The 144,179-nt window shown below is 44.2% G+C and overlaps 1 protein-coding gene across 2 annotated transcripts; it reads right to left on the reverse strand.

Moving 5' to 3' along the window:
* Positions 1–111,264: 111,264 nt before the first annotated feature.
* On the reverse strand, positions 111,265–115,256 carry LOC136508830 (HIPL1 protein-like). 2 transcript variants are annotated; one of them, XM_066503611.1, is made up of 7 exons: positions 115,091–115,256; positions 114,822–114,982; positions 113,032–113,577; positions 112,635–112,854; positions 112,440–112,570; positions 112,173–112,345; positions 111,265–112,071 (listed from the first exon to the last, which is right to left on the reverse strand). In XM_066503611.1, exons 1-7 carry the CDS (start codon positions 115,185–115,187, stop codon positions 111,555–111,557), a joined length of 1,845 nt encoding a protein of 614 aa, XP_066359708.1. In that variant the 5' UTR covers positions 115,188–115,256; the 3' UTR covers positions 111,265–111,554. The 2 variants fall into 2 exon arrangements, with proteins under 2 accessions (XP_066359708.1, XP_066359709.1); XM_066503612.1 differs by having other exon boundaries at positions 112,644–112,854; positions 115,091–115,255.
* Positions 115,257–144,179: the final 28,923 nt, after the last annotated feature.

Below are 144,179 nucleotides of genomic sequence, written 5' to 3' on the forward strand. Positions count from 1 at the left end.
CATAGCATTTCCATTTTTCTCAATCTTTATTGATATATTCGTTGCAGACTGTTGAGAGCTATCACAAAGAGAATAACTACAATCGAGGCAGGTACACGCACAATTCTATCACTATTATAATATTACATTTTATCTAAGACACTGCTTCTGAATTACTTAAAAGGTCATTTTTAACGCGAATGACTTCATATAAATTGCTGAGTTAATAATGATTTAAATTATTTTTAACACAAATACATTTTCATAATTGTTTCTCTACGTATGTGTAGTTGAAGAACCTTCACATGTACACCAGCATGATTGTTGTCTTCTGATATACTTAAGCAACTACTCCATCTCGCCAACACATCCTGCATACTTGGCAAGGTAAAAGAAAAGAACAAATCTTCCGTCAATATTCAAGAATGACATATCTCAAAAGTAAATAATATTTAATGTATCTATAATGTAATTTTACTTGTATCCCCTTTTCACAGCAAGCCATAAACAACAGCTCAAGGACTACTGTTGTCTCTGAAGCCCAAGCTCAACATCAGTAGAGAGAGCAATGCAAATCTAAAACTCGTTGCCCACCCAGTTATAGCTGAGAAGAGAGACGACCTTATCTTCTCATTTCTTCCACCAACAAAATAGTGTCAGCTTCAAATATGATTCCTAATCGATTATCCCAAACAATCTAGATGCATGCAGCTTCTTTTATTAGCAGCTCAAGTAGAGGGCGAGTACATGGAGGCAAATCAGTATAGCATAGACATTATCCATGTGTTAAAACAGATATATTAACTGAAGCTATTCTAGGTTCTAGAAACAGTCTGTTTATCAGGTTGTGTCAATCTATTATAGGATAAGGGACATGCGAAATGGTCCTAAAATTCTTTTTGCATAGTTTAAGTAGCAGCCTGGGACTAACACCAATACTAAGTTTACACCCTATTGCCACACATACAATTCTACTTTCATCATAGTTCCTTTGCTCTAATTTATAACTACTTCTGTAACAGGATAATCTTAAAATAGTAGTATTTCTGGCATCGTCACTAATGAAAACTATCAATTCACAACATTTGCATACCTCATTTTTGATATCTTATATCTTATGCGCTAATGATAGCAGGGTTTATCCTTATTCCTGACAACTGAAAATATCTGGTATATCCAATTATTAAAGAAACAGGAGGTTGCTAACTTGGTACAGATTGCAGCTCAATTTGGATCAGCAATGGATGAATATGTTGACAAAGTTGTCCGTTCCTAGACCTGTAAACAATTATACTTCCCAAAGCTGTCATATAATCATGTAATGCATTTTTGGTGCACCTTATTTGGATTAAATAAGCATGAAAAATATATTTATCTTTGAATCAAATGTAATCACATATGGGTCCCATTCATATTCTTACTAATTAAATTGATTGATGCTTATCAAAACAATAGAGTTTCTATTAAGTAAAAAGCTGGTGAGCTATGAGAAAAATTATGCAATCCTACAATGCATTTTTTCTCCCTTTTATTCTTTTGATTGATCCAAAAAAAATTAATTGTTCTCACTAACTTCTATTCTATACCATTGTATAAAATAATTGGATCAGTGATTAATTCTTCGCATTCTCATTCAGTTATTCAACATAGTCCAATTATCAGGGTGCAAATGTTGTGGAGCAAAACCAAAAATACACTTGGCACATCTAGGAAGGGCGCGGCTTTGCCGCGCCGTATTTTCTAGTACTTGATGAGTTCAAAGCGTACAGATTAGGCTAAAAATGATACAAAGAAACTTGTAATGTGCAGTCAAGTCTATCATACATTATATCTCAAGGTCTCCAATAAGCCTGTGTAGAAGACGTTTAGACCAAAGAAGTGGACATGTGTAAAATGGAGACCACTGAAAAAATATATTTTTTCATATACAACTAAACTCGCCACAGGTTTACTTATAGATGCATGAGGATATGGCCATGATTTGCATCTTCATTCATTCCTATCTGAGGGCATACACATTTGATACATCCTCAGTTTCTCTTTATAAGACATGCACAGATTTTAAGATTCAAACATCATAATCTGCAATGAACAATTAGTCTCACATGACATATAATTATTCTATGAAAATGGTTTCATTGGATTTCACATTTGAAAGTAGGATAAATTAAGAGTCAACATCTCATTTTTGAGAATGTGAAAAGTCAAACTACACCTTACATTTGAAATAGAGGTAGTATATGGAATTATAGATTGCATGCCAGTGATACATAAAATCTGGCTTCGTTAAAAGTTAAAACCTGAAGTTGGTAGCGAAACATGTTGATTGGCACTGACCTGCTGAACAATACTGCAATAATCATCAAACCATTGCCTATTTGATAAGCTTTCCAACAACAAATAAAAATACAAAATGCAGGCATGCCTCTAATAAACAGTCAATCAGCATATGAGCATCATGACAACCATTGAATTTAGTTGAATATAATGCACCAAACAAAAGTGCACTACGAGAATAAGTAGGATGCAAGAGCACATAAAAACACTGTAATTCCAAATTTTAAGAAAATAAAGAAGTTCTGTATCGTACCATATCATATACTTGGCAGTGAGAATGGTGATAAGAAAACTTGCATAGAGGAGAGCACCTCTAGTGTGCGAAACGCACAGCTCTTCAACTAGGAATGTCTTGTGATTGAGTGTGAAATAGAAATACTGTGTTGCAAACTGCGAAGTATCCCGTGGTGTCGCTTTTAGGAGTAAGTACCCTGCACTTGCACCAAAGTTTGTTCCAGTAACTGTATGGTTTGGGCAAGGGAATTATCCTTTCGTGCTGCCACTCAGGTTCCCATGAAACGCACAGCTCTTCAACTAGGAATGTCTTGAGATTGAGTGTGAAATACTGTGACTCCCGCATTGCAAACAGCGAAGGATCCAGTTGTGATGCTTTTAGGAGTAAGTACCCAGCAGCTGCGTGATCGATGCTCCAGTAACTGTTTGGTTTGGGCAAGGGGATTATCCTTTCGTGATGCCACTCAGTGCCTCGCAAAGACTTATAGTAGAGTTGGTAGCATGCCATCATCACTAAAGCCTACTTTGGCAGCAGGGAATCCCTCCGGGATCCCGGCGTTTTTCCGGGGCGAGAAGCCCGCGCGGAAACTGGCCACGGGCCAGATTACGGCGCCGTTTGGAAGCCTACGCGGAGGGCGAGGGCAGCCCGACCCACGCGTTTTCCCCGGGGCGCCGCCCCACGTCTCGAGACACCGGGCACGGTTCCCCGTCCGCTAGCGGGTCGCTTTGTCTATCTTTCGACGCGAGGAGGCGAGGACCAAGGAGGCGCTGCGCCGCCGCCGCCCGTCATCCCTTCGACGCGAGGAGGCACTGCACCGCCACTGTCCGCCACAGGTCTCCGCCGCGCCATCCCTTCGACAACCTCTCGCGTCCGGCGACTCCTCGTGGCTGGGATTCCACGGGCCACCACCGCCTCGCTTCACCTCCGCCACCCTTCCCTGCTGATCCTCTGCGTTTCCGTCGCCGTCGCCTCGGATAGCGGCACCAGCAGCTCTGCTTCCGCCTCCGCAGGTGAGTTCTCCTCAAGCGCATCTCCTTCCCCGTTTCTTGATCCGCTAGGGTTTCGCCCGCAACTTTGCATATCTGTGCTCCTTTTTTATGAAGCAACGGTACTGCTTCTGTTGTAAATGGAGGAAGCAGAGATTGGAAAGCCCATACTAGCTAGTTGTTCAGGACTCATAGTAGGGAAAAGCAGAGATCGAGTAAGCCCCGTAGCTAGAAAATGCCTGCGGTGCCTGAAAATTTAGGTCAATGGTCTGTTGTGTCTGCTTGCCAGCACATACTGAAGATTTAGCTACTTAAGGTTCAATCTTTGTTCAATGTTTGGTGTTTGCTATCTGTTGCAATGCATTCAGCTCATTTCTTTAGTAGTAGACTCTTATATAAATATTACAGGCACTTATGGTGTTGAATGCGGCAATAATTGGATATGTTGTACTAACAATTGAAAATTGGAAACGTCAGCGCTTGGCATAATCTCTGATTAATTTTCCCAAAGTAGCTAGGCACTAATTAGGGAAAGGGTAGTAATGGTGATTGTTGTTCCATCTTACTAGTGCTAGTAGGTAGAGATGCACTATTGTCAAAAGGAGGCAAATTGGCCTTTGTGTGATTCTATTGGTACTTCTGCAGTTCTGCATCATCAACATCGCCTCTGGTTTGTAGGGAAAATTGTCAATTTCTTGAGCAATAGTTACCTCATCCTCAGGGTTAGGTTAGCTTCAATCCTTTGCTTGGATGTTTGCTTCCTCTATTGGTGCTTTAGGAAACCTGCTTGTTGGCTTTGCTCAGCTATTTTTCTCCCAAAATCGTGTTTTCCCCCCAATCCTTCTCGTGCTCCAGTTCTTCACAAGTGTGGCTATAGCTAAGAGCTCCCTCAAACTCCAAATGGCAGCTACCAATATCAGCAACCACTAGCATTCGTAAGCAAGTCAAATAGATGCAATGCATCCTTTCTATACCTGAATATTTTGATCAATAAAATAGGAAGCAGATATGTACATGCATGCGTGCTACACTGCTACCATTCGTTCATGTATGTACTTATCTGATTGATTGATAGCTTCTGGTCGACTCACTCAGAAACACTTTTTGGGTTCAGCTTATTGATTGTGTGAACTCAGAGGTTGAAGTGATCCTAAATAACGTGATATTAGTCGCAATGGATTGAGTATAGGGGAATGACCTTTTTAAGGCAGCCAAGTTTGCTGAAGTATAAATTATGTGAACATGTCTGCTGGGGTTATTGATGCAACTGGATGTAGGGAGAAGGAAAATACAACGACAATGTCTATGTGGGAAGCTTGTGAAAGTAAGTTTAAAGTCAGGTTATTGTAGTGCCAAAATTATTGGTTCCAATTTATTTTTTGTTATCGGTCCATTATGTCTGTAATGACTGTATTTGATATGACGATAAATGGATTAGCTTGGTTGGGTGTTAGGTTTGATATGATGATGAATGGAGCTATTTTCATAGAAAACTTTGTAGTTTTCACAAACTTAAATGCAGCTATTTTCTCATCGTAGTTTTCTAAAGAATGAGCCTTTAGCACTTACCAAGGCTAATACGCAGTTTTACATTACTTGTATGAACAGATGTGAAGTGGGCTTAATCTGCTAAATTCTTACAAATCTGTGTGCTGTTCATATAGGTTGTTTATGGCTGCACCTGACACTTTTGGATAGTCCTACGCTTTCCTTTTGAAAGTTGAAAACTGATAATGCTAGCTCAACTTTATCTGATCGTTGAAGTTCAGATTGGGGGGTAGGAAGGTTAACTTGGAGGTCACACATTTCTTTAAGTATCTGCCCTCTGCGCTGTCACTTCCATCCTCTGATCCTTCGACGAGTAGCAGACCAGCTGGTACATATGCATCGTTTGACGTATGAAGTTTGCACCTTTATCCTTCTAACTTCGTATGCATGTGTTCAAGAGTTGCTATCTGAATATCTGATGACTCATTTTGTAGTCAGCATAGGATGGCTTGCTGCTTCAATTTAGTGTATTATATTTATCTAAAAATATAGCAAGAAGATGGAGGTCTGTCCAAACTGTTGTATTCTGCCATTTACTAGTTCGTATTTACCCCTGCATGAATCTGGATTGCACTGGACTAAGTATTGGCTACTTGCTGAACTTTCAGATCTCAAGACTGGATACGGTTTTGTGGCACTTGTATGGATACAATGGAAGGAATGCATCTATCCAAGATTATGTGCTCCAGTGAAGTAGTAGTTTGTTCAGTTCCAAACTTGCCAATAAGTCTCATGCCCCAATTTTATTTTTTATTATCTCACTGGGTATATATGTGGATGGACATGATCATGTGAAATCCATAGTTTAGCTTTGTTGGAAGATGGTACTCGAATAGTTTCTGTATGAATATATTACTTGTATTAATTAGACTTAATTTTAGTTTTGAAATATTTATGTATTTGTACAGAAAGATTTATTCCTGGTATTTTTCATGATTTTGTGGATTTTTCTGATTTTTTGAGACATACGGTACTTGATTGCTTCAATTGTGTGGCCAGTTTTACCAAACGAATCTTTGGAGTATTATATATTAAAATAAAACAACAGCATGGAAATTTCTCCAGCAGTCTGCCAAACAGCTACAGTGAAATTCTCCCGGGTGAAGGTGGGAACGGAAGATAAAAAAAAATCCACGTCTAGGCCTATATTCCCTGGGCTAAATTGCCCCTGGTGCCAAAGTAGTCCTAAATGCACGCGAGAGGGATACCATACCAGGGAATTCCAGCAGCAAGCAAGCGCCTGCCATTTCTGAGGCGTACGTGGAGACGAGGAGCTCGACCTCCGACATGGCCGCCACTGCCAGTGCCAGCAAGACGACGAGGAAGGCGATCCTTGTGCTCTTCATCATGCTCTTCTTCGTGGCCGCGCAAGGAAACCACTACTAGAAAACTGAATATCTTTCCTTGAGGGATGAAATTGAACCTCAAAAGACGATATATTATTATTATATTACTTTGAGGGTCGTTTCAAACAGGGGCGGATCTAGCGGTGGGGCGGGGGGGGGGGGGGTCAAGCCCCCCCTACCCAAACCGAATCAGTGCAAATTACTGTAGAGCCCCTATGAATTTTTAGGCAAAGTTCTATAGTATAGGGGGGGCTGAGACTTAAGATCGAGCAGCAGTGTTGTTCAGTCCCTCCTAAAATATTTCCTGGATCCGCCGCTGGTTTCAAACCTCCAATGAAATACATGCTCTTTAGTGTTAACCCAAACCGCCAAGTCAATTCTACACGACTCTCGAGGTAATAGCTATTTCCCTGACTCTTTATCCTTGACGGTCCTTCCTTAGTGTTGGCCACCACGAGCTATTATTTCGGTGGTTTTGCTGTTTTTCTTGAGGGTTTTGACTTTCAAGGCTATTCTGTTTTGTGGCAGTGAATGATAATTAATTAATTAATTAATCTTTTAATTACAAACACAGCACCGACTTGCTCGTTTTGCTAGCCAGGTAAATAATTACTACATTGAAAAACAGTAAGGACAGTCCCAACGGGGCATTAATAGTGGTTTCTATCCATATTAAATGAGATGTCATCTAAGAAAAATGCTGATAGGACAGTCTAATTAACGAGAAAAGAGAAGAAAATTTGTAGAAATCGTTTCCTCGCAACGCACGAAGAAACGATGAAAACGCCTTTGGGAAGAAACCACCGGTTTCTAGCGGCGCCGCGCTCGCCCGCCCGCCGGCCGCGCCTGCCTGCGCCCGTCTCGCTCGGCTGCGCCGGCAGTGCCCGCTCGCGCCGGCCGCCCTCGCGTGCCGCCGCGGGGCTCGTCGTGCGCCGCCTTGCTGCAGCTCTGCTCGCGCGCTAGCCCGCGCGGCCGGGGGAGCTCGCCAGTGCCGCTGCCCTCGAGCCGTCGCGCTCTGCGCTCGTGTGCCATCCACGCTCGCCCGCGCACGGGGCCCTCCATGGCGAGGTGGAGGCCGGCCGAGGCACCTCCGCGCTCGCCGTCCGAGCAGGTCGTCGCGTGCTGCAGTGCGCTCGCTCGTGCTAGCCTGCCTGCCGCCGAGCGTGCTCGCCGGAGGCGCCGCCGCTGCGCGTGGTCGCGCTGCTGGTCCCGCGCTCGCCGGCCGCCGCCGCTGTGCGCGCTATCTCCACTGGCCGCGCGCTCGCGTGCTGCAGTGCGCTCGCTCGCGCGCCGCGTGCGCTAGCCGCCTGCCGCCGCGCGTGCTCGCCGGAGGCGCCGCTGCTGCGCGCGCTCGCCCGCGCTCGCGTGCTGCAGTGTGCTCGCTCGCACGTCGCTAGCCCACCTGCGTGCGTTCTGCATCTGTGAGGTTGGGAGTGTAGAGAACGAGAGGACAGGGAAAGGGATAAGGGAGAGAGAGATAAAAAGTTTGATATTTTTTACCCAAAGACTCTAGCACTGTATAGATGATTTTTGCTGACGTTGTTTTCTTAGTCACGGTGCATAGTTTAGCCCTGGCCGTCCGCGCCTGCGTCGGCCGCCCGCGGCCCCAGCCCGCTCGCGTCGCCTCGCCGCGCGGAGCGCCGGCCGCCCCGCGCAGCCCTTCTCGTCCCGCGCCGCCGCGTCCGCCGCGCGCATAGACGCTCCCTCTGGCGACCCCGGCCGCGACACGGCCCCTGCTCCCAGCGCGCCGCGACCTTGCTGTCGATCCCGTCCTCCGCGTCCCCATCCTGCTCCAGTCCCGGCGCCCGCGTCCACGTCGCATCGTTGCATTGACTTGGACAGGTAAATTTTTTGAATATGCAATGTAGGTACTTAGTTAGCTTGAATTGTAGTGCTACTTTAATTCTTTGGTAGTTTCTAGTAAATTTGATGATGCAGGTAGTTGATTTAGTTAGTGAGATAGATATAGTTAGATAGCTAGTGACATAGGTATATAGATATAGTTATTAGATAGCTAGTTGATTTAGTTAGTGAGATAAATATAGTTAGATAGCTAGTGACATAGCTATTTAGGGTGTAGTTGGTTAGTATCTATTAGAGAGGTACTATATAGCAGCTACTTTGGACTAAACGAACTGTATTTCAATTTTTGTTTGAACTACTAGATGGACAACCTAGTGAGCATATATCATGGAGGCACCGTGGAAAGAGATCGCTATGGATATGTTGAGTTTGTTGAGATGCAAAGCGTGCCTGTGTTATTCAATGAGAAACCTTCATTTAGTTAATTGGTTATAAGGGCTCGGGATGAGCTACATTGCCATGGAGCTGATGATGGCATCGTAGTTGAGGGTGTACTTCACCTAGATTTCCCTCCCAACATCCTTAGGAAGATGATCCCAATTAGGTGTGCAGATCAGTGGGAGAACTATGTGAGATCGGCTATGAAGTGCCAGTTCCAAAGTTTGGACGTGATTGTGCGTCGGGTGTTAGTTGATCCCATCCCTCATGGGTTTTTCCCACCAATGGGTCAGCAGGCATTCTTCGACCTTCTCGTCCCAGAACCTGATATGGATGTGGAGGTTACACCTATGGTTCTCGATGCTCAATCTGCCCCCAATGAGCTAGTTGGAGATGCTTGTCAAACTCATGATGTTGTGGCAGATCCTCCTCATGAGATCCCTTTGACACAGAATCATTCGAGTAAGTGTCTTATCCGCATAGTTATTGGGAGCTTACCCCCTTCCTTACATCCATGTTTTTCATTCTTTCCTCATTTTCTACTTATGTTGCAGAAGACATTTCTGACAATATGGATGTGCCCACTGTTGCTGCGCAAATGCACTATAGAGATGGATTCCGTGGCTCCAATAGTGTTGAAATTATGAATGATTTAGAGCCATATGAGATGGCAATGGCTCTTGATTCTGATGATGATCGCCCTGTTGGAGAGTTGACAGAGAGTGATGTTGAGATGCTGAGGCATATCTTTCTCGGCCGCCGTGATCCAAGAGTTCATGAGTTCAGCGATCTTGCTCATTTTGATCAGGCATGTGTAGAAGGATATGATGATGAGCTCCTAGAAGCTCTTGAAGTTGGCCCTAACATTGTAATTGAGAAGGGTAGGGTATTCAAGGACCTCCCTGCACTAAAGAGGTGGTTGCAGGCATCTGCAGTGATACGAAAGAGACCTTACAAGGTCTTGTATTCATATGCGGAGCACCGTTACATAGTTGTGTGTGACAAGGAACGCTGCCCATGGAGGGTTTGTGCAAGGAAGCAAAATGTCACCGGAAAGTAGAAGATCACAAAAGTTGTCGGGCCACACAATTATGCTGACCATGTGCTGACACTGAAGCATTGACAATTGATATCTACCCTCATTGCCAAGTAGTTGATGGGAATATTGCAGGGAGAACCCAACATAAAGGTTAGGATAATTATCAGGACCGTTGAGGCGTTGTATAGAGGTTATGTGATAACTTATGGTAAAGCTTGGAGGGCTAAGCAGCGAGCGTGGAAGATGATATATGGAGACTGGGAGGATGGATATGAGTAGCTGCCAGTACTTTTCAATGCAATCAAAGTGGTGCATCTAGGCATGCATTATGAGTACATCCCAAAACCAAATGCATGGAAGGATGGGAGGCAGATATTCTTTCGTGCTTTCTGGTGCTACCCTCAGTGTGTCGAGGCCTTTAGGCACTGTCGTCCCGTCTTCTCCATTGATGGTATGTTCTTGATTGGCAAATACCAGGGCACACTTTGTGGCCGAACCACCCGAAATAACACGCTTACGAAGGTGCTCGTCTTCCACTAGACTCTAAGCACCCCGAAGGCAAGCTACAGTGGACGGTATCCGTCGGACACACCCTAAGAGAAAACCCGAAAGATCCACATTTTTCCCAAGGATCCAATAATGAGAATGAGTTACAATACTTGTCTATTTCATACATCAGAGTTTCTTAAAAGTACATTATTACAATACCAAATGTCAGAGTGCGGAATGATAAACAGTGGAATTTAAAATGAACATCTAGCGATAAGAACGAGGATCCATCTGAGCCCACCAGAAGAATCCTCCACACAACGGTGCTTCTCAAGCATCACCTGCAATAGGGGTAAATAAACCCTGAGTACATAATGTACTCGCAAGACTTATCCGACTAGTGGGAATAATTTTCTGACTCTAAGGAATATGATAAGCTTTATGGTTTGCTAGTTTTCTTTTAGCAGAAAGCAATACTAATAGTGAGTCCTTATTTATGTTATTATTATCAGCTGTATTAAGTTATTATCTATCTAGTCTATATAAGCTCATGTTCTACTTTCAAGCAAGGGTTGAGCACTCAGTTCCATTTTATCATCTTTCATCTTTCAGTTCTTACTACGGTGCTAGACCGTAGACAAGCCGTATCGGATTTCCCAGTGATTCACGAATCAATGTGCCTAGCTGGGTGCCCCGAAGACACACGCCTCGCTTGTACCCTAGGCACAAGCAGGACCAACCCGTCACTCTCCTGTCCTGGGTGTCCAGGTCTCCATCCAAACTTGGACTCCAAGCCCCACTCCTGAGTCCCGGATTCAGTGCGGTGCAAGGACCTCTACCACCCCGCCTCCCATCAGTCGGTCCAGAAAGAGCCGGATCCATGACAAGAGAGCAACAAGTCTTCCCTATGCCTATACACAAGTATGTGCTCGGGACAATAGATCTGTGACTTCCCTAGAGACTTATGCAACGACTGGTCCTTAATCGACATAGACAGGGAAAAAGTATAACTGAGCTATGCATTGTTGGCCGTAGGACACAACCCTTTACACCCACCAATACCCAAACCACTTACCTACCCGATCATCGTTTATCTTTACATATGTTATCATGAGTGATCATATTTATCACCTACTTGTGAGTAACAGCAGGTCACTCACGCTACCGATATCCTGAGCATAGCAGCTACTCGACCTGTACTAGTAGGACTCATAAGTAGATATATTTCTGCATGTAGTTTCCATAAAATTCCTGTAACGTGAATGCACATCATATATATTCAGTGATCATTAAAAATATGGGTTATGTACCGGGGCTTGCCTTGGGCAGGCGACGGGTCAGTAAAGTCAGCACCAAACGGCTTTGGGGCTCCCTCCTGCACGAGGATCTCCTCCTCGTACTCCTCAATCACCTCGTCGTACTCCTCAATCACCTCGTCATATTTCTGCATGAAGTCTACTAGCTCGTGATCTACATGCATAAAATGATGATGCAATGCTTAGTAAAAAGCAACAACTCTTAAAATAAAGGTACATTTGTTTAACCACTAAGCTAGTGCTACTGACCACAGTACTAAGCTATCTATCATTGCCGATAACAAGTTTGACGTATGGCATACGATATTATAACAACTACATGTATTCTTACTCCTAATGCTGATTTACGCTATATACGATAAAGCAAGGGTAATAGCTACTCTATTTAGCATCCTACTCTAGGGCTACAAAATTAATAGCAAGTACATAATAACCCAGTGAGCTTACTATAAAATTTTTATAGCTATATCCATCACCATTTTACCACAAAAATTTCTACAAATATTAATCTACATAATACTAAGATCTTTAGTTTGAATTTATGAACCTACCATTGTTACAGCTAGCTGTGATCTAACTACACTAACAAGTAGATGGTATTTTTGTGCACCTAACAAAATTGGTTTCACTATTTTTGGACATCTACACGATTTACTATCATTTTCAAAGTTCTGTTTGAAACGATATTGAATAAATTCTCAATAATTCGCTGAAATAGGAAAACCGAATCTCATCCTGCGCGGCCCGCTTCTGAATGGCTCGGCCCGCTTCCGAACGGCTCGGCCACCTCCCGGTGCTCAGGACCCCAGCGTAGCCTAGCCCGCAACGTCCGTGCTCACCCGCGCAGCGCACCAGCGCAAGGCAGCCCACGCAAGCCAGCGGCCCACAGAAGGAAAGCCCCCACGCGCTACAATAACCAAAAGAACCCTTGGGTTCCAAACAAATGGAAATGCAGTCCTAGCCACTATTCCCTTCTCTCACTGACTCTAGCATTTAACCCCTTGGTTTAGTTCAAATTCACGTCACAACGTCCCTGGTCGGACTTAACAGAGCCGCGACCTCAACGGCCAAACGCTAGCGAGCACCGACCACTCCGGCACACACCAGCATCCCCACGAGCTTCCTCGTGCCACGCGCAATGGATTGAGGTAACACATGCCCAGAATGGCGCACCACGCAGGTGTGGCCACGCGCCGCGGCGGTGTCTGGCCATGGTAGCCCGATGCCGGCGAGACCACCTATTCGAACACCTCTACTACTACTCGATGACCATCTACAGGCTGCGTTAAACAATGTAGAAGTCCTAATTGGCTTGCTACTTCCTTCAAATGCATCGGCCATGGAAACGACATCTACCCACGTTCGCTAGGGATGGCCATGCGCTCTGGCGAACTTCAGCCCTAATCGCGTCAACCAGCTACTCTAGGAGTAAGAGGGCCTCACCAGACATGTAACAGACAGACTGGGCGAAGGCACGAGGCATGACAAGATGGTCGACCACGAAAATAGGGTGGCTCTGTTTCCCCATGAGCATGGCGACGGCGTCTCCAGTGACCCGCTGCTCCGCCGACGAAACCACTACACGAGCACGATAACCAAGTCAACTATTACTCAAGGCACAACCTAATTGAAACTGTGAAGCACCACACGACGCTCTGGCTGTGCGCCCGCTCTAGGGAACGCCCCGCCTCACCTTACTATAGGTCAAATGAAGGCTTGGATGACTTCACTCACACGCTAACTATTCAGGCTCGTAGTGGGCATGGTTAATTAGAAAACGGTGGAGTGGGTGAGGCCAATTGCAGTGGCGACCCCTAAGGACTTATGGCGGCCGGCGACGGTAGAATTTCAAATTGGCGCCCCTCCCTTGTATCACCACCACAGTGACCGGTTTGGCACGACGTCGCCCTTCCACTCGACCACCACATGTGCATGATACACAGAAAAGGGCCAGCGCATCGATTCGGCTTTGGCGTGGCTCGGTCGGCCAGCGACCTTGCAGGCGACATGGCTGGCACCTTTGGCGTGGCCTCAAGCATAGGCATGAGGATGAGACAAGCAGGACGAGCCCACGCGTGCGCACAGCCGATGTCAATGGAACTAGTAGCGGGACGGCAGCTCCGGATGGCGCACAGTGCAAGCGACACGACATGACGTGACGGCGAGCAACAGCCACAGGCGGATGCGCTGAAGGAGGAGTAGAGCGGCCAGGCATGGCCGAGCCCAGCGCGCGCATGCCGTGTGCCAGCGCGTGACAGCAGGTGACCCAGGCTAGCAGCGCAGGACCAATGTGTGGTGTACGTGCGACGACGGCCGGTGTGGGAGCGCACGCGGCGTGCCAATGCAGCAGCGCAGCGCAACCAGTAGGGTGAGTACAGGGGCCGAGACAGCCAGCGTGGCGGCCCGCACAAGCGCAACAGTGGCGACGCAGCCGGCTAGAAGCAGCAGTGACCGCGAGCAGCGCTGGCTTTGGTTGAACTATGTGACGTGCACGCTTTTTAAAGCTGTTGCAAAATCCTACCCGATGGTCCAAACGCCAAACCAATTCTTCTATACGCAAGAGGGTACGTAGGGCTATCGACCTAAGCCATGACATCTCGCCACTTCCTAAGCCGATCGCTCTGCAAAAATTGCCAAACATGGCTTCGTCGACCCGATTTCAAACTTACGCGAAATGACTTAAACTTCGAACGGTTTCGCGTCGAATTCCTTTTTCCGAGCTTCTTGATATATTAGCTAGCGAACCTCGTCCTCAACCGTACACATTTCATCGTCACCTACAAAGTACGAACTACAAACTTTATCAAAGTTCGCATAAACGTTCTATAGCATTTTTGTTCGATAAAAATTCGCTTAGAATACTAAATGATATTGAGTGACATGAAACGTAACATTTGTTTCTTGTTTCGGATAAACATTTCAAGTACCGTACATTGATTATACTTTATGTTACACACATTTGCGCATAAGTATGATGCTCATGCAGTGTTTTAGCAAAAACTGTACAATGTAACATCGAGGATGTTACAAATCTACCCCCCTAAAACAAAAATCTCAACCCGAGATTTTATGTGCCTAGTGTGAGAAAGAGATAGGAAATACATTTTTGGCGCAGCAACTAACTATCAGAACGAGGAAGAAGACAGGGGTAATGCTTCAATAGGTAACTCTCTTGTTCCTAGGTGGCCTCATCCTCTGAATGGTTTTGCCATTGCACTTTGTAGAACTTTACCACTCTGTTTTTGGTTACTCTTTCTTTTTCATCCAGGATTTTGACAGGGTGCTCAACATAAGTTAAATCTGGCTAGAGGGGAAGCCCTTCAATTTCCACAGCTTCATCAGGCACCCACAGACATTTCTTCAACTAGGAGACATGAAACACACCATGTACCACAGACAAGATATCGGGGAGCTGGAGACGATACGCCACTGGGCCACAATGTGCCAAAATTTTGTAGGGACCCACATATCGGGGAGCTAGCTTGCCATGAATACCAAACCGATGCACCCCTCTCATAGGCGACACCTTGAGATACACATAATCTCCCACTTCAACCTAGTTAAGTGGTGTCCTACACTTTCTTCCATATAGAGCTTCAAATGGTGCCACGCGGATGCTTTCTTGGTAGCTATTATTGTACGAAAATTCTGCTTGCTTCAAGCAGCCATCCCACTTTTCAGGAAAAGAAATGGCACACACTCTCAACATATCCTCGAGCACCTAGTTCACCCTCTCAGTTTGGCCATCAGTCTGGGGGTGATAGGCTGAGCTTCTAAGGAGATGAGTACCCAGACATTGCTGTAGTTGCTCCCAGAAACGAGAGACAAAGACTGACCCTCTATCCGAGATGATAGTAAGGGGAACTCCATGTAGGGTCACAATCCGATCAAAATATACCTCAGCATACTTCTTGGCTGTATATCTGGCATCCACCGGAATAAAGTGAGCAGACTTGGTGAGACAGTCCACAATGACCCAAATAGAGTCATAGCCTTTGGATGTGCGGGGCAAACCCACCACAAAGTCCTTGGAAATATCTTCCCACTTCCATACAGGAATAGGTAAAGGCTACAAATATCCGGGGGTACACATATGATCTGCTTTAACCCTACCACAAGTGTGGAACTCCGCGACATGCCAGGTGATGTCCTGCTTTATGTTGGACCATCAGTACAAGTGGCGCAGACCATGATACATCTTGTTGCTGCTAGGATGAATAGACAACTTTGAATGATGGGCTTCACTCAAAATCTTCCTTCTCAACTCCTCACTGAATGGAACTACCAGCCTATCCTTGTATCTTACTACACCATGCTCATCAACGCTAAAGTGAGGGCCACGCCCTTTGGCAATCAATTTTCTGATGTGGGGAATTTCTTCGGGGTCTTCCTTTTGCTCTCTAACAATCTGTTCTAGCAATTCTGAGGTCAATGCAGTGTGAGCCAACACCTTTGCGTGGTTGGGAGACAAAGGTGTTTCCTCAACCTGGTGTGACTTTCGGCTCAAAGCATCGGCTACTACATTAGCCTTTCCTGGATGATAATGGACTTCCAAGTTGTAATCCTTTATCAATTCTAACCATCTCCTTTGCCTCATATTCAGCTCTGACTGAGTGAAAATATACTTGAGACTCTTGTGATCTGTAAAAATGTGCACCTTGTTGCCCAATAGATAGTGCCTTCAAATCTTCAGAGCGTGGACCACAACAGCCAGCTCTAAGTCATGAGTGGGGTAATTCACCTTGTGCTTTTTTAGTTGGCATGAAGCATAAGCTATCACATGCCCATCTTGCATAAGCACACACCCCAGCCCCGTCTTCAAGGCATCACAGTATACATCAAAGGGCCTATCAATATCTAGTTGGGCCAACACAGGAGCAGTGGTTAGAAAAGTCTTCAGACCTTGGAAAGCTTCTTCACAGGCTGGGCTCTAGTCAAACTTGGCTTCTTTTTGGAGCAGCTTGTTCATTGGCTGTGCTATCTTGGAGAAATCTGGAATGAAACTCCAATAGTACCTAGCTAGACCAAGGAACTGACAAATCTAGTGCATAGACTTGGGAGATTTCTAATCTAACACATCTTGCACCTTGCTGGGATCTATAGAAACGCCTTTAGGTGTCAACACATGCCCCAAAAACTACACTCGATCTAACCAAAATTCACACTTGCTGAATTTAGCATACATCTGGTGCTCCCTTAGTCGAGTCAGTACTATCCGAAGGTGTTGGGCATGCTCTTCATCATTCTTGGAGTATATCAGGATATCATCAATGAAAACTACCACAAACTTGTCTAGCTCCGGCATAAATATTGAATTTATCAGGTACATGAAGAAGGTAGGAGCATTGGTGAGACCAAAAGACATCACTAAGTACTCATACAACCCATACCTAGTAGAGAAAGCTATCTTTGGTATATCATGTGGCCTGATCTTGATCTGATGATAGCCTAATCGGAGATCAATCTTTGAGAACACCTTGGCACCAGCTAATTGGTCGAACAAAGTATCTATGCAGGGCAGAGGATACTTGTTCTTAACTATTACCGCATTAAGAGGGCAGTAATCCACACACATCCGCAGAGTACCATCCTTCTTCTTCACAAAAATGGCTGGGCAACCTCACGGTGAAGAACTAGGACAGATGAAACCCTTTTCCATCAACTCTTCCAGTTGCTTCTTCATCTATGCCAATTCCCTCGGAGCCATGCGGTACGGGCATCTGGAGATAGGAGCAGTACCAGGCTCAAGCTCAATGGAGAACTCTACCTCTTTGTCTGGTGGCAACCCCGGAAGATCTTCAGGAAAAACATCCGGGAACTCACAAACCACAGGAATGGGGGTAAGATCAGGAGAGGCTTCAGCATGGGCAGCAACATGTAAGACTAGATCTGAGGGTACAAGCAGAGACATCCTGTCCTCAGAAGAAGGAAGCTATAACTTGACACTTCTCCGCTTCATATCCAATACTACCCCATACACCCGCAACCAGTTCATTCCAAGAATAGCGTTAATGCCTTGCCCCGACATTACCATGAACTGTAGGCGGTAAGTGTGGGTGGCTAATACCAAGCTTACTGTGTCTGTGCGGGTGTTGATGAACATTTGCGAACCCGTAGTATGGATTCTATAGGCATATGGTATAGCCATAAGTGGTAAGTTGTGCCGGACTACAAATCCCATGCTCATAAATGAATGTGATGCACCAGAATCGAACAACACATAAGCTGGATGAGAATCGATGGTAAATATACCAACCATCATCGGTTCCTGCTGCAATATATGCTCTGCATCTATGAAATGCACCTGTCCTGATCTGTTGGGCACTTTCTTCTTGATTATGGTCCTCTTGACAAGCCTGGAGTTCGCTGATGGTTGAGCGGACTGAGCTGGTTGGTTCTGCGGACAAGCTCGGGCATAGTGGTAATCTTTGCCACACTTGAAGCAAGCACCAGGCTTGTTTCCAAATCCTTGGTGAGGTGGGACCTACTATCCCTAGGGCTACTAGGGCTGCACCTGCTGTGGGGGTGCACGGTACTGTGTGGAGGAAGTCTAAGAAGTCTGCCGGGGGTGCCGAAACGAAGGCCCGCCTAATGATTGATAGGGCCCCCGACGGACAACATGTACCTTCTGAGTGTGAGGGTGGCTGGAAGACCCTGCAGCCACCTGCTTCCTCTTCCATTCTGCCTGGGACTCCCGCTGAAAACCCTCCATGGTGATGGCGGCGTTCATCAGTGCCCCAAACGTCTGATAGTTTGCCGCGTATAGCTTCTCCTAAAGGATGGAAGAGAGACCACGAAAGAAGCAGTCCTTCTTCTTATCATCAGTGTCCACGTGAATGCCAGCATACTAGGATAGGTGATTGAACTTATTCACATAGTCCATCACTGTCATACTCCCCTGTCGCAGCTCCAAGAACTCAGTCAGTTTCTGGTTGATGACACCAACAGAGATATAGAACTCTCTGAATGCCATGGTAAACTCCTGCTAGGTTGCCAGGTGATCTGGCTGCTGCATGGCATGGAAAGTATCCCACCATACACTTGCGGACCCCAATAGCTGCTGCGCTGCAAAGCACACTTTCTGCTCATCGGCCACATCGAGCAACATGAACTTCTGCTCTAGAATGCAAAGCCAGTGCTCCACATCTAGGGGCTCATCTAATAGTGTGAAAGTGGGCGGGTGGGTCTTGAGGAAGTCTTGGTAAGAGGAGGGTCCCTTAGGATGGCGGGCACCACCCCTGTTTCCACCATTGCCCCCGTGGCCTCCGTGGGCGAAGCCTGCGATAGCTTGTGCCATTACATCCATGGCATGTGCTGACTCTCGACGAGTAGCCAACAGCTCCGCCATCATCTCACAGTGAGTCATCGGAGGTGGAGGTGGCGGAGGAGGAGGAGCCAGAAGTGGAGCCCCATGGCTCTCCCCGTTGTGCTCATGGGCCTGGCCACTCTCGCCTTAGCCCTCGCCTAGACCATGAGCCGCCCTAGCACTGGTGCTCCCACGTCTGGACCTTAGATTCATCTGTAGGAGATCAGAACCATCCATTTTGAACAACCTTCCTGATTAGAAACAAGGGATTAGAGAAATGACAACACATTTAATTAAAGCATTCATTTCATTAAGCCGATCACTTTACTAATCCAATTATACGTGTAGGGGGAAATTTTAGTTTAAGCAAATTGCTATTATTATGATGCATGCTTCGGCCTATATGTTCACTCAAGCCAGAATATAGCGGCATTCGTAAAATTTTCGGCACATCCCACACTCACTTTCCGTATACTAAGCGATTTCTTACGCAACGTAAGTCAGTGTACCTGCAGCAAATCGATTAGATAAAACCAGTGCCGCTATCCTAGATATACCATATTGCTAGGGCTGATACTTATTTACATAATTTAATCTCATCCTATTTTTCATAAAACTTTTGTTGGTCAAATTTTTAAGTTTTGAAAAAGAGTGATGAAACTCGTAACCATTGTTGGCTCTAGTACCAACTATGGCAGAACCGCCCAAAATAACATGCTTACAGAGGTGCTCGTCTTCCACTAGACTCTAAGCACCCCGAAGGCAAGCTACAGTGGACGGTATCCATCGAGCACACCCCAAGGGAGAACCCGAAAGATCCACATTTTCCCCAAGGATCCAATAATGAGAACGAGTTACAATACTTGTCCATTTAATACATCAGAGTTTCTTAAAAGTACATTATTACAATACCAAATGTCAGAGTGCGGAATGATAAACAACAGAATTTAAAATGAACATCTAGCGATAAGAACGAGGATCCGTCTGAGCCCACCAGAAGAATCCTCCACACAACGGTGCTTCTCAAGTATCACCTGCAACAGGGGTAAAAAAACCCTGAGTACACAATGTACTCGCAAGCTCACGTGAGCCAGCGGCCCACAGAAGGAAAGCCCGTGCACGCTACATTAACCAAAACAACCCTCGGGTTCTAAATAAATGGAAACACAGTCCCTACCACTATTCCCTTCTCTCACTGACTCTAGCATTTAACCCCTTGGTTTACTTCAAATTCACGTCGCGACGTCCCTGGCCAGACTTAATAGAGCCGCGACCTCACCGGCCAAACACCGGCGAGCACTGACCACTCCAGCACACACCAGCATCCCCACGAGCTTCCTCGTGCCACGCGTAATGGATTGAGGTAACACACGCCCAGAATGGCGCACCACGCAGGCATGGCCACGTGCCGCGGCGGTGTCTGGCCACAGTAGCCCGACGCTGGCGAGACCACCTATTCGAACGCCTCTACTACTACTCGGTGACCATCTATAGTCTGCGTTAAACAATGTAGAAGTCCTAATTAGCCTCCTACTACCTTCAAACACATCGGCCATGGAAACGACATCTACCCATGTCCGCCGGGGATGGCCACGTGCTCTGGTGAACTTTAGCCCTAATCGCATCAACCAGCTACTCTAGGAGTAAGAGGGCCTCACCAGACACGTAATGGACAGACTAGGCGAAGGCATGAGGCTCGGCAAGATGGTCAACCATGAAAATAGGGTGGCTCTATTTCCCCACGAGCACGGCGACGGTGTCTCTGGTGACCCGCTGCTCCATCGACGAAACCACTGCACAAGCGCGATAACCAAGTCAGCTATAACTCAAGGCATAGCCTAATTGAAATGGCGAAGCAGCACACGATGCTCTGGCCATGCGCCCGCTCTGGCGACCATGGCGGACCGCCACGAGGGGAACGCCCCGCCTCACCTTATTGTAGGCCGAACAAAAGCTTGGACGACTTCACTCACACGCTAACTATTTGGGCTCGTAGTGGGCACGGTTAATTGGAAAATGGTGGAGTGGGTGAGGCCAATTGCAGTGGTGACCCCTAAGGACTTATGGCGACCAGTGATGGTAGAATTTCAAATTGGCGCCCCTCCCTTGTACCACCGCCACAGTGACCAGTTTGGCACGACGCCGCCCTTCCACTCGACCACCACACGTGCACGATACACAGAAAAGGGCCAATGCATCGATTCAACTTTGGTGTGGCTCGGCCAGCCGGCGACCTTGCAGGAGACGTGACTAGCACCTTTGGTGTGGCCTCGAGCGCAGGTGTGAGGATGAGACAAGCAGGACGAGCCCACGCGCACGCACAACCAATGTCAACGGAAGCAGTAGCAGGACGACAGCGCCGGACGGCAGCGCAGTGCAAGCGGCACGACGCGACACGACGGCGAGCAGCAGCCACGGGCGGACACGCTGAAGGAGGAGCAGAGCGGCCAGGCATGGCTAAGCCCAGCGTGCGCACGTGCCGTGTGCCAGCGCACGATAGCAGGTGACCTAGGCCAGCAGCGTAGGACCAACGCGCGATGTACGCGTGTAGGCGTGATGGTGGCTAGTGCGGGAGCGCACACATTGTGCCAGTGCAGCAGCGCAGCGTAGCCAGTAGGGCGAGTACAGGGGCCGGGACGGCCATCGTGGTGGCCCGCACAAGCGTAACAGTGGTGACGCGGCCGGCTCGGCAGCGCTCGCTGGCGGCCAGCAGCGGCAGCAGTGGTGCCAGGCAGAGGCGGTGACCATGACTAGCGCTGGCTTTGGTTGAACTATGTGACATGCATGCTTTTTAAAGCTATTGCAAAATCCTACCCGATGGACCAAACGCCAAACCAATTCTTCTATACGCAAGAGGGTATGTAGGGCTATTGACTAAGCCATGACATCTCGCCACTTCCTAAGCCGATCGCTCTGCAAAAATTACCAAACATGGCTTCATCGACCCGATTTCAAACTTACACGAAATGATTTAAACTTCGAATGGTTTCGTGTCGAATTGCTTTTTCTGAGCTTCTTGATATATTAGCTAGTGAACCTCGTCCTCGACCATACACATTTCATCGTCACCTACAAAGTATGTACTACAAACTTTATCAAAGTTCACAAAAACATTCTATAGCATTTTTGTTCGATAAAAATTCACTTAGAATACTAAACGATATTGAGCGACATGAAACGTAACATTTGTTTCTTGTTTTGGATAAACTTTTCAAGTACCGTACATTGATTATACTTTATGTTACACACATTTGCGCATAAGTATGATGCTCATGCAGTGTTTTAGCAAAAAATGTACAATGTAACACCGAGGATGTTACACACTTCTTATAGCCATATCCTGTGATACAAATAACAAGTTGGTTCCTTTGGTATTTGCTTTGGTTGAGAAGGAGAACATTGATAGTTGGGGATGATTCTTGAGGCTAGTGTAGATACATGTGGTTGGGCCTAACAGGGAGGTTGGCGTCATATCTGATAGACACCAGGGCACACTTAATGCCGTGCAAGAACAGATAGAGGGGTATGCACCTTTGCACCATCGTTGGTGTACTTGACACCTTACCGAGAATCTACTATGGAAGGATGGTGTGAAGGATAACTTTGATCTATTTTAGGAGGCTGCTCGACAGCTCGAGGACAAGTACTTTCAGAAAAAGTTGGAGCAGGTCAGAACCACATCAAATGCAGAAGGTAGACAGTGGCTCACAGGTTTGATGAGGGATTTGGAGAAATGGACTAGAGCTCACGACGCCGGTGGATGAAGGTACGAGTTTTGGTGCAGCAACATGGCGAAGTCATTCAATAAGTTGCTATTGGGGATACATGGTACGCCCGTGAATACAATTGTTCAATTCACCTTCTACAAGCTTGTTGCTTGGTTCAACGATAGACACGCCCATGCATTGAAGTTGTGGAGTGATGGAGAGATATGGGCTCCAAAACCAAAGGCACACCTAGAGAAGGCAATTGAAAGGGCTGGCACACATGAGGTTACATGTTTTGAGCACGCCACAGGGACTTTGTCGATGCGGGACCCATAAGGTTCCCCACGGTGAAGAGAGAAGAAGACTTAATCCAAATAGGATTCTCCTCATGTAATCCTACTAGGACTAGTACACGTAATCATACTAGGATCTCTACTTTGTAACCGACTAGGACTCCCGCCTCTCCTGGACTATATAAAGGAGGGCAGGGGTCCCTAGATCGGCAGACCTAGCTAACACACACATGAGCGACACACATAACCAACATACCTCGCAACACAACATATAGCGCAGGGCGCAATATACTATCCACCCCACACTGGACGTAGGGCGCCGTGATTTTCCGGCGTACCGAACCAGTATAAATCGTTGTCTCCCTGCGTTTACCATCGAGTTCCTGCAAACGCCGATACCCCTCCGAACAAATCACCATCCCGGGTACCCCGTGACGGGTTGCCGGTGGTAAAACATCGACAGCTGGCGCGCCAGGTAGGGGATTTCGGCGACTTTGCATCCAAGAATTCGATGGACCTCGACAACATAATCTTCCCAACGGAATCAACTTTCATCTTCGGCTCATGGATCTGCGAGGCAGACAACAACGGCAAGCTTCAAGGCCATCTCCTCAAAGATCCAGATCATCATAAAGAATTTCATATTTCACCAAATACAACGGATCAACTCACCAGAAGATTCGCACGGCTCACAGTATCCGATTCAAATCAGATCTCACGGCCACTCGTATCCGATTCAAATTCAAACATCAAGGCGAAGTTTTATCCGAGTGCTTTCAAGAATCCGAGTTCTTTTTTGACGAGATTCCAGAGCACATCCCAAAACAACTCGGATCACCCTCAGAATTCTTCCAAGAAGTCGAGTTCTTTTCCATTTGGACTCGACAACGTAGCAAAATCCTATCAAGGACAGTTCGAAAGATCTTTCAATCCAAGATGCGGGATACCACTGACAGGAGCTCAGGAGGGCCTCGTGCTAACAATAACATCCCAAGACTGCATCATCCACTGGCCAGGTTCTATTCCTGAGGACAGCAGCACCCAACTAGTCGGCACGACGACGACGGCAATTCTACCCTACCAAGAAGGAGACTCGATCTACGACACCGAGGCATCCACTAAAATTATTAGCAACTCCGACAGCATGAAAACTAACGCCAATAACAAAGCGACTCATGCGCGAGAAGTGCTCATGGTTCGACGACCGCGATCACCATTAAATCCTCCAGAAGCACCCGATGTCAGATCATCAGATGAATCAGAATCCAACATATCACCTTTCGCCCAAGGCTACGACGGAGAAACAGATAGTCAGAAACAAGCTAGAGAAAGAAAAAACAAGTTAAAGCAAGGGCGTCAACACCGTGCTAGGCAGCGCAGGGAAGCTTGGATCAGATACGAGTCAGAATTGGCTGAGTACGACAAAAGAAAATCGCAACGATAAGTAGAGGGGAGACGCACGGCGAATACACCTTACGATAAGATTCGAGAAGCATTAGAAGAACTCGGAAAAACTTCACATCCCAGTGAGAAGTATGAACAGCTCCAGGACTTGCTCCGATCGACGATTCCGAAAACGCATGAAGAAAGAGCTCGATCAAGACTACCCGCAAGATCAACAACCCACAGACAAGAAGATCAAAATCAAAGGAAATCCGCTTTCGAAAGACTCGGGCCGAGTGGAAGCCATGACGAAGGAAGTAGGAAGGAACATAATCAGGGCCACCGATTTGAACAACCAAGGAAGACTAGGAGTAGGGTACCTACCCAGACAATCTCGCAAGGTTATTCCCGTCAGAACGATAGCTGGCCAGAAGAAGGTGCCGAATCCGAATTCAGAGAAACCAAGACACACGACAGATTCCCCTGTTTCGCGAACAGGCTTGCAATGGCACGATTACCTCACAAATTCAAACCGTCTAACCACTCCAAGTATGATGGCAAAACTGAACCAAGGCAATGGCTCAGAATATATTCACAATCAATTGAACTAGCCGGAGGAGATGACGATATCAAAACCCTGTTCTTTCCCATGGCACTGGAAGCCATGCCTCTCCAATGGTTCGACAAACTGAACACAGGATCTATCAGAAATTGGGAGGATTTGCAAAGAGCTTTTTGCGAGAATTTTGCAGGAATCATTACACATCCAATCACCCATGCAGAATTAAAAGGACTCAAGCAAAAAGGAGGTGAAAGTCTCAGAAATTATTATCGACGATTCGGCGAACTACGAGCCCAAGTGCATGACATAACCGAACGAGAAGTAATTGAAGCTTTCTCTCACGGAATCATGGCTAGGTGGCAATTTCAAGACTTCTGCAAAGAAAATCCGAGAAACAATGAGGAATTCAGACGAACAGTAGAAAAAATGATTACTGCAGAAGAAAAAACCCGAGAAAGGTTCCCAGACAGAAACAACCAGGACAACTCGGATAAGCAAAATCATCGAAATAGCAGACATCAAGAAAGAAAACGTAGACCAGACAATACTGTGGCAATGGCCGACAAATCAAAGAAGTTTACCAAACCCAGAAGATATGATGACATTGAAAATATACGTTGCCCATTGCACCCTAATGGGAGACACACCATTGGAAATTGCTATACTTTCAAAGATCAATACACAAGAAAAAATAGCAAGGAAGACACCAAAAAGGACAATCAGAAAAGAGAAGAAGACGACCACGAGGACAAAGGATTCCAAAAACCTAGGGGAACGGTGGCAGTGATTTTCTCAGGGGCTCCGGATTGCAGAAGCAAACATCAAGAAAAACTAGCACTATGGACCATTATGACAGCAGAACCGGCTACACCAAGATACCTCAATTGGTCACAGTATCCTATCCAATTCACCAGGGAAGACCAATGGACTAGCGTGGGAAACGCAGGCCATTATCCATTGGTTCTGGATCCAACTATAGCTGGTATGACTGTCACCAAAGTACTAATCGATGGAGGAGCTGGGCTTAACATCATCTTTTCAGAAACACTGAGAAAAATGGGACTGCAACTCGCCGGGATGATTACACCAACAAGCACACCTTTTTACGGAATAGTACCCGGCAAAGCAGCCATGCCACTCGGACAAATTACTTTACCTGTTACCTTCGGAACTCCTTCAAACTACCGAACAGAGTTTATCAAATTCGAAGTCGCCGACTTCGATTCATCATATCATGCAATCCTAGGACGTCCGGCACTGGCCAAATTCATGGAAATACCACATTATCCGTACTTACTACTTAAGATGCCAGGACCCCACGGTATCCTTTCTCTTCGAAGCGATTTAAAGCGCGCTTTTGACTGCGACGTTCAGGCAATCCAAATTGCAGCCAAAGCACAAGCTGACAATGGAAGAAAAGAAATAGCCACAATCGCGGCAGAAACAAGCCAAGAAGAATTAGAAATACCAGCTAAAAGACCCAGTATCATCGCACCACCAAAAGAAGCCAACGTCAAGCAAATCGACTTAGGCACGGGCGACACCTCCAAGACAGCAACTATCAGTGCTCACCTCTCGGAAAAATAGGAACTCGCGCTCACCAACTTTCTTCGGGACAACAAAGATATCTTCGCTTGGAAGCCAGCCGACATGCCAGGAGTCCCAAGAGAGTTGGCTGAGCACAGAATTGATGTCAACAAAAGCTCAAAACCTGTAAAACAACGGCTACGACGATTCTCACCCGACAAGAAGGCGGCAATTAAAAAGGAAATAACAAAACTGATGGCAGCCGGGTTCATCAAAGAGATCCTACATCCAGACTGGCTAGCAAACCCGGTCCTTGTACAGAAGAAAAACACGGACGAGTGGCGTATGTGCGTCGATTACACAGATCTCAACAAACATTGCCCAAAAGATCCGTTCGGGCTACCACGCATTGACCAAATAGTTGACTCAACGGCAGGATCTGCGTTATTATCTTTTCTCGATTGCTATTCAGGGTATCACCAGATCGCACTAAAAGAAGAAGACCAGAGCAAGACATCTTTCATCACCCCGTTTGGTGCCTACTGCTACAAGACCATGTCGTTTGGACTAAAAAACGCTGGCGCCACGTACCAAAGGGCTATCCAGACTTGCCTGGGGAATCAAATCGGTGAAAATGTGGAGGCATACGTGGACGATGTGGTAGTGAAAACAAAAAACCCAGACACTCTAATTGAAGATTTAAGGCAAACTTTCGAAAACTTGAAGAAATGGAGATGGAAATTGAATCCAAATAAATGTGTATTTGGAGTTCCCTCAGGACAACTACTCGGATTTTTGGTCAGTCAGCGCGGGATCGAAGCCAGCACCAAGCAAATTCGAGCTATAACAGAAATGGGCCCACCTAGAAATGTCAAAGATGTGCAGAAACTAACAGGATGCATGGCAGCCCTCAACCGTTTCATATCAAGACTCGGCGAAAAGGGGTTACCCTTCTTTAAACTACTAAAGAAGACAAACAAGTTCGAGTGGACAATAGAAGCCGACGAAGCTTTCAAAAAACTTAAAGAATACCTCACTTCATCACCTATCCTGACACCTCCAAAGAAAGATGAAGATATGATGCTATATATCGCGGCCACTCCCACCGTAATCAGCACAGCAATAGTCATAGAAAGAGAAGAACAAGGGCGCGCGTATAAAGTGCAACGTCCAGTATACTACATCAGCGAAGTACTGTCAGAATCCAAAATCCGGTACCCACATGTACAAAAACTACTCTACGCTCTACTCATTACCTCTCAGAAGCTTCGCCACTATTTCGAAAGCCACAAGATTACCGTAGCGACAGATTTTCCACTCGGAGACATCCTACACAATAAAGACGCCACAGGACGCATATCCAAATGGGCAGTAGAAATTGGAGCTCTGGACATCAATTTCACCCCACGGAAAGCAATCAAATCTCAAGCCCTCGCCGATTTCGTGGCCGAATGGACAGAGATTCAACAGCCCTTATCAGATACCATCCTCGACCATTGGAAGATGTACTTTGATGGATCACTCAAACTAGGCGGAGCCGGTGCAGGCGTTCTCCTCATTTCTCCAGAAGGAAAACAACTCAAGTACGTCCTTCAGATATTATGGCAAGCTACAAATAACGAAGCGGAATATGAAGCCCTCATCCACGGGCTACGAGTCGCGATTACCCTTGGAATAAAAAGATTACTCGTATACGGCGACTCAGCAGTGGTCATCAACCAAGTCAACAAAGACTGGGACTGCACCAAAGAAAACATGGGTGCTTATTGTGCTGAAATACGGAAACTTGAAAAACACTTCCAAGGATTAGAGATTTTACACGTTTTACGCGATTCCAACATTGTAGCAGATGTCCTTGCCAAGCTCGGATCAGACAGAGCAAAGGTTCCACCCGGCGTGTTCATAGAAGAGCTATCAGTGCCCTCTATCAAACAACCCGGTGAAACAACACATGAAATTCAGGCTAAAGGCGTTCAGATATTGATGATCAACACTGCGTGGACTCAAGTTTTCATCGACTATATCAAAGAAAACAAATTACCAGCAGATAAGGCAGAAGCCACCCAAGTTGTTCGCAGAAGCAAAAACTACGTTCTAGTAGGAGATAAACTTTACAGAAGAGCAGCATCATCAGGAGTACTCCTAAAATGTGTTTCGTTTCAAAAAGGAAAAGAAATCCTAGACGAAATACACTCAGGCTGCTGTGGAAATCATGCCGCTTCAAGGACACTGGTTGGCAAAGCATTTCGCACCAGATTTTACTGGCCAACCGCTTTGAAAGACACAGAAGAGCTTGTCAGAAAATGCAAAGGTTGCCAAATGTTTGCAAGGCAAGCCCATGTACCAGCTCACAATCTTATCTGCATCCCACCCGCTTGGCCTTTTTCCTGCTGGGGGCTAGATCAAGTAGGACCTTTGAAAAAAGCAAAAGGCGGCTTCGAGTACATCTTTGTGGCAATCGACAAGTTTACCAAGTGGATTGAATACAAACCACTTGTGAAATACAGCGCAACCAAAGCAGTCGAGTTCATCCAAGACATTATGCACCGCTTCGGCATGCCAAATCGAATCATCACAGATCTAGGCTCCCCCTTCACAGCTACAGAATTCAAAAGCTGGGCACAAGACTGTGGTTTCAGTATAGACTATGCGTCTGTTGCACATCCAGAAGCCAACGGACAAGTAGAAAGAGCTAATGGACTCATACTAGCCGGATTAAAACCAAGGTTATACGAAGAACTAATGGATTATGGGTCCAAATGGATTGAAGAACTACCGAAAGTGGTGTGGGGGCTACGAACTCAAATAAGCAGAGCAACAGGCCACTCACCTTTCTTCCTAGTTTACGGGTCAGAGGCCGTACTACCCGCCGATTTGATCTGGACATCCCCAAAAATAGAACAATATGATGAAGGAGAAGCAGAACACACAAGGAGATTAGAACTCGACAGTTCAGAAGAAGTCAGAATAAACGCTACCCTCCAATCAGCTAGATACCTACAAGGTTTAAGACGGCACTACAACAAGAGTACCCAACCTCGATCACTACAAGTTGGAGACTTAGTGCTAAGAAGGATACAAAAGACTGATGGACGACATAAGCTACTCAGTCCTTGGGAAGGCCCGTTCATTGTCACAAAAATCACCGGACCCGGCACATACAAGTTAATGACCGAAAATGGAAAAGAAGTCAGCAATACATGGCACATCAGCCAGCTAAGAAGATTCCATGCGTAGGAAAAACCAGACATGCAAGCCACAAGGGACATACGTTCACGATCAACGAAAGACAATACTCTTCAAAAACATATGTATTAGTTTACACTCATGATCAATAAAGATGATATTCATCCACAGCATGTCTTGTCATGACTTCCAACGAGTTGTTTTCACGAAACAAAAAAGCAAAATGGCTGAAAACATGCCTGAGCATCCCGGCCGAGAGCAAAATAGCTGAAAAGACGCTTGAGCCCGCCGATGAGGGTAGCTAAAAGCTAACACCCGAAACAAAAAGCAAAATGGCTGAAAACATGCCTGAGCATCCCGGCCGAGAGCAAAATAGCTGAAAAGACGCTTGAGCCCGCCGATGAGGGTAGCTAAAAGCTAACACCCGAAACAAAAAGCAAAATGGCTGAAAACATGCCTGAGCATCCCGGCCGAGAGCAAAATAGCTGAAAAGACGCTTGAGCCCGCCGAGGGTAGCTAAAAGCTAACACCCGAAACAAAAAGCAAAATGGCTGAAAACATGCCTGAGCATCCCGGCCGAGAGCAAAATAGCTGAAAAGACGCTTGAGCCCGCCGATGAGGGTAGCTAAAAGCTAACACCCGAAACAAAAAGCAAAATGGCTGAAAACATGCCTGAGCATCCCGGCCGAGAGCAAAATAGCTGAAAAGACGCTTGAGCCCGCCGATGAGGGTAGCTAAAAGCTAACACCCGAAACAAAAAGCAAAATGGCTGAAAACATGCCTGAGCATTCCGGCCGAGAGCAAAATAGCTGAAAAGACGCTTGAGCTCGCCGATGAGGGTAGCTAAAAGCTAACACCCGAAACAAAAAGCAAAATGGCTGAAAACATGCCTGAGCATTCTGGCCGAGAGCAAAATAGCTGAAAAGACGCTTGAGCTCGCCGATGAGGGTAGCTAAAAAGCTAACACCCGAAACAAAAACAAATGAACCAAGTTAACCGAAATCTATCTTCAAAAGACCCTCCAGCACTTCGTTCCGAAAAGCAAGAGGCTCGGGGGCTACAACCAGATGGATGTACTTCTTCTTCAAAAGAGCACAAGCACCATTCAAGAAAGCACTCGGACGCCGAAGTTTATCAAAGCTGCATTCTATATCGAGTCGTTTTACATAGTGCGAGCGAAAGGTTGCTAACGCGAAGATCTACATCTAACAAAGTCATCACACGGACAAAGCACTCGACGAATCACAGAGGAACGATAAAAGAAAAGTACCCGACAAATCAAGGGGCCCCGTAAGAATAACACATAGAGCCGTTTCGCGGAGCAGAGACGGGAACAGAACAAGGTACTCAACAAGTCAAATAACTTCAACCGCACCCAAGCAAAGAATACATCAACAAGAATAAAGAATCTTCATTTAAAAAGGAGTGTAATATTACAAGGGGATGCTCAAGCGAGTCAGGCATTGTCATCAGAGAGGGAAAGGTCAATATTTAGACCATCTACAATCCTACTGGCTAGATCTTCAACCTCAGGCTCCATCTTTTCAACGGCGTCAAGATATTCTTGGCTTTCAGCTTCTTCCGCTATCTTGGAGAGAGGCGCCTCCGGAGCAAGGACCCGGACCTGGGCCAGCACATTTTTGGTACATACTTGGGCGCACCTCTTCGCGAACTCTTGGAAACGAGTCGGAATCCGAGGAATGAACTGTGCCCAAGATTGCCCGTCATCCGCCGAAGTCCAGAGGACGTCGGCTACCGAACGAAAAGATTTCCACAAGGCATTCCAATTCTCGGTAGCCGTCGCCAGCTTCCCAGATAGGCCTTCAATGGTTTTTTGGGCCTGCACAAGATCTCTGTCAGCTCCACGCCTAATCAGCCTAGCAAGGGCGAGTTCTTCCTCAGCATGAGTATTTACCTCCTCAGCTCTATTATGACTAGAACGGACAAGGGCCTTCATTTCATCAATAATCTCCTAGAGCTTTTGTTTCTCAACTCGGAGAGCTAGAACAGAACACCAAAGAACAAGTCAGCAGAAAAAGAAGTCAAAGCACAAGAAGAATCAGGCAGAACCCGCGGCACCTTTGCTTTCATTCTTCGCAGACTCCACCGTGGCATCTCTCTGTTTCTCCGTCTCAACAACCCGGGCGCGAAGGGCGTTCTCCTCCTTTTGGTGCAACTGACGCTCCGTCTCCAACTCAGCCCGGAGAAGGCCAAGATCGGCTTTCAGAGCGTCCACCTCCGAAGACAACTTCCTCTCATTTTCAGATGAGAAAAAGAAGCCAGAATGATCACGAGAAAAAGACTGAACAGAAAGAGGCAAAGAAAAACGGGGCATAAGGATAGAAGAAAAACAAGCATGCAAAAGAAAAGTGGCAGTAAAATTTACCTAGAGCTTTTCACCAAAAGAAGTCGCGAGGGTCGACAAGCTCCCCCAGGCTGCGGTCAGCTCCGATAACCGATGAGTGGCATCGAATTGTTGCACCACGTCATCGGACAGGGAAGGGCCGCCGGAGGCAAAAGAAGGGGAAAGAGAAGCCGGCTGAGGCGAAGCGGGAGCGACCAGAGCAACCTCCAGGGAAGCCAGAGCCAAATCCCCAGAAGAACCCGGCGCGACGGCCACAGTTACCTCCGGAGCGACCAAGCCCGCAACTCCGCCAGGTAGCTCTGAAGCCCCCGCCGCAACTTCATCAACAGAATGTTGTGAGTCTCGAGGCTCAGAACTCGTTGGCACGGCGGGAAGCGGAGAAGAAGTCGATGGAGAAATTAGAGAAGACGAAGCACTGAAAAGTGATAAAAGGAAGCACCAATAAGAACCAGAGGAAGGAAGATAAAAGCCAAAAAGACGAAGCAAGAATCTACTCACCCGACTACTTTTTTCCTTGCGAAGCCAAGAGAAGGCCTCGCAGGGGAACCACGACGGCAAAGACGTCCCCGTCACCCAGCGACGGGAGCGGGACAGCCGACAACGGAGCCACGGAAGAAGCCGGAGCTGGAGCCACGGAAGAACTCCGCACCGGAGGAGCAGAACAACTCGGGGCAGAAGAAACCAAAGAACTCGACCCCGGAGCTTCGGAAGGAGTCGGCGCAAGAGCATCGGAAGAACTCACACCCGACCTCCGATTACTTCAAAAAAAGTTCAAGACTAAGATTAAAAATAAAGAGGAGGAATTCAATGCGACAAGAATATGAAAAACAACTCACCGCCGCGTGATAAGGGGAACTTCATCATCCTCTTCTTCCTCAGCCAGCGAAACCAGAGCACCCACTGAAAAAGAGATGAAAAGTACTCGGTTCAAGAGAGAAACATGAAAATAAAAGAACAAAGAGTATTAAATGTGCTCACCTAAGAGCATGCTAGCAACAACTGGAGTACCTGAAGGAGTACTTGGTTTGCGAGGCTTCTTGGAGACAGGCAAGCCAGATGAAGACCCGTCCATTCGCCCCCTCTTCGGGACGCTGCGAGGGCCGCGAGGGACTAGACGAGGAACATACTCTTCATATACATCATCAGATCCGAAAGATACCCCAGGAAGGGCTGTAAAAGTTTGAGACTTACTAATTACAGAAGTACCGGCTAGATGATCCCCAGCCTCCGCCACAGCAGGGAGAACATCAAGGCGGATCGGATCAACAAAGTTCCGACCAAGCACCTACGAAAAAAGACAAAACACCAAGACAAAGAAAAACTAAGCAAGAACGGACGCAGAAAGAGTACATAAAGAACTCAAATAAAAGAAAAAGGAGGATAGGCAACTCACAGCTGGGGGCGGGTTGTTGGCCGAGTACTCAGGGATGGCAGGAGGAATGACGCTCACTCCTTTCAGCATTTTCTGGAGACACTCGAGTACCTCCTCACCGGTCAGCTCAAGAGCTGGGACCATGCGCGAAGAATCCTCAGCCCCAGAATACTCAAAGCCGAGATGTCCCCGCTCTTTCAAGGGCTGAACCCGACGACGAAGAAAACTTGAGACAATACCAAAGCCGGTCAACCCTTGCTGTTTCAGCGTACTAATCCTATCAAGGAGAGGTTGGATCGCTTGAATCTCAGCAGGAGACTCAAGCTTTTTGTCCCACCGGTCGTTCGCCACAGGACCGGATCCGGAGTGGACAACAAGAGAAGGGATCAAATTGGCAGCGTAAAACCACTTGGCGCGCCAATCGTTGACAGAATCGACCAGGTCATAATCAAAGAACTTGATTTTGAGACCCTGGCGAAACTGAATACCGCAACCACCAAGGACACTGGTTTCCTCGCGGCGGGGTTGAGGTTTCAGGCGAAAGAAAAAACGAAAAAGAGATAGAGAAGGAGGAATCCCAAGGAAGGCTTCACAAAGATGGACAAAAACAGAAAGATGGAGAACGGCATTGGGGGTTAGATGGTTCAAACTAACCCCGAAATACCCAAGAAACTAATGAAGGAAGACAGAAGCAGGGAGACAGAGACCAGCGCGGACAAAAGAGACAAAAAGGACAATCTCACCAGGACCCAGGGCCGGAACCCGATGCTCGCCCGGAACTCTCCATTCGGCGATGACTTTGTTCTGGATCAAGCCATCACTAACAAGCTCGCGCAGCTGGTCTTCGCTGGTTGTTGGAGCCGGCCAAACCTTCTGAGCTGCCCTCATGGCCACGAACTCCTGGTTTTCAATCAAGGACAGCGACGACTCCTCGTCCACAAAGGTCGCCTGAGATTTGCTTGCGGTCTTCTTCTTTCCCATGAATTGGCGGAAGCAACAAAGGCGCTAAGGAGGATGGAGCTAGAATGGTGGTGCTCGGGTGATAACGACAATGACGGCGGCGGTTTTCTGAGAACTAGGGTTTAAAGGAAAGAGCTGGGTGACAAGGGAAAGAAGATAAAGGGTCTTTAAATAGATTTCTCAGTGATACAAACGGCCCATAAGGCCCGTTAAAGCACATCGTGGGAAAACAACGGTCCATTTACCGACGCAGCTAAAACGACGGAGGGCACGAATCCACACAACGGTACGAATCAACGGGCAGATTTCAGACTTATCCGCGCAGCAACACAGCAGGGTTATCAGATAACCACAGGAACAACTCGTTGAACCAAGAAGAAAGAAAGGGCTACCTCACGAGTAACAAAAGAACCCGGTTATGTAAGAAAGAACTCGGTAGTCTCATGAACGACAGGGATCACAACAGAAGAGTCAAAGACAACTCAGAAGACAAGATTCGTTACATTACAAGCAACTTCAAAAATAGAAGATTACAAACCATACAAGACCCAACGAACTCGGCACCACGAAAAGCAAAGTAGCAAAGAGGAACACGGACACGACTAGGCTCTGGAACGACTACGTGTCCCAAATTGCTACTCGGAAGGACAGACCGCCATCAGCTACACTGTTTTCTTCAAAGGACGAACGCAGTGCATCCAAGGCGGAAATCGGCAGCACGGCAAGGCAACATGGAGCAGAGAAGGCCGGCGGGCATCTGTCTACCCAAGACCGATGTGATGCTGGATATGGTGTTGATCTGCACCGGACGGTCTCAAGACAGGCGACGAGGATCAACCCAGAACTGCCGGATGAAGGAACGAAGCCCACATCACAAGACTTCCTCCAACTACCACCACGTACATCCTGGCACAATGCTGTCGCGGGATTAGCCTACCTCTAATCCCTATCACAAGACTTCCTCCAGCTACGACAAGACACACAGGAACTACAAAATACGCCCGGGGGCTGCTCTACTTCACAAACTACCATATTCACAACCAAGAAGGTTTCAACAGAACGTCCAATGGATGAAAACAAGCACTCCGGGACGGTATTTATAGGCCAAAGGATCGGCGCACATGGACCAGGAGTACCAACGAAATAAGCCCAACAAAGGACACAGTGAAAAGACAGGACTCAATAATGGATGACTCAGGCAAGAAGAAACAGTACTCGAAGACGGGCATATTCGGAAGAATATACTAGCACAGTACAACCCGTGAACAAAAGGCATTTACGCTCAACCACCACAATACAACTACATCTGGCAACAGCAAACTATCAAAGAATACGCCAAGACCTCGCATCTGAGTTCTTCCTGAAACAAAAAGAACCCGGACATAAGCTCGGAGGCTACATGCCGCGAAACTACTCGGATAACGAAATAATCAAAGTCTCGGGGACTACTTCAGAACACAAATTCTTCAAACAACATAAAAGATCAAGACCCTCCAACTTTTTGTTCCAAATAGCAAGAGGATCGGGGGCTACACTCAGTGAGTGCACTTTTTCCTTGAAAAAGCGCACGTCACCAAAAGATTTCCTCAACGCAGACCACTTCAAGACATTACGACAAAAAGAACCCGGAACGATCCATATTCGAGTTCTTTTTAAAACTTCAACGAACAATCAGAGCAACTTCAAGACAAGATCCTCCAGCTCCTTGTTCCAAATAGCAAGAGGCTCGGGGGCTACAACTAGATGGATGTATTTTTTCTTAAAAAAGCACTCGCGACTCAAAGATCCCAAGAAGCGCTACAAGGTTTTACTCCAGAAAGCACTCGGATGACATTTTGTTCCTACTCAACAAGACTTGAAGGAGAAGAGCGAGACTTTCAGAGCTCAACCATGAAGTGCTTGGGGGCTTGTCGATGCGGGACCCATGGGATACCCCGCAAAGGACAGAGAAGATCTAGTCCAACTAGGATTCTTTCCCTGTAATCTTAGTAGTATAACTATTAAGCAATCCTACTAGGATATCTCATCATAAACCGACTAGGACTCTGGCCTCCTGACTATATAAAGGAGGGCAGGGCTCCTAAGACAGAGAGAACAATTGTACAACACAACACTGGACAATCAATCCAACGCAAAGGCTAAGGCCGACTGGACGTAAGGTTATTACTCGATCTACGATCGAGGGCCTGAACCAGGATAAATCGACTGTGTCTTGCGTTAACCGTCGAGTTCAGCATACGCCGAAGCCCGAACTTACTGCCCCGGGTACCCCCGTGGCAGGCTTTCGGTGGTAAAACATCGACAGACTTATCAGGTCGAGCATAGGGGCGGTACAACGTCCGACGGTGAGGTCCGAGAGTCGAGGATGCATGTGGTAATCCTCCAAGATTTCATATGCACTTATGGTAAACCAAAGCAGTACCACTTTCTATGTTCTCATTTGGTGGCAGCAGCTAGGCATCGCAACTATAATATCGAGAGCAGGATACCTCTCGAGTTTAGTGTTGACACGCTTGTGCACATATGGAACCCCCCGCTTCGTGCCTTTTTGGGACCCTAGAGAGTGGCCTTCATATGATGGTCCAAAGTACATTGTGGATCCAACTTACTGTTGGAACATGCGTGGATCAAGGAAGAGGATGAGGCACAGGATGGTTATGGATTAGATACCCGGAAGAACGAGGCGTGGGAGAGGAACCCCATTTCTTACTGACCCCGAGCAGTGCGAGTGCGGCAAGTGTGGTAGACTGGGCCACAATTCACGTACTTGCCATTGGCAGATTAGTGAGGTGCGACTATTGGTTGTTTTCATTATTTTATATTTGTTATATTCATTCAATTAATTATGCATGTCTCAATTTATGCTTGTAATTTGTTAATTACTTGTACATTTCTAAGTTTATGTTTCATTGTATATTGAATTTCTATTTCATTGACTTTTTTTGTAGGATGGCGCAATTCCACCTGCTCAACCTGACGTACGAGGAGACCCACCGAGGATGTCTCATAGCGGAGGGGTAGGTATTAATCTATACGTTTTGTTCAAATTTTTGTGAGCGTATATGTGTTCATGAAGTAATGGAAGACTATGTTTTATTCCATGCAGGATCTTCCGCTCCTTCATCCTAGAACCCACAATGGGTTCTTGGACATGCAGTACGACAACAGGTACACTCCTTTTCTACAAAGAGCTGGCCTAGATGTCATATTTTTTCAGGTTCGTCGTGGGTTCCCAAGTTTAACTCAGCGTCCATAACTGCATTGGTTGACAGGTATTATCTTCAATCATTGCCTCCATTCATGGCCATTTGTTCATGTGCTTGCCTTTTTGACATGTAATCTTGCTTTGTCTAAAATATAGATGGCGGCCGAAGACTCACAACTTTCACTTGGCTTTCAGAGAGATGACAGTCATGCTCCAGGACTATCAGAAGATGCTAGGTCTGAGGATTCACGACAATGTAGTGACTGGGCAGTGCAGATCAGAAGGTTGGAGAGCATGAGTAGAGGCCTTCCTTAGGCATGAGGTTGGCGAGCAAGGGGCTCGCACTTCTGGAGTTCTAATCTCCTAGCTCCTGCAAGAGTTCGCATAGTGCCTCAAGGAGGCAGATGAGGAGACAGTTGGGTACTACTATAGGGCATGGATCCTACACTTGTTTGCCTACGTTCTCTTTCTTGATGCCACAGGTGACACTACATCGTGGATGTGGGTCCACTGTCTCAGTGACTGGGACCAGGCGGGTCAGTATAGCTGGGGCTCTGTAGTGTTGGGTTTTCTTTACCGGCAGCTTTGCGAGGCGTGTTGTCGAACTTCGTCCTCACCGTCACTTGGTGGATGCGTATACCTGCTCTAGTTGTGGATGTGGGCTCGTCTACTTGTTGGCCGTCCCGAAGTTCTGGCTCATTGTGAGTGGTTCCTAGGTCCGCCTCCATGTCGGCAGCCAACGTGGGCGTACCTTTGGGACCAGGTTAGGGTTCTGCACGTGAGGTTACAGTGGGCGTACATTGAGTTCACAAATGGGCTAGACACGCTCATGGCGTCTAGTGTAAATAAATTTTATTTCCCATGCTGGGTTGAAATGGTTTAGTATAGCATCTAACATCTTGTTTGGATATGTTGTAGGTGTCGTGGGAGCCATACGATGGAGAGGGGGCACTTCCTTTTCAGTTGAGCAACATGTGTGGGTGCGACAACGACTTCTATAGGATGAGGTGCCCTCTAATCTGTTTTTATGCTGTCGAGTTCCACCTGCCAGATAGAGTTGCACTCCAATTTGGAGTGAGATAGCTTTGGCCAACGGCTCCGTTCTCGACTGGCGTTGACTTACACAAGTAAGGGTTTTGCTATTTCAATTGTCTCGTGATGGTCCATTTCCATTAATTCCTATATAAGATGAAGTAATGATGACATACGTGCACTTTTAATATGGTAACATGTGTACATGGATTAAGAAGAATGTGTGTGTATGGGCATTTCTTGTTCTCATCATTATGGCAAGTTATAGGACTATGGGTTCAACCCATGTCATGATCTATTTTCTCTTCTTTCTTTGTAACCTAGATGGTAACATTTTTCATAGTGAAGCCTACATATGATAATACTGTTACGTATGATTTCTTCAATCACTCTGTACCTTTCTTGTGAAGCTTACATCAAATAATCGCATCATATAGCTTAGGCGCCATCATTTTATAGCATCAATTTCATCCCTAAGAAACTAACATCTTACATGATGTGCAGGTTGGATCGTCAGAAGAATAGGAAGATTTTTTATTGGGAGAAGCACCCCCAGTACTACATTAAACAATGGGTGCTATTGCACGACAACGTGGATGAGAACAACAAGCCGCACACGAACTGTGAGTACAGGCGCTACCAAGCTTGGTACCAATGTGCGACACATTATAGGCTGAGGCTACAATGGACAGAAGATGACTACGCCGACATCGAGTCCTCCGATGATGAAAACACAGCGTACGACCAAACTACTTGTGTAGGAAGGTAGGTGGAGGCAGAACCAGTATTGGATAGAGTGGTAAGTCAATTGCCTTATTTTTCTATATTAAGTTGTATACCAATACATTCTGCGTTTGAGGTCTCTATTTTAGTTAGTGGCACCTTCGAGTCATAGCATCCTTATAATTCAATACAACAGATGAAGTTGATGAACTGGTCAGGAATTAACTAGTACTCCGTACTAGATTAGTAGTGTCCTCATTTGTCAATGTCCACCACAATCTTACTGTGAACTTTGTTGCAGGGCAATACCCTCAAATGCTCGGTTGAAGACATTGAGCGCTTTCGTCCGAGAGTCAGGGACGACGACACGCGTAGCTTCCTAGATGTAAGATTCAAAATATTCTTTGAAATATATTATTATTATGTTAAATTTTTTTAGTTAACATTATTTTATACAATAGAGACTATCACGTCGGCTACGCCGTGCGGCTACTCATTGTGGTTGCAGGATAGCCACGACGCAAGATGTGCACATTCCTTCCGTAGGCAGAGGAGGCTTAGGTTCCTCTAGCCAAGCACCTACAGGGTCCATAGGCATTGCGTATGAGGACAAGGACGAGGGCGAGGATGATGACGAGGTGGACCAGAGGCACGAGGAGCTTGGCCTATCTTGGCTCCAGGACGCTCCCTCGACTCAGCCTACACAGCCTTCAGGCACTAGGCGACGTCCTCCACCTGACCCTTACACTCCAGGCACCGACGCTCTTGGTCACAAGGGTAAGGGTAAGACTAGGAGGCAGTGAGGGTTTGTGGTAGATGTTATTATGTAGTATTATGGACTTTGTGGACTTTCATTATGAAGTATTGTGGACTGTATGGACTATTATTATCGAATATGAACTACTATGGACTATAATTATGGACTGTGTGGACTTTTAATATGCTCATGTATATGGTTTCAGATGAACGTGGCATATATTTGTATGTTTGTACATGTTGTATTGAGGTTAAATATTCATCGCATATTTGTGTATGGATGACATAAAAAAATAGGGGAAATTATGGCGAAATTTTCTGCCTAAAGTACGTATTAATCAGCGGCATCAGTTTTTTCGGTTCAAAATAGTGATTGAAGTCTGAAATCGAATAGGCTTTTTAGTCATGGAATCTAGGGGGAATAGCCTTTATAGTGATTTGTCATGTCACCGTCGAATAGACTTTTCAGTGTCCTTTGAAATAGTGATTGAAGTCTGAAATCGAATAAGCTTTTCAGTCATGGAATCTAGGCTCTCCAGTGTCCTACGATGTAGGCTTTTCAGTGATTCTGAGTAGACTTTTTAGAAGCATTTACAGCATAATACAATAGCTAGCAAACCTGCCTCCGCCTATATATATGCGTTCTAGGATGCATTGCTAACCAAAAGAAAAACCAAACTAGTATTCGGTTTTATTGGAGTAGGAATGTCTGGTGGGTCATCTAGAGGAAAGGGTTTCGGGAGTGGGAGAGGAAAGAGGGGGACGAAGGGAACTCCCATTGTGTGGGAGGGGTCTCTTGGGCCTAATTTCTTTGAAGAACCAGAGTATCAGTTTCCCCCCAAGAGCAAGAGTGATTTCACTAAAGAGTGCCCTCTCAGAGGATACGATAATAGGAAGGAAGATTGGGCAAAATGCATGCATGGTGAGGACTGCTTAGTGCAGATGTTCACCGAAGGGATCGACGGAGGTCATCGCTTCTTCAAATGCCCGCGGGCATGGATAATTGTTATTACATTTTGTTTGTTAAATATGTTTCTCGAATACCCTTACAACTTACAGGACACACTTATTGTAGTCTTCCGAGTTCAAAGAAAACTATGGGTTCACTAGGTGGGTCGATCCTCGACCAATTTATCCGCATCAGCAGTACATATACTACCTATAGGACCAAATGTTCGATCTACAAAGGGAAGTTAGCAGCGGGTACAAGGAAGACGAAGACGACGACAACAACAATGGTGCAAGTTCACAGGAGACACTCTATAATGATCCATATTGCACATGCCCTAATCACAAGAATAAGGGGCCTCCGCCGTCACCCCCGCCACAACCACCACCAACAATGGGAGGCTACTATGGAGAAGGTGCAACACAATTTGCTATGTGGCCACACTACTAGGACGACCCTATCTTATTCACATGGCACATCCATGTGTTTGTTGTTTGGTTTAATTACCTAAGGCATGTTAGGTTTAGTCGAAGGAACTATTTACCCTTGTTTGGTACATGTTCTCACATGCCATTTCTTGGTACTTCAATTACCTAAGGCATGTTAGGTTTAGTTCAGGACCTTTGTAGCCTAGTTCGGTACCTATTCTCACATGCCATTTCATGTGTTTTGTGTGTTGAATTATATAATGCCCTACTTCGTTAGGTTTTGTTTGCAGCACATGATCACATTTCACTACGTCCGCAATATTAAACTGAATATTATGACCACAAATAGTGAAAACAACTACATAATAAAAAGTCCAATACTTTGACACATTAAACACAACAATAATACTAGAAGTACGTGCCGTTAAACTAAATAACGCATTACATGAATAAACCATAGAACTAGCAAGTAATAGAGACTACTAAGTGTAACGAGGCCACTTTCCCTTCCTCAGGGCATCGGGATTGTCCTCCATCGCTGCTTTCGCTCGGCGTGCATGCTCAAGCTTCTTCTCCCTCTCCTCCCTGTACGCAGCAACACGCCTCCTTTTCTCCTCTTCCTTGTGCTCCTTTTTTGCAGCCTTCTCTCCGCGTCTCTTCTCCATCATCTCCTTATCCTCTGCCTCCCACTACAATAGTTTCTGCATCCATTCCTTGTCTTCAGGCTTGATCTCAGTGTCGATCCACTGCTCAAAATCATAGAGCGATGGAGGGGTCTGCAAAAAATGCAATTGTTACAAAATAAAAAAAATCATGCAAGATGTCATATGACACAAACAACAATTCCTCACCATCTTGTTAATGCGGCGTTGACGAAGTGTAGGCTCAAACGCAAAATTGGAACACATCCAATACTTCTGCCTATACATGTCCTCTTCATCGGACTTGGCTACCTCGCAAGGATCGCCGCAAAAGCACATGGACACTAGAACACCACTAGGCAGAGGCAATGGGTCGAAGACATTTTTGGTCATCTGACCATAACTATAATTTAGCCATTTACGTTCTAAGAACCAAAAGTAATTAACATTAAACCCTACATCTAAGGTTTCCTATTTGATCCAAAACAATGAACCCATAACATAACACCGTGCGCTGAGGTTACCTTGGTTTGCTAGCTTTTCCACGCCTTGGCATCCTACGGTTGTATAATATAAATATTAAAATTGCATAAAAACCTAAGTAATGACGATTCTTAAGTTAAAAAATCCGACTAATATATATCGAATCGATGTGAAAAAAACTAGAAGGGAGCAAGGATACCTTGCTCTCGAAGATCTACGGATCAAATCATAGTTTTCAAGGTCCAATATGCCGATTCGTGAGGTAGGGCGAAGTGGGGAGAGAAAAAACCCGAGTGGGAGGAGAAAGAAAAAGAAGAAGGCTTGGATAGAAAGGCCGGGGGCCGGGTTAAAACACCACCTCGGCGCCGTTCTCGGCGCCAATAGCAACGGCGTCAGGCTTGGCGCCAATAACCTTGGCGCCAAGCTCGGCGTCAAGATCTACGGCGCCAAGCTTGACACCAAGATCAACGGCGCCAAGCTGCCTACCAAGTCACCGCCACGTCTACGCCGAGCCCCAGACCTAGGCGCCAAAATCTATGGCGCCGAGATATGTAAGCTCGGCACCACCAACGATAACGCCGAGCTAAGGGTTCAAATTTTGAAAGTATACATCCAGAGACATTTATATATATATTTTTTAAAAAGGACTAAAAACAAAAAAAATTCGGCACCGCTGCGGACCAGGTCTAGTGCCTACGCCCGGGCCCTGCTGCCGTCATCTTTTGCTGCATGCAGCTTCTTGTCAGTTGTTACCTACTATAGCACACACGATCGACGTGTTCAACTTCAGCAGCCAGCCGTACCATGAATAATGTACTGTACCGAGGTTTATATATACTTCTGTATGTCTGTCTCCAGAAAATAATGATAAAGCTGCACGCATATATAAAATAAAAAGAAATGAAAACCATATGCCACTACGATTTGTACGTCCTGTGCTGTGATTTCAACATCCATCGTTTCCGCGCATGAATCGATCGATCGGTAGGCTGCTAAACGATCGCGCGCAGCGAACGATCGAAAGGGATATCTGAATAAGGGCATGCCGAAAAATTTGGCAAAATGACACTGTAGCAGTTTTCGTTGTTATTTGATAATTAGTGTCCAATCATAGTCTAATTAGGCTTAAAAGATTCGTCTCGTAGATTTCGTCTAAACTATGTAATTAGTTTTATTTTTTATTTATATTTAATACTTCATGCATGCGTCCAAAGATTCGATGTGACGAAGAATCTTGAAAAATTTAGCATTTTGGGAGGGAACTAAACTGGACCTAAGGCATCATTCGGTTGTTAGGTAGTATGATGCATGCCCTGGAACTATTCCACCAGGAATATTAGGCTAACTTATATAGGCTTTGATGAGGTGGAATGAATCCGGGGCAGAAATACGGTTAAACGAACGAGCCCTAAGTAAGCGGTGGAGATTTGGATTATTGCCTGATTGTCGGCATGAAAATTCGTCTCGATCGTGCCGAGGCACACGAGCAAGTCGGAAGGGTCTGCTTGATGGAGCTGTAGATCCGTCTGGCTTCAACGCAGGGATGATCGATCCTGCGTACTCCTCCCGAGACGTGCCAGTTAATTTGACCCTATAATTGACAAGGAGAGAAAATTAATCAGTAATTTAAGATGGAACATGCCGGTGTTGCCAGATAGTTCCGAATGTGCGGCTCTAAGAGCCGATGTGGAAGGAGATCGACTAAATAGCCGATTCTAGCATACTCATAAGAATAAATCAGTTAAAACTCATGAAATTATGGAAGAGAAATCGGTTATCATTCACGATGAATATCATTATTTAGACGAATATTAGTCAATGGCAATAGGATGTCAACACTAAACAGTTTATGCTAAGCCAATGACTGCAAGTAACCGAATCCTTTTTTATATTCGAAAACAGCTCATCATCATTTAACCATCTAATAGAGATAAATCTAATGAATATATTAGATCTCATCTATCGCTATGGCCATTGGGGCATGAGACAGAATCATACAGGCCGTAGAAACAACAATAGATTCGATGACCCTAACTTATTACTAACATCAGTGGGGTATGAGACAGAATCATGCAGGCCGTGATACAATAATAAGATCATGGGGCTAACATATCTTTCAACCTACCCTTACTTCGACGGTCTAGTGGCGTGAACTGTATATGTGAAAGCACTCGATATCGGCTAAAACAACCGATTCAGATATAGCGCACAGTTAAGGTCATGCCCTGTCAGGAACAGATCTATCAAATAACGGTCCCCGCTCCACGGTGCTAACAGTGGGGTGTGAGGCAGAATCACACATGCCGTGATAACGGGCCATGGAATGGTTTTCGCTAGCCGATAGATCTATTCAAGACCCGGCATGCTTTAATCGCACACTATGCATGATCAAGATTGACATACAACAACCGATAAAACATAACTCATCATTTGAGGTGCAGATTAGATCAGTTTAGATTAATAAATGATGGGTTAAACAGGATATAAGAATGATCTAGATCAATCCCAATCGGACGAAGTGATATTGCTGTAATTAAATAAATAATGAAAGCAATAAGCAATATCGGTAACTTAATGAATCTACCTGAAGGACGCCACCCTTAGATAGAGCTGAGAACTTGACCTTAATCTAGTTCGAGCAGTGGAGGTCGACCGGATCGATGCAGCCGTACTTGAACTAGACAAGAGTCGATAACTAGCTTATACCAGAGTCGCAGTGGAGGTCGACCGGATCGATGCAGCCGTACGAACAGAAGTATAAGCCATGACGGTACTTACAGACAAGCCGGAGGTCGGCCGGACTGATGCAGCCCTGCTCATTAAAGAACTCGCCGAGATCTACTCTACTCCTACTCCTAAGGGATGGCCGGAGCCAAAAAAGTAAGTAACTTATATTTGATTGATTGTTGTTTTTTACAATAGCCGGGGTCCAATATTTATACCCAGAGCCTAAACATAAACCCTACTCAAGCACGACTCGTTACCATCTTTGGTATAAAAGAAAAATATTCCTATTTTAAGATAACTTAGACCCTAATATTTTCCTCTTTGTAGAGTCCGATTTGTAGTTTCCCGACGCCATCGTAGCTCATCATTGTTATCTGCTGACGTCATTCAAAGAGAGCCAATTCTAGTGTCGCATCAGAATCAGCTAATATCAATCTTCATGCAATCGATTCCTTCATCGACATAATCTTGGAAGCCTTCGAGTTCCCGCATTCTTTTCCCAAGTTTTGGTGTAAACACATGCCCCCCAATTTTGGGATAAAATAATTTTATTCCAAAATTCATGTTTATTTGTTTACCATGCCGCAACCGTTCCATCCGAGATATGCGCATGACTCCTGACTTCCCGGCCCGAGCCTTATATAACATCCCAATAGTATCTTTTCCAACTTACTCGACCTGTATGTTCTCCCCTTCTTTTCCGAACAAATCTTAACAGTCGACACCATCTTTGCCAAGGCCTCAAACCCTAGCAAATCCCCTGTTCTATCAAGTCATTATTCAAGCAATCTTCATCAGATTCAAATCTATTTCAACTGCAATGGCGACTAGTGACCATGTCCCTGAGGTATGCTTCCAAGCTTCTATTCCCCAAGTACCCTGTATTTCCTTTCTTCTTAAATTTATTTCATCCGATTTCTAGGAAATGAGGAATGAAATCTTGATTCCATCAGCTGTTGCTTATAATGTCTATTTTCTTGGGCCTATGGGTGACTCTGACCCATCTGATTTCATCCGCCAAGAGACCAACCAAATCCCCTTCAAACAATCTGCGGTAGATTTGTCTTCCTAGAGCACCAAAACTCCCTTTAGAAACTAGCCCAAAATGCCTAAGGGATGGAGAAATTGATTTCGCAGGGTGTCTGAGAAAAAGGGTGGAGATTGGGAGCTTTATGATCTGAATCAATGCTTGACACTCTCGTTGTCTGGGATGGAGAGGAATGATTCACTCCTGATTGCTGCATCTTATTTTTGGTCCAATACCCTAAATGCCTTTGTTTTTGGTCATGGCCTAATGACTATCACTTTGTCTGATGTTTATATGTTGACCGTCCTCAGAATAATAGGATCGATGCAGCCTTATGAGTATTTGAGTGCTGGTTCCAAGAAATTAGCTAAAATATCATACTACACAGGATGGACAAGTTATATTCTAAGCCATATTGGAGACGAATCAACTGTTAGTGAAAGGGAATATGTGGCCTTTCTGAACATGTGGTTGGAGAAATTCGTCTTCTGTGGGTCATCTTGCGGTCTGACTTACAATCATAAATTCATGGTAGAGCATCTAGCAGTAGGCAAGGACATCCCTTTTGGAAAGTATATGCTAGGACCTGTTTATCATTTGATGTATCAGGTAGCTGCCCAATTACTGAAGAACGAACCAGTGCATACTATTAGTGGTCCTTGGTGGTTGATACAACTGTGGCTCAACCTGTACATGCACAAGATTGTAAGGCCTGATCTCAAAAGTCTGAGTTTCCCTTCCTCCAATTTCGATGAGGAATATAGAGGAGAAGAAGGAAGAACCCGTCAGTGCATGAGCTATGGTGAGGCTGCATCGGCCATAACAATCAACATCGATATTGGCCATCTCTTCAAAAAGTTTCTCAGAGGGTTTGATGCAGACACCCTGACTTGGCTGCCATACGATGAGGATGAGAAAGATGAGCTAATCTTCCCATTCAAATTTCAATTTGAATCAGGCTGTTCGGACAAGCCAGCGACTGTAATCTTTAATTCCTTTATCAAGCCCTACGTTCTTCCAGCTGAATTTCATCATGGTCATGGCAAAATGGTATAGGCTCCTTCCTTCCAAGTAACCTCCCAACTTACGAGTTATACAATCCATCCTTTGTAGCCCGTCAGTTCAGTTTTGGTCAACTCCCCCCTTGATTGTTCTTTAGAAATATACTAAGGCCAAGAGAAGATATTAGTGATGTGATGGAAGCCTCCAGAGTCTTTCAATTGGGATCAGATCTCCCTTCCCTCTACGTGCACGACTGGATCAGAGTCAGCCTCTCTTCCACTCTCTTTGACTCCTGGTGGCAAGAATGGCATTCCCATCTTTTCTGTGGATTGGTCCACCCTTTGTGTATAGCTCTGGATGGGGAATTTACTTCTGACAGAGAGCTAACTTGCCATTTCTTTTTTAAGAAAATCGTTCGATGAATTCCTTTGCTAATTATTCTAATCGACCCTTTTAGGACACTGAATTTGACCCTCCGAGCTTGGATAGGAAGGAGCATCCTATATATTATCAGCCACCATGTTCAGTTTCAAGAATAGGATCAGCTGCACCTTCACTAAAGAAATTGATGAAAACTCATGCTGCCCCTACGATTGTGACATACCAATCTTCAAAGCGCAAGGTGATCCAAGGTGTAACCTAGAAAGCCATTACTGGGAAAAGGCTTCACAGAATGAGACCATCAGCTGCTCAGGTAAACAATCCATCTTCTTATTAAACTAACATTCAACTTCTGATCCCATTCTTTACAGTTATCAACCATTGCATCTCAATCTACCCTAGGTGCGGAGCTGTTGTCCCGGGCGTTCGATTCAGCACCAATTGAACCTTCATCGGCTGATCCTCAAAAGGAGCCGATTTTGGTTGCAACAACAGATGCGTCCAAGATAGTAGAAGATGTGAGTTCTTTTATTTTATCTTTGATGCTGCCGAAGTGTTTTATCTGAATTCTTGATTTTTATCCAGTTTTCACCTTTCATCTGATCTTTTGTCATGCCAGATACTTTTGGAGGAAACACCCATGCACGAGCAGGAGCCCGACAGTCCACATTACGATCCTATCGGCGTTGAGAATGATTCTGTTGTGATCAACACTCAGACTATCGATTCCCCAGTTCGACACACAACTGATGGTAAGGAAGCTATACGTCCTTTTTATCCTCCTGCAATAATCATGAACTAAAAACTTTCCTTGATATTGCAGACACCAGCATTGAAATTTCAAAGCCAATTCAACCATACATTATTGGTGCATCATCAGTTGTTCCTTCTCTTCAGGTAGAGGCTATCACAGAAAAGGTACCGTATTTGTTTCATCATCCTTCTTGTCACAAGCTGATCCAATCCTCTTAATCAAGATTCTCTTAAATGCAGGCACTCACTCTTCTAGCTCTGAGTTATTCTTTCAAGCTCGAGGAGTATTTAGACGAAGATGAAATCAACTCGTCAGCCATCTCCTCCAAGGAGGCTTTGCCAGAAGAGACCAGGAATCGGCTAAGGGATATTCTTAAATGTTTGAGAAGAATATAGCCGATTTGGTCCAAGACACTGATTAAATGCAGAGAGCTTTCTTGGCCATTAAGGGTAATCCATCCCCAGCTCTCTCCAAAGTCTTGTCTCCTTTCTCTGTCTTTGAGGATCAGGTCCAGAAGGTGAAAAAGGCTAAGAGGAATCTGTCCGATCATAAAACTTTATTGGCCAAGGGGAACTCCAACAGGCAAGAGGCCAAAGAGCTAACACAGTTGATTGATCATTTGAAGAATTCCTCCCTCGGCATCGATCTAGAGTTGTCTCAACTGGAAGTCAGGCATGCAGAACTTGAGAATGAGCTAGAAAACATGAAGGCTGCCATTGATCGTCATAAATCCACCCTGGCTCAAATACCCGATGCCATTCAACAAAAGAAACAGGAAATGCTGGTCAAAGTCAGAGAAGGCAGAGCCATTCGAAGTAGCCTCGAGAGCATTCCTGGATCAGCCGAAGAAGATAAGCAACAAATCGTAGAAATTGATGCTATCCGGCTAGAAGTGTTGAAAGCAATCCAGGATGTTCTAGACTTGTAATTCATGTATCAACATATGTTTTGTGTAGAATCAATGACAACCATACTTTCCGTTGCCTTGCTGTATTTCTTGTTTTAGCTAAAGAGCCGATTTGAAAATAGCCGATTCAAGACTTCTGATCTCAACCCAATTAAGTCTGAAAACATGGCCTTTATTAAGAGAACCCCTCGATCTTCTATTCTTAGTCACCCGGTGCCATATTCTATTCGGTATTAGTGAGGTGGCACTTTGCTTTCTATTAATTGCGGTTGCCTTTTGCATGTCCCGAGGTGTCCACCTCCTCGCTCCGTCGCTTCAAATACCAACCAGGGGCTCCGGCCTTGAACATATCTATACTTGCAACCGTTCCTGTTCCTTTGCACCTCTCCGCCCTTGCAGACTATGTAGCAGTTTCCCCCCCTCTTCTCGTAGACCCAAACAAACCCTACGGCCGACGAGGACAACCGCGGCAAACGTGCGGCAGAGGAGATTCCTGAGGAAGCCATGCTGGTGAACCAGCACCTGCGACACATGAGGTGAGATTGACATCTTCTGTTGGTGACTATGAACTATTCTGATTTGTCTATAGATTCATTTTGAATGACAGTCTTCGTCCTCTTCCCAGGGCCGACGAGCCCTCTGATGCTGCATCTTCTATGCCGACCTCGTTGTCGGATTCTTCTGACTCCTACAACGGCGATGACGCTCGGTGTTTTCTCTGAGAGTGAAGGGCAGCTCAGAACCGCTATTCCGAGGTGACTCGGGAAAATAGCAAGCTTGAGATCTGCCTCGGGGTCTCTCAGGCTGCCCTTCATGCGGCCGAGGAGGAGGCCTGTGCTGTTCGAGCATGGCTGGCCAAGTCTGACGCCACGGTGGCAGGTAAGACGAACTTCAGGAACGCCTCTATTATGATTTCCACTGTCTTTATCTTGATAGTTCTTCTGTTTTCTGTGATCGTCAGCCCTGACAGTGTAGTTGGATGGCGGTGAACGCGGCCGTGGATGTCGTTAAAGCTAGGGGTCCCCTCATCAACGCTTGCCTCCATGACATTCCGACCCATGTTCAGGAGATCACCCTCCATGGCATTCGTCATGGCGTGTCGGTGGTGCTGACCGCGGTGCAAGTCCAGACCGGGTATGAGCTCTACGCCATGGAGACTGGTTTCCCGATGGGCGATGACCTCGAGGAGCATGAGGATCTGCTCGAAGAGTTTGTTGTCACGGCTGAGGCCATTGTGGACATCACATCTGCTCAGGATGTGGTGAACAAGGTCTTTGATTAGTTTGTACTTAGGGCAAATCAATGAACAAAGTCTCTTGCTCTTCCATGAATGTGTCTCAGTGCAATGCCCTTGTATATGCCATGACTGTCTTTGTTTTTTTGTTTTTCTCTATAGGTGATACATATCGTATCGACTTTCACATCTTCAAGCTTATTTTTGAACTAGAGGCGATACCCTCCTGGTATCAACTATCAGAGCCGACGACTAAACGAATCGGCTACCAGGATAATATCCCTTCAAATATTTTTCATCAATCACTATTGACAGGTTGCACTAGAACTTTTTAGACCAAAGGTTAAACGATCGATTGATCCAGGGCAAGCATCTTATTAAGCGAAATAAAACTCCCTTTAATAGATCTATCGAATCTAACTTGCACTTAGGATTCGACTTAGCGCTCACATATGTCGGCCTAAGCCTATCTCTAGGACCAATGCTTATTTTCCTTAATCCAACGACCGACGCGAAGCCATGATTATTTATTAAAACAAACTATCAGAGCCAATTGCTTGAATCGGCTATTGGCCTTCATTACTGATCTTAATGAAGTCTCCTTCCCACAGTTTGCCAGAAAAACACTCAAAATCTTCTAGCTCCCAATACACTGGATCGGCTGTTGCGATACTCACAGACTCATCAGTGTGAACCAGCTCGACATCATTCCCATGCCATTGAATCAAACACTGATGCATGGTTGATGGCACACAATAGTTTGCTTGAATCCAATCACGACCAAGGAGTAAACTATATGACCCTTTTCCATCGATGACGAAGAATGTGGTGAGCAGAGTCTTACTCCCGATTATTAGTTCAACGTTCATTACCCCCCGGGTCTTAGATGTATTTCCCCCAAAGTCCTTAAGCACCATGTTGGTCTCAATCAGGTCTCCTAGTCCCTTGCCAAGTTTGCGAAATGTGGTGTAAGGCATAAGATTGATAGAAGCACATCCATCCACCAACATCTTGTTCATCGGCTTTCCATCAATAAAACCTTTTACATATAAAGCCTTTAAGTGCTGATGCTTGACTGGTTTATCAAATATAGCCTGATGTATAATTGTCAACTTGGCAACTATCTCCTCATACTCTGATTCATCAAAATCTGAGTAAACTTCTTGATCTGCTGGAGCTCTAAATTCTGATGGCAATAGAAAAGCCATTTGAACATTAGTCGATGGTTGCCTTCTATCGGCTAATTGTTTAGCACGCCATACTTGAGGTTTATCGGATGCCTGAGTCTATTCCAACTCTCTGTTCCTTAGGCGTTGTACCCTTTTTCCTAGCTTCTTGTCAAACCTCCTGGGCACCATTGGCCTTCCTGCCAAACATATCCTTCTTCATTACTCTTTTCTTCATAATTAGCTCAGTTTTGGTCAACAACTCGTTTTCCAAGCCGATCATGAACATTTTTATTTTTTAAGCGCCGATCCATATTGTTATGATGATACACATCTTGAGCATGGATAGGCCGGCGGTTGGTTTGAGATTGCCTAAACTCCCAATATTGTTCGCTGCATTCTAGACAATTATTACTGGTAGGTAATTTCAAACCTTCGTTCCAGCAATGTTTGAAGAAAGGACAATTCCAATGCGATTCAGCTTGCTTTCTTTCATACCTGTCTTTTTCCTATTGACACTGGTATTCTTGCTTCTCTAACCAACGCTGATAATCCTTTTCTTTCTGCCGCTACCACTTGTTCAACAAAATTCGAGATGTGACACGCGGCTTCGTCGTGCCATCTTTTGACGTTTCTCCCTGCTCATATCGACTCTTTTGCTTGTCGCAACGTCTTTTAATTTCTCTATATTCGTTAGCTGATATTTGCATCTCGAGATCGACTATTCTAGCTTCTCTTGACCTGATTGATGTCAGGACCTTAGTCTCTCCATTAAGTAGCCTAGCATTGACCATGTTTTGGTCTTCTAGGAAAGGATTATCATCAACCTTCATCTTCCGAGGCGTATTAAATTTGAGCCTCCCTTGCTGAATAGCCCTCTGTATATGCTGCCGAAAAACTCTACATTCATTAGTAGAATGAGATGTAGCATTGCAAAACTTGTAGAACTTCTTATTTTTCAACTGATCAGGGGGCAACATAACATGATTATCTGGCAATTTGATCTACCCCTTCTCGAGCAAGAAATTGAAGAGCTTATCTGATTTTGTGACATCAAAGTCATAGCTCTCCTCGACTCCTCTTCCCCAAGGATTTGGCACCATTACTGTCTTTTTGCCCTAATTCTATTCAGCTATGGCAACCTCTTCTTCTTCATCGTCTTCATAGCTGTCATCGACTGAATATGGATTATAAGCTTCGGCCATCGTGGTACTTTTCTGGAATCGGGTATCTCCGCGCATACTCTAGAATTGGCTATTGAGTGCTGCCAATCGTTGAGCCAACTGACCCAAGTTATCAAACTCTTGTCCCTGCAGCTTTTCTCTCCATGTTGGCAGCATTCCTTGAATGGCCAAAGCAGCTAACTGATCATCAGCCAAGTTTAATGAGAAGCACAAATTTCTAGTCTCTCGAAACCTCTGAAGAAACTCGATGCTTGATTCATTAGTTCTCTGTCTTATAGTTGTCAAATCAGTAATCTTCTTTTCTCCTGTCCTAGTATAAAAATATGCATGAAACTTCTTCTCTAGGTCAGCCCAATTGGCAATGGAATTAACTAGCAGTGATGAAAACCAAGTGAAGTCTCGCCCTGACAGGGACAAAGAGAAGAAACAAACTTGATGGGCCTCTTCAAAGGATGCTTTGCCTAACTGTGTAAGATACCGACTGATATGTTCTATTGTGCTTATGTTGTCTTGGCCAGTAAACTTAGCAAACTCTGGGAGCATGTAATTTGTAGAAAGAGCGACCAAATAATACCATTCTAGATATGGGTGTTTGTACGAGAAGGTCTGCCCTTTTGGCTTCAGACCGAACTGATTCATCATCATCTCGGTCACTCTCAGCAACAACTCATCAGCGTTTGAATTTGGATTTCTCTGCACCTGCTGACCCATCTGTGGATTGAAATCATGTATGCCTTGATACCCTAGATTTGGAATCATGTGAAGGGTGTTGTAATCTATACCATAATGATATCCTTGTGGAATTTCTATCTGCTGGGTCCTTTTCTGGTTTGCTGCTTAAAGTCTTTGATTATAGACACGAGGATCTATATCTCTATGGATCCTTTGAATTGATGGTGCTATTTTTTGAGCCGATGACGGTTTGTGGCCTGATGTGCTAAAATTAGTTGTCTGGTTCTGACCTTGCCCCGCTAGCTATTGCACATGCTGCACTAACGATCCAGGATTATACTGTATCTGATTCATAGTAGTACCTTGAGCTTGCTCAGATGAACTCTAAACTACCTAGACATCATCATTACTAGCTGGCACTGCTTCTTGATGGTTGGTACCAATTTGATTAGTCCCCTGAGTCGACGGATGTGGAATGTTGTAATAAACCGGCTCAATCAACTGGAAACCCATGAAATACCTCTTTCATGGTGTTGTGGAATGTGTTCAAGAAAGCTTCATTATGGTTTGATATGGCATCACGAACATATTTGTTTATAGTTTCCATGAAGAAACGCCTGTCTTCAGCTTCATCTGCATCTGTTTGCCCGTGTAATAGAACTCTTGGTAGTGGATATTTCTGAACAATTGTTTTGTCACGTGTTTTGGTGTAAGACAACAAACACTTGCTCTAAAATTCTTCTATAGCTTGCCTGATGACATCTTTGTCTCCATCAGATAGGTATTCATAAGGTACCATAAGGATGTCGTTGTTATTGTAAGCCACCATGATGATTGTGGGGTCCCACCAGGCATGCCAGAATGTGTGTCAGCACGAAAATTTGTCTCGATCGTGCCGAGGCACATGAGAAAGCCAGAAGGGTCTGCTCGATGGAGCTGGAGATCCATCTGGCTTCAACGCAGGGATGATCGATCCTGCGTACTCCTCCCGAGATGTGCCAGTCAATTTGACCCTACAATTGACAAGGAGAGAAAATTAATTAGTAATTTAGGGAGGAACATGCCAATGTTGCCAGACAGTTTCGAATGTGCGGCTCTGAGAGCCGATGTGGAAGGAGATCGACTAAATAGCTGATTACAGCATACTCATAAGAATAAATCAGTTAAAACTCATGGAATTATGGAAGAGAAATCGGTTATGATTCAGGATGAATATCATTATTTAGATGAATATTAGTCAATGGCAATAGGATGTCAACACTAAACAGTTATGCTAAGCCAATGACTGCAAGTAGCCGAATCCCTTTTTATATTCGGAAACAACTCATCATCATTTAACCATCTAATAGAGATAAATCTAATGAACATATTAGATCTCATCTATCGCTATGACCAGTGGGGCATGAGGCAGAATCATGCAGGCCGTAGAAACAACAATAGATTCAGATGACCCTAACTTATTATCTAGATCAATCCCAATCGGGCAAAGTGATATTGTTGTAATTAAATAAATAATGAAAGCAATAAGCAATATCGGTAACTTAATGAATCTACCCAAAGGACGCCACCCTTAGATAGAGCCGATAACTTGACCTTATTCTAGTTCGAGCTGTGGAGCTCGATCGGATCGATGCAGCCGTACTTGAACTAGACAAGAGTCGATAACTAGCTTATACCAGAGTCGTAGTGGAGGTCGATCGGATCGATGCAGCCGTATGAACAGAAGTATAAGCCATGACGGTACTTACAGACAAGCCGGAGGTCGGCCGGACCGATGCCCCACTGATGTTAAACTGCTCAGACACATCAAACTGCTCAGACTTTTCAAGACAACGTTGCTCAAAGGATACAAGGCGCTCGGGGACTAGCTGTGGGGGTATGACCCCTGGTATCCATAAGACAAGACATGGGCCGCGCCCCAAAGGTGGCCCAGCCCACAAGATCAAAGCGTGCATCGCAAGACTACATGAAGATGTGATTTATTATATAATACCAAATAGGATTTTTTTTCTTGTAACCCTATCCCTCCAGAGTATATAAGGAGAGGCAGGGGTCCCCTCAATGATATATCGAATCTGATACACAATCAATACAAAATAACAGAACACAAGATGTAGGGTTTTACATTATGCTGATGGCCTGAACCTATATAAATCTTGTGTCTTGTGTCTCTATTACCATCTGGTTCATATCACACGCACCTCCACTGATTCATATATATAGATGTTTTAAAACCTAGAGTTTGAAATCTAAAGTGTGCCAGTGATCACTTCATTTATGTCCAATTAAGGACTTTAGGTGGCTAATTAAGTACTAACTTGGGGGCTTTCATTTTCGTCGTCCATACGGCGTGCTACTGTATGGACGCCATTCACTTAAGTGGTAATGTATGGATCAAATGCCTCTACGCCTAAGGTAAGATGCCAATCATCATTACAGTGGCATGATCGTAAGTTGTGAGCGTGCGGTCTATGGGGAGATCTCCTTGGGAGGCTACCCAAGTAGTAGCCTTCGAGGTACTAAGTCAAATTTGTCAGCAACATGGGGATGAACTTACTGGTAGTGCCGCTGGTACTTTTCCTCGGGTGGATCCGCCCACAATAGTATGGGCACAGCGCAACAACAATGCGTTGATCCGAGATCGGAATGAGCGGGCAAACAGTTCTAGTCCCGCTATGAGTGCCATGTTTGCAGTAATGAAGATGTTCTACATTCGTCAGGACACCAGGGACTTCTGGCAGGAGTCCTATACCACTTGCATAGATAAGCTCATGAGAGCCGAAGCTACATAGCGTAAGCTAAAGAAGCGTGTGCGCAAGCACAAAAAGGCAGCAAGTGAGGCTCGATGGGAAACTGATCAAGCTTATGTAGCACTGGGAAATCTCCACACCCAAATGGAGCAAGTTGATCAGCAGAGAGCTACCACCCAAGAGGCAAGAGTGGATGATCAAGCAATGTTAGCAGGACTATAGGAGCAGTTGGAGGCCACCTGTGCTAAGGCCTTCATAGCTACGCGCCAGCGGATCCTAGCAAACAACTGTGCAGCTATGGCAAAAGCAGAATGAGACAGGACCCACGCCTTGAGTGTACAGCAGGACCATGTTGAGAGGGACTTGTGCCAGCAGCTTGCACATACCCAGAACATAGTAGTTGATCTTCAGCATGAGGTGCATTTTCTAAACAACCAACTGCACCCGATCCTTGATGAGGAAGAAGAAGATCCAGAGATGTTAGTTGAAGATGATGGCTGGGACGAAGAAGTGGAGCTAGAGAATGAGGATGATCCTATCTCCGACCTCGACAGTGAGCATACTAAAGATTAGAATAAACTAGTGACTAGTTAAAGCGCTAGATGTATCCTTGCTATTTATGTAATGGACTTGTAGTTTGAAGTTTGGTATTCATGATTTGACTTCTGTGTAATATTGGCACTCTGCATGTTGTTTCACGATGGGTTCAACTTTAATAAAATTCCAGTTTCATTTTACTGGTGATTATGACTTGTATGTTAACGCGCTGCGAGCCCGATAAGTGATCAAATTGGTGACGTCGTGTTGCGAGAATGAATTATTATGCCTCTGTTTTATTGTATGAATTTAAGATTCTCTCCAGTAATTTTAGTTTAGCATGATTATACAATTAATCTGCAATCTCTTGACATTATCCAATAATCACTTATTGTTGCAACTTTGCAGATGACTCGCACTCGCGCTGGAGCAGGCAGCAGCAAAGAGGGCAACGACGGTGACTTACCACCACCACCACCATCTGTGAATGAATTCTTTGCACAATTTTTGGGTAGTCAGAGAACTATAGAGGAAACCCTATGCCTCATTGCGCAGAACACAGCTCGCGCCCATCAGGAACAACGGGGGCCTAAGCTGAATCAATACAGCTCTTTCAAGGATTTCTTAGACACCAAGCCTCCTATCTTCAAGGTGGCCGAAGAACCGCTCCAGGTGGATGAAAGACTAAACACCATTGAACAAAAGTTCCGTCTATTGAGGGTCACAGAACATCAAAAGGCAGAATATGCATCCCATCAGCTGCAGGGATCGGCCGGGATATGGTGGACCCATTTCCTGTCCTCTTTACCTACCATTGCACATGTCACATGACCATGCGAGGTGACCGTGCCACAGGCTAGGCATATGATGTGCATGAATTTTGAAGCATGTCTAAAAATTGACCTAACACAGTTGAAGCGAAACTACCTCGACCATGCTAAAGAGGGTACATCAGTCTGCCATAAGGAGCAAAAACACAACATTGACCTTTAACTAGATTTTCTAGAATTAATTCACCAACATGGCATTGTCACACTGTTTTCAAACTTAAAATTCTTCCAAGTCTTGAGCTGAATTTGACTTCAAGTTCCATTTCCAAGCCACTAAAAATACTAGCTAGTCACATTATTTTTCTACGGCAAGAGTTGCATTGTCATCTACAAAGTTTGTACTTCAAACCTTATTTAGGTGTCACACACATGTTCTATAATACTTTCGCTCAATAAAAATTGGTTTTCCACCCTACTTGACATAACAAGAGTTATTAGATAAATTTCCATCTAACATTTTTATTGGTCATTTTAGGCTACAAGAAATTTATCAACACCTTCTATCACATGCATTATTACATAAACATGATGCTCCTGACATGATTTAGTAGTTTATTTAGGGCGTAACACCAAGGGTGTTACAGCTCTACCCCCCTTAAACAAAAGCTCATCTTGAGATTCAAAGCATTAGTCAGAAAAGGAAAAATGCGATTACACTTCGTAGATCTAAAATTACATGGGAGATCACACGACTTCGAATACTAAATCGCTCAGGAATCTAGAGATACACGATTAAGAACAAACCTAGTACAACCAAAAGCTTAATCTAGAAGTCAGGATAGATGGGGACAATGGAGGAAAAAACAAGAAAATGATCACCCAGAACATGGCGTATGCCCAACAGATCTAGAAACAGGAGACAGAGAACTCAATCATCTTGAACCCTAAGACAGAACTAACCAAAGGTGGACCATAACTTCTTCGACAAAAACTAGATCCTTTCTTCTCAAATTACACAATCACCTCTGACTGACGACCCTAGTTCCATGAACGACGACTGGATTCGAGGGGGGTGGGGATGAAGGGGGAGAGCAAGGGCATCTTATAGTGGTGAACAGAGGTGGTGGTGCAGCGCACCGGGAAGTGGAGGCAGGGTGGAAGGGAAACACTGGTGAGTCACGAGGTGGGGAGAGCTTCAGCCATGGTGCGCTCCTTGGCGAGTTTGAGTGGAGGGAGGAAAAAGGAGAGGAGAGGGGGTTCGCTCGACGAGGAGGCATGCGAGCGGCTGTGTCCCCCAAAAGAAGAAAAAGGAGGGTGTCTGGTATAGGAGCGAGGGCAGGAGTCAAGAGCCGACAGGGTGTGGAAAAGAGGGAGAAAGCGCACTACGCAAGTGCACAAAGCGAGTGCTGCACAGCCAAACGAGAGCGGAACACAAGTGGGTCCTAGTATCAATAGCGTCCACAGGGCACGTAGCGACAGTAACTCGGCGTGCGTAGCGTGGTCAAACTGGACACAGGGATTGGGACATGATGGCAATTCAAGCGTTTCAATCTACTCGAGGACTAACTTTACCCTATTGCTCTCCTCTATCTTCCTTTCCTTGAATATAGCATGGGTTAGTCTTCGTATGGACTGAGATCAAGACATTGAGTACTCCTTCCATTACTACATTAACTCAGTTACTTGAAAGAGCACTATTCCATCAACCCATTATGGATTTCTCGTTAGAACACAAGGATATTTTCCTAAGGGGAATATTTTGTTGCAAGAGCAGTACGAGGAGGGGGGTAACTTGGCAATGGTGCTTGGTCAACAATCTCGATACTAGCACATGCTGAGCAGCGTCACCATGTGGAAGCTATTCCACAGGGGCCCTCGGTTTTGTCGCGGCACCATAAGCTATTGACCAGATGACTATTACCAACTTACACGCAATGAAGGCAGTGGGGTCATAGACCATAGAATTAGAGGAGTATTGCAAGGGAAGATTCAGACAACAAAGGTTCCTTTCACAACAAGGGACAAGGAAATCAAATCCCACAACGGATTTAATTTAAGTAGATTCAAATGTTCTGTGGGGACATCCACAATTAGTTGATACATCATCCTCTGTTATCCAATCCTGACTGTTCTGCTTGCATCGGAATGGTTGCTTCGCTCGTAACTGCTAGACGTCGTCTCAAGAACCCTAAGCAAGTCTAATGAGACCTAAGGGTAAATTGGCGTATCAAACACAACGGAATAAACAACATGCACCTTCCAAATGCCCTTACACTGATACAACATACAAGCACTTACTCTCCCACTCTCGACACATTGCGTGCTCACTATGACCAGATGATCATAACAACTATGGACAAAATACCATGAAAGGATTGCACACTATAGGATAGGGATGAGAAGCACCACAGATTACGGATACACCACCCTAAGGCAACTAATCTAATTCGCCGGACCACGTAGATTCATCCCCGGGCTCGGTGGGTTCTTCTACTACCCGACTATGGATCTACCGCTTCTCTCAACAGTGGCTAAGTGAGAGGAAGCGAGGGCTCTCCTTCTGATACCTCTGAAGGTGGGGGTGTTGGCGGTACTGCAACATAGGTTCTCTGTCTTTTCGGCGGGTGGACAGGGATTCTCGCCAAGATTAAGGGATCCTGCCTTTCAGCGGCCAGCGTCCAATGCTTAGCCCTAGTGACAAGGTAGGCCTCCTCCAGCTGATGGGCATGTCGATCTTCGGCCCCCTTTAGGGTTTTTGACATGGCAGTCTCATGACTCTCTGTGGATGCCACACTAGCATGCACTTCAGTGAGCTGCACCTAGAGCATCCTAGAGAAGATCTCGACTTCCTCGACTCGGTAGAGGCACTTCCTTAGCTCCGAGGCCTGCCGGTCATACTACTCATCTAGAGCAACAAGTACATGGTTAAGTGCACCATGGTTGGACTGTCTTCTTATGCATCCCACCCTTGCAAAGCCTCTATGCAAGCCCTCCATACCTGTTGATTCTGGTCCATAGGTGGAAAGAACCTCATGGGGGTATGAGCAATAGGTTGTTCATAGATCTAGCAAAGATGCCACAAGGCTTTGCGGGCCACAACTTGGTGGGTGTTGATGAAGCAAAACCCAATTGCGGTCATATTCCAGGCTTTAGTGATGTCGGGGAACTCTTCACTCTTCCCAATGTAGACGGTGACCTCACATAGCTAGTGCCATGTTTTTCGTACTCACGACCCTCATACTCGGGACGATCTTTGACTCTGAGCTTTTGTAGGGTGACATATAGGATTTTGGGGAAGCCTTTAGCGTTCAGGCAGTAACTGCTAACCTAGGCTCCTGCCATCCTGGTGGATGGTTGCAAGGGAGGATTGAGCAAAAAGCTTGCTCAAGAGGAAGGGCTAGGTTGTAACACCCTAGGTGTTAAGCTTGCATTTAGCCTTGGCATTGCATGGGCACAAGCATCATTGATGATTCATGAGCATGAGTATCTCAAATATTATCTCTATGTTTGCTTATATTGCATGAGTTGTCACTAAAATGCCTTACATATGTTAGGGTTTACATGTAACCAATGTATAAAATGGTTGTAGGACCCTAGGAGTACCTTAAACATGTTTAGAATATCACATGGAACAACTTTGATATTCATGACTAAGGCTAATTTGGTCTCTAAGTCATATCTATAGTGTAAATCATCATTTTCAAGTTGTATGATTGACCTAAGTTGAACTATGGCATAGGGTGTTTGCATGGTAGTGCACCCTTAAGCAAAGTTGTAGTACTTGACTAGAGCAACAACTTTTATTTTTGGGTCATGTGCTAATTCCATGCCAAACATGGTCATTTAGAGCTCAATAAAATCAACAATGTGCTGTTTTTGGAACTTAGAAATTTTTTCTAAGTCAAATTGATTTCACTGTTTCAATGTGCCTGACTTTGAGATGATTTAACTTCCTAACCATTGTGAATTAGGTGATAGTTTCTACAGCAATATTGTAGCCCTTACGTAGCTCTACAAATTTTGTTTTAACGTCGTGCACTAATTCACCATGGATTAAGCGCTTAACCATCCTCATTTCGCGTTGTCACTCACACTGTCGGGCGCTGATTGCAGCAGTCGCTACACCGTGGGTGGCCTACCGAGCGTAGAGCCTGGTCGTCACGTGGCCGCCGCTGGCCGACATCAGGCCCCGTCATGGCAGGGTGGCGTGTGGTTAAGGCAACCCCATGCTGCTCATTCCACACTCGCATTTGCACTCTCTCCCTCTCTGCTGCTCTCTCTCTCGTGCACAGTGGGAGCACCGAGCTCGCCGTGCCACCGCACTGCTCCACCATTGCCTAGCTCCCTCACCATCGTACCATTGCCGCCTCTAGCTAGCCATTAGCTTCTCCATCTTCCTCTCTACCTCCTCGACATAGTAGCAGGGCCAGGCAAGCCACGGTGAGGGCGAATTCGTCGTTCTTGTCCTCGCCGGAATCATGGCTTCCATGGCTGCCTTCATGGCGAGCTCGCCGCTGCTCGGCTCCCTTGCTCCTTCCTCCATATTCTTCACATTAGCACTAGATAAGGGTGTGGTCTAGCTTCTAGTGTGACCCTACGGCGAATCGTAGCCTCGCCGGCGTTGAACACGACGGCCAGCGCCGCTGCGCTCTCGCCGCCGCACCACCACGCATGTGGACGAACCCCGTCAATGCTTCCCAACTAACCTAGGAAGCCTCGGTAGGTTCGCGTGGTCACCGTGGAGCCCATGCGCTTCTCGCCAGGCCTTGCTGTGGCCAGTAATGGCCGGCGCACCTCCACGCAGCGTCGTTGTGCCGCCATGGCCGGCGACGAGCACGCTCCGGTGCATCCGCGCTTCCACCACCTATACCGGTCGACGCAGGAGAGTGTGAGGAACATGATTGTGGGGTTGGTTTCACCAGAAAGCTCGCCGCCGGTCAGCTAGCGCCAGTCAAACCCGCTCCCCTATCTCGTTTCGGCTGACAGGTGGGCCCGCTGACCCATGGGTCCCATGCGTCAGCGACTACAGTTTAGGGTTTTGTTTATTTCTTTTCCCGATTTTGTGCTAACTTTGGAAAATCATATCTAGAGCTAGGAGTGTCCAATTTTGGTGAACCAAATTTTGTTGGATTCCTCATGAAGTGTAGTATTTTATAAAAATATGAAATGCACCATTTTCTAGTATTTTTCTAGGTGAATAAAATGTTGCTAGATAAGTACTTTTTGAATGTTTGCAATCTTGTAAAATGTATAACTTGAGCTAGGAAAGTGATAAACTTGTGGTTCCAATTTTGCTGGTCTTGTGTTGACATGGTCTAGCTAGGAAAAATACTAAACTTGCAGTAAACTTGATTGAAGTAAGGTCTTTCTATTTATCTATTAATAAATAGTGTTTTCTATGGAAATTTATAGGGATAAAAATAAGAAACATATTGCCCTGCAAAGTTTTGTACAGTATTATGGCACTAGGATGAAGCTAAGAAAAATATAAAATCTATTGCTTGACACTTTTCTATAGGGTTAACTATTTTCACTAAAATAAACCTTGCTAGCTTATCATTTTTGTAAAGGACGTTATACATGTTCAAATGGTATGAAATTTTTACAGTAGTCTATTGGGAGAACTTGGAAGCTAATGTAATTTTCTGAGAGTTTATTGTGCACCTTTGGTATATGTTTGTTATTTCACCTAATTACCTAATTAAATTAATAAAGGCATTTAAATAAATAAATTGGGCTTGACCATGATGTTTTCTATGGTACTTGTGATACATATGAACTGTTGATGTTAGTAGTAAGGCTTAAAAGCAATTGGTTGTATGCAACTAATTAATTATTGCTTTATAATTCAACTAGATGGCTGCATGTATAGTTTTGGTTGAGTTGATAATTTCATGATGATAATGGTCTTTTCTGTAAAACTTATTAACAACAAAGTTGTAGATAACTTACTGATTTACCTTGTGTTAAATTTTCATAATCATAGGCCTTATGGTTTAAGAATTATGGCTGTTAGAAGTCTGCTGTCCGAAATGTTTGCTCTCTAGATAGATTTGAATAATTGAATTGTTTGACCTAGATAACTGCTGAATCACATTAAGTGTATTAAAAGAAAGTTGTAGACAATTTCATAAGATTTCCATAATGTCCACAAACATATCATTTTGATGTATATAACTCCAGTTATGGTCAAAACAAGTAGCTACTGTCTTGTAGTCCAGAAAATAATTTACAGAAGTGTTTGCTTAAGTAATAGAGAGGAGATATGCACCTACTCAGTAAAATAAGATGCAATTGTTATTACTTTAATACCATGCTGTTGAAAATACTTATGGGGATGCATTCATCATATTATATCATATTGTACGTGTCATCATATATGCATTCGTGATATCTTATTCCATGTTCATGCATATAGGATCGTCCGAAGAGATAACATTGTTGGAGTTCAACGAAGAAGAGGAGGAGGGTCAGCAGGAGACTCCTTAAGCCATAGCTCTAGGAGAAGAGGAGCAAACTCCCAAAGATCTCCCTGAGTTCCCGGATCACCAGCCAACCTCTTTCCTCAAAGGCAAGCCCCGGAGCATTCTAAGTCACCCATGTTTTATAAAATATTACTTGAGTCCTTTATGTTTGATGCATTAGGTTATAAGAGTTGATTGGAAACACTTGATGCATAGAACTACCTTGTCCAGTTACATATACCTTAACCCTATGTAGGTTTAGGATCGAATATATGCTTAGCCATGCTTAGACTAGTAGAAGTCAGGTGATTTCTTGTCACCTACGAGATATAGGTGGATACCGAAGCACGGTTGGCTATATTTGCTATCGTGAAAAAGAACCATGGGGTAATGTAAATGGAGGCCGAGCAGAGTTTATGTGTGGGTTGACTCATGTGATTCCGTCTGTGCCGATTAAGGACCGTACCATTGTTGGCCCTTCTAACAAGATTGAACGCATGCCTATCACTTAGCTGGCTGGATAACTCGTTCCGATCGCAAAGCCGAGTAGCTCAACTCAGGCCAAGCCCCATTCTATAAAATTGCGCACTCTGGATGGTAGTAAGGATGTGTGGGGAGCCAACCATGAGTCCAAGGGCAGGGTAGTCCTGATCATCCTGGAAGCTGGTTGTCCCTGATTGTGCGGTGCTGGTCGAACCCACGAAATGTGTACCTGAGTTGTACCAAAGGTGACCTAAGGTGACCGTTGATCTGGTCTGCCTAGGTTTGTGTTAGGAATAAATTCCCAGCTGGTTGAAATCGATTTGAATCACTGTCTCTCCCAGATAGTGAGAAACTTGGCTAGCTCCAACATCGTAGTAATTGTATTATGGAATGTGATGGTTCGGATAAACATGGAATTACTACACTGGCTATGGTTACTATTGTATGCTATCAAATGACATACCACATGTTTGGCATAGGTTAGTTACTAATCTAGAGATGAATAAGCTATAATTAACTTGATCACCAAAGTATAATTGTATAACTGAGTTAATCGCTTTTATGCAAAATGTTGTCAAGCTACCTCCACTTATAAAGCCTTGCATATTCCTTGGAGTTGCCTTATTTTTGGTTATGACGGGTAAGTCTAGCTGAGTACCTTCTCATACTCAGGGTTTTATTCCCATTGTTGTAGATGGTACAGTTTATCACGGCTATTGCAAGAACTGCTTCTGTCCCGCCGTGGATGAAGAGTGAGCCCTAGGCAGGCATCTGTTATTAATCCTCCTTATGTGCTTTTGTGGGAGTGTGATCATGAGTTGGCACTGTATCTGAACTATGATGGCAAAAGTTAGCTTCAAACTTTAATTTGCTTCCGCTACTATTTACCGAACTTGGTTTGTAATAACCCTATTTCGTACTCTGATGAATGAACTGTATTTATGAACTTTATGTAACATGTGACATGTATGTTGAATCATGTACAATCTTGGTTGTGTGTGGATCGTTAATCGAGACCCGTTGTCATACTCGACGGACTACCGAGTTTATATGGGCTAAAGTATGACAGTGTGACCGCTTGCAGGCTAACATTGTACTTGTGCTCTTATAAATTGGTTGGTTCTGTGACATAGGTGAGCTAGAGTGCATCGAGTGGTGGTACCAATGACTACACTAGGCCCTTTTGTAATGGCAGAGTGGTCAGTGGTCCTGGCGTAGTCCACCTTCGGTTCCTGTGCGGGGTAACTACAAATAAACCAGCTGGAATTTTTGTGCGCTCGAGGCGAGCAGTGTCCGAGACCATTAACTACAAATAAACCAACATGTTCCACCTTAAATTACTTATAAGATTTTCTCTCCTTGTCAATTGCAGGTCAAATTGAATGGCACGTCGTTGGGTTTTCAGAATCGGCTGGTTTTGTGTTGAAGCCAAGCAGATCTCTGGTCTCGTTCCACTCAGATCTTCTAGCTTGCTGTGTGTTGATCACATCGCCATATTTTTGTGTCAACACACTTTTTGGCATGCCCAGTGGGACCACAATCATCATGGCAGTTCACAACAACAAGGACATTCTTATGGTTCCTTATGAAGACTTACCTGATGAGGATAAAGATATCATTGGTAAGGCTATAGAGGAGTTTCAGAACAAGTGCTTGTTGTCATACACCAAAACACGTGACAATAAAGTTATTCAAAAATATCCACTGCCGAGAGTTTTGATGCATGGACAGTCAGATATAGATAAAGCTGATGATAGGTGTTTCTTTGTAGAAGCTATCAACAAATATGTTCATGATGCAATGCTGAATCATAATATAGCTTTCTTGAATACATTCCATAATACCATGAAGGAGGTGTTTCATGGATTTCCACTTGATTAGGTTGGACCGGTTTATTACAATATTCCACATCCATCGACTCAGGGGACTAATCAAGCCGGTACTAGCCATCAAGAAGTAGCACTAGCTAAGAGTGATGATGCCTAGGAAAATCAGAATTCATCTGAGCAAATTTAGGGTGCCACTACTAATCAAATGTAATATAATCCTAAAGCATCAATGCAACATGTGCAACAACTAATAGGGCAAGCTCAGAATCAGATGGTTAATTTTGGTACATCGGGCCAAATACCACCGTTAGCTCAAAAAATAGCACCATCAGTTCAAAGGATTCGTAGAGATATAGATCCTAATGTTTTCAATCAGAGATTTCAAGCAGCAAATCAGCAAGGGGTCCGACAGATAGATATTCCACAAGGATATCATTATGGTTCAGATTATAATACCCTCAATATGATCTCAAATCCAGGGTATCAAGGCACTCAAAATTTTAATCCGCGGATGGGTCAGCAATTGTCAAGAAATCCAAACTCAAATGTTGATGAATTGTTGCTCAGAGTAACCGAAATAATGAAAAATCAGTTCATTTTAAAACCATATCTAGAGTGGTATGATTTGGTGGCCCTTCCTACGAACTATAGGCTTCCAAAATTTGCTAAGTTCACTGGTCAAGATAGCACAAGTATAATAGAACATGTCAGTCGATATCTTACTTAGTTGGGTGAAGCCTCTGTTGAAGAAGCGCATCGAGTTTGTTTCTTCTCTTTTTCCCTATCAGGACCAGCTTTCACTTGGTTTTCATCACGAGCGGTTAATTCTATTGCCAATTGGAGTGATCTCAAAAAGAAATTTCATATATATTTCTACACCGGGACAGGGGAAAGAAAAATCATAGATTTGACAACTATAAAGCAAAGAGCTAATGAATCGGGTGCTGAGTTCCTTCAGAGGTTCCAAGAAACAAGGAACTTATGCTTTTCATTGGATTTGACTGATGACCAGCTAGCTGCGTTGGCCGTTCAAGGAATGTTGCCAATATAGAGAGAAAAGCTGCTTGGACAAGAATTTGACAATTTAGGTCAATTGGCTCAATGGGTGGCAACATTTAATAGCTAGTTCTAGAATATGCGCAGAGATACATGGTTCTAGAAGAATGCTGCAATCGCTGAAGCTTATAATCCATATTTAGTCGATGATGATGAAGAAGAAGAGGAAATTGCCACAACTTAATGGAATTAGGGTAAAAAGATAGTAATGGTTCCAAATCCTTGGGGAAAAGAAGTTGAAGAAAGTAATAATTTTGATGTTACAAAAGCAGACAAATTTTTTGATTTCTTGCTTGAGAAGGGATAGATTAAACTGCATGCCTATCATGTTATATTACCTCCCGATCAGTTGAAGAATAAAAAGTTCTAGAAGTACCATAACACTACTTCTCATACTATTAATGATTGCAGGATTTTTTGGCAGCATATTCAGAGGGCTATTCAACAAGGAAAGCTTAAATTTGATATAGCTTGGAAAATAAAAGTTGATGATAATCCTTTCCCAAAGGTTCAAAACATGGTTGATGCTAAGTTGTTCAAAGGGAAAACTAAAGTTTTGACATTAGTTAGAGCAAGAGAAACTAGAACAGTTGATCCAGAGATGCAAATATCAGCAGATGAATATAGAGAAATTAAAAGGCGTCGTGACCAACAAAAGAGCCGATATGAGCAGGGAGAAACGTCGAGAGATGGTGCAATGAGACCACGTGTTACATCTCGAATTCTGTTGAATAAATGGCAACAATAGAAGGAGAAAGATTATTAGTGCTGGTTAGAAGAGAAGGAATATCAACGTCAATAAGAAGAAGAGAGATATGAAAGAGAACAAGTTGAGTCACATTGGAATTACCTTTTTTCAGACATTGTTGGAACAAAGGTTTGAGATTGCCTACTAGAAATAATTGCCCAGAATGTAGCGAACAATATTGGGAGTTTAGGCAGTTTCAAGTCAACCGCCGGTCTATCCATGATCGAATTGAATATCAACGTAATGATGTGGATCAGCGCTTAAAAAATAGAAGCATTCATGATCGGCTTGGAAAGCGAGTTGTTGAGCAGGACTGGGTCGATTATGAAGAAGAAGATGATGAAGAGTATGTTTGGTAGGAAGGACAGTGGTGTCCAGGAGGTTTAACAAGAAGTCAGAAGAGAAGAGTACAATACCTAAGGAGCAGAGAATTAAAATAAGCTCAGAAATCTAATAAATCGCAAGTATGGCGTGCTAAACAAACTGCCAATAAGGGTCAACCATTGGCTAGTATTCAAATGGCTTTTCTTTTACCATCTAAATTTAAAGCTCCAGCAGATCAAGAAGTTTATTTAGATTTTAATGAATCAGAGTATGAAGAGATGGCAGCCCAGTTGACATTGATACAACAAGCTATATTTGATAAACCAATTAAACATCGGCATTTGAAGACTTTATAAGTGAAAGGTTTTGTCGATGGAAAGCCGATGAGTAAAATGTTATTTGATGGAGGTACTTCTGTTAATCTGATGCCTTATACTACTTTTCGCAAGCTTGGTAAAGGACCAGAAGATCTGATTGAGACTGACATGATGCTTAAGGATTTTGGGGGTAATGCATCCAAGACCAGGGGGGCAATAAATGTTAAATTGACAATTGGAAGCAAGACTTTGCTCACTACATTCTTTGTCATTGACGGAAAGGGTTCATACAGTTTACTCTTTGGTCATGATTGGATTCATGCCAATTGATGTGTACCATGGACTATGCATCAATGCTTGATTCAGTGGCATGGAGACAATATTGAGCTAGTTCATGCTGATGATTCTGTGAGTATAGAAATAGTTGATCTAATGTATTGGGAACTAAAAGATTTTGAGTGTTTTTCTGGCAAACAATGGGAAGGAGGCTTCATTAGAATCAATGATGAAGGCCAACAGCCGATCCGAGAAGTCAGCTCTGAAAGTTTGTTTTAATGGATAATCCAATAGATGGTACAGATGGTAAACTAGGACATGGCTTTACGTCGACCGATGAGTTTGAAGAAATAGATATTGGTCCTAGAGATAGGCCTAGGCCGACGTATTTAAGTGCTAAATTGGATCCTAAGTATAAACAAGAATTGATAGATTTGTTAAAGCAATTTAAAGATTGTTTTGCTTGGGAATATTATAAAATGCCTGGTTTACATCGGTCAATTGTTGAACATCGGTTGCCAATAAAACCTAGATATCGGCCATTTAAACAAGCTCCAAGGAGATTTAATCCAAATGTTTTTGAAGATATTAAGAAGGAGACTGAAAGACTACTAGAAGCAAAATTTATCTGACCTTGCCGATATGTAGAATGGATATCAAGTGTAGTTCCTATGTATAAGAAAAATGGGAAGTTGAGAATCTATATTGATTTCAGAGATTTGAACAAGGCTACACCGATGTATGGTTATCCGATGCCAATAGGCAATATGTTGGTAGATGCAGCAGCCGGACACAAGGTAATTAGTTTTATGGATGGTAATGCAGGTTATAATCAAATTTTTATGGCTGAAGAAGACATAGCAAAAACAACATTTAGGTGCCCTGGTGCAATCGACTTATTTGAATAGGTTGTGATGACTTTTGGATTGAAGAATGCTAGTGCAACTTATTAGAGGGCGATGAATTATATTTTTCATAAGTTGATTAGCAAGATTGTTGAAATCTATATTGATGATGTGGCGGTGAAATCCAAAGGGTACAAAGAACATCAGGCTAATCTACGGGAGACTTTGGAGTGCACAAGAAAACATGGTTTAAAGATGAATCCTAATAAGTGTGCTTTTGGAGTGTCAGCTAGATAATTTTTTGTTTTTATGGTCCACGATAGAGGAATTGAGATTGGTCAAAAAAGTATGAAAGCAATTGATGAGACAGTATCTCCAACTAATAAAATAGAATTACAATCTCTGCTTGGTAAAATTAATTTCATCAGAAGTTTTTTTTCAAATATGTCAGAAAGGATTCTGTCGTTTTCTCCTTTATTGAAGTTAAAAATGATCAAGAATTTAAATGGGGTGACATACAACAAAAAACGTTTGAGGAGATAAAAGAGTATATGAAATCTCCACCTAGGCTGGTTCCTCCCCAACAAGGTAAGCCTTTTAAGTTGTACGTGTCGGCCGATAGCCAAACGATTGGATCGGCCTTGATGCAAGAGTTTGAAGGAAAGGAATGGGTTGTTTTCGATTTAAGTAGAAGACTTTTGGATCTAGAAACAAGATATTCTCCTGTTGAAAAGTTATGCTTATGCTTGTATTTCTCCTGCACTAAATTATAAAATTATTTATTATCGGCTGAGTGTATAGTTGTGTCTAAAGCTGATGTGATCAAACACATGTTGTCAATGCCGATATTAAATGGGAGAATGGGAAAGTGGATTCTTGCATTATTAGAATTTGATTTGAGGTATGAATCGGCTAAAGTAGTCAAAGGGCAAGTGATGGCCGATTTTATTACTCAACATCATAAACCAAGCATCGGCTATGTAGAACTTATGCCTTGGACATTGTTCTTTGATGGATCATCATGCAAGCAAGGTGATGAGGACATCGCCACGCTGGACACATCGACGCCATGGTCTTCCCCAAGTTGCAATTCGTTTCCAACTCAGCTGCCACGTCGTCCTCGGATTCAGCAGACACGTCGTCACTGTTTCGGTCATAACTTCCTCATACGACATCGAAACGGGCCGTTCTTGGATGCGTTGGAAAGGGGACGACGACGCCGTCGTTTTGGATCTGGTCCCAGCTCCAGAAGGTCCGTGGATCATTCTGTGTGACCACGGCAAGGTGCTGCGTCACCTATTTGGGCCAACTTGGCCATGTATCGTGTCGGGCCTTAAGCCCAAGTTGTGGGCGCCCAACCCCTGGCCGTCCCCAACCCTAGGTCGAGTCTTAGACTATAAACACAGCCGCCGCCGCTGCTACACAATTGGGTTTTGTTTAGAGTTTAGTTTTCCATCGAGAAACTGAATCGTTCATTGTAACTGTGGTGACAAATCCTTTTGCAGTGATCCAGGGCCCCCGTTCTTGATCTCCTCCACTGTGTCGATTAGTCCTTTGGAACCGAGTTCTTGAACCCTCTATTGCTATTCGCGTCATTCATATTTGCAATTTCAGATTGCGTGTTTTACCTTCTTGCTTGTGCTCTTCGATTCGCTTGCAGGAAAAGCCTTCTTGGCGAGGTCAATCAAGTTGTGCTTGGTTGATAACCAACGGAGCAGTGGTGTAACGGTTGCAGGGTTCGAATCGTGTCTGATTTGAAGCCGGATCGCCAACGTCGAGATCTCCACAAATCGAACTTACCGGCTACCTCTCGGAAGATCGGGCCTGTACTCATCAATTGGTATCAGAGATTTCAGGTTTACCGCGAGGTATAATCTCGTTTGCCTTAGATTCATATTTGTTCATTACCTAGAGTCCACAAAAAGCCCAAAAATATTTCAATTTCCGCTGTCCTATCGCCCTTTGTGCCTTTGCAATTTCGTTTCAGATTCGTGTTGTTGAGTTTGTGTCTGTGGTCGAGTCTTGTTGCTGGTTTAGGATTGTGTTCGTGGTCGTAGTTCAATCGCCCGTTGCTGTGATTTTGTTTTCCGCCGCTATCCCATCCACCGTTCCCAAACAACAAGTCGAAGCCACCACTTTACTCGACTTGCCCCGCTAGCCGCCTTGTGTAACTTCTCGCCGCCGCGCAAACCCTAGATAGGTTGCCAGCCGCTCATATTTTGCCTGCTATCGCAGCCCTCCTTACATCATCAGGCGAATACCTACTGCTGTGATCGGTGTTAGAGTTTAGGGACGCTTTGCCCTAACTGCCGCCGCCGTGTTGTGCCTCCCGGAAAACATACCTTGAGATACCTTCGGTAAAACAGGCATAACTTTTCGCTCGTTTATCAGAAAAATCTGAAATTTTTTGTGCAGCTTCTTGACACCATTTGGACCCGACCCAAACTGGGCTTTGCCCTGTTTGGTTTCGTCAAAATTGCCAAAAAAATTCGGGAAAATAAAGAAAAAAAATTGTCAAAGTTTTTGCACGCTTTTCAGAGAACGTGCTGAATTTCTGTAGACCACATCCCACCTCAGTTGTAGGTGCCAATTTTTGTGGTTGCATCTTTTGTGATCCTTGTTCAGAGAAAAGTATAAAAAAAATAGTAAAAAAAAAAAATTTTGATTCCTACTAGTGCCTTTTGGAAAAATCCGGGGAAAAATTCAGGAAAAAGGCGAAATCCGGGCTATTTGCTTGTTCCGTGAGTTCTTTCGATCGTCCTTTGTTTTTCACCTTGTTGCGCTACGTCTCGTCACGTCTTAGCCAGCACCTGTGATTTGTACTTTGGATCCAGATTGAACAATCGCTACTCTGCACTCGTTAATTGCTAATCCTTGCTGTCATATTGTGTGCCTACCCATAGCTCCACATATTCTTCTGTCAGCACAGGTTCATCTTGCAACTGTTACCCACGCTCAACAACAGATTGCTTCGCCACTTTGGTTTTGCTCCTGTTTGGCGTTGGTAAGAATACAGGCAAGACGGTGGTAAGCCGCTTGTGATTTTGCATTCCACTTTCACCACCATCACCACCACTTGTTTCCTTTTAGTTGATAGGGATAATACTTTGGTGTTGTCTTTTTCTATCTTCTAACCATGGCAGGAACTCTGACGGACTTCAATGAGTGCGTGTCCAAGGGCGAGCTTGCAACGTTCATGACTGAACAACGCAATCTTATGACCGAGCTGACGCGCAACGTGAACAATCTGGTCACCCGCATTGAACAGCTTGAGCAACGCCCTCCGCCTTATCGTGCTGATGATGAAGATGCGGATGCTTTTGGTGATGAAGATGCGTATGCTGACGGTGGTGCCCGTCGCCGCCTCAACTTCAATCGTCGCGGCATGGGAGGTAATAATCATGGTAATAATGATCCTTTTGCTAAAATTAAATTTAGTCTACCTCCTTTTGCTGGTAATGTTGATCCAGAGGCATATTTAGATTGGGAGCTTGCTGTTCAACAAAAATTTGATTCTCATAATGTTCCTCCTGAGCATAGAGTTAGACTTGCTACTAGTGAGTTTACTAATTTTGCTTTGTTCTGGTGGAGTGATCTTTGCAATGCTAATAATGCTGCTGCTGTGCCTCAAACTTGGAATGTTTTAAAGCAACGTATGAAATCTCGTTTTGTTCCTCCTTATTACCAACGTGATTTACGTTTGAAACTACAAACTTTAAAACAAGGTGATAAAGGAGTAGAAGCATACTATCAACAATTGATTATTGGTTTAGCACGTTGTGGTATAAATGAAGATGATGATGATGCTAGTGCTAGATTTTTTGGTGGTTTAAACCATGATATACAGAACATACTTGATTACAAAGAATGGCGCAATTTTTCCCAATTGTATCATCTTGCTATTAAGGCCGAACGAGAAGTACAGGGACGCAAACAACACCAGCCTTTCAGGTCTAACAATGGGAGGAATTTTCAGCAGCGTTCCGAGCCGGAGACGCCCAAGCTTCCTGTTGCACCACAGCCATCTACACCTCCATTTTCTTCCGGGGTAAGTAAATTGTCTAATGTGCAGTTTCCACAGCTGAAGAAAGGTGGCACTCCGGGTGCTTCTACTAGCTCCTCCTCGTCCAGCTCTAAAATCATTTGCCACCGATGCAAAGGCATGGGACATGTCATGAAGGAATGCCTCAGTCGTCGCGCTTTCATTGCTACCGAGGATGGATATGTAAGTGCTAGTGATGTTGAAGATGATTTAGCCCTTGCTGCTAACATTGATGCAGATTCCATCGAGGGCGATCAAGACAAGGAGGCCATCACCATTGACTCCGTGGCTGCTGCCACGGACTACCCTAGCCTTCTTGTGCAGCGTGTGTTGAGTACACGTGTGGGTCATGAAGAAGAGATGAAGATTCAACGCCACAATTTGTTCCACATGTATCTCATTGTGCAGGGTTGTCGTGTTCTCACTATCATTGATAGCGGGAGTTGCAACAACTTGGTGAGTTCAGATTTGGTTGACAAGCTTGGCTTGACCACACGACAACATTCGTATCCATATAAACTTCAATGGTTCAATAATAGTGGTAAGACTAAGGTAACTAAATCAGCACGCATTAGCTTTTTCACAGGCTCTTATCATGATACTGCTGATTTTGATGTTGTCCCTATGCAAGCTTGTTCTATCTTGTTAGGTCGCCCATGGGAATTTGATAATGATGCTTTACACCATGGTAGAACTAATACATACACTATCATACATAAGGACAAGAAAATTACATTGCTGCCTTTGTCTCCTACGGATATTATTAAACATGCTAATGAGATAAAAAATAAACCTCCAACAGACATTGCTAAAAATAATGGGATTAAGTTAAAAGGAGGTGCTTTTCTTGCTACAACTCCTGCTACTGCTGAGTTATGTGATAATCCTGATGCACCATGTTATACTATGTTTTGTCAACCTTTTATGTCTGGTGCATTGCCTGCTGTCACTAACCTTTTGCAGGAGTTCGCTGATGATGGGATGGAGTCGAGGACGACTCCAATTCTACAAGGAGGGGATGATGAGGACATCGCCAAGATGGAGTCGAGGACGACTCCAATTCGAGAAGGGGAGGATGATGAGGACATCGCCACGCTGGACACATCGACGCCATGGTCTTCCCCAAGTTGCAATTCGTTTCCAACTCAGCTGCCACGTCGTCCTCGGATTCAGCAGACACGTCGTCACTGTTTCGGTCATAACTTCCTCATACGACATCGAAACGGGCCGTTCTTGGATGCGTTGGAAAGGGGACGACGACGCCGTCGTTTTGGATCTGGTCCCAGCTCCAGAAGGTCCGTGGATCATTCTGTGTGACCACGGCAAGGTGCTGCGTCACCTATTTGGGCCAACTTGGCCATGTATCGTGTCGGGCCTTAAGCCCAAGTTGTGGGCGCCCAACCCCTGGCCGTCCCCAACCCTAGGTCGAGTCTTAGACTATAAACACAGCCGCCGCCGCTGCTACACAATTGGGTTTTGTTTAGAGTTTAGTTTTCCATCGAGAAACTGAATCGTTCATTGTAACTGTGGTGACAAATCCTTTTGCAGTGATCCAGGGCCCCCGTTCTTGATCTCCTCCACTGTGTCGATTAGTCCTTTGGAACCGAGTTCTTGAACCCTCTATTGCTATTCGCGTCATTCATATTTGCAATTTCAGATTGCGTGTTTTACCTTCTTGCTTGTGCTCTTCGATTCGCTTGCAGGAAAAGCCTTCTTGGCGAGGTCAATCAAGTTGTGCTTGGTTGATAACCAACGGAGCAGTGGTGTAACGGTTGCAGGGTTCGAATCGTGTCTGATTTGAAGCCGGATCGCCAACGTCGAGATCTCCACAAATCGAACTTACCGGCTACCTCTCGGAAGATCGGGCCTGTACTCATCACAAGGTGGTGACAATGGTATTGTTATTATTTCATCTCGGGGGGCAAGTTTTTGAGTTTTCCTTTCAAACCAAACCAACGACCACCAATAATCAAGCAGAATATGAAGCAATTCTTAAGGGACTTCAACTTCTTCAGGAAGTAAAGGCCGAGTCAATTGAAATATTTGGAGATTCACAGCTAGTTATTAATCAGTTGATTGGCCTGTATAAATGTAAAGATGATATTCTGAGGAGATATTATGATGAATGTCGAAAGTTACTTGAGGAGTTTCCCCTTACTTCTCTTCAGCATATTCCGAGAGCATAGAATCAAGAGGCCAATCGGTTAGCTCAGAATATGTCAGGCTATCGAGTGTTCCAAGAAAACTTAAGTAGTGAAACATTGGCTAATGATTGGAGAGTTGAAATAGCCGATTACCTCAAGAATCCATCACAGAAGGTTATCAGAAAATTGAGATATAAATTGACTAAGTATGTTTTGTTGGATGATCAGTTGTATTTCAAAACAGTCGATGGAGTTTTGCTTAAATGTTTAAGTCAAGAAGAAGCAAGAGTGTTGATGGGAGAAGTACATGAAGGAATATGCGGAGCTCATCAATTGGCTTATAAAATGAAATGGGTTATTCGCAGGTCTGGATATTTCTAGCCAATAATATTAGAAGATTGTTTTGAATATTAGGGGTGTCAGGATTGTCAGTGTTTTGGTAATGTTCAAAAATCGCCTGCATCAGCTATGAACCCAATAATTAAGCCATGGCCATTCCGAGACTGGGGAATTGATTTGATTGGCCAGATTTTTCCACCTTCAAGTAGAGGCACAAGTTCGTATTGGTAGCAACAGATTATTTTTCTAAGTGGGTTGAGGCGATTCCTTTGAAAACAGTAACTTCAAAGAATATGGTTGATTTTGTCAGGGAGCATTTTGTTTATCGTTTTGGGATTCCTCAAGCCATTACTACTGATCAAGGGACAATGTTCACATCAGAAGAATTCAGAGATTTTGCTACTAGTATGGGAATTAAATTACTAAATCCTTCTCCTTATTATGCTCAAGCTAATGGCCAGGCAGAGGCATCCAATCAACTTTTGATTATGTTGATTAAGAAAAAAAATTGAAGAGCAACAAAGGAAGTGGTACTTGACACTTAATGAAGCATTGTGGGCATATAGGATGGCTTGTTATGGATCAATTAAATCCACACCTTATAAGTTAGTATATGGGCATAATGCAGTTCTTCCTTGGGAGATTCAGACTGGATCAAGACGTGTTACATTGCAAAATGATTTGATAGCCGAAGTCTATAAAAACCTTATGATGGATGATTTGGAGGACTTAAGTTGTCATCGGATGCGCGCTCTTAGAAATATTGAGGCCAATAAATTAAGGGTTGCATGGCATTATAATAAAAAGGTCAAGAACAAATAGTTTTACGAAGGAGAGTTAGTTTGGAAAGTAAGATTGTCGATTGGGTCTAAAGACAACAGGTTTGGCAACTGGTCGCCTAATTAGGAAGGTCCTTATCGGATTAAACATTGTGCGCCTGGCAATGCTTATATTTTGGAAATGCTAGAAGGGGAAGAGGAGTTTCATAGAGCAATCAATGGAAAATTCCTAAAGAAGTATTATCCTAGCGTTTGGATTAATACTTGATAGTCGATTTGTTTAGTCATCGGCTCTAATAGCCGGTACCAAGAGGGTATCGCCTTTAGTTCAAAACAGAAAATAAACTAAAGGGGTAAAAACCGAGATGATATGTATCGCCTATAGGGCGAAACACACACAAGGACAATCATGATTCATACTATGGCAGTTCTAGAGATGAATTCATGAGGAAAAGGCAAAAACTTTATTCATTCATCGGTTGCTCCTAGTACAGACTAATCGAACACTTTGTTCACAACATCTTGGGATGGTGTGATGTCCATAATGGCCATCGCGGCATCGTCGAAGTCCTCAATCAGCTCCTTGTGCATGTCGAGATCATTGGCCATTGGGAAGCCTGGCTCCATGGTGCGGAGGTCGTGCCCGGTCTAGATTTGCGCTGTGGCCAGAGCCACCGTTGCGCCGTGATGAACGCTATGGAGGGCAATCTCCTAGGCACATGCTAGGATGTTGTGTAGACAGTTGATGAGCAGAGGGCCCCGAGCGTTGACGGCCGACGTAGCTGCGTTCGCTGCCAGTTGGAGGTTTTCCAACTATACCGTCAGGGCTAGCAATCAAAGAGGCAAGAAGATTGTCAAGAAAGGGGCAGTGAAGATAAGAATGAGGGTTTTCTTGGAACAAGGCTTACCCGCCACCATGGCGTTGGACTCGGCCAACCTCGCCCGAGCAGCGTTGGTTTCCTCATCTGCAGCGAGGAGGGCGGCCTAGGAGGCCTCGAGACGGATCTCAAGCTGACCGTTTTCCTAAGTTACCTCAGAGTAACAATCCTTGGTAGCCCTCCATTCCTAGAGGAAGTGTCGGGTGTCGTCACCGGTGTACGAGTCAGAGGAGTTCGACGATGAGTCCGGTGTGGGGACGACGGCATGTGCAGCATTGGAGAGCCCATCAGCCCTGGGAGAAAGAGGTTGGAGTCTGTTGTTAAGGACAAACCTATAACAAGTTAGAAGATGGTTCATTGTCATGAATAGAAGGCGTTTGATCTTACCTCATGTGGCGGAGGCGCTGGCTCATCAGCATGTTCTCCTCCAGGACCTCCTTCGCCGTGCGCTTACCGCGGTTGTCTTCGCCAGCCATGGGTTTCAGTTTGGATCTTGAGAGGGGGAGAAGAAGAAACTACTATAGGGTTCTTGAAGGTAGAAAGACACGAGAGAATGAGAAATAGTTTTAGATACAGATGTGTTTGAGGCCGAGGCCTTGGCTTGTATTTATAGCCACGTAGGCGAGATGGTAGATATCTTGAAACGTGTGAAAGCAACCCCAATTAATGGAAGGAGAAGCGTCATTTCGCTAATAACGAGGAGAACGAGGCGTTGATGACTGAGAAGGAGTTTGAGGGTTTTTTGCAATAAGGGCCATTTTTAGATTTGGTTAAGTCAGAGTAAAGTCAGAAATCAGAAATTGGCTAATTCAAATCGGCTCTTTTAGCTGAACCAAAAGTACAATTATCATCAGGTTTATGTGCTATAGATACTTGAATGTAAATTACAAGTTAAGAGCATCATGAATTGCTCGTAGTGCCTTTAGCCGAATAGCATCAACTTCTGCAATTTGTTGTTTATCTTTTTTGGCTGATCCGGGAATGCTCTCAAGACTTCTGCGAATAGCTTTGCCTTCTTTGACCTTGGTCAGCATTTCTTGCTTCTTCTATTTGATAGCATTGGGGATCTGAGTCAAGTTGGACTCATGACGTTCAATGGTGGCTTTCATAATTTCCAGTTCTTTTTCAAGCTCAGCACGCCTAACTCTCAACTGATTTAGTTCTAGTTTAATTTTAGAAGAAGAATTCTTCAAATTATCGATCAGTTATGCTAATTCTTTAGCTTCTAGTTTGTTAGAATTCTTTTTGGCCATCAAAGCTTCACAGTCAATCAGATTTCTTTGAGCCTTTTTCACCTTGGGAGCATGGTCTTCGATATTGGATATAGGTATCAAGGCCTCAGCAAGATTTGGGGTCAAATTATCCTTGATGGCCAAGAAGATTCTTCTCATTGGGTCTGTATCCTAGACCAAATCGGTTATATTCCTCTCAAGTATTGGCAGCATGTCTTTTAGCCAATTTTTTGTCTCATCTGTTAAAGTCCCTTGGGAAGAAATGGCTGATGAGCTAATTTCACTTTCATCTATGTATTCTTCAAAGTTGGAGTAGCTCAGAGCTAGAGAATTAAGTGCCTACATGTGAACAAAAGGAATCTTATTAGAAATGGCAAATGGGTTGACAAAGAGATGAATGGTGAGGGGAACACAATATCTTTTCTGGAAGAGGCTCTGGCTGAGGAGAAGGAATAGCCGATGATGTGTCAATATTTTTTTCAACATTTGGTTGAATCAGCTCTGGACTTTCGATGCTAGTGTCTGTAGGCATTAAGAAGTTTTTTCGGTTTATATTTGTTATAGAAGGATAAGAATGAGCATATGAATTTCTTACCATCGACTATTGCTGAGTTGGAGAATCAACGGTTTGGGTATCAGCATCAACAGGATCATCTTCAACCATTGGATTGTTAGACCTTTGCTCTTGTGCAGATGTTTTCTCAAGTGGTGTCTAATAAAGGAGAATGATTAGAGAAGAGTGAGGATTACATAAGATTAAAAGGCTTGAGGAGATACCTTACTAGCATCAGGAGGTGAAGTAGAGAGGTTATCATCTTCTGATGTTTTGGGTCTATTAGAAGCATCGATTATTTCAATTGCAATTGGCTCCTTAGGGGGATTAGCCTATGAGAGATTGGTAGATGCCGATGCAAGTGCTTGGGACAACAATTCGGCACCCAAGGCAGATTGAGATGCAATAGTCGATGGCTATAAGAAAGGAATTGAATTAGAAGTTGAATGTCATTTTAAAAGGGAAGATAAGTTAATTTACCTGAGCAACTGATGGCTTTGTTCTGCAAAGTCTCTTCCTAGTGGTGGTTTTCTGAGTTACACCTTTGGTTGCGTTGCGTTTTGAAGATTGATATATGAGTATTGTTGGGGTAGCTGGGGTTTTCATCAATTGTTTTAGAGTGGGTGCAGTTGATCCCATTCTTGAGGCTGGACATGGTGGATAATATTCTATGGGATGTCCTTTCTTGTCCACACTTGGCAGATCAAATTCAGTATCCTACAAAAGAATTTAGATGAATTGATAGAAGAACTTGTTAGATAATCCTTCTGAAAGAAAAGTAGTAAGTTACCTCATTATCACAAGCAAATTCTTCATCTAGGGCCAAACAGTTGGGATGAATCGGACTGCAGAAGAGGTGAGAGTGTCATTCTTGCCACCAGGAATCAAACAAATTTGAGGAGAAGGTAGCTCTTGTCCATTCATGCAGGCAAAGAGAAGGAAGGTCTGATCCTAGTTGAAAAAATCTAGAAGCTTCCATCATTTTACTGATGCCTTCTCTTGGCTTCAGAGTGTTCCTAAAGAATAGCTGAGGAGGTAGTTGACCAAGGCTGAGTTGACGGCCCACAAAAGAAGGATTATAGAATTCATAAGTTGAGATATTATCTGGGAGAAAAAAACCAGTAGCCATTTGGCCATGGCCATGGCGAAATTCGACTGGCAATACACAGGGTTTGATAATATAACTAAAAATTGCAGCAGTTGTTTCATCTGAGCAACCTGATTCAAACTAAAATTTGACTGGCAAAACTAGTTCATTGTCTTCATCTTCATCATAATGCAGCCAAGTCAAGATGTTTGCATCAAAGCCTTTGTAAAATTTCTTGAAAAGGTGGCCTACATCAACAACAATTGTTATGGCTGATGCAGCTTCACCATAATACATACACTGTCGAGTTCTTTCTTCTTTTCCTTTATAATCTTCAGCAAAGTTGGAAGAAGGGAAGCTCAGATTCCTAAGATTGGGTTTTACAATCTTATGCATGTATAGATTCAGCCACAATTGTATTAACCACCAAGGGCCAGTGATGGTATGCACCGGTTCATTTTTCAGTAATTGGACAGATACTTGGTGCATCAGGTGATAAGCAGACCCCAGCAGATATTTTCCGAGGGAGATTTCATTATCGGCTGATAGACGCTCTGCCATGTATTTATGATTATAAGTTGGTCCGCAAGATGACCCACAAAAGATGATTTTTTCTAGCCACATGTTCAAAAAAGCTACATGCTCTCTTTCATCAACAATCAATCCATCCCCAATATGGTTCTGAATATAGCTTGCCCATACTGTGTGGTTTGATATTTTGGCTAATTTCTTTGACCCAGCACTTAAGAAATCATAGGGTTGCATTGATCCTGTTATTCTAAGGCCGATCAACATGTAAATATCGGCCAAAGTGATGGTCATTGGACCGTGACCAAAAACAAAAGCATTCAAAGTGTTGGACCAAAAATAAGATGCGGAAATCAGAAGCGAGTCATTCCTCTCCATTCCAGACAGTGAGAGTGTCAGGCATTGATTCAAGTCATAAATTTCCCAATCTCTAGCATTTTTCTCTGATACCCTATAGAACCAATCCATCCATCCCTTAGGCATTTTTGGCCCGTTTATAAAGGGAGTTTTGGTGTTCTAAGAAGACAAATCTATTATAGATTGTTTGAAGGGGATTCGGTTGGTTTCTTGATTGATAAAATTGGATGGATCAGGGTCACCCATGGGTCCAAGATAATAGGCATTAGGAATAACAGCTGATGAAATCAAAATTTCATTCCTCATTTCCTAGAAACCAGTTGGGATGAATTTAAGAAAAAAGGAAAAATATAGAGTAGCGGCTAATACTTAAAAGACAGAAATATGAAGGCATACCTCAGGAACATGATTGTTGGTCACCATTGTAGCCGAAATGGATCTGAATCTAAGGAAGGTTGTAGAAAGGTGGCTTGAAACAGTAGTTTGTCAGAGCAGAAGATCAGCTAGGGTTAAGGCTTTGGTGGTGGCAGTTTTGACTGTTGAAGAGAAAAGGAGAAAGTAAGCAGGCTGAGCCAGTTGGAAATGATATTGTTGGGGTATTTTATAGAATTCAGCCCGAGGAATCAGGAGTCACGCGTATATTTTGGAATGAGCAGTCACACACGGTGAGTAGATAAATAGAAATTTTGGAATAAAATCATTTTTATCCCAAAATTGGAGGGCATGTGTTTACACCAAAATTTGGGAAGAAGAACACGGGAACTCAAAGCTTCTAGGATTGTGTCATTGAGGAATCGATTACATGTGAATCGGTATCAGTCGATTTAGATGCGATGTCAGAATCGGCTATTTTATAGATGACGTCAGCAGACGGTGTTAATGGGCTATACTTGAATGGCGCCAGGAAGATGTATCGGACTCTACGAATAAGGAAAATTAGGGTCCAAGTTATCATTAAGTTAGGAAGTTTTCTTTTATTCCAAGAATTGTAATGAGTCCTATTTGAGTAGGATTCATGTTTAGGTTCCAGGTATAAATATTAGACCCTGGTTATTGTAAAAAATGAACACTCAATCAATACATTGTTTTCGGTTTTCGTCATCGCATTAGGAGTAGGAGTATTGTGGATCTCAGCGAGTTCTTTAGCAAACAGGGCTGCATTGACTGATCGACCTCTAGCTTGCTTGTGAGTAACGTCATGACTTGTATTGTGCTTGTAAAGCTGCATCAGCTGATTGATCTCTTATGAATCATAGTATAGATCAAAGTTATCGATCTTATGTTAAATAACTTGTTGTTTAATACAATATCACCAGTTATCAAATCTGCTAAGATTAGTAAGATTTTCCTTGCTGTTTTTGGTTGACACACCAGTTATCGATCTTGTTATAATTAATGTTTTATTAATTATAACAAAATCACCCGATTGAGATAGAGATAGATCATCATCATATCATCTTAATTGGTCGTCCTTTGATTTGGTCATGCTTTAAATCTTATAATTGATGGCTTAATTCTGCTAGATCGGCTGTTTTATCTCTATTCTAATCAAACATAGTATGCATCCAAAGAGATGTTTTAATCTTGAATAAACTCACTAGTTAATGAGATCTAATCTAATGACATTACCACAGCAGCATCGATCCGGTCGAACCTCACTGGTAAGACTTTAGATAAGAAATTATCTATTAGTGGTCTTGTTCATAATCAAAATATGTACTATATTTGTTTGCTATGACTGCATCGGCTATTTTAGCCGATTTGCCTATACTTTCACGCATATAGAATGTTTTCATGAATCTGTCAACAAATAAATGGTTTTATAGATTCTTTGGCTTTAGTTTGTTATCATTATCATAGCTGCATCGATCCGATCGAACATCACTATTGATGATACTAGATTAGATTCAAACTATTTGTAGATTCATTTATATTAGACAGTCGATTTGTTCGCATGTTATACTTTTTTCATCAAACTTATCGGCTCGACGCTTTATATCAATCATGTTCTATTTAGCCGATAATGCTTTCTTATATCATTTCTTATGGATACCCCGGATATCGACTATTTAGTCGATAGCCTTATTGAATCGGCTATCTAGCCGTACATTTGGAACTGTCTGGTGCAACACCAACATCCTCCACCTTAAATTACTGATAAGATTTCCTTTCCTTGTCAATTGCAGGTCAAATTGACTGGCACATCATTGGGTTTTTAGAATCGGTTGGTTCTGTGTTGAAACCAAGCAGATCTCTGGTCTCGTTCCACTCAGATCATCCGGCTTGCTGTGTGTTGAACACATCGCAACATTTTTGTGTCAACAGATTACAAATAAACACTACGGTCATAGCATGAAAGGAATCCTCTCGGAGCCCACCAGAAGGTTTCCACACACAAAAGTCGTCTACCATCCATCGGTCACCTGCAACAGGGGGAATAAAACCCTGAGTACTCGATTGTACTCAGCAAGACTTACCCGACAGGAGGAAAATAAAAAGACTCCAAGGATATGCAAGGCTTATTTGGCTTGTGGGTTATTGCATCTGCGAAAGCATTACTAAACGTGCATCCTTATATTAAATTTTATTAGCAGTCATCGTTAGTTCATTAACTATCCATTCTAAGTAAGCACCTATGCTACTTTCAAGTAGGTGGTAAGCAATCAAAACCATTTTATCACCTTTCAAGTTCTAGTTCTTACTATGGTGCTATACCATAGCCAAGTTGGTACCGTCTCACAAAAACAGCGATTCATGAACCAATGTATCCCAGCTGAGTACCCCAAAACACACGCCCTGTTTGTACCCCAGGCACAAACAAGACCAACTCATTCCACTACTATCATGGGGTCCAGGTCTCCATCTAAACTTGGACTCCAAGCCCCCACACTTGAGACCCAGTCTCAATATGGTGCTTAGACCTTCACCTTTCCTCGCCTCCAATCAGTCGGTCCGAAAAGTGCCAGAACCCACGACAAGAGCGTAATGAGCCTTTCCACTCCCATAAGCAAGTATGTGCTCAGGATAATAAGTCTATGACCTAACTACCATCCACAGCAACGAACGATCCTCAATCGACATAGGCGGAACAAGTGCAATCCGAGCCTCGCTCGAATGCCTAACCAAGTCCAGATCCAAAGTACCATTCCGCCCGGTCTCCAATTATCCTCCATATATATTCCTTGTGATAGTAATATAATAACAATAATAATATCTTTCCTATCTCTCGCGAGTGACAAGTAATCACTCGACTTCTACCAGATCCTATTGCATAGCAATCTATATGATCCTGACATACTAGTAGGACTCATAGGGTAAGGATTTATATATATATATATATATATATATATATATATATATATATATGCAAGTGGTTTTCATCCAACTCCTTAAAACTTAATGCACAAGCATTAAATAAAGTGTAGAATAACAGGGGTTATGTACCAGGGTTTGCCTGGGTAAGATATAACCAAAAGTTAGCATTCCATCTTGGTGACATGATCATCAAGACACCATCTTTTCTGCTATTCCAGATGACTCCGTGATCCATCGTTGTTCCTATTATAATATACATGGATGCAACACAGAGACGTAATTAATCAACGGCAACCGCAACTCTTAAAAATACGATTACACCTCTCAAGCTAACGAGCTAGCTCTAACGGCTAACACGCTAGGCTATGTTAAAGATGGCAATGGGGCGGGTTCGGATTGGGTGGAGTGTATGGGCACCCAAAATCGAAACCCGAACCTGAAACCCGAATCCGCCCCAAAAATCGATTCGGGTGAAAATCCATCCCCGAAACCGAAACCCGCGGATCCCCAAAACCCGACGGATTAACCGAAACCCGAGGATATTGCAATTAAAGATGTACAAAACATGCAAGTAGCAGCTATGATACACGACATGTACAACGTACATGGTATAGAAGATAGTCAAGGCGTCCAGCCATTTACATAACACACACTGTCCAGATATTACAGTCCAAACAAAAGTGTTACAGTCCAAAGTGGCAAAGTCCAAACAAAAGATATTACACACATGTACAGGCGTACATGGTACAGAAGATAGTCCAAAGTGGCAAAGTTCTAATTTGAGCGTCAGTTCTAATTTGGGATCTTGGGGAGCCGGCCGGTTGCCTCTGGTGAACTAGTTCACCGCAAAGCAGCAGCAAGTCAGCAAGCCGTTTGGTGTTTTGATACTTTGATGAGCTGCTTACAGCTGAGGCTACAAATTGCAATGGAGGTCGATAGGTCGCTGGGGAGATCTAGGCGACCTGGACTTGGACAGAGCTCTAGTGATGCAAGCAAGGACAAGGAGGCAAACTATAGAAGACTTGAAGCCCTCTTGTTTTCTTGCACTACGCGGAAGACGACTTTGGCCAGGTCAAGGACCGAGTACTCATAGGAGTCACCGATCAGGATGTGCCGCCGTACCTGTGTGCGGCCGTGCGGGGAAGGAACGAGCCGCCGTCGCCCGTCGCTCATCGCCCCATCGGGTGGATGCGGCTGTGCGGCTGCGGCCAAGCGATCAGGCCTGGTTGATTTGTAGCATCAAAGAAATTAGCAGTTGCGGTAGTAAAATGGTTATAGTCAAAAGAAAATATTGAGAATTGCCACTGATAAACAACAAAAATTACTACTACTAGATGTAGAGTGTGCTGCAAAATATTACTACTACTAGTGAGTAAGCACAAGAAAAATTTGAGATTCAGATCTGACTAAAAAAATCTTACAAAAATAAATATCCCATGGGAACGGATCAGCAAATCACAAACTAAAAAAAAGAAAGCTAAGGCAATAAGAGACTTACGGAGAGTCTTGGTCGCCTGATCTGTCGTCGGTGAGAGGGGGTCACTGCCGGATGCGCAGACAACGGGGGGAGGGAGCAGCGGACGTCGTCGGTGGCGAGAGAATGGGGGGGCGTCGCACAGAGTAGGCCGCCGCCGTGGCCGATGGGATCTCTAGATGCGTCGGCCGCTGCCGCCGGTGGTGTGGGGATGGGGAACTTGGGCGTGGAGGTGGGCGAGTAGATGTGCCCCCGCCAGATCTTGAAGGAGGAGGAAGGGCTGCCGCCCCTGGGTGGATGCGGATGAGGGCTGAGAGGTGAGGGCTGAACGATTCCACGCTTATATACTTAGGCTTCCTAGGTGGGCTTCTGGTGGGCTGAAAGTTTTTGGGCCCCGATGGAGCTCCACGGGTCAATTTAATGACCCGCTCCAAAACCACGGTATTTCGGGTATCCAAACCCATAAATCCGTGGGTGAAAACCAGGAACCGAAACCGAAAACCGTAGACCCGAAACCCGCGGATATCCGCCCCGAACCTGATCCGCTGCCATCCTTAGGCTACGTATCCATGTTGCCAAATAAGGCGTTATTTCCCAACAAATGTTTCTGTTCTTCCATCTCGAGGTGTTTCGGCAGTTCATTGATTTAATATGTATATTCAAACTAGGGCTCATTAGCTATCTTAGCAAACTAATTATTATGGAGCTACAAAAATTACAGTGAGCACCTAATAATGTTAGGAATTTACTGTAAAATTTTTAGAGCCAACACTATCACCAATTTATTATAAAAAATCCTACAAGTTTATATCTTAACAATATTAAGCCTCTCAATTTAATTAGATAACTCCTGAAAATACAATGAACTATGCGAACAAAATATACTAGCAAATAGATCATGATCTTAGGAACCTAACAAAATTAATTTCACAATTTTTGGACATCCACATGATTTTATATTAATTACCAAAGATCAGCTCACAATCTAATTAGAAAATACTAACTAATTTATCCAAAAAGAAAAAGACAAGCGGCCCAGAGTGGCCCACTATAGCGCAACCCGCGCAGACGCGACCCATGCACGGGGGAGCCCGCGCGCGCTTGCAATTTGGCAAAGGAGCCCTCGAGCTTTTATCCAAACTACAACGGAATCCAGTCACTATTCTCCCCTCTCTCTAACAATCTCATTTAGCCCCCTAGGTTCTTCCTAATTTCCCCACGCACATCCCCGAGGCAAGGCACATGGCGGCGCGGCGAGCAGCGGCACATGGTGGCTACGTCAGCTACCTAGGACCTACGCGGACCCATCTAGCGGGTCGATCGCCATCCCTGACCAAAACAACTATGCTGGGTGGCGGTGAGGGGTGGCGGGGCTCACTAGTGAGGGCTGCAGCAACGCGTGGCCATCCACGACGACAGCGCGACTGTTCTGATGAGTTAGGGTAGCTACAGGCCTAACCAGCTAGTGGGTGAGCATCAGGAGCTTACCGTGGACTCGACCGAAGTGATAGTTGGAGTAGAGGATGGCTAAAAAGGGTTGGCCGCGTGCGACCGAGCCGTGCGGCGGCGCACCACAGCGGACACGACCGCGATGGCAGCATCGGGTAGGGGTAGCGGTTTGGCCGAGGTGCGCAAGACGAAGAGGGAATCAAGGCGAAGCTAATGGCATAGCTGGGCTGGCCTCTAATGGCTTTGAGGGGAGTTGCCACCCACACCGTCCGAGCACGACCATAACGACCCGACAACGAATTGGAGCTTGGTCGTACTCCAATCATGGCCGAATGGGGTCGGGCAACTTGGTGGCTTAAAGACGGAGCCAGAGACATGATGAATTGGGCGATGGTGATGTCTCCCTACTGGATTTAATGAGCGGCGTCACATCGAGTGGAAACGACAAGGAAGGGGAGAGAGGGGGTCAGCTTGCGCATCGACGCGACGTGCTTAAAGACGATGATGGTTGGGAGTACGACTGTCGTGGTGGGCTAAGGCGCATGTGGGGATACCGTGGCTACAAGCATGGCCACATGTCGGTGCTGCGAGTGCGCCATGTGCGCGCACGGCAATGGCAATGCCATCGGGTAGGCCCAGGCAGCGGCGTAGAATTGTAGAGAGCATGGACGCGATGGTGAGGCGACGGTGCCGGTAGCAGGGACAAGCCCACGCGTGTGATGGCGAGAAGGACAGCAGCACCACCACAGTGCGAGGCAGGAAGGGCGGCAGCAGTGGCAGCAGCGCAGCAGCGAGGTGGGGCAGCAGCACGACTGCCAGCAGCTACAGGGTGAAGACAGCATCCCACTAGGGCCAGCCATAGCCAACCCACAGCCAGATAGGCCGACTGGGCTAGGCACCGCGGCGCGCGGGACACGACCAGCCGCGCGACGTCGAGCGGCCGCACGAGGTGACCATGCGCACAGGCTAGGCATATGACGTGCATGAATTTTAAAGTGTATCTAAAAATTAACCTAACATAGTTGAAGCTAAACTACCTCGACCATACTAAAGAGCAAAAACACAGCATTGACCTTTAACTAGATTTTCCAGAATTAATTCACCAACATGGCATTGTCACACTATTTTCAAACTTAAAACTCTTCCAAGTCTTGAGCTAAATTTGACTTCAAGTTCTATTTCCAAGCCATTAGAAATACTAGCTAGTCCCATTATTTTTCTACAGCAAGAGTTGCATTGTCATCTACAAAGTTTGTACTTCAAACCTTATTTAGGTGTCACACACATGTTCTATAATACTTTCGCTCAATAAAAATTGGTTTTCCACCCTACTTGACTTAACATGAGTTATTGAATAAATTTCCATTAAACTTTTTTTATTGGTCATTTTAGGCTACAAGAAATTTATCAACACCTTCTATCACATGCCTTATTACATAAACATGATGCTCCTGACATGATTTAGTAGTTTGTTTAGGGCATAACACCGAGGGTGTTACACCTCTAGCCTAGACACCACGTCTACGCTATCGACTACTACTCTAGCATGATCAGGGTTATCCGTCTTTACTAGGGCCCTCTACTAGAGCATCCACCATAGGGGCGGACGATGAACCCGCAAACAAGTAAAAGTATATCTTAACTACTCAAAGACTTTATAACCAAAAGAACAACGAACACTTACTAAGATACTCATTGAGGTACAAAGCCGATGTTCACCGAGGTACAAGCAAGGACAAGGAGGCAAACTATAGAAGACTTGCAAAGGTCCCTCCTTTTGGTTTGGTTATCAATGCTTGCTGATTATGCAGTTCGATAGTAGGAGCATTTGGTGCTTGTATTTGCACAAAACATAAGAAAAGGAAAAGAAAATTCTAGCTGGTTGTGGCAGGAATCTGGATTTATTCCCTGTGACTCTTTTTTTTTTGTAACTTACTGTCTTGTGGGTTTATACATATAGCTTGCCTCGCATTCATTGCCTCCTTGGATTGTGCTTCATTTGGGAAAAGTGGTCTATTTGTTTCGCATCTTTAATAAAGCGTTACCTTTCCATCCATTCAACATTTCTTCTTAAAAAAACATGGAATTCTGATTGTATTGTTGTTTACTCTGAGGTGGACATTGCCTTTGTAATATCTTCTATTAATATAGCAGTAGCTTTAAGCAGTGTCCGTGTAAAATGGGGCATATTTATTTTCTTCTTAGTTATGAATGAAATACTGGATGCTAAAATGCAAACTCTTCCATGAGCTGCCCAGGAAGGGCTATTTCTGTTCAATCATTAGGCAAAGTTCGTTCCATTTGGTTGAATGCTTATGATCACACTTTTCATGTTTGCACTGAAATGTCGATTGCCCTAGCTGCAACATATGTCCACTAGTCCCTATCTATTGGTCAATTTACACTGTCTGCAAATACATTTTAATTTTCTGTCCCATCCATGATATTCAATCATACCATTCTGAATTGGCACCCTATTGGTTTATTCCTACTTTGTCAAGTGTTTGTACGTGAAAACTGTCGTGACATCTGTTTGTGTGATCTTGCGGGCATTTGCTGTTCTTTTATGATACATGTGACGGAAAGGACGCAGGGGGCTTCGATGTTTTTTCCATTAAAACTTTGTGTAAGATGTTACTTGCTTTGAAAGAGTCAAGGTTCAGCATATATCAATGCCCAGTATAGCAGCCCATATGTATCCAGCGATACCTTTTTAATTCCATTTCTGGGTGCTAAACTTGTGGGCATCGTCTGATACCAGACCCCACAAGACTGAGTGCTGGGACATGAGGGGAAGCGCTCATGGCTCATATGCTTTCCATAATGTGTGAATCTATGCATACTGTGTATTTGTAGCTACTGTTTAGTGGAAGATAGGGGTGAAAGCAGTATGGGAAATTCCCATGCCGTCCGATATCTTTTTCCGTATTATGATAACGTTTTTGACGTTTCTGTTTTTAGCAAACATAAAAGTTTGGCATTTTCTTATTTTAGCATAACTGTTTTCTTATTAATTAAATTCATAAATATGGAAAAATCCTGTACTGACCATTTTCCTGTTTTTCGTACTATAGTACAGCCTGACTGTTTCCAATCGTTTTCATTCCTACTAGTGGAAGACCATTAATAGACATCAAACATGACAGAATTCCTGTGTGCCTGTGTCCAACTGAACTTTAGGGGGTATTTGGTTTTTTAGTCGCTCCTAAAATTCATGTCACATCAAATGTTTAGATACTAATAAGGAGCATTAAACATAGATTAATTACAAAACCAATTACATAAATGGAGGCTAATTTGAGAGACGATTGTTTTAAGCCTAATTAATCCGTCATTAGCACATGTTTACTGAAGCACCATGTTGTCAAATCATGGACTAATTAGGCTTAAAAGATTCGTCTCCCAAATTAGTCGCAAGGTGTGCAATTAGTTTCGTAATTAATCTATATTTAATACTCCATGTATGTGTCCAAATATTCGATGTGACAGGAATTTTAGGAGCCACTGCAGGAACCAAATAGGGCCTTATTATGGTTGTGTGGCTCTGGCAGCCTAGAGATTATCACCCACATAGGGGAGGAAGAAAACATAGCCTAGGGACCAGCTTTTATATTTTGGGAGATCTCCATGCCATGCGTACAGTATACCTGTCGATGTTTGACCACCGATAGCCTGCCACGGGGGTCCTCGGGGCAGTATGTTCGGGCTTCAGCGTATGCGGAACTCGACGGTTAACGCAAGAGACAGTCGATTTATCCTGGTTCGGGCCCTCGATCGTAGATCGAGTAATAGCCCTACGTCCAGTCGGCGTTAGCCTTTGCGTTGGATTGATTGTAAAGTGTTGTGTTGTACAATTGTTGTCTGAACTCTCGATCTAAGGAGCCCTGCCCTCCTTTATATAGTCAGGAGGCTAGAGTCCTAGTCGGTTTACAATGAGAGTTTCTAGTAGGATTACAGAATAATACTACTTAAGCTAGTTCTTCTCCCTTCCTTGCGGGGCATCCCGTGGGTCCCGCACCGACAAGCCCCCGAGCACTTCATGGTTGAGTTCTGGAAGCCTCGTCTTGTTCCTTCAAGTATTGTCGAGCATGAACAAGCGTCGTCCGAGTGCTTTCTTGAGCGAAACCGTGCAGCGCTTCGTGAGATCTTCGCGTGGTGTGTACCTTTTTTGAAGAAAAAAGTACCCCCATTTGGATATAGCCTCCGAGCCTAATGCTGTTTGGCACAAGGAGCTTGAGGGTATTTTCTTGAAATCTCCCTGATTCTTCGTCGAAAGGTTCCCGAGCATATACCCGTTTTCTTTATTGAAAAGAGTTCGGATTTAGCTATGTCCGGGTTCTTTTTATCGAAAAGAGCTCGGATATAGCTATGTCCGGGTTCTTTTTATCTTGTGGCCTTGAAGTCGTCTGTCTTGAAGAAGTCTTCTGAGTGACGTGCGCTTTTTTGAAGGAAAAAGTGCACTCACTGAGTGTAGCCCCCGAGCCTCTTGCGTTTTGGAACAAAAAGTTGGAGGGTCTTGAATCTGGGTTGTTCTATTCAGGAAGAACTCGGATGTAGGGTCTTGGCGTATTCTTTGGTAGTCTGCTGTTGTCAGATATAGTTGTATGGTGGTGGTTGAGTGTAAATGCCTTTTGTTCACGGGTTGTACTGTGTTGGTATATTGTCCCGAATATGCTTGTTATTGAGTACTGTTCCTTCACGCCAGAATACTTTTTCATTGAATTCTGTCTTTTCACTGTGTCCTTTGTTAGGCTTGTTTCGTTGGTGCTCCTGGTCCATGTGCAGCTCTCCTTCGGTCTATAAATACCCTCCTAGAGTGTTATTTTTATTCGTTGAGCGTTTTGTTGCTTGTTTTGAAGTCTCTATGGTCATGAATATGGTAGTTTGTGAGGTAGAGCAGCCCCCGGGCGCATTTTGTAGTTCTCGTATGTCTTGTCGTAATTGGAGGAAGTCTTGTGATAGAGATTAGAGGTAGACTAATCCCACAGCAGCAATATACCAAGATGTACGTGGCAGTAGTTGGAGGAAGTCTTGTGATGTGGGCTTCGTTCCTTCATCTGGCAGTTCTAAGTTGATCCTCGCCGCTTGTCTTGAGACTGTCCGGTGCAGATCAACACCATATTCAGCATCACATCGGACTTGGGTAGACAGATGCCTGCTGGCCTTCTCTGCTCCATGTTGTCCTGCTGTTCTGCTGATTTCCGCCTTGGGTGCACTGCGTCCGTCCTTTGAAGAAAATAGTGTAGCCGAGTGCGGTTTGTTCTACCAAATAGCGATTTGGAACACGTAGTCGTTCCAGAGCCTAGTTGTTTCCGGGTTCCTTTTTGATACTTGCCTATCGTAGTTCCGAGTTTGTTGGGTCTTGTAAGATGTGTAATCTTGTATTTTTGAAGTCGCTTGTAATGGAAAGAATCTTGTCTTCTGAGTTGTCATTTATTTTTCTGCTGTAGTCCTGGTTGTTCATGAGATTCCTGAGTTCTTTCCATAAGAACCGAGTTCTTATGTTCCGTGTGAGGTAGCCCTTCGTTTCTTCATGGTTGATGGGTTGTTTTTGTAGTAATATGATAACTCCACTGTAGTGCTGGTTGGATAAATCTGAAATCTACCCATTGAATTGTACTGTTGTGTGGATTTGTGCCCTCCGTCATTTTAGCTGTGTTAGTAAATGGACCGTTGTGTTCTCACACCGTGCTTTTAACGGGCCTGGTGGGCCGTTTTTATCGCTGTAAAATCTATTTAAAGACCCTTCATCTTCTTTTTCTTTACTGCCCTTCTCTTGCCTTGAAACCCTAGCTTTCAGAAATCCACCGTCGCCATTGCCGCCGCCATCTTAGCGCCGCCGTCCAAACCATCTCTTCCCCTAGTTCCTTCTTTCCTCCGTTAGTACATGGGTAGGAAGAAAGCTGCGAGCAAGTCCTAGGCAACCTTCGTGGACGAGGAGTCGTCTCTTTCCGTGATTGAGAACCAGGAGTTCGTGGCCATGAGGGCTACCCAGAAAGCTTGGCCGGCTCCGACAACAACTGAAGACCAGCTTCGTGAGCTTGCCGGTGATGGTCTGATCTAGAGCAAGGGCATTGCTAAATGGAGAGTTCTAGGTGAGCATCGGGTCCCTGCTCCAGGTCCTGGTGAGATTATCCTTTTCGTCTCCTTTATCCATGATGGACTTTGCCTTCCTGCTTTCGCTTTCCTTCATCAATTTCTTGGTTATTTTGGGGTTAGTCTGAACCATCTAACTCCCAATGTCGTCCTCTATCTTTCTGTTTTCGTACAGCTCTGTGAAGCTTTCCTTGGAATTCCTCCTTCTCTTTCTCTTTTCCATCACTTCTTTCGTTTGAAGCCTCAACCCCGCCGTGAAGACACCAACGTTCTTGGCAGGCTGTGGGATTCAGTTTTGCTAGGGTCTTAAAAGCAAGTTCTTTGACTATGACCTGGTTGATTCTGTGAGGGATTGACGTGCTGATTGGTTCTATGCCGCCAATTTGATTTCTTCTCTTGCCGTACATTCTGGATCTAGTCCCTCGGTTAACGACCGGTGGGAAAAGAACTCCCTGACGCCAGACGAGCTCCAGGCGATCTAGCCGTTCCTTGAGTGGATAAGCACTCTAAAGCAGCAGGGCTTGACCAGTTTTGGAATCGTCTCAAGTTTTCTTCACCGTCGTGTTCAGCCTCTGAAGGAGCGAGAGAACTTTGGCTTCGAGTACTCTGGGGCTGAGGATCCTTCGTGCATGGTCCCTGCCCTTGAGTTGACCGACGAGGAGGTACTCAAGCGTCTCTAGAAGATGCTAAAAGGAGCACATGTTGTCCCACTTACTGTCTCCGAGTACTCTGCCAACAACCCGCCTCCAGCTGTAAGTCGTTTTCTCTTCGTGCGGGTTCTTTCTATATTTCTTTTGCTATATCCATTTTTGCTTAATTTTCCTTGTCTTGTTGTTTTATTCTTTTCGTAGGAATTGGGGCGCAACTTTGTTGACCCTATTCCCCTTGATGTCCTCCCTACCGTGGTGAACACTAGGGAGAACCTTGCTGGGGCTTCTGTAACCAGTAAGTTCCCAATCACCACAGTGTTTCCTAGAGTTTCTTCTGGAGTTGTTGATGTATATGAAGAATATGTTCCTCGTCCAGTCCCTCGAGGTCCTCGTAGTGTCTTGAAGAGGGGGCGAGTGGATGGTTCTTCATCTGGTTTACCTGCTTCCAAGAAGTCTTGCCAGCCAAGTACTCGTCCAGGTACTCTAGTTGTAGCTAGCATGCTCTTAGGTGAGCATATTAATACACTCTGTCCCTTTGTCTTCTTGTTTTTGTCTTGAACCAAGTTCTTTTGTTCTTTTTTCAGCTGGCGCTATGGTGGCCTTGGTCGAGACTGAGGAAGAAGATGACGATGATGTGCCCCTTATCATGCGACGGTGAGTTGTTTTCTTATTTCCCATCACTTGAAACCTTCTTTTTGTTTTGACTTTGGTCTTGATCTTTTTGTAGTAAGCGGTCATCGGGTATGAGCTCTTCTGAGGTTCCTGCACCGGGTTCTTCTATAGCTCCGGAGCCGAGTTCTTCCGTAGCTCTGGTACCGAGATCTTCCGGGGCTCCGGTACCGGCTACACCGCTCCTACCGTCGAGTGGCAGGGACGTTTTTGCTACCGTGGTTCCTCCTATGAGGTCTTCTTTTTGTTTTACGAAGAAGAAGATAGTCGGGTGAGTGGATTCTATTTTCGTCTCTTTGCTTATGTTTTCCTTTTCTCTTGTTCTCATTGGCGAGTTTCTTTATCAACTTTCAGGCCTTCGTCTTCTCTCGTCCCTCCGTCGACTTTTTGCCAGCCCTCTGTTGTGCCACCGAGTACTGAGCCTCAGGACTCGCAGCGCACTGTCGATGAAGTGGTTGTGGGGGCGACAAGGCTTTCTGGTGACGATGCTGCTGCTGACTTGGTTGCCCCGGAGGTGACCATGGCCATTACGGTGGACTCATCTAGGGAGATAGCCGGGACTTCCCATGATGTGTCCTTGACCTTGTCTTCTCCACATCGGCCGTCTTCTCCCTCCGCTCCTCTTTCTACTGAAGATGTGGTTCATCAATTTGATGCCACTCATCGGTTGTCAGAGTTGACCGCTTCTTGGGGAGACTTCGCAACCTTTGCAACTTCTTTTGGAGAAAAACTTCAAGTAAGTTTTCTGAAGTTCTTTCTTTGGATGTTCGTCTTTCTCCTGTTCTTATGCCTTTTTTCTCTTTCTTTTTGTTCAGTCCTTCTCTCAGGACCATACCAACTTCTTCTTCTCATCGGAAACCGAGAAGAAGTTGTCTTCTGAGTTGAGCGCCTTGAAGGCAGAGCTGGATCTCTACCAGGCCGAGATGGAGGCTGAGCGTCAAACGCATTAGAAGGAGGAACAAGGTCTTCGTGCCTGGGTTGTTGAGGCCGAGAAGCAGAGGGATGCCGCTATCCAGGAGGCTTTAAAGAATTCGGAGGCCATGAAGAACTTGGAGGCCATGAAGAAGGAGTGCAACGGTATTGCGGGTTCTTTTTGTTTTCTTCTGCATTCAAATTCTCCTTTCTGGTGACTTGTTGTTTGTTGCCTTGTCTAGCTCTCCGAGTTGAAAAGCAGAAGCTCTCGGAGGGCGTTGATGAAATGAAGACTCTTGTTCGTTCTAGTCACAACAAGGCTGAGGAGGTAATTACTCATGCTGAGGAAGAACTTGCGCTTGCTAAGTTGATTAGGCGTGGAGCTATAGAGATCTTGTGCAGGCCCAGAAAACTATTGAAGACTTGTCTGGCAAGTTGGCGACGGCTACTGAAAACTAGAAAGCTTTGTGGAAATCCTTTTGTTCAGTAGCCGATGTTCTCCGAACTCCAGCGGATGATGGGCAATCTTGGGCTCAGTTAATTCCTCGAATTTCGACTCGTTTCCAAGAGTTTGTGAAGAGATACGCCCAACTGTGTACCAAGAATGTCCTGGCCTAGGTCCAGGTTCTTGCTCCAGCGGCGCCTTTGTCCAAGATAGCAGAGGAAGCCGATAGTCAAGAATACATTGATGTCATTGAGAGGATGGAGCCTGAGGTTGAAGACTTAGCTAGTAGAATTGTAGATAATCTTAATATTGTTATCTCTTCTCCTGATGATGACGCTTGATGTATTTGACCTTTATGCCCGTGCCTTGTAATATGACATTATACTTCTTTTTGAATGAAGATTTTTTGTCGATGTCTTCTTTGCCTGGATGCCTTGTTTATTCCTTGGATGATTTGTCCAAGTGATCAGAGTTACTTGACTTGCCGAGTACTTTTCTGTCCCATGTAAACAACTCGTTATATATAGATCTTTGTGTTGACAACCTTTCTTGATCTGTCGAGTGCTTGTCTGGCCTTCTTTTGTGCCATGAAAACAACTCGTTATATGTATATCTTTATGTTGACAACCTTTCTTAATCTATCGAGTGCTTGGCTAGCCTTCTTTTGTGCCATGTAAACAACTCGTTATATGTAGATCTTTGTGTTCTTGGGTATCTCTAGTGTAGCCCCCGAGCCTCTTGCTATTTGGAACAAGTAGCTGTAGGGTCTTGTTTTGAAATTGCTGTGGTCTATGCTCGGGCTTAGTTTCAGTCGTTTTGCTTTTTGTTTTGGGTGTTAGCTTGTTAGCTACCCTCATCGGTGGGCTCAAGCATCTTTTTAGCTATTTTGCTCTCGGGCGGGATGCTCAGACGTATTTTCAGCCATTTTGCTTTTTATTTCGGGTGTTAGCTTGTTAGCTACCCTCATCGGTGGGCTCAAGCGTCTTTTCAGCTATTTTACGCTCGACTGGGATGCTCAGGCGTATTTTTAGCCATTTTTCTTTTTATTTCAGGTGTTAGCTTGTTAGCTACCCTCATCAGCGGGCTCAAGCAGTCTTTTCAGCTATTTTGCGCTTGGTCGGGATGCTCAGGCGTATTTTCAGCCATTTTGATTTTTATTTCGGGTGTTAGCTTGTTAGCTACCCTCATCGGCGGGCTCAAGCGTCTTTTCAGCTATTTTGCTCTCGGCCGGGATGCTCAGGCATATTTTCAGCCATTTTGCTTTTTATTTTGGGTTTTAGCTTGTTAGCTACCCTCATCGGCGGGCTCAAGCGTCTTTTCAGCTATTTTGCTCTCGGCCGGGATGCTCAGACGTATTTTTAGCCATTTTGCTTTTTATTTTGGGTTTTAGCTTGTTAGCTACCCTCATCGGCGAGCTCAAGCGTCTTTTCAGCTATTTTGCTCTCGGCCGGGATGCTCAGGCGTATTTTCAGCCATTTTGCTTTTAAAAAACAACTCGGGGAAAGCCATAATGAGACATATGTTTGTCGAGAAAGAATCATCTGTATTGATCATGAATATTGATATGTCACAATGGTACATATGTTTTTGGTGAGCGCTATCTTTGTTGATCATGACCGTTGATCTCTTGTGTCTTGTATACATATTTTCCCTTGAGTTGTTTTCATGCGTAGAATCTTCGTAGCTGACTGATGTGCCATGTATTGTTTACTTCTTTTCCGTCTTCAGTTATGAGCTTGTATGTGCCCAGTCCGATGACTTTCATGACGATAAAAGGACCTTCCCATGGACTGAGTAGTTTGTGGCGTCCGTCGGTTTTTTGTATTCTTCTTAGTACTAGGTCTCCGACTTGTAATGATCGAGACTAGGTATTCTTGTTGTAGTGGCGCCTTAGTCCTTGGAGGTATCTTGCTGATTGCAGGGTAGCATTTACCCTGACTTCTTCTATACTGTCGAGTTCTAATCTTCGGGTGTGTTCTGCTTCTCCTTCGTCGTATTGCTCTATCCTTGGTGATGTCCAGATCAAGTCTGCGGGTAGTACGGCTTCTGATCCATACACCAGGAAGAAAGGTGAGTATCCGGTGGCTCTGCTTATTTGAGTCCGTAGCCCCTATACAACCTTGGGTAATTCTTCAATCTATTTTGATCCATAGTCTACTAGTTCTTCATACAGTCTTGGTTTTAATCCAGCTAGTATGAGTCCATTTGCCCTTTCGACCTATCCGTTGGCCTCTAGGTGTGCGACTGATGCGTAATCTATTTTGAAACCGCAGTCTTATGCCCAACTTTGGAATTCTATGGCCGTGAAGGGAGAACCCAAATCCATGATGATTCGATTGGGCATGTCGAAGCGGTGCATAATGTCTTGGATAAACTCAACCGCTTTGGTTGCGCTGTATTTTACTAGTGGTTTGAATTCAATCCATTTGGTGAATTTGTCAATTGCCACGAATATGTACTCGAATCCACCTTTTGCTTTCTTGAGAGGTCCTACTTGATCCAGCCCCCAGCAGGAGAAGGGCCAAGCAGGTGGTATGCAGATGAGGTTGTGGGCTGGCACATGAGCCTATCTTGTGAACATCTGACAACTTTTGCATCTTCTGACGAGTTCTTCTGCGTCTTTCAAAGCGGTTGGCCAGTAGAAACCAGTGCGAAATGCTTTGCCGACTAGTGTTCTTGAAGTGGCGTGATTTCCATAGCAACCTAAGTGTATTTTGTCTAGGATTTGTTTGCCTTCTTCAAATGAGATGCATTTTAGGAGTACTCCTGATGATGCGGCTCTTCTATAGAGCTTGTCTCCTATTAGGACGTAATTCTTGCTTCTGCGAACAACTCGTGTGGCTTCCTGTTTTTCCATTGGCATCTTATTCTCTTTGATGTAATCAATAAAAACCTGGGTCCATGAAGTGGTGATTACTAAGATCTGGGTGCCTATGGCTAAGATTTGAGGGGTTATCTCACTGGGTTATTTGATAAAGGGGGCTGATAACTCCTCTATGAACACACCGGGTGGGACCTTTGCCCTGTCTGATCCAAGCTTGGCAAGGACATCTGCTGCAATGTTGGAATCGCGCAGGACATGTAGAATTTCTAATCCTTGGAAATATTTTTCAAGTTTTCGGATTTCAGCATGGTAAGCACCCATGTTTTCTTTGGTGCAATCCTAATCTTTGTTGACTTGGTTGATGACTACTGCCGAATCGCCGTATACGAGTAATCGCTTGATTCCGAGGGTAATTGCCACTCGTAGCACGTGGATGAGAGCTTCGTATTCTGCTTCATTGTTGGTAGCTTGCCATAATATCTAAGGACATACTTGAGTTGTTTTCCGTCTGGAGAAATTAGGAGGACGCCTGCACCGGCTCCGCCTAGCTTGAGTGATCCATCAAAGTATATCTTCCAATGATCAAGTATGGTGCTTGACACGGGTTGTTGAATTTCTGTCCATTCGGCAACAAAATCAGCAAGGGCTTGAGATTTAATTGCTTTCCACAGGGTGAAATCGATGTTGAGAGCACCAAGTTCAACCGCCCACTTAGATATGCGCCCTGTTGCGTCTCTGTTGTGTAAGATGTCTCCGAGTGGGAAATATGTCACCACGGTAATCTTGTGGCTTTCAAAATAGTGACGAAGCTTGCGTGAAGTGATCAGTAGTGCGTAGAGTAGTTTTTGCACATGCGGATACCGGATTTTTTATTCTGACAGTACTTCACTGATGTAGTACACTGGGCGTTGTACTTTATACATGTGCTCATCTTCTCTTTCTACTACTATCGCCGTGCTGACTATAGTAGAAGTTGCTGCAATGTATAGCATCATGTCTTCGTCTTTCTTTGGAGGTGTGAGGACTGGTGAGGAGGTGAGGTATGCCTTAAGTTTCTTGAAAGCTTCATTGGCTTCTTCCGTCCACTCGAACTTGTTTGTCTTCTTTAGTAGTTTAAAGAAAGATAACCCTTTTTCACCGAGTCTTGATATGAAACGATTGAGTGCCGCCATGCAGACTGTTAGTTTTTGTACATCTTTGACGCTTCGAGGAGGGCCCATCTCTGTTATGGCTCGAATTTGCTTGGCACTTGCTTCGATTCTGTGATGACTGACCAAGAATCCGAGTAGTTGTCCTAAAGGAACTCCGAATACACACTTGTTTGGGTTCAATTTCCACCTCCACCTTTTCAGATTCTCGAAGGTTTGTTTTAAGTCTTCAATCAGTGCATCCGAGTTCTTTGTTTTTACAATCACGTCATCCACGTATGCTTCTACGTTTTCGCCGATCTGATCACCAAGGCATGTTTGGATAGCTCTTTGGTAAGTGGCTCCAGCATTCTTGAGTCCAAACAACATGGTCTTGTAGTAGTAGGCGTCGAACGGAGTGATAAAAGATGTCTTGCTTTGGTCCTGCTCTTTTAATGCGATCTGGTGATATCCGGAATAGCAATCAAGAAAGGATAATAGAGCAGATCCTGCTGTTGAATCAACTATCTGATCAATGCGTGGTAGCCCAAACGGATCTTTTGGGCATTGTTTGTTGAGATCTGTGTAGTCGACACACATGCGCCACTCGTCCGTATTCTTTTTTTGTACTAGAACTGGATTTGTTAGCCAATCTGGATGAAGGATCTCTCTGATGAATCCGGCTGCCATTAGCTTTGTGATTTCTTTTTTAATCGCTGCCTTCTTGTCAGGTGAGAACCGTCGTAGTCGTTGCTTTACAGGCTTGGAGCCTTTATTGATATCAATTTTGTGCTCAGCCAACTCTCTTGGGACACCTGGCATGTCAGTCGGCTTCCAAGCAAAGATATCTCTGTTGTCCCGAAGAAAGTTGGTGAGCGCGAGTTCCTATTTTGCCAAGAGGTGGGCGCTGATGGTTGCTGTTTTTGAGGGATCACCGGTGCCCAGGTCGATTTGCTTGACTTCGGCTTCTTTTGGTGGTGCTAGGATGCTCGGCTTTTTAGCCGGTATCTCTAGTTCTTCTTGGCTTATTTCTATGGCAATAGTGGCTATTTCTTTTCTTCCATCGTTTGCCTGTGCTCTTGCTGCAATTTGAATTGCCTGAACATCACAGTCAAATGCGCGTTTTAAATCACTCCGAAGAGAAAGAACACCGTTAGGCCCTGGCATCTTAAGCAACAGGTACGGATAATGCGGTATTGCCATGAATTTCGCCAGTGCTGGGCGCCCGAGGATTGTGTGATATGATGAATCGAAGTCCGTGACTTCAAACTTGATGAACTTTGTGCGATAGTTCGAGGGAGTCCCAAAAGTAATTGGTAGAGTGATTTGTCCAAGTGGCATTGCTGCCTTGCCGGGTACTATGCCATAAAAAGGTGTGCTTGTTGGTGTGATCATCCCGGCGAGTTGTAGTCCCATCTTCCTTAGAGTTTCTGAAAAAATGATGTTGAGTCCGGCTCCTCCATCGATTAGTACTTTCGTAATAGTCATACCGACAATGGTTGGATCTAGAACCAGTGGGTAATGGCCTGCGTTTCCTATGCTGGTCCATTGGTCTTCTCTTGAGAATTGGATTGGATACTCTGACCAATTGAGATATCTTGGTGTAGCAGGTTCTGCTGCCATGATGGTTTGTAACGCTAGTTTTTCTTGATGTTTGCTTCTGGAATCTGGAACCCCGGCAAAGATTACTGCCACTGTCCCTCTGGATTTTTGGAATCCCTTGTCTTCATGGTTGTCTCCCTCTTTTTTCTGATTGTCTTCTTTATTGTTTCCCTTGCTATCTTTTCTAGTGTATCTTTCGTTGAAGGTGTAGCAATTTTCGATGGTGTGCTTTCCATTGGGGTGCAAGGGGCAACGTATGTTCTCAATGTCGTCATATCTTCTAGGCTTGGTAAATTTCTTTGATTTGTCAGCCATTGCTACTGTGTTGTATGGACCACGCTTTCTCTCCTGATGTCTGTTGTTTTGAGGGTTTTGCCTGTTCGGGTTGTCTCTGTTGTTTCTATCCGGGAATCTTTCTCTTGTTTTTTCCTCTGCAGTAATCATCTTTTCCACTGTTCGTCTGAATTCTTCATTGTTTCTTGGGTTTTCTTTGCAGAAGTCTTGAAATTGCCACCTGGCCATGATTCTATGTGAGAAAGCTTCGATTACTTCTCGTTGGGTGATGTCATGTACTTGAGCTCGTAGTTCGTCAAATCGTCGATAGTAATTTCTTAGACTTTCCCCTCCCTTCTGCTTGAGTCCTTTTAACTCTGCATGGGTGATTGGATGTGTAATAATTCCCGCGAAATTTTCACAGAAAGCTCTTTGCAAGTCTTCCCAATTTCTGATTGATCCTGGATTCAATTTGTCAAACCATTGAAGTGGCATGGTTTCTAGGGCCATGGGAAAGAACAAGGTTTTGATGTCATCGTCTCCTCCGGCCAATTCAATCGATTGTGAGTAAATCCTGAGCCATTGCTTTGGTTCGGTCTTGCCATCATACTTGGAGTGGTTGGACGGTTTGAACTTATGAGGTAGTCGTATTGAAGCCAGTCTGTTTGCGAAACAGGGGAATCTATCGTGTGTTCTAGCTTCTGTGTATTCTGATTCAGCGCCCCCTTCTTGCCAACTGTCGTCTTGGTGAGAGTAGTTCTGCGTGGCTGTCCAAGTAGGTGCTTTGCTTCTGGCCTTTCTTGGTTGTTCGACTCAGTCGTTTTGACTATGATTTCTTTGGCTCTCTCCGTTGTGACTTCCACTTGGTCCAAGTCTTTCGAAAGCGGACTTCCTTTGATTTTGATCTTCCTATTTATGAGATGTTGCCCTTCCGTCGTGCGTCCTAAGGACTGTTGATCGGAGAAAGTCCTAGAGCTGTTCTTATTTTTCATTGGGATATGAGGTCGCCTTGAGTTCTTCTAGTGCTTCTCGGATCTTATCGTAGGGTGTATTCGCTGCTCGTCCTTCTTTGACCTCTCATTCTGATTTTCTTCTATTGTACTCGGCTAGGTCTGACTCATATTTGATCCAAGTGTCCTTCGGCTGCTTAGCACGGCGTTGACGTCCTTGTTTTAATTTGTTCTTTCTTTCTCTCACTTGCCTCTGACTCTCAGTCTCACCATTGTGCCCCTAGATAAATGGTGATATGTTGGATTTAGATTCATCTGAAGACCTCATGTCGGGTACTTCTGGGGGGATCAATGGTGATCGAGGACGGCGAATCATGAATACTTCTCTAGCGTGAGTTGTTCTGTCATCGTCGTTGATTTCCGTACTGCCAGAGCCGTTGATAACTTCAGTAGAGGTTTCAAGGCCATAGATCGAATCTCCTTCTTGGTAGGGTAGAGTTGCTGTTACCGTATCGTCGACTAGTTGGGTGCCGTCATCCTCAGGAACAGTACCTGACCAGTGAACGATGTAGTCTTGAGATGTTATAGTTAAAATGAGACCTTTCTGGGCTCTCTTTAGTGGTATTCTGAGCACCGGATCGAGGAATCCTTCGGACCGTGTCTGATAAGACGTTGCCATGTTGTGGAGTCCGAGCGGAAGAGGACCCAACTTCTTTGAAGTACTCTGAGCATACTCCGAGTAGTATTCTTGATAGGTTGACGTCATGTTCCGTAGCTTTGTCAGAAAAGAACTCGGTTTTCCAAAAGAACTCGGATAAGACTTCGTCTCGGAAGCGGAACTTGAGTTTGAATCGGATGCGTGAAGTCACGGAATCCGAGTTGGTTTGGACATTACGAGCTGAGCGAATCTTCCGGTAAGCTGATCTGTCGTTATCGTCGAAATAGAATAGTCTTCATGGTGATCTGATTCTTCGAGGAGACGGCCTTGGAGCTTGCCATCGTCGCCTGCCTCGCAGATCCATGAACCAAAGATGAAAGTTGATCCCGTCGAGAAGATCATGCTGTCGAGGTCCATCGAGCTCTCGGATGCAAAGTCACCGAAAGCCCCTACCTGGCGCGCCAGCTGTCGATGTTTGACCACTGATAGCCTGCCATGGGGGTCCCCGGGGCAGTATGTTCGGGCTTCAGCGTATGCGGAACTCGACGGTTAACGCAAGAGACAGTCGATTTATCCTGGTTCGGGCCCTCAATCGTAGATCGAGTAATAGCCCTACGTCCAGTCGGCGTTAGCCTTTGTGTTGGATTGATTGTAAAGTGTTGTATTGTACAATTGTTGTTTGAACTCCCAATCTAAGGAGCCCTGCCCTCCTTTATATAGTCAGGAGGCCAGAGTCCTAGTCGGTTTACAATGAGAGTTCCTAGTAGGATTGCAGAATAATACTACTACTAAGATTACAGGGGAATAATCCTAATTAGGCTAGTTCTTCTCCCTTCCTTGCGGGGCATCCCGTGGGTCCCGCACCGACAATACCAAAATAAGATTTAATTACACAGCCATTTCAGGGTTCAGAATGGTCGTACCGTCATAGTATTTTGAATCTGAATCTTTATTGCACTAACGTGCTCGAAGAATGAAATTTTGTTTGTCTTGGGATCCTGAAATTTAAACTAATAACAACAGTACTTGTAGAAGAAGGGCGGGCCTGGTACAAGCAGTAGAGTCATATCGCCTGTGACCGGAAGGTCCCGGGTTCGAGTCGCGGTCTCCTCGCATTGCACAGGCGAGGGTAAGGCTTGCCACTAACACCTTTCCTCAGACCCCGCACAGAGCGGGAGCTCTCTGCACTAGATACGCCCTTTAACCGTACTTGTAGAACTATAGTGTGCACTAGATAGTGTGCTCATTCGGAGGAATTTTAGATGCAATCAGGGCAGACATGGTTGAGATTAGTTCATTCTAATTTCTTTTCAAAGGAATTTCTGTCAGATTGTGGCTAAATAGTCTTTCTATGTTAATGTTCATATTTCCATCTGTCGCGCTTATTTTGAGGAGAAACATAACATGTGCTTTCCTTTTTGTTTAGGTTGCAGCAGTACAAAATAGTGGAGATGAAGCTTCTGGCACAACAAAGGGATCTTCAGGTGCTCATATTATTTTCCTTCAGATTTTTGTAGGCTTGCCTATGTGATGTATGATATTCACATGATTGGCAAACTTAATGTTGCCTAATGAAGCCAAAGTGAACTTATGGGTGAAAGTGTGAAGATTTGGTTTTCATCTAAGGCTTTCATCATGAACCTCTTAGACATAGGTGATAGCTCCCAGAAGTTCATAATTTCTTCATTATTCCAACACAAGCCCTGTTATTCCTTAGCACACCTGTTCTCAATCTAGTATTGATTAAAGTAAGTTACTCCCTCTTTTCTAAAATTTAAGTTAATTTAGTCTTGTACTAATTCAAATCACTCTAACATTGACCAGGTTTATAGAAAAATATACTAGCATCTACTCTTTTCTAGATACATAGTATCTAGGTGCATAGCAAAAGCCATGTACCAAGAAAAGCACGACTTAAAATTTGGAACGGAGTGAGTATAATACTTCTTCCATCTATATTTAACCTGCGTCTAAGCAAAAAGCACAGAGATCAAGAAAAAACTAACTCCCTGTGTGATCGGCTGCTGCTAGCTGCCTCATTAATGCAGCAATGCACATGCACCCAATGAATGTTGCTCTCTGCCCATTAATGTTGCAAGGCGCACTTTGCTGGATGCGCTGCCCATTGAATACGGAGACGCCCAGGTTTTGCTGCATGCGCTGCCCATCGGATATGGAAACCTAACGTGGCTTCAGCGGAGATGCTGCATGACTGCATGTGCAAAACAAGGCAACACACGCACATTGGCGGATCCGGGGGGGGGGGGGGGGGGGGGGGGGGGGGGCGGGGGGGGGGGCTGCAGCCCCCCGTGAGGGTGATTTTGCCTTGATATTATTGTAGAAAAAATGTGATTTCATTGTTAATCTTCGACATTTGTTTTAAATCTCTATTGATTAGTCCCCCTGAGGTGCTCATCCTGGCTCCGCCACTGCACACGCATACACACTTGGTAAAGCAGCGGTTGATAGAAATACACTGATCAGACTTGGAAACTTTTCTGGACCTGAGGCAACAAACAAAACTGGAGTACTGGACAGAGGGAGTATCAAATGAATGAACTATCAACACATATTTCATGTTGGGTTTAATTAAACTTACTCGATGTTCTACATGTTGGTGTATTTTTCTAAAAAAAACTTGGTCAACGTTAGAAAACTTTTATCTAGGACAAAACTAAAATGAGCTACATTTTAGAATGGAGTATTGGATTAGTGGTAAAATTTTGAATTGCTGTTCATGGAACAGACTTACTGTCAATCACTGTGATAAATAGTACTCCCTCCGTTCCAAATTATAAGTCGCTTTGACTTTTTTGGTACATCCCGTTCCAAATTATAAGTCGCTTTGACTTTTTTGGTACATCCATTAGCAAAATGGATGTACCAAAAAAGTCAAAGCGACTTATAATTTGGAACGGAGGGAGTACTTATGCTGGCAATCAGATGTAACAAACATATTAGCCTCTATTCTGTTGACCGGCAAAGATTCCTGATATAGAGAAGTGCTTGGATATTGTTGCAACATTACAAGCTAAGAAGGGCGGGCCTGGTGCAAGCGGTAGAGTCTTACCGCCTGTGACCGGAAGGTCTCGGGTTCGAGTCGCGGTCTCCTCGCATTGCACAGGCGAGGGTAAGGCTTGCCACTGACACCCTTCCCCAAATCCTGCACAGAGTGGGAGCTCTCAGCACTGGGCCCTTTTATTACAAGCTAAAAAGGATTTGGGTGAGGTTTGTACAATTTTCTGGAATCGAGTTATCTACTTTCTTTTCGTCTTCTATAATGATGATGACACTATTGTTGGGGCTGTACTCTAGCACTTAGGCCTATAAAATGTTCAGTTTTGACACTTTACACGGCCCATTGGTTCCTTTACCTTGTGTTCTGCTACCGTGCTACGTAGAAACTTTAGATCCTGTACTTCAACTATATCTCGAGCTGTAATTTACTGGTTTATTGTGTACTTTCTGCAACTTTTATTGGTGAGTAACTGAGTATGCAGTATCATTTATGCATAATAATAACTTTTGTTGTATAAGGATTTAAGCATGAAAAGTAAATGAAAATTTGAATTCTCAGTAAAGCACCCAACCCAAGGAATTTTATCATTGGAAAAGGTTAGTGTGCCTGCACCAGGGGTTTCATATGCTTACACGACATACATGTCAAATTGTTTCATCTGCAGTGCCATTTAAACTTGCCTATTGTCATATCGTGCACATTTGCGCCTTGTTTAGTTGGACCCCAAAGTCCAAAAAGTTGCTACAGTACCTGTCACATCGAATGTTTGCGGCCCGTGCATGGAGCATTAAATGTAGACGAAAAGAAAAACTAATTGCACAGTTTGGTGGGAAATTGCGAGACGAACGTTTTAAGGCTAATTAGTCAATGTTTGGACACTATTTGCCAAATAAAAACGAAGGTGCTACAGTAGCCCCAAATTCCAAATTTCGTGAACTAAACAAAGGCTTGCAGGAAATTAAGCTGTAGGCTCCTCGATACTTTTTTTATGCTATAAAACCATGATGGATTCTAGTTGGGACTGGACTTGAGCAAATCAATTGTCCAGTGAAAGCTAACGGTCCATGGCCTCCAGTTAACTGATCCAGGCACTCATAGCCAACGGTCCACGGTCCTTCTGTTGTTGATGGTTCCTTTGCTGTGTGGGAACCTTAGAAGATGACATTTCACTGCTTTTTTCCCCCACTGGATGCCCATATCATTCTTCAAGGTTTACAGAGAAGGCTTGCAGCTGCAAAACATATATCAGTCCACCTAGATTGTCACCCAATTACCAAAAGAAAACTGGATCTTTCAACAGCTCAACCAAGCAGGGCCTAAGTGTGGCATGAGTCAGAGATCATATATGTAACTATGTTATGAACTTCTGCTGTAGGCTTTGATTTTTTTATGTATGAACTAATGTGATGACCAAACTTCGGTTGTAAACTTAAACTATGCTTTCTATGTTAAATTGAAGTGGTGCGAGTTATGTGTGTGTTTCGTAATATGGTGATCCTAGATGAAGCTACTTGGTTAGCATGAATGGTGCTACTGGAGATGCCCGGGTTAAGTTAGTGTTGGCCAAGGGATGGCAGATCAATTTAGTCTGTAATTGAAGGGTCTTCGAGGCTTTTGACCCAGCAATGAAGTCGGATTAATGTTAAAGTAATTGTCCAGTCGAGAATATGTGTTCCGCAGTAATGTTGCTGGCCGTGCCAAATCTTTCGCTGGTCAAAGTGGTGTTTCGGCCGCCCCAAATTGGTCAGACAGGGGCGTCAATAAGATTGGAGACGAAAAATTCAAAGCTTGTTAGCTCGACCGGCTCGGCTCGTTAGGATAGCTCGTTATGATAGCGAGCCGAGCTGAGCAAAGATTTGAGCTTGTTAGCTATAACGAGCCAACTCGATCCAGCTCGTGAGCCAAACGAGCCATGCTTTCAAGGGGAAAAAAAAGTAGCAGAACTCATACTGGTTTTTCTATTATTTCATGTCCTGCACTTTACAATTGGTTGATGAATGGTGACTCTATAAACTTGGGATTATTATGACTTCATCATTTTGTTTTTAATGAATGTATGGATAGTTATGATCACATTATGTATGATATCGAGTATGAACCATGGATGTATGGTGTAATATTATAGTATATCGTTATGCTTGTATATATGTTAGCATGTATATATTAATTTTTTATTTAATTTAAGGCTGTTGGATGTGTTAATTTTGTATTATTATTATTCTTAAGTTTTAAATAAATACAAATATTATATTTTGTGTACTTTTTTATACCTGGTTCATGAGCCTAATGAGTCAGCTCGAGCTCGTTAACGAGCCTAGCCAAGCCGAGTTGGCTCGTTATCCAGCCCTTAGGCGTCGAATTGATTTGAGATTACTTACACCACCCACCCAAGCCAAACAACGACACACGTCCAAACGCCGCAGAGCCGACCCCGTCAATGGCCGAAATTAGGCATGGCCAGCAGGGAAGAAAATTGGGTACGGGACTTCCGTACGCTGCACTGTGCGGCTGTCCAATGAACCAGCGACACATGGATCTTCAGTTGCGAGCCTCACTCTTTCCCTTCCCTCTCCCGCCACGAGTCGTCATCTGAGTGGGCAGCCGCAGGGTGCCGCGTGCAGGAGTCCTGTACCAATTTTTTTTCCGACCAGCAGGATATCCATCAAACAGCCCCCAGGTGGCCAGGTGCTTATGTCACGCTGCTGTCCAGTCTCCTTTGACAATAGAATTATTACTGCGTGTTTACTTTGCTGCCTGTTATAAATCATGTCTTTCTAACTTTCTTAGTGAATAAAAAACGTCTCAAGTTTAACTAAAATTATAAAGAGAATCACAAAGATGTATGATATCACATAGATATTACTATAAAAATATAATTAACAAAGAATCTAGTAATACTTATTTTTTATCATAAATATTATTATTTTATTATATAAAGTTGGTCGATATGTTTAGACTTTGCAAGACGCTGTGGCTGAGCACCCGCTCGTTGCCTTCCTCGGCGCGCTCTGACACTTCGCCTTGCCTCCCTGCATCTCGACCTCGAGTATACTCCAGACGCCGAAGTTCTGGCCTCATGTCATGTCCCGTGCAACACATGCGTTCGACAAAATGCCCAGAAGAGACAACAAGCCAGTACTCCTGTCACATGAAGACTGATGTTGCTGTAGGTCGAGATACTTAGATACAAACTCCGCTACACGATGGATCATGGTAAGGGAATAAATTACTTATTTCCTGCTCTCTTTTTCATTTGACTGCAATCATTACAAAGGGCCCGTTTAGTTCCCAAAATTTTTTGCGTACTACCCATCACATCGAATCTTGCGGCACATGCATGAAGTACTAAATGTAAACGAAAAAAAAACTAATTGCACAGTTGGGTGAGAAATCGCGAGACGAAACTTTCGAACCTAATTAGTCCATAATTAGACACTAATTGCCAAATACAAACAAACGGGCTACAGTACCCAAAACCAAAAAATTTTGGCATCTAAACGCGGCCAAAATATCATGCCAAAAGAATGCTCAGCCCAAAGTCATGAAGCTAGCAAAGGCTAAGTGCCAAAAAAGACAGTGAGAGCATGCTTCACGGAAATTGTCGTATAGTACTGTTTCCGATAGTATAAAATTATATTTATTGACGTGCCAAAATTTTAAACCCGATAAGAAAGTTAGCAGTGCATATGTTTCTCTCTTCATATAAACTAGCCAACTATTTTTATGTGAAAGCATTTACATTTAAGACTAGCAAACATTGGCTCGCTAATCAATCAAAACTATTACGTTAACTAAGCACTATTTTCTTGGGGGATTGTAAAACAGAGAATACTTAAACACACACTTGGTTCTTGCCAGTTCATAGCGTTTCGATATAAATTTTCAGTTGAGTCCTGCTATCTATGATTAGGCAGCATGAAGTTACTATTGATCCTGTTAGGAATTTAGGCATTTCCATGTAATCCAAAAAAAAATTCATAGCAAATTTGTGATGAAAAATATATGCAAGTGTGGCATATTACTACTAACAACAATCGCTCTGTTCGCTTGGGCTTGTTTAGCTTATAAGCTGTACTTTTTCAGCCAACGAACAGTATTTTTCTCTCACACCAAATCAGCCAAAAGTACTTTCAGTCATGGCTTATCAGCCAAACAAGCCCAAACGAATAGGGCGAATAGCAGTGACATATTATTACTAACAACAGTAGCAAAGGTGCCTGAGCCAAGCACCTTCCCAGGCCGTCGATTTTGGGCGCCCGGTGGTCGAATGGACCTGCCTGGGCCACGCTGCAAACCAAACAGCCCTTATATGCCTGGCAAGTCTCGGCATGCAGCAAGCTTTGTCCACCTCAACCTCTTTTTCTTAGTAATACGAGCTGATCTCTTGCGGGTTCCCCAGAAATAAAAGGTGCAGCAACTGATCTCGCGGAAGCACTCGTTACAGCTTTTCTTAATCTGTCCTCCGCCGCCAAATATTGTCGTCCAGACCATGTAGAACCCCAACAACAGCGCAAATCCCGACACGAACAGCAGCCAGCCTGCACCACGTGCAGGCTGCAGCAGTGGCTGAGTGACGCCGCATAGGCTGGGTGGAACAAGTCGGAACACGCCTCTGGTGCCGAGGACGAAGGCGTCTTTGCTGCTGTCCTCGCCCAAGGACAGCACACGCCCAGTGATGCCAATGCCGATGCCATTGCAGGGCACGGGGCTGCTCCTGGAGCACCTGACGATGGGGACCTGAGCAGAGGCGCTGCTCCCGTTGCTCCTGCTCTCAAGGGCATCCACACCAGCCCACACACCGGAGGCATAAACATACAGATACCTACATCCAAGCATGTAATGTAACATGATCAGACATGTGAGTACAGTGTACCTTGTACGAACCAATTACACAGCAAAGTGATATGTTTATCATCTCTGTACCTTCCTTTCAGCAAGGGATCTGCGGACCCTCTATACATGAGACCACCAACGATCGATGGCATCCTGCCATCAGCGGGACGGCCCTGGTTGATGATGCTGGAGACAGTCACCTTCATTGAGGAGCCACTGTAGTTTCTACCCCTCCTGATAAGATGCACTAGCTCGTACTGTTTCTGCATATCAATTTTCAGGAAAATTTAGATTCGAATCAATAGCTGTCCAGAATGAATGCTCAATGAAAAAGATAAGCATGTAGTATATCTGTACCTCATTGACGTCCGCACAGTACAAGTAGGAAGGCCTGTTGGAGTCGAAACTGCATCCGTTTGGGTTGTTCAGACCCGCAGCAAAGATCTCTGGCTTCTCTATCTTCGGAGTGGCACGGTAGACAAATGAACCTGAAACCACAGAGCAATAATGATACATGCTGGTAGATAAGGATATGTTGAAGCGTTTGCATACCTGCCATACCTCCAACATAGAACCTTAGGATTTTGCCAAAAAATGACCTCCCGTTCTTTGAGAAATCACCATTGCCAGTAACTAGGTAGAGGTATCCATCGCTGTCACTTGGCCAGAACAGGATCTGTCCGCCATGATGCTGGTAGGAATATGATGTGTGCGGGTAGGGCAAACCCATGGTGAAGATCCTCCTCACTTCTGATGAATAAGCGCGAGTTGCCTAGCAAATTGAAATTATAATATGCAGATGAACGAGCAGAAAATTAACTAGAGCAAAGCAATAGGCAATCCTTGAATCTTCAGGTTCCTACAACATCTATGTACTTTGTACTACTCAAAAATCTAATTCCATTTTAAGTGAATAGGACTCATAGAAATAGAAAGGGAAATCTGTTACCTTCGAATAGTCAGTGCCACCTTTAGCAGAGAACTCGGAGACGACAAGCTGATACCTGCACAGCTGGGAGCCATTTCCGGCAGCAGAACCCCAGCACGTGCCGGCACCACAGACCGGTGAGGTGCTGCTGTCACAGTAATAAGACACGAACAGCCGGCCATTGGTCGTGAACTCTGGGTGAAACGCCACGCCCACCAGTCCGAGCACCGCATCATGGTGCACTCGATCCGAGATGTCAAGGAAAGGACTGTCAGAATGCAGGGTCACTCCAGATCCCTGATGAGGCATTGAGACCAGCCAGATCTTTCCGTCCTGGCTGGACAAGAAGACTCGGCCTGAGCCATCTGGGTGAGCAGCCATGGTGACAAAGGATCCTGCGCTGATACGCTCAAGGCACCCCTGCTCCCATGGCAACCGGGTAGCAGGGGGCCCAGGCTGGTGCTGGGCAGAGGTCGACGACTGAGCAGACTCGCAGAGGAGAGGAACGGCGTGCTTCATGGTCGTCGCCGAGTCAACCGAGTTGGCCGAGAGGGATGGCACGCATCTCTGCATTAGTAGTTGGGAAATGTCAAAACACAGTATATGTCCAGGCAGTCCTGATCGGCTAATCGCAGATCATCAAAAAATATGCTTTGTTTTTATTTCAAATCTCGTAGCATGCATTTTGTTTTTCTCCTTCAGAACACACACCTCAAACCTTTTACAAACACTAAACAGTATACGAACACGCATAGTAGGAATTGAACACAATCTCTGCAGATGTGCATTGACCGAATGGAAAGCAATTCAGTCACGGGCATTTAGTAAGCTTATACAGATATATTTAAGTAGAATTTGTTGCAGCCATTCATTCATTCATAGATATATGGACTAAAAGATCAGAAAATAATTGACTAAAACGTGCGCATACCAACTGCTCTGACATGTGATGTTTGCGAATCAATCATTTGTACTTGGACTAGATTAGTCGATAAAGGATGCCGAAATTCTTTTCAGCTGGGCTGTAGCTGTACCGAACAGTTGTTTCGAACCTAGTGTCAGTCCAATCACAGTACCAGCGAATGATCCAGATGAAGAACAGGAGTCACCAGAATAGATTATGATGAGAAGCATGCCTTGGACGGGGATGTGGTGGATTCGTTGGCTCCCCGACTGGAGTCGCGACTCGCGAGCCATTCCGATCGACCCACGCACCCACAGCTGAGGCGCGTGGAGGGAGAGGGGATAGAGTGGAGTCACAGAAGCTGGATACGAGCACGGAACGGCGGGGGACGGTGGATCCATCCAAGGCAAGCGGCGCTGATGCCGCGCCATGGGTGGGTCCGGACATGGCACGGCAGGGGCGCCGGCGGCGCGGACGGAACTTGTGCCTTGAGGCGGAAAACAAGAGAAGAGAAGAGAAGAGAGCGCGCAAACGGGAAGGACGAAGGGGAAAGGCGGAGGAGGTTTTTTTTTAATGCCTTTTTTATAATATAAAGAGATTCCAGCCTTTTGTCAGTGGGGGAATGGTCAGCACTCAGCCGCAGGCCTGTTTGGTTCTGATCCTGGCCAACGTTGCATGGCCAGGCAGCTCCCCAGGCCGTCGATTTTGAGCGCCTCGCGGACGGATCGAGCTGCCTGGGTGAGCACCCTTGGGCCACGCCGTGAACCAAACAGGCCAGGCGTATATACAGCATCCAATCATCCGTGTATTTATTTGATGCGACGCGAGCATAGACAGGAAGTGGTAAATAAATAAAAGTAAAAGTACTAATAAAAGAGGAAAAAGAGAGAAAGAAGCGACGGCTGACCGCGCAGAGGACGTCCTTCAGGATGGCGAAGCACGCGGCGTTGGAGATGGGCATGCCGTCCAGCTCCGCCCTGAGCCCCGCATCGTCATCGGCGTCGCAACAGCTTAGTCCGGCGTCGCCGCCGCAGAATTCCAGCGCCTGTCCGAGCACCACTGGCTCCCCTGCAGAGGACAGGGCAACACATACAGCGAAGCAAGCCGGATCGACGCCCATCAACGAGCATGCACATATACACAAATGAATCACAGTCACAGGCAGCAGCTACTCACGTGAGCCCGCGCACACCGGGCCCGGGGAGGTAGACGACGTGGACCAAGCACTGGAGAGCAGGAGGAGGAGGCGGATTACCTCCTGCTCCCTCGCCATGAATCCAAAGAGCAGGTGAGAGTGAGACCGTGTAGTGAGAGGGTAGGACAAGAGAGGCGCTTGATTTGATGTGGCGTCATTCCTCCTTATCCTTATATAGTTCAACAGTTGAGAAGAAGCCTCAACCTTACGCTAACGCCTTCTCGGCCTTTTTGACAAATTGAGAAAAAGCCTCCAGAGGAAGAAGCGACGAAACTGCAGGCGGCTAGTATCAAACTTTTTTTTGGGTAGCTGCTGTAGCGGCTAGTATCAAACTTTTTTTTGGGTAAATGGCTGCCTGTTTTAACAGCGATGCAGCCATAAAAGAAGAAGGCTGTTGCTACATTATTTACTATCTTGTATAGTTATGGTACTAGCCGCTACAGCAGCTACCGCTGCAAAAACAAGCGGCCGAAGCCGAACAGGTCCTCTACTGGATCATCGAGTTCTGCTGGAAAAAAAATTGTGTGGACCGTCCACCATAAGGACGTCCCCTCAAACTACGACGCCGTGGACAAGTCGAGTCCGCCTCCGTGCCCCGGCTCGCGAGTCGTGAGTCTGCCTCCCAGTCCCAGCGCTAGCCCCGATCAAAACCAGCTAACTTGCTTCGGCACGCAAGCCACAGGCTCGTACAGTTCGTCCACTAACACGGGAAATTGGGATTCCCCATTCCACTAACACGGGAATATGAGCGACTAAGCACGCCTGCAGTTTCGTCGCTTCTTCCTCTGGAGGCTTCGTCTCAACTTGTCAAACAGGCCGAGAAGGAGTTAGCGTAAGGTTGAGGCTTCTTCTCAACTGTTGAACTATAGGGCGCCACATCAAATCAACCGCCTCCCTTGTCTTACCCTCTCACTAGATTTTTTTTTAATTTTAACATTTTTTGATAACTAATTTTAAATCTAACACTGCAAGTTTTTTTTAAAACTAACATTTTTGGCCGCGCCTATTGCCCTGGCGCGGCCAAATGCCTGTGCCGCGCCTTGCATGGTGGCGCGGCAGAGGTCTGACGCGGCGACGACCGGTTTCGGTGATCGTTGACGTGGCAGCTCTTGCCACGCCACCGATCTTGGTGCGGCACTGCCGCGCCCTGATTCATGGCGCGACAGAGCCGAATAAATACCTCATGGCCGGCCAGACGCCTGCACGCACCCTGCCCGCCCGCCTGCCGCCAGCGCCCGCACCGCCGCCAGCACCGCCAGCCACCGCGCAGCGCCCGACGCCAGCGCCCGCCCGCCCGACCACGCCCTGCCCGGCCACTCCCGCCGCGCAGCTCCCGCGCCGGCCGCGCCACGAACGCCGGCGCGTCAAGGCCGCCCGCTCCTAAGGTACCTCCTTTCGATTTCATATTTTTTTTGCTTATTGTTGATTTAGGATAATTAGTGATTTATGATAGTTAGTAATTTAGGATTGTTAGGGTTGATTTCATTTTTTATTATTATTGATTTAGGATAATTAGTGATTTAGGATAGTTAGTAATTTAGGATAGTTAGGGTTGATTTCATATTTTTTTATTATTATTGATTTAGGATAATTAGTGATTTAGGATAGTTAGTAATTTATGATAGTTAGGGTTTTATGATTGGTAATTGATTTATGATAGTTAGTGATTTAGGATAGTTAGATTAGTGAATTTGTTTATGATTTACGTAGGTTTGAGGTTGTGTGTTCTAGTATAGTTAGGATTTTGGGTTTAGGGATTGTTTATGTATTTATTATTTAGTTTATAGTTAGTTATTTAGTTAGGATTTTGGGTATAGATACTAGTTTACTCTAAACCCAAAAGGGTTTAGGTATTTTAGGGATTGATTATGTATTTATTATCTAGTATAGTTAGAATTTTGGGTTTAGGGATTTAGGATAGTTAGGTTAGTGATTTGTTTGTGAACTTACTAATGTTAATTTAAATTTTGTTAATTTGAATACTCTAACGCTTTGTTTATCAATTCGTAACAGGATGGCTCCTCCCACGCAGCACCCGTTGTACCCCTATTCTTGAGGTGGAGTACGACGACCAGCACCGAGCACACATCTTGAGTGACAATGACGCAGAGGTGTCGTTGCCTCCTTTGAGGCCCCGCACGCACACTAGGGCGCACCAGTGGGACGAGCGTTATGCGCCGTACATACGGCGTGCCGGCTTCCTCGAGCTTGTCCGTGTTGTCAATCACGGTCTTTCGCCCCTTGACCCAGCACTACTTACTGCAGCTTGTAGACAGGTGCGAGTGCATTCTTTGTACGTTAACTTTCTTCTAACAAATTTGAGGCAACTAACAGTCGTTCTATTCTTATAACAGGTGGAGGCCTGAGACCCACACGTTCCACCTACCTTGTGGCGAGATGACCTTGACTGTTGCAGGACGTGAAGGCTATTTTAGGCCTTCGGTTGGGGGGACTTCCAGTGACAGGGATAGTTGACAACGATCACTAGAGGGAGCTAGTGGCTCAGTTTACTGGCTTTCTTCCACCGGACGACGATGCTTCCAAGAAAAATAAGTGAGTAATTCAAGCCTATTTAATACTTGCATTGCTTTCCTGCAGCGATGGGGTCTCATTTTCTTTGGTCAATTTTAGGAAAAGTTCCAGGGTTTCGTCGTCCTGGATCACGGAGCGCTTTGATTACTTGGACCCACAGGCTGAGGAGGCTCTGATCGACAGGTTCGCTTGTGTGTGGCTCTGGCACTTTCTTGGTGCTTTCCTCTTCCCAGACGCCTCGGGCAACACGATCAGCTGGATGTTCCTTGACATACTACGACAGCCATGGGAGAACATAGCGGCGTACAGCTGGGGCAGCGCAGTCCTAGCATGGACGTATCGACAGCTATGCGTTGCCTGCCATCGCACCTCAGGATATGCGAACCTTGGGGGTTGCTCATACCTACTCCAGGTGTGGTGTTGGGAACGATGGTCCGTTGGAAGGCCCCTTAATAATGGTTTACAGGTAAATACTTCGGTTCACTATATTTTTGGAGGCAGTTACATATGAATTCATTATTAATGGCTAATTCATTATCGTGTTCAATGAAGCAATGGAACGGGCAGGATACACTCCCTATAGCTCTGTATATCTAGACGGAAGCAGAGTTAGTTAGAGGGAATGCGAGGCGCAAGTACAGGGAGTACACGGACGGTCTCGACGTCCTGACACAGCACCAGGTTACGCTCTCTTTACTATTATACTGTGTCTTGTTCGATGTACACTATATCACAACCTAACTCAATTACAAAATTCAGGTGCATTGGTGTCCTTGGGATGTTCCAGAGCTCCAGTACTATCTCAGTCCTGTCACTAGGGACGAGTCAGACGAGTATCGCTGCGACATCCCTCTTATTTTCTTCCATATGGTCGAGATTCACTTGCCCATCCGGGTCTGCAGACAGTTTGGGAGAATGACAGGCTGCCCACCATCCGCTTTACTCCACCAACCAAGAATTGCACTGGGTGCGTTATCGATTAATAACAATGCTACAATCCAGAGGTGTGTGGTACAACTAACATCGTTTTGTTGCAGGTATAATCGCAGGAAGAGGTACAAGACCAAGGATTGGCGCGTGACACACAACTCGCGCATCCATTTGTGGCAGAACAGGGTACGACATCCGGTCCATGCGGGTCCTCCACACGACCAGCACACCTTCGACGAGTACCTACGGTGGCTTCACAGGTCTACGAGGACACATATCAAGCCCCCGTACACTGACGTGGCGATTGACGAGGACTCGGAGGAAGATGTCATCGAAGATGTGTACGACGTTACCACTAGGGAGGACACACAGCTGGAGAGAGCCTCACTTCAAAGATACGTGGTAATATACTTGAATGGTACAATTTGTTATCTTTTGGTATTAAGTATGTGTACTAAAACTGTCCAACCGTATTTTTGTACCCAGGCGACACAATTGTCAAGGCTGTCCAACAAAGCAGCGTTCCGGCTTCACGAGTCTAGAGGTCAGGGGCCAGGCGTTCTCGTGGCTTTTGTGGAGGTAACATAAACTTGTCCGTTCCAAAAATGTTTCTTTAGTGTATATGCGTTTGGGTAATGCACTAACTTTAACGTCTATTTATGCAGAAGGTGAAGAAAAGCTGTAGGAAGCTAGCTCAGAAGCTGAGCTGCATGGACACTCCTTATGAGGAACCGCCACTCCCGGCGTGGTCGGGTGCCACGTCTTCAGCCTCTTTGAGGACACCAGCCGGCTCTTATTAGTAGATGACAGGTGCCACTTCCACGGTGCGTACACCACCACATCATAGCGCTAGGAAGGACCCTGCAACCGAGGACGACGATGACGACGACCCCCCCGGGCTTCCGCAGACAGCACGACCAGTGGGACGATTGGCCGCAGCACGAGATCGGCATGTCTCAGCTAGGTGGTGCCCCACTTGGTACCCAAGGAGCCTCACAGGTACTATCAAAGATAGTTTATTTAAATACATAGGCTCCATGAACTAACGATCATAAAGAATTATAAGTAATCGTGCGTATCATATACTTGCAGGGTACGAGCCATACGCACCATCGACGCGACCATACCGACGTTGGCTACACTCCCAATGTGTTGCCAACAAATCCGAAGAGACAGAGGCGTCCGAGGGATCCTTACACTCCTGGGTCTTAGTTTGTTAGGTCAAACGAATATTGACGTCCGAAACTTACGGGGTTATTTGGTTATGTTATATCAAACTTATGTCAAAACAATGAAAATGTTATGTGCCAGCTTGTCAACTTGCGCACGGACTTCATTTATCTGTTTCATATTCGTTTCTTTGCGTCGCGGCAGCACTGCGGGCGAGATTAAGTACCAACTAGTTCGGGAACCGACAGTCCTGGTGTATCTCGACGCCGGTGGCAATTTTTTCATAATCGATTAGTTAAATTGGTGGTTAACCGTATTATGAAACACGGAAAACAAATCATTGGCTTATTAAATTCTCTATTCGTCCGTGAAAAAAATTCAACAAAAGACAGAAACAAATCTACTATTGATTTTACGTCAAGCAATACTTAGAATAACTCCCACTATCGGCGCGACGCGTTCGGATTAAACCGTTTAGGTACCGCCGACTGGGCGGCGGGCGCGGCGTCTAGGCAGGCTTGCTGCTCGGGCAGGCGGGACTAGGCGTGGTATTTATTCGGCTCTGCCGCGCCACGGATCAGGGCGCGGCACTGGCGCGGCGAGAGCTGCCATGTCAACGGTCACCGAAACCGGTCGTTGCCACGTCAGACCTCTGCCGCGCCACCATGCATAGCGCGGCACAGGCATTTGACCGTGCCAGGGCAATAGGCACGGCCAAAAGTGTTAGTTAAAAAAAAACTTGCAGTGTTAGATTTAAAATTAGTTATCAAAAAGTGTTAAAATTAAAAAAAATTCTCTCACTACACGGTCTCGCTTTCACCTGCTCCTTGGATTCATGGCAAGAGAGCATGAGGTAATCCGCCTCCTCGGGGTTCTTCTCTTCCTGCTCTTCGGTGCTTGGTCCACGTCGTCTGCCTCCCTGGCCCCGGTGTGCGCGGGCTCACGTAGCTGCTGCCTGTGACTGTGATTCATTGTGTATATGTGCATGCTCCTTGGTGGGCGTTGATCCGCCTTGCTTCGCTGTATGTGTTGCCCTGTCCTCTGCAGGGGAGCCGGTGGTGCTGGGAGAGGCACTAGGATTCTGCGGCGGCGACGCCGGCCTGAGCTGCTGCGACGCCGCCGCCGACACGGGGCTCAGGGCGGAGCTCGACGGCCTGCGCATCTCCGACGCCGTGTGCGCCGCCATCGTGAAGGCCGTCCTCTGCGCGGTCGGCCGTCGTTTCTTTCTCTCTTTTTTCCTCTTTTATTATTACTTTTACTTTTATTTATTTACCACTTCCTGTGTATGCTGGCGTCGCATCAAATGAATATATGGATGATTGGATACTGTATATACGTATAGTATATGCGGCTGAGTGCTGACCATTCCCCCACTGACAAAAAGCTAAAATCTCTTTATATTATAAAAGAATCTGTCTAGTCAATAACAGGTTATTTTAGCCCCTTCTAACAATCGGATTTTTTCTATGCACTTACACTGTCTTATAGCTATATTTACATCGCCTTATTAATATACTTATAATGATTTCTTCAGTGTAGTTTATTGGATAGAGTGATGTTTATTGGAAATAACACAAATATATACTAAAATTTTCAAAATAATTACAAATTATTTCTATAAATTTCAGATATCAGGGAAATATATGTCAAATTATTCATAAATGTTATCAAATACAAATGGAACATCAGATAGCAGATCTTGTCTTCAAGCGACAGAACCAGGGAGCACACATGTAGCTACCACTGTCCTGCCATCAATCGGTGGATATCGATAATATCGCGCTTTTCCATGGCGGTTGACAAGTACTACACGTACTAGCTAGCTTTTGACCGGAACTAATCTAAGGTCTTGTTTAGATCACCTCCAAATTTTAAGTTTTTTCACTCTCTCTCCATCACATCAATTTTTAGCCGCTTGCATGAAGTATTAAATGTAGGTAAAAAAAATAACTAATTACACAGTTTAGTTGGAAATCATGAGATGAATCTTTTGAGCCTAGTTGGTCCACGATTGGATAATATTTGCCAAATAAGACGAAAGTGGTACTATTTATCAGGTTCAAAAAACTTTCAATCTAAACAAGGCCTAAGCTAGGCCATGTTTAGTTTCCATCCGGATTCGGCGCCGTCGGAATACCAGAGCACTGAAGCGGTACTGTAGTACACTGTAGCATTTCGTTTGTAATTGGTAATAATTGTTCAATCGTTGACTAATTAGGCTCAAAACGTTCGTCTCGCAAAGTACAACCAAACTGTGTAATTAGTTTTTGATTTCGTCAACATTTAGTACTCCATGCATGTACCGTAAGTTTGATGTGACGGAGAATCTTCTTTTTACATAGTGCCAAATTCAGGAAATCTAGGGAACTAAGGCCCTGTTTGGCATGGCTCCAACTCCGGGTGGAGCTGCTCCACTCTAGAACTCCAGGTGGAGCCAGCTCTAGGTGGAGTTGGAGCTGTCTGATTGAGATGTTTGGCTGGGAGGATGTCCCCAGCTCCAGAAAAGAGGAGTTTGAAGGTAAATTGTCATTCTTGCCCCCAACTCATGGTCCCACCTGTCATCCTCTTATTCTCCTCTTTTCGTCCCACAAGTTCATTTCTTCCGACAAGTTCACCTTCTCCTAGTACCAACGGCGACCTAGCAAGCACAAATATGAGCGAATCAACAAAGCAAGCTCCTGTTTTGTTTCACCCCAAAGCTCCTGTTTTGTTTAATATTTCTTCGGAAGTGCACCGGATGAAGAATTTCATGAAGCACCGCAAGTTCTCTTCGGCTGCTAAAGAGTTTATTTTGTCTCTGTGGCCTTGGGTCTGTTGGTGCTGTTATTAGCTCTAGTGCTAAATCGCTCGATTTGCTAGCGTGTGTTGGATGCTGTAAAACTCATTATTCGCTTTCTTATCAGCACGGCTACCATTGCACACGCAATGGGAGTTTTGCACAAACCTGCTGCTGCATGCAGCAGGCTCTGTTGGACGATCAGAACCAAGCAAGTGTTAAACAAGCAAAATTTCTTCGTTATTCAGTAAAAGCATAATCATACACATACAATATCATTGATAAACTCTGCTCGAGCAGCAAAAACATGGAAGTACATCTGTTTTCTCCTAATTGATTGATCTACAGGACGAAAAACCAGGAAACAATTCCAGCGTCAGACAGGAGCAGATCAGAAGCACATGACCCCGGCGGCAGAAGCCGCGACGTTGTCCTTGAAATCCGCAGCCGCCATGTCGATCAGGTGACGCGCCAGCTCCACTGCGGCGGCCAGCCCCGGGACCTGCTCCTGGAGCAGCCTCAGGGCATCGCGGCCGTGTCCCTCCAGCAGGCCCACAATCTCCCGCAGCTCCCGCGCCGAGCGCGCCGCCAGGAACCGCGTCACGGAGTCAGGCGGTGGCGCCCCAGCGACGAGCGACGCGGCGTGGACGGCGTCCTCCAGGCCGACGGGCTCGTGCTCTCCTAGGGTGATGGAGCCGCCGCGGCGGCCTACCCGGCCCGCGAGGCCGACGCGGAGCTGCACCGGCAGTTCGTGGCCGCCGCAGCAAAGGGACATGGCGCCGCCCTCCATGCTCTCTCGGATGGAAGAGGAGGCTGCAGATGGGTAGCTGCCGCGGCGACAACTCGCGGAGGCCATGGGCGCGGGGGCTCGGAAAAATAGAATCGAACCGTTTTTTTGTGTAACCAGTGGCATTGGTGGGTAATTACGCATCAACTCCACGAGGAGGTTCAAAAGAGAGAGTTCTGGAGCAGCAAAAGAGGTGCTCCAAAACTCCACCCTCATTTGCACTATAGCTCCATGGAGTTGGCAGCTCTATGGAGTTTTGGAGCTGTGGTGTTTGGCTGGATTTTTTGCTGGATTTGCTAGAGTTCTGGAGTGGAGCCATGCCAAACAGGCCCTAAACATGACCCTACTAGCTGGAGCGGAGCGGCTGCCCACGCGCGCTTTGCGTGGTGGTCAAACTGCGCCGCACGCACGCAAGCGTCGGATCGGATCATCGGACGCTCAGAAATGCAGTTGTTGGAGGCCAACGAAATAACCGGTTATGAGATAGCAAATCTGTATAAAAAAGGCATAAAAAAACCTCTTTCGCCTTTCCCCTTCGTCCTTCCCGTTTGCGCTCTCTCTTCTCTTGTTTTCCGCCTCAAGGCACAAGTTCTGGGCGATTGGAGCCCCAATCCCGCCTGCAGACCTACCCCACCATGGCCAGATCCGTCTGCACCGCCGGCGCCCCTGCCGTGCCATGTCCGGACCCACCCATGGCGCGGCATCAGCGCCGCTTGCCTTGGATGGATCCACCGTCCCCCGCCGTTCCATGCTCGTATCCAACTTCTATGACTCCACTCTATCCCCTCTCCCTCCACGCGCCTCAGCTGTGGGTGCGTGGGTCGATCGGAATGGCTCGCGAGTCGGGACTCCAGTCCAAGGCATGCTTCTTATCATAGTGTATTACTAGTTAGCGTGCTTGTATGTTGCTACGGAACAACTAAATTTTTGTATTAAAAACAAACGTATCGTACGATGAGATAACAATACTATGAAATTAAATACTGACGTTAAAGTGATATTTAATATCCAAAAACCAAAGTTCATGAAATTAACAGTCACGTAGAGCGCGGCGTCACATGCTCACAAACTCTACTGTATAGACTTTTTCGTGATGCGGCTAAGATAATGTTTTATATCAACAGGAAGAAATCTCCTATATCTGTTTCTTTCGTGCATCAATAAATCTACAAATAAGTTCTATTGCATCTCCATACTATCTTTGCGGGTTTCTGAATGTTTTCTCGTCTACCTCACTTTGTAGAGTTGTTCGCTACAGGGGAAGAAGGAATCAAGCTGGATAGAAAAGAAGATAATCGTCACAACCAATACGTATGGTGATTATTTTTTGTTTTTAGAGATTTGTTTTTGGAAAGAAAAAATAGAGGGAGGGGCAGCGCAGCGAGGCGTGAGACCAGAAGGAAAACTACGAGCAATTTGAGACTCAAATTTTAGCGATCATGGGGAGAAGGGATGGCAGGGTTCGGCAGACCCATGACCAGAGGGATTTTTTCACACGATGATGGTGCCTGTGATTGAGCATGATTGGTTTTGGTTTCATGCCTGCGCGTTGCAACGGGAATAACAAAACTAACACAATCAAGATGATGGTTCATGTCTATATGTTTCCCATGCAATGTTTTTACTGAACTCTTAAGATTGAATGAGACTAACACAATCAAAATTTCCTTTTTCAAATTATTTTTTTATTGCAAGGTGCTTCATGATTACAATTATAAAATACTGAAACATAACAAAGTGCTCCATGATTCAACACCTAAGCTGACTGTTCGCTAGGCCTTTTGAGAATGATCTAATCATTGGAGCCTTTCCCTAAGAGGAGTCCTAAAAAACTAGTTTTCTATCATGCTTCGATTGTTGGGGCAGCACCAGCACTCTCAACACGCCTCCCCAGTCGCCATATCTGCCACTAGTGTGACTGAAACCAAACCGTTGTTGCGCTTCAAAGTTCAAACCAAACAGTTGTGGGGCGTGTCTCGTCTTGAGCAACAATAACAACAGATATGATATCATATGGTGTTCTTGAGGAAAATACCAGACCTAGACAGATTACCCAACATAACATACTATAAAGTGTAACAAAGAGACAAATGAAGTTATGTGAAACAACAGACATTGAACTCATTGTCTTTCATTGAATCTGAATTGGTTATATGTTACATGGTGTGCAGACAGTTTAACAGAGTCATCCACACTTTATTGCGATGCTCGTATGACTAAGATGAATTACAGGATTTCCTGAGAGGGCTTCTCACCTCTGCATCTTGTTACTCAATTCAGTGATGTACATTGCAATGCACAAGGATTCCATGATACATCTAAGAGCTAGCCCTCTCTGCTCTACTCTTTGATCTTCCTTACCTGCAGAAAAGAACTAAGATTAAAAATAGGGACGGATTAAACGGAGCACTTTCACAAAGATGGAAGGGCCATAAGCTAATATGACTTACCACCGGTGGAGTTTTGAACCCTTCTCGCCTCTGTTCCATCGCCGAGTTGATCCACATCAACTCCAACTTCATCTCCTTTATAAATATGCCAACACCACCAAGTATACACCACCATGTGTATGTGTGTTAGCATTTTCACAATCATTTTTCAAATGATTAGCCAGTCAACTTGCCACGCCACTCAATCCTAGCGACGATGCAAAGTTAGATCACTCAAGTGGCACTTGATGACCGATATGCAAACAAGTTTGCCCCTCTTGATAGTACGGACATCTATCCTAAACCCGGTGTCGACACAGAATTTTCGCCTCCGTGCCGAGGACACACGCAGCAAGCCGGAAGGGTCCGCTCGATGGAGCAGATCTGCCTGGCTTCAGCGCAAGGGTGGTTGATCCTACGCAATCCTCCCGAGACGTGCCAGTCAATTTGACCTTGCAATTGACAAGGAGAGAAAGCTTATCAGTAATTAAGGGTGAAACATGCTAGTGTTGTGCGGCTCTGAGAGCCGTTATGAGAGGAAATCGCCTAAATAGTCGATCCTAGCATATTTACAAAAATGAATCGATTAAAACTCATGGGGTTGTATAAGAAGGATCAGTTATCATTCAGGATAAATATTATTTAAGCAAATATTAATCAATGGTAATAAGATATCAATGATGATTGGTTTATACTGAGCCAATGATTACAAGTAACCGAACTCCTTTTATTTAAAGAAACAACTCAACACCTCTTAATCATTTAATAAAGGTAAATCTAATGAACATGTTAGATCTCATCTATCGCCATGACCAGTGGGGCATGAGGCAGAATCATGCAGGTCGTAGAAACAACAATAGACTCGACGACCCTAACTCATTACTAATATCAGTGGGGCATGAGATAGAATCATGCAGGCCGTAATACCATAACAAGATCATGGGGCTAACACATCTTTCAACTTATCTCTACTTCAATGATCTCGTAATGTGAACTGTTCGTGAAAGCATTCGATATCGACTAAACAGCCGATTCAGGCATAGCGCACAGTTAAGGTCATGCCTTCTCAGGAGCAGGTCTACTAACTAACGATCCCCACTCCACGGTGTCAACAGTGGGGTGAGAGGCAGAATCCCACAGACCGTGATGATGGGACATGGAACGGTTTTCATTAACTAATAGATCTACTTAAGATCAGGCATGCCTTAACCGCACGCTATGCACGATTAAGATTGACGCGAAACAGTCAATGAAGAACATAACTCATCGTTTAAGATGTAGATTAGATTAGTTTTAGATTAGCAAACGATGAGTTAAACAAGATATAAGGCTGATTCAAATCAATCTCAATCGGGCAGATTGATACTGCTGTAATTAGATAAACAATGAATGTAATAAGCAATATCGGTAACTTAATGAATCTACCAAAGACTGCCATACCAAGGTAGAGCCGATAACTTGACCTTGATCTAATTCAAGCAGTGGGGTGTGAGGCAGAATCACACAGGCCATACTTGAATTAGACAAGAATCGATAACTAGCCTATACCAGAGTCGCAGTGGGGGTCGACCGGATCGATACAGCTATACGAACAGAGGTATAAACCATGACGGTACTTACAGACAAGCAGTGGAGGTCGACCGGATCGATGCAGCCGTACTCGCTGAGATCTACTCTACTCCTAATCCTAAGGGGTGGCCAGAGCTGAAAAAATAATTGACTTTGTATTTGATTGATTGATTCCTCGTTACAATAACCGGGGGTTTATATTTATACCCTGGGCTGATAAGAGTCCTAAATGAACACAACTAGATAACAAAAACAAATATAGATACATGGACTCTAATTTTCCTTAGTTAGAGTCCTTGCTAATGAAGCTTCCTTGTTTGATACGTATCCTTGTTTCGTCATGTCTCTATCAAATTTATTAAATAATATTTTCTGGCCAGCTCATAAATATCCCTTAATTAGGAAACTTTCTTGCTCTTGACATCATCAGCCGATCTCTTCCTTTCTAGGATAAGCTTACCAAATTTTGGTGTAAACACAGGCCCCCCTAGTTCGAAGTATGAGTTTTCATGCTTCGAACTATTTTGATCCAATGGTCTTCCTTTCCCCAGCCGATGACGTTTGATCACAATCACTGAAAGCTGCATCGGCTCCATCTTCTTTTTGATCTTGATAACTTCAAAATTGATCTTTCTCTACATCTCCATTCATCTGCTTTAGCCAATTAGGAGCTGCCCCCCCCCCCGAGTTTGATCATAGCAATACAAGTTAACCGATAGTGTGGAAATATGCTGCATAAAAGTTCAGGCATTCTAGCCGATAGTCTTCTTCCAAGGAGCCGAGAAATTTACTGGCAGCGATATTACCTTATTCCAAGCCTCACCTACATATGTGAACTTTGAAGTGCCTTCCATACCATCTTGGGTGGTTGAGGAATGGAACGGATTAGAATCCAGTCATCCTCATTTCCCGTGCTTAGAAAACTTAGGTTTTTGAAATATTTTTAAATTAAAACATAGCTTTGCTCCTCAAATGATTCTCTCAGATCGCTCAATGTGTATAGTTCCTCGTCAAAGTATTGTTTTTTCTCTCCTTATCCTACTTCTAAAAAGCTTATGTGGAGTTTTAGGTAGGGATAAAATATGTAGCGTACTTACCTTGCATATATTGTAAGGTCAAATCCGGACCCAAGGAGAGAAATATCATACTCTTAGATCAAGATGTGCATGTGCGTGGAATATTTGGTGGCTAACCTAATTCTACTATGCTCTTTGAAATATATTTCTCTCTTATGGTATATTTTTTGCGAGAACATGGGCTATCTTTTCTCATATTTTCTTTTCCCCTTTTTTATTTGTTTATTTTGGACTTCTTTTTTTATCCATCTTTTATATATTTTAGCATAACCCATTTCTCTCTTTATAACAAATTTTTGAGAGAAATATTATCAAGAACTTAGAGCATTTATTCTAATAAAACCTAACATATTTTTTGTCTCCTCCCAGTGTGGGAGCAGAACATTTTGAGGATGGATGAAAAACTTGTTTTTGCGTACTTCTAGTATAGAAGCAGCACATATATGTGGCGTGCACGTGATCTTGATCTTAGGAACATGATAAATCTCTCAACATGGGTCCACAAGACTTGACAAAACTCGACACAAAGCAAGCAGCTTATGTGGAAGGTTTTTAATGAGACTAATATATGGCTCTGGCAGGAAATTCAACATCATTGAGGAGAAGCTATTGATTTTGAATTTTTGTAAGAAAATTTTCCAAGTACTTTGCAAAAAGAAACAAGGTTTCTTTCATCATACCATATCTCATTCATCAACTACTTAGATAGCATGTTTTCTCTATGATAAATTATTCACAAGTGATAGGAAAAGCAAGGAATAAAGAATATATACCTCATGTCTGCATCCATGTAACTCCAGCCTGAGTTTGGTCACCTCAGTGTGCTTTGCGGCCTGCTCGATGACTTTGGTCAGCTCATGGAATCCCTAGTTGTCGCCAAAGAAGTTGGAAGTGGCGCCAGCCTAAGCAAACAGACAAATCCTGACGTATGGTGGTCTGGAGCAGTATCTAATCACTGTTGGCTGAACAAACAAGTTAGAATCAGCCTTGAAGTCTTTGATTAAAATATTCAGCCAATGCGACTCTGAGTTCCAATTTTCAATGATGTCTGATCTTCATCGGCTTTTACACCTTCGAAGATTTTCATTTTTTAAACTAGAGGCAATACCCTTTTGGTACCGGCTATTAGAGCCGAGAACGAATTAGCTATCAAATGTTGATTAAATGCTAGGATAACGTCCCACAGAACTTTTCATCTCAAAGGTCAAATGATTAATCAATCTGGAGCAAGCATTTCGTTAAGTGCAACAAAACTTTATTTAAGAAATCCATCAATTCTGATCCGCACTTAGGATTCCATTTAGCATTCATATGTCGGCCTAAACCCATACTCAGAACTAATGCTTGTTTTCCTTTATTCCAATGGCCGACGTGAAGCCGTGACTTTTCTAAAACAAACTCTCAGAGCCAATTGCTTGCATCGGCTGTTGGCTTTCATTGCTAATCTTAATGAAACCTCCTTCCCATAATTTGCTAGAAAAGCATTCAAAATCTCCTAGTTCCCAGAAGACTAGATCGGCTGTTGCAATGCTCATAGATTCATCAACACGAACCAGCTCGACATCATCTCCATGCCATTGGATCAAATATTGATGCATGGTTGATGGTACATAACAGTTCACATGAATCCAATCATGACTAAGGAGCAAACTATACGCCCCTTTTCCATCGATGACGAAGAATATGGTGAGCAGAGTCTTACTCCCGATTGTTAACTCGACATTTATTGCCCCCCGGGTCTTGGATGTGTTCCCTCTGAAGTCTCTAAGCATCATGTCGGTCTCAAGCAAATCACCTGGTCCCTTGCCAAGCTTATGAAAAGTGGTGTATGGCATAAGATTGACAAAAGCACCTCCGTCCACCAGCATCTTGTTCATCAGCTTACCATTGACAAAACCTTTCATATATAAAGCCTTTAAGTGCCGATGCTTGACTGGCTTATCAAATATTGCTTGCTGCATAACCGTCAACTTGGCAACCATCTCTTCATATTCTGATTCATCGAAGTCTGAATAAACTTTCTGATCTGTCGGAGCTCTGAATTCTGATGGTAACAGAAAAGCCATTTTAATATTAGCCGATGGTTGCTTCTTATCAGCTATTTGCTTGATACGCCACACTTGAGTTTTACCAGATGGTTGAGCCTGTTCTATCTCCTTATTCCTTAGGCGTTGCACCCTTCTTTTCTGGCTTCTTGTCAATCCTCCAGGGCACCATTGGCCTTCCTGCCAGACATGTTCCCTCTGGTTGCTTCCTTCTTCATGATCAGCCCACTCTTGGCTAACAACTCTTTTTCCTAGCTGATCATGAATACTTTTATTTTTTAAGCACTGATCCATGTTATTATGATGATATGCATCCTGAGCATGGATAGACCGGCGGTTGATTTGAGATTGCCTAAACTCCCAATATTGATTGCTGCATTCTGGACAGTTATGTCTGGTAGTTAATTTCAAACCTTCGTTCCAGCAGTATCTGAAGAAAGGACAATTCCAGTGCGATTCGGCTTGCTTCCTTTCATACCTCTCTTCTTCTAGTTGACGCTGGTATTCTTGATCCTCTAACCATTGTTGACAATCTTTTTCCTTCTGCCGCCGCCACTTATTCAATAGGATCTGAGATGTGACTCGCGGCTTCTTCGCTCCATCCTTTGACATTTCCCCCTGCTCATATCAGCTCCTCTGCTGATCATGACGTTTTCTAATCTCTCTATATTCATTAGCCGATATTTGCATCTTGGGATCAACTGTTCCAGCTTCTCTTGATCTGGCCGATGTCAGGACCTTAGTCTTTCCTTTGAATATCCCAACATCAACCATATTTTGATCTCCTAGGAAAGGATTATCATCTACTTTCATCTTCCGAGGTGTATCAAACTTGAGCCTCCCTTGCTGAATAGCCTTCTGGATATGCTACCGGAAAATTCTGCACTCATTAGTGGAATGAGAAGTAGCATTATGGAACTTGTAGAACTTCTTGTTCTTCAACTGTTCAGGGGGCAACATAACATAATTGTCTAGTAATTTGATCTGGCCCTTCTCAAGTAAGAAGTCAAAGAGCTTATCCAATTTTGTGACATCAAAGTCATAGCTCTCCTCGATTCCTCTTCCCCAAGGATTAGGTACCATCACTGTCTTCTTGCCCCAATTCCATTCAGCTATAGCAACCTCCTCTTCTTCATCTTCATAGCCATCATCTGCTGGGTATGGATCGTAAGCTTTGGCTACTGTGGTGCTCTTCTGGAATCAGGTATCTCTACGCATACTCTGGAATTGGCTATTGAGTGCTGCTACCCGTTGAGACATTTGTCCCAAGTTGTCAAACTCTTGTCCTAGCAGCTTTTCCTTCCACATTGGCAACATTCCTTGAATAGCTAAAGCAGCTAGCTGATCATCGGCCAAATTCAATGAGAAGCACAAGTTCTTAGTCTCTTGGAATCTCTGAAGAAACTCAATGCCTGATTCATTAGTCCTCTGTCTCATAGTCATCAAATCAGTTATCTTCTTTTCTCCAGTCCCAGTGTAAAAATATGTATGAAACTTCTTCTCCAGATCAGCCCAATTGGCAATGGAATTGACTGGCAATGATAAAACCAAGTGAAGGTTGGCCCTGACAAGGACAGAGAGAAGAAATGAACTAGATGGGCATCCTCAACTAACGCCTCGCCCAACTATGTAAGATACCGACTGATATGTTCTATTGTGCTTATACCGTCTTGACTAGTGAACTTGGGAAACTCTGGGAGCCTGTAATTTGTAGGAAGAGCGACCAAATCATACCATTCTGGATATGGGCGTTTGTACAAAAAGGTCAGCCCTTTTGGCTTCAGACCGAACTGATTCTTCATCATCTCGGTCACCTTCAGCAGTAACTTGTCAGCTTGCGGATTTGGATTTCTCGGTACTTGCTGACCCATCTATGGATTGAAATCCCGCATGCCTTGATATCCTGGATTTGGCATTATGTGAAGGGTGTTATAATCCGTACCATAGTAATAGCCTTATGGAATCTCAATCTGTTGGGTCCTTTGCTGGCCTACTGCTTGAAATCTCTGATTATAGACATAAGGATCTATATCTCTACGGATCCTTTGAATTGATGGTGCTATCTTTTGAGCCGACGACGGTATGTGGCCTGATGTGCCAAAATTGATCATCTGGTTCTGACTTTGCCCTGTCGGCTGTTGCACATGCTGTATTAACGATCCAGGATTGTACTGTATTTGATTCGTGGTAGTACTCGGAGTTTGTTTAGATGAACTTTGAAGTGCCTAGACGTCACCATTACCAGCTACTGCTGCTTCTTGATGGCTGGTACCGACTTGATTATTCCCTTGGGTTGACGGATCTGGAATGTTGTAATAAGTCTATCCAAGCTTACCAACTGGAATCCCCTGAATCGCCTCTTTCATGGCATTGTGGAATGCGTCCACGAAAGCTTCATTATGGCTTGATATGGCATCATGAATAGATCTATCTATAGCTTCCGTAAAGAAACGCCTATCTTCAGCTTCAACTGTATCTGTCTGTCCATGTAGCAGAACTCTTGGTAGTGGAAATTTCTGAATAATTGTGTTGTCACATGTCTTGGTGTAGGACAACAAACACTTCTTCTAAAATTCTTCTGTAGCTTCACCGATGACATCTTTATCTCCATCAGGTAGGTCTTTGTAGCGCACCATAAGGATGTTGTCATTGTTATGAGCCACCATGATGATTGTGGTGTCCCACCAAGCGTGCCAGAAACATGTGTCGACATAGAATTTTTGCCTCTGTGTCGAGGACACACGCAGCAAGCCAGAAGGGTTCGCTCGATGGAGCAGATCTGCCTGGCTTCAGCGCAAGGGTGGTCGATCCTACGCAATCCTCCCGAGACGTGCCAGTCAATTTGACCCTACAATTGACAAGGAGAGAAAGCTTATCAGTAATTAAGGGCGGAACGTGCCGGTGTTGCCAGACAGTCCCGAATATACGGCTTTGAGAGCCGATATAAGAGGAAATCGACTAAATAGTCGATCCCAGCATATTTACAAAAATGAATCGATTAAAACTCATGGGGTTGTATAAGAAGGATCGATTGTCATTCAGGATAAATATTATTTAAGCAAATATTAATCAATGGCAATAAGATATCAATGATGATTGGTTTATACTGAGCCAATGATTACAAGTAACTGAACTCCTTTTATTTAAAGAAATAACTCAACACCTCTTAATCATTTAATAAAGGTAAATCTAATGAACATGTTAGATCTCATCTATTGCTATGACCAGTGGGGCATGAGGCAGAATCATGTAGGCCGTAGAAATAACAATAGACTCGACGACCCTAACTCATTACTAATATCAGTGGGGCATGAGGCAGAATCATGCAGACCATAATACCATAACAAGATCATGGGGCTAACACATCTTTCAACTTATCTCTACTTCAATGATCTCGTAATGTGAACTGTTCGTGAAAGCATTCGATATCGACTAAACAGCCGATTCAGGCATAGCACACAGTTAAGGTCATGCCTTCTCAGGAGCGGGTCTACTAACTAACGATCCCCACTCCACGGTGTCAATAGTGGGGTGAGAGGCAGAATCCCATAGGCCGTGATGACGGGCCATGGAACGGTTTTTATTAACTAATAGATCTACTCAAGATCGGACATGCCTTAACCGCACGCTATGCACGATTAAGATTGATGCAAAATAGTCGATGAAGAACATAACTCATCGTTTGAGATGTAGATTAGATTAGTTTTAGATTAGCAAACGATGAGTTAAATAAGATATAAGGCCGATTCAGATCAATCTCAATCGGGCAGAGTGATATTGCTGTAATTAGATAAACAATGAAAGTAATAAGCAATATCGGTAACTTAATGAATCTCCAAAGACTGCCATACCAAGGTAGAGCCAATAACTTGACCTTGATCTAATTCAAGCAGTGGGGTGTGAGGCAGAATCACACAGGCCATACTTGAATTAGACAAGAATCGTTAACTAGCCTATACCAGAGTCGCAGTGGGGGTCGACCGGATCGATGCAGCCATACGAACAGAGGTATAAACCATGATGGTACTTACAGACAAGTAGTGGAGGTCGACCGGATCGATGCAGCCATACTCGCTGAAGAACTCGCCGAGATCTACTCTACTCCTACTCCTAAGGGGTGGCCGGAGTCGAAAAAAGTAATTGACTTTGTATTTGATTGGTTGATTCCTCATTACAATAGCTGGGGGTTTATATTTATACCCTGGGCTGATAAGAGTCCTAAACGAACACGACTAGATAACAAAAACAAATATAGATACATGGACTCTAATTTTCCTTATGTAGAGTCCTTACTAATGAAGCTTCCTTGTTTGATATGTGTCCTTGTTTCGTCATGTCTCTATCAAATTTATTAAATAATATTTTCTGGCCAGCTCATAAATATCCCTTAATTAGGAAACTTTCTTGCTCTTGACATCATCGGCCGATCTCTTCCTTTCCAGGATAAGCTTACCCAATTTTGGTGTAAACACCCAGTCATAAACTTCTCTACACACCTATGACCGGTGAAATGAAATGCCCTAGGTTATACCTTTGCCTTGCGCATTCCATTCCATCTCCTCCAATATTGATGCAACTCATGGACCAACACAATCAACAATGATATGATTCACATCATATCATCACATGATCATATTGGTTCATTGATCTTGACTTCACTTGCTTTTCACCGTTGCCTTCGTCCATTGGCGCCAAGTCTTGCTTAAGCTTCACCGCCACGTGGTTCATCGCTCCAAAGCCTCCGACTTGCCCTTCACGCTTGCAACCGGTCCATCAAGCCAAGTCTTGTCTTGATCTTCTCCACCTTGATCACATGACTCAATGTCATGTCTCATGTGCAATGAGCTCCTTCATCATCACATGTGTGAGCTTTGCAACATCTCCAAGCCATTTTCACCTTCATGGCATATGTTGCTGACACATATGTACCTATGGACTAATCACCTGTGTATCTCACAAAAACATAATTAGTCCACCTAGGTTGTCACTCAATTACCAAAACCACACAAGGACCTTTCAATCTCCTCCTTTTTGGTAATTGATGACAACTCTACAAAGATGTGGAAATTAAGCTCTTTTGGATTCATGTTGCTTGTCCAAGCAATTTTACCATGTGAAAATGATTTTGGACAAGTACCACAAACCCGAGATGGTAGTATTAGCTCCCCCTACATATGTGCTAGAGTGTTTGATTTGAAGCTCGTACATATGCATAGATTAAAATTGTGGGAGAGTAATTACTACTAAATGATGCTAAGATGTATAGAATAAACCTTTGAAACGTGTACCAATCGGAGTTGCACCTTTAAGTTCATCCTTAGCACCATGGTTAGCTAGATATCACTTGGAAATAAAAGTACTAGATACCTTGTGAGATCAACATTAAAAGCAAGGTACTAGCATTACTTGAAAAGCATACCAAGTGTCTAGCTATCATCCTATGCATGCTAGTTGTCAAATCATCATTCAAGTTCTACAACTAGCATACACCACACAAGCATGCATATTGAATTTGAAGGCTTATGCAATGCAAGCAAGCACATGAATATGCACATATCAAATGCAATCAATCAAAGTTCGTGAGCTTGCTCCCCCTACTTGTGTGCTTCTCTTGTCCAAGAATTTTGTTCCAACTATTTTCTTCAATGTTGCTCCCTCTTTGTCCATGTCCAAGTCCAACCTCTACTTCTTTGAGCTTTTATATCTTATCTCTCCCCCTTGTACAATCTCAATCTCAAAGCTTTCATATCTTTGTACAATCTCTCCCCCTTTGTCATCAATTTCATAAAAGGTGTGCTTCTCATTGATGCAAAGGTACGCATTTGGGGTAGATGGTTGAGGCTTGAATCTTACATTTTTGACGGACATCACTTGATTGTTGGAATGACACCATTTGTAAATACCACTTGTAACTTGTACCACTTGTATCTTGTGTAGGGCTTCTTGAGATACCACACATAAGATTTTTGATCTTGAGATCAATTTGTGGGACACCTCCTCCTATGTGATAGCATGGGTCATCCATTTGATACACTTGAGCTCTTATAGGTGAAGGATGCATTCTTCATTTGATGATCACTTAAAGTTGAGGATCACTTGTGGAACCATCGTCTTGCATGATTGATACCATGTGTAGATATGATATCACTTGAAAGAATTTTCTAGTATGGAACCACTTATTGGATTTATCAATAAAAACCATTTCTTGAACATTTGCTATCTTTATGAGTACCACTTATAGGATATCACTTGTGAGTTGATCTAGACATCATTTGTAGATTCTTGATGAAATGGTTGAGTCTAGATACCACTTGAAACAAATGAACTAGATATCCATTTGCATTGTTGTCTTGTGCTTGTACTCTTATCACTATCATGAGCTTCTATGGTTAACTTAAACTAAATTGATTTGCTTAAGCTTTCAAGTCCGGTTTGAACCAATGACAAGCTTCTTCACACCTCTTGCAAGGGTTATCTTGCAAATGTTGTACTTATCACTTGTTGGCAATCCAAATTAAATCAAGTACTTGGGTTTACTTAGCTCATGAACAAATTCATATACTAACCACTAGATCAAGTAATAATTCAAGCAATAGTGGTAGGTTATGAATTTAAACATTTCATTTGTTATGCATGATCCTATGAAGCATGTACTATATGCACTAACTGCATACTAGTAAGGGATGAAATGATCATGCTCATTACAATGATACCTTTGCTATATTGGAGTAGAGGATAGTCAATTAGATTCCAATTTATTACTCTAATAGCAATGTGAAGTCCAATTATAAGCTTGGTGAAGACCAATAGATACCATGTTGAATTCCATTCTTCACCCATATGAAATGAATACCACTTACGGTCAAGTGCACTTTCTTGTTGTGGTTGGCTTGCTTCATCTTTTGATCAATGCTTGCATGAGAGCATCAACGTGAGAATACCACTTGAAATATTATGACTAGCTCTCTTTTGGGCGTTGCTTGCTTTTCTTGATCAACCCTTTTAATTGCTTCAACTAAGCATCTTAAATGTTCCTCGGATCACCACTTCCATGTTAGCCTTCCAAGTACCACACTTGGTTCACCTACACATAGGCGGCAAGCCCCTACACTAGGGAGAAGTGACCTCTCTAGAAAAACCATCCTTGACACTCACTTGAAATAACTTGATTGATTGATTCAAGTGATGGACTTAACTTGATGAGTAACATTGATTCCTTCTTTAAGTCATTTTCTTTCTACCAAATGATCTCCAATCATATCTAGAATTTAAATATCATCTTCAACTTGAGTTTGATCTTGATCTTCATCTTGAGTACCAAAAGTGTGCAAAGTACACTCCATAATCAAATGGCCTTGTACTCTTTGCTTGTTATGCTTCTAGATCATCTCAAAACCAAACTTAGGTACCTCAAACACTTGTAACCATGTTTCCAACTTGAGGACCTTTCAATAAAAGTGACTCTAGATCAATCCAATATTTATCACTTTTCTGGCAGATTCTGTACCCTTCAAAGAAATAAGCATATTTCCCAAAGTACAAATCCAAATATCACAAAATTTGGTGGATATGTGCTTCACTAAGTTATCTAGCATTTGTAAAAATTTGAGCTTCATTTGACTTCTAGATTGCTACCAAATTTCAATTCTTCCACTACTGCTATATGCTGAAAACCGCTGCACTATAGCTGACAAGATTCACTCCAAAACTGAAGCATTTCTTATCCAATTATCATGAAAATTTTACAGAATCTTATACCATAAGTCTAGAGCATGTACACCAATTTTCATGCAAATCCAATAAGTTTTGATTTCTCAAACATGGCTAAGATCACAGCTCACTCAGATTTTCAATATAGGACAGATTTCAATCACTTGTGCTATACTTCATCAAATATGAATCAAACTTAAAACTAACTCGTTTGAATACTTTCACAAGGCATAAATCCATTCAATCCACTTACTAAATGTCATCTTATGAACTTATTCAATACAAATTAATCTAAACTTAACTACTAATCAATTATCCATTCAATCATCTCATAGCAAGCAACATTGCATATTTATCCAATTCAATCAACTCATATGCACCCAACTGAAATGATCAACAAGGGATATATCTTGGTTAGCTCATGATCATCCAACTAGCAAGCTTCAACTCAATTATTTGCAAGTCATCAAATATATCCAATGAATCACCAACAACTTGAATTATAGCACTTGTATGTTGATAGCACTTGGACTTCACTCAATTTTCACTTGGCATTGGGTTTGGATGTGCACTAGGCTTCATATCTTGACTCAACATATGATAATCAATATGAAATCAATTGAATTAAGTCTCCAATGTCGATGGTACCTACAATCAATCATTCACTTTTTGATGGTACCCAAACAAGTTTGGGTCCTCTCAAGTTAGGAGCAACATACTTAGGCAATGCCTTAGTATGAGTAGCGGGATGTTTTGCAATAGCAACCATAGATGTACCATTACCATCCTTTCTAAGCACATTATTATCAACAATTGAAATAGGCTTAGAAATATCACCTAGGGGATATGAATGTGCCATGTGTCCCCTTTCCCGACATGAGTAGCACTTTCTCTTTGCTTGAGCCTTCTCTTCTTTGCTCATGTGGTGCTTCTCATTGCCTTGCCTCTCATGGATTGCTTGAGCCTTCTTCTGAAGCTTGGTAGGATACTTAGAGGCAAAGTGTCCCGTACTTCCACACTTGAAGCACTTGATGTGAGCATAATATTTCTTCTCATCTTCATTCTTGCTCATCATCTTGGCATCTTGAGTTTGCATTGGATGCCTTGCCTTTCCATCCCTTCTTGTTTTCTTCTTCTTTATCATCAAATCACCACCATCTTCATGGTTGATCTTGATTTTCTCTAGGGGTGTCTTCTCTTGCTCAACTTGTGGCTTTGGTTGGGGCTTCACTTGTTGCTTCACCAATTGCTTGGTTGGGCACATTGAGGTAAGGTGACCCCAAGTGCGGCACTTGAAGCACTTCACATGCCTTAGCCTCTCTTCTTCTTTCTTCAACTTGAGCTTTTCTTCATTGGGGCAACCATTTGCAAGATGTCACACTTCATGGCACTTGAAGCACATGAAATGAGAGAGCTTCTCTTGTTCTTGCTTCTTCATCTCTCTTTCATATCTTCTCTTGCCCCATCTTTTGCCCTTGATCTTGCTCTTGTTGAAGCCAATGCCACTTATGTCATTTCGGCTTTCTTGATGATTGACTTTGCTAGTCTTGAAGCCAACTCCACTCTTGTCACCAAAGTTTCTTTGAGTCTTCAACATATGCTCAAAGGTGACTTGAGAGTTGTAGCACATCTCTAACTTGTTGCTCAATTTCTTTACTTGTTCATTGAGCTCATTGTTCTCCTTCAAAAGGTTAGTCTCACAAGATATAGAAGTAGAACAAGCATCTATATGCGAAGAACATGGCATTTCTAATAAATCGTCACAAGAGGTGGATACATGCTTCTTGCCTACATCACAAGGGTTAGCAACAATTTGTGATTGATCAATTGATCCATGTGATGAGCTCTCACTATTTTTAAGTTTCTTTGTTAACACTTTAATGAGAGAAGCATGTTGTTCTAATAATTCATCATGAGATGCAAGTAGTGTCTCATGATTCAATTTTAGCTCATCATGTGAAGATTTGAAAGCATCAAGTAATTTCTTATGTTCTTCACAAGAGTTCTTTAGAAATGAGTTTTCATTTTCCAATTTCAATGTTTTAGCTTTCTCATTTTTCTAAAGACATGGTCATGCTAGGAAGTCTACTAACAAGCTCATCAATTGAATCAACATGATCAACCACATTATCATTTGATACCTTGGTGTCACCTTGTAACATGAAGCAATGTGGTGAAGTATGAGAGCTTGTAGTAGCAATGTCATCCGGGCATGATCCATCATCATAACCATCAAGTGTGCATGGGGTAGCATCATCATTTGCAACACTTGTGGCATCATCATCAACCTTATCAAGTGAACTTGTAGTGAATCGATCATCATCATCATCACTTGAACAAGAGGTGGAGAAATCTTTCACAATCACCAAATTGTGACTATGTGAAAGCTCTAGTTTGGTTTTGGTGAATTGATGAAACCCTAAGTGCTAACCTAGTTTATCAAGTGATCATGACATAGGTAGCACATTCCAAGTGATGAAGCAAATGAAGCAAATGAAGATCATGACATGATGATGGTGATGATCAAGTGCTTGGACTTGAAAAGAAGAAAGAGAAAAACAAAAGGCTCAAGGCAAAGGTATAAATGGTAGGAGCTATTTTGTTTTGGTGATCAAGACACTTAGAGAGTGTGATCACATTTAGGTTTGATAGCCGTACTATTAAGAGGGGTCAAACTTGTATCGAAATGCGGTTATCAAAGTGCCACTAGATGCTCTAACTCATTGCATATTGAAAGGATCTAACAATGCCTAGAGGGGGGGTGAATAGGCGTATCTAAAAATTTACTGCAAATGCTAAGTTCAAATCTGTCAGCCACTGTCGGAAGTCCCGACGTTTGGGTCGGAACTCCCGACGTTGTCAGAAGTTCTGACGCAAACGTCAGCAGTTCTGACGCCTACGTGAACTAGAAAAGCAGTGCCAAATTAACTTTGCGGATAAATAATCTTACAACCTCACTTCCTTGTGGTTTGGTGAAGATGTTGGGTCACTCCCTTGACGCCGTAAAGCCTCCAAACGGTAGATCGAGACCAAACCCTAAAATGGGGATTTTGGAGACAAAGAGACAAACACATACAAGTAATCTCAAGTAATCTCAAGCAATCACAACAACAACAACAACAAGCATGCGGGACACAAGGATTTATCCCGAGGTTCGGCAACCCCACAAAGGAGCTCCTACGTCCTCGTTGTTGAGGTGACCACTAAGGTCGAAGTCTTTTCCACCTCCTTGCCTCTCTCAAAGCGACCACAAAGGTCACTTGAGCTTTCCACTAAGAAATCAAAGGGTGAAACAAACTTTCCAAGGCTCTTCCACAAGATGGAAGCTCTAGGGCAACGCCTAGCTGGCTAGGGGCAAAGCCCCAAGAGTAATAGACGCAAAATCAACCGGCTTGACGAAGAAATCAAGTGCTCAAGCTTTCCAAAGTGATGCTCTCACTTAATCCACTCTCCTTTCACTCAAAACCTAAGGGAATCGAAGATTAGAGCAGGGGAGGAAGGAGAGGGGTGCTTTTGTTGCTTGGGAGCTGTTCAGCACGAAGTGAGTCAACTGTGAAATGAGTCCGTAATGGTTAGAAGTGAAGAGAGGAGTATTTATACTCCAAGTGAAAATCCAACCGTTCAGATCTACGTCGGAAGTCCCGACGCAGATCCCGGGAGTTCCGACTACAATAGAAAACACTGTTCACAACGAGTCAGAAGTCCACGGGTGAAAGTCAGTGTCGGAACTCCCGGCAAACGTCGGGACTTCCGACGGTCGGAACTCCCGACGTTCGTCGGGACTTTTGACGTGCTCAGTTAAACAAACAGCCAGCACCGCAGATGCCGGGACTCCCGGCAAGGGTCAGGTCAGTGTCAGAACTCCTGGCGAACGTCGGGACTTCCGACGGTTGGAACTCCCAACGTTCGTCGGGACTTCCGACGAGCACAGACAGCGAGCAGTCAGAAAAACACGTTCCGGGACTCCTGGCTTAGGTCGGGACTTCCGACTGTCGGGAGTTCCGACTTACGTCGGGACTTCTGACACCGAAAGTCACAGAAAATTATTCTAAGTGCGCGTGAAGTGCTAGAGTGACTCTCTTTTGATTTTATTTAAATGCTTGAGCACTCTATCTTCCTCAGACCAACTAAACTTGCATCCCTCTTTATAGTGCGGCGGATCCTAAACTCAAAAACAAAATTAAAACCTTTGGAGATAGTTTTGAGTTCGTCCGCCTTTACAACTTCAAGAATTGAGGGATACCATTTCATCTTTATCAACTCTTTGAATCTTTCATGGGACTAATAGCTGCAACATATCTCATTAAGATCACATTAGTCCCTAATTTGGATGTCATCAATACACCAAAACCCACATAGGGGGCAAATGCACTTTCAATCTCCCCCTTTTTGGTAATTGATGACAACCAACTTAGGCTTTTATAAGAATGAAAGATTTTAAAACTTTTGAACCCCAAAATTTATGGAGAGCTCCCCCTTGATGTATGCATGAATTTGAATTTCAATTGGAATCATGTATACATGATTGCATACACCAAGACAAAAGTTCCCCCTAAATTTTGCAATCCGTGGGGTGCAACAAGTATGTGTGAACAAATAAGTATCGGTGAAAAGAGATGCAATATGACATGTTATTTCACACAATAAGTAAAAAGAAGTATGATGGCCAAGATTTCAAAGTAGAAACTTGAAGTAACATATGGCCATACAAAAAAAACATTCATCATGACAAGTAGAGATAAGCACAAGCAAATAAGATAGATTAAAACATAACTTATCCTACAATCATCCATCACACACATATAAATAGATAGTTGTCCATCACACGGTTGCCACCACACGACATAGTTCATACACGCTAAAGGTTTTACAGTTCCAAAACATAAAGACCAACTAACTTATTACAATAAATTAAAGCCTAACACTCCCCCTTTGTCAACAAGTGCCAAAAGGGGTAGGCCGCATGAGAAACCAACTACTCATCATCGGAGTCATCATCATCGCCTTGGTCACCTTCCTCACCATCGTCGTCGTCTTCATCATCTTCTTCCTCTTGATATTCCTCATCATCTTCAGTTGCTCTTCCTTTGCCATGTGGGTGAGAAGAAGCATCATCGTCGTACGCCGCACAAGCCTCATCATATAAAGCCAACGGATCACGTGGCGGAGGAGAAGATACAATTCCTGCTTGCTGTTCCAATCGATATAGCCTCTCTTGCATGTCGTGCTCACGCTGAGCACTAGCACAACACTGTCCAAACATGTAGGTCATTAGAAACTTGAACTTGCTGGGCTTCTTTCCGGAGGAGGACGAAGAGAGGGGCTCGTCACTGGATGACCGAGCAGCAGCAGTGGTGGCAGCACCACGACGAGAATGAGAAACCAAAGGACCTTTCCCTGTAGCACGGGCTGCCTCAGCTTTTTCTTTTAGTTCTCTAGCAGCAATGATAGAGGTCTTGTTGGATATCTTGAGGACCTTATGCTCAGAGTCATAGGGAAAACAGATGCCAGATACATGCTCTATGATATGCATGATGTACGGTGCATAGGGCAGGTGCTTCACCGGATCCTCAGAAGCATCATGAATCTTATACCATATATAGCGGCTGATGGAGAACTTCTCAAACTCATCTCCAAAACGCTGAAGCACCTTCTGTGAATCATCACGAAGAAAGGTGGAGTCACCTACCTTCGGATACAATATCTGTCTCAGGATGTTGTTCAGAACATAGTAATATGGCTTTAGAAAAGCAGTCTGTCCATCAGCCCTGTGGCCCTCAAGATACATATGTTGATATTCCTCCAAAGCAAGATCCTCATACTTAGTTAACTGATTTGCAGTCCGGTCGCTGTGACCCAAACCTAGAAGGCGAGAGAAATTGACAAAGTCCACCTTATAGTGCTTGCCTTCCGTGGTCCAGTGAATAATGTCCACAGCACCGGTCTGGTCTCTCTCATGATGATAAGAAGCATAAAACTGACAAATCAGCTCATTGTTCCAATTCTTCCGAAATGCTAGCAGGTAAGACAGCCCCATTGATTGTAT

The sequence above is a fragment of the Miscanthus floridulus genome, chromosome 15 (genome assembly GCF_019320115.1).
Source record: "Miscanthus floridulus cultivar M001 chromosome 15, ASM1932011v1, whole genome shotgun sequence".
NCBI classification, from domain to species: Eukaryota; Viridiplantae; Streptophyta; class Magnoliopsida; order Poales; family Poaceae; genus Miscanthus; species Miscanthus floridulus.

What these genes read in the sequence shown, in the direction of transcription:
- LOC136508830 (XM_066503611.1), bottom strand. Translation starts at nt 115,187, where the DNA reads ATGGCGAGGGAGCAGGAGGTAATCCGCCTCCTCCTCCTGCTCTCCAGT. An exon ending in TGAAGGACGTCCTCTGCGCG is followed by an intron (nt 113,578 to 114,821) that starts GTCAGCCGTCGC and finishes CTACTAATGCAG; the next exon opens with AGATGCGTGCCATCCCTCTC. An exon ending in GTGGCACTGACTATTCGAAG is followed by an intron (nt 112,855 to 113,031) that starts GTAACAGATTTC and finishes TCAATTTGCTAG; the next exon opens with GCAACTCGCGCTTATTCATC.